Below are 127,942 nucleotides of genomic sequence, written 5' to 3' on the forward strand. Positions count from 1 at the left end.
TATTAGAATTACAGGCATGTGCCACCTTGCCCAGATACCATTGATTATTTTAATCCTAATAAGATGAAAATTTGAGAACACCAAACATACAGATATCTTTCTCTTTTTCTCTCTCTCTCTCTTTCCTCCCTCATTTTTTTCCTTCCCTCCCTTTTTTTCTCTTTCTTCTCTGCTCATACTGGGCCTGCGCACTACCCCTCAGCTTTCTTTTGCTGGAGGCTAGCACTCTACTACTTAAGCCACGTATCCACTTCTGGCTTTTTGGTAGTTAGAGATAATCTCTTGGACTTCCCTGCCCAATCTGACTTCCGAACCCTGACCCTCAGTCAGATCTGAGCCTCCGAGTAGCTAGGATTACAGGCCTGCGTCACTATTGCCCCAGCCGCTCTTCCCAAATTGGCACAGCTTTTCAAACTTTTCTTCCCACATGCAAGAGTTCACCGGCCTTTACAAAACTTGCAGGGATCCACAGGGGTGCAGAGGTGCCCTGGGTTCGTCCAAGGTCATAGGCTGGCTGGCAGAGCGCTCCGGCGGGCGCTGGGCGGGCCGGGGGTGGGGGCGGCCAGGGGCGGGGACTGCAGCGGGGACGTCCCAGAGCCGTCGGGGCCCCCGGTATCCGCGCTCCCTGCCAGCACCGTGTTGAGCACATGGAGTCTGCCGTAGAGCCGGCGTCCGGGCCGGGGAGCCCGCAGACCTCCGAGCGCCGCGGGCTGCGCAGCCTGCGGCTGTCCAACGTCCTCGAGGAGCTGCGGGCGCTGCTGGTCCTGGCAGGGCCCGCGGTGAGTCAGGTGGCCTCGGTGGCTGGCCGGTCCTCCCGGGATGGGAGCCCAATGGTCTTATTTGGTGGGGAGGAGAGTGAGCTGCCCCGCGGGGAGAGCCAGGCTGGGGCCCCGCGCGCCTCCGCGTGCGTCCCCGCGGCCAACGGCTCTGCGCGCAGCTGGCACCGCTGGCACCGCTGCGCGCGCGCCGGCCGCGCCTCCAGCACTGCGAGCCGGGGACCTGCGCGTCGCAGGGAGCTCGCCCTTCCTCGTGCCTCTCTGCGGGGTGGATTCCTGCGAACCAAGTAAAAGCGGCCTGAACTTGAGAACACTCTAGACTCTTTTTTGTTTTTTGGCCATCCAGTTGTCAAGTTAGACAGCTAAATAATTACCACTCTCAAGGCATGGGGCAGGGAAGTGAATTTGGAAACCATGTGTTTGGGATCTAGAATCAGCCTCAGTAGAGAGAGAGCCCGGGCCATCCTGCACTGAGCTTTCCTCCCTGTCAATCATTGTGTTCAAAAATCAGATTTTTAATGTGGGTTGCTTTGGGGATGAGATGTTCTTTTCAATGAGATCTATTATTATTATTATTATTATTATTATTATTATTATTATTAATTGTCATTACTAAAGCTTGATTTCAGGGCTGGGGGTTCTGATGCTCTACCACTTGAGCCACTCCTCCACTTCTGGCTTTTTGGTGGTTAGTTGGAGATATGAGTGTCATGGACTTTCCTGCTTGAACTCAGGGCTTCAAGTTCTTACTTGGCTTTTTTTGTTCAAGGCTGGTTTTGAACCTGGTTCCTCAGGTCTTAGCTTCCTGGGTAGCTAGGATTGTAGGCATGAAACACTGGTGCCTGACTTGTTTTTGTTTTTTAATTATTATTGTAAATGTGATGTACAGAGGGATTACCCTTTCATAAGTCAGGCAATGAGTACATTTCTTTTTGGAGAATGTCACAGATTTTTTTTTTCTTTTTCCTCCTCCTCCTCCTCCTCCTCCTCTTCCTCCTCCTCCTCCTCCTCCTCCTCCTCCTCCTCCTCCTCCTCCTCCTCCTCCTCCTCCTCCTCCTCCTCCTCCTCTTCCTCCTCTTCCTCCCCTCCCCCCCTCCTCCTCCTCCTCCTTCTTTGCCAGTTCTGGCTTGGACTCATGGCCTGAGCACTGTCCCTGGCTTCTTTTTGCTCAAGGCTAGCACTCTACCTCTTGAGCCACAGCGCCACTTCCAGCTTTTTTCTATGTATGTGGTGCTGAGGAATCGAACCCAGGGCTTCATATATATGAGGCAAGCCATGTAATTCCAGCACTTGGGAGGCTAAGGTAGGAAAACTGAAAGTGGAAGCTAGCCAGAGCAACTTAGACTTTGTCTCCAAATTAAAAATATTTTTTTCCTTTGATTTGTTTGAGACAGGATCTTACTAGATAACTCATGCTGGCCTGGAACTTGCCATACTATATCCCAGGCTGGTCTTAAACTCAACATTCTCCTTTCTCTGATTCTTTAGTGCTGAGATTATAGGTGTGAATTACCAAGATGGTTCACAAAATACATTTTTAATTTTTTTATGTTATTGTGCCAATACTGGAGCTTGAACTTAGGCTCTCAAATCTTGTTTGGCTTTTACACCAAAGCTGGTACTCTACCTCTTGAGTCACATCTCCACTTCTGGCTTTTTGTTAGTTACTTGGAAATATGAGTCTCACAGACTTTTCTGCCCAGGGCAGCTTCAAACGGGAATCATCAGATCTCAATCTCCTGAGTAGCTAAGATCACAGGCGTGAGTCACCACCACCTGGCTTTTTTTTAAATAAAAGACTGACAATGCGGCTTGATGGTAGAATATTTGTCTAGCATGTGTAAGGTTCTGAAGTAAAATCCCAGATAAGATAGGATGTTGGAAATAATATTGTACCATTTCAATAAGTTCTCCAGAACATAGCAAATCTGACAACAGCTCCTGAAGCTGAGTTTTTTTGCCTTCCATTGGAAAGGGTGGTAGGGGTGTCTGGAGGTAGGGGTGTCTGAGCAGAGGAGTTGGGTACTACTGCCTTGGAGTGTGTGGTAGTCGTTTCTCATCTGCCTCCTGTTCCCTCTCTTCCAAGTTCTTGGCCCAGCTGATGATGTTCCTGGTCAGTTTCATAAGCTCAGTGTTCTGCGGGCACCTGGGCAAGCTAGAGCTGGATGCAGTCACACTGGCAATTGCAGTATGTATTGGGCTTTCCACAGGGGTCTACGAAAGCTGTGGTTATGTGGTTACTCTTGCTGCTGTAACAAGTAGCCACAGCTTAGTGGCTTAAACTCCACCGGAGGTCAGAAATCTGAATCAGTTTCATGGGGCTAAAGTCGACGTGTTAAACACAATTACAGCTTTAATGAATAACTCTCCTTGCTAGGGTGAAAATGGAAACATCTTTAGACAGCATTATTCTCTCTCTTCCACATCACCTGATTTGTCATCTGTGGAGCTCTGGTCCCTGCTGTTGGTCCCATGTATGGAAGAGGAGAGTTAAGGGCATAGATGACCCTGCACCCATCCACTCCACCCCTCAGTCTAAACCAGTTTCCAAACCCCAAATTGGGAGACACTCCAAATCTCCAAGAGTGAATGCAAACCCGAGAGACCAGGGGTCCATCCAGGGTCCTGATGTCTGTCAGGGGTTGTCAACTGGCCATGCAAGTCCAAAGGTCTTGCCAGCTTGTTTGGTTTGGCTAGTTAGGTTTGGTATCTAGAAAAATAGATACAGCCAGTGGCTTTCTTCCTCCCAGGCTCCCTACTTCTTTACCACTGGAGCCAGGTCTCCAGTTTCAGCTTTTTGCTGGTTAATTGGAGGTTAGATTCTCACAGATCCGTCTGCCTTGGCTCCAAAACTTGACACTATCTCAGCCTTTTGGGTAGCTAGGATTGTAGAGTCACTGGGATCCAGCTCCATTCAGGTTTTTAACCCTGGCCAGACAAGTGGAGCATCCATTATCCAAAATGCTTGGGAAAGTTTTTTTTTTTTTAATTCTGGAATTTTTTGGCATTTAAAATATTTGCATAGTCAAGCATCCCAAAGTCCAAAAGTCCAAAATTCGAGATGCCCCCCAAATCCGAAACTTTTTGAATGTCAAGTCAGCTCTAGAGTTTCACATGGAGTATGGATTTTCTCTTAGAATCGACAAACTGGCACAGCCTTGAGCATATGAACTTACCCCAAACTGCTGCTGTGCCAGCCTTCATTCCTTTTGGAGGTGTCCATGACAGGGAGAACAAAATGTCAAAACTTAACAAAAAGTCTGTGTTATGAGCTCCAGGCTAGATTTTGTGTACCTCTCTGAGCTTGTGAGTGTCTTTGAGCTGGCTCAGTTGGTTTGAGCAGGGGCCCTAGGCTTCGGGAAGATAATGATATGGGCTCATGAATGCTGGAGGAGGAGCTTGGCTGGCTTTGGCAAGCAGGGACAGAGAACTGGCCTTCCCTTCCCTCTGCCGGCCTTATCCTTGGATTCTTTTCAGATCATCAACGTCACTGGCATCTCAGTGGGACATGGCTTATCTTCTGCTTGTGACACCCTCATCTCCCAGGTAAGTAGAAATGGTCACATTCTCTCAGTGACCCTAGGATAGTTCTTGAATGTAGATGGAAGCACTCCACCAGCTAGAAGGACAGAGACAGAGAGAGACAGAGAAAGAGAGAGAAAGAGACAGGGAGACAAAGAGAGAATTACTTATACAAACAGGTGAAGGAACCTAAGCCGGAAGTCCTTACTGTGTCAGCCACTCACACGTTTTCCACAGTAATGTAGATGGCTCTATCTATCTATATCTACCTATCTATCATCTACCTATCTTTGAGGCTTGAACTCAGGGTCAGAGCGTAAGCTTTTTCTGTTCCAGGCTTGCTAACTACTTAAGAGTCTGAGATCTAAGGATCTCATTTCAAAGCCAGCCCAAACAGGAAAGTCTATGAAACTCTTTTTTTTAAAAATAATTATTTATTGTCAAAGTGATGTGCAAAGGGGTTACAGTTTCATATGTAAGGCAGTGAGTACATTTCTTCTTCAACTTGTATCTCCAATGAACCAATGGAGCTGTGGCTTAAGAGGTAGAGCATACCAGTCTTTTCAAAAGTCAAAGAAGAAAGAAACAGGAGAGGAGCAGTGGGAATGCTAAATGAGTCAGTGGATGGATAACATTTTTCACTCACTGTAGATTTATTTTGCATTCTATGGGTAAATATTTTATTATCCTGTATTATGTTATGCCTAATTAGTGTGCCATTTAAAAAGAAAAATCTTGAAGTCATTGTTATTTTTCTAAATAAAATATCTCTAGAACAAAAGAAGAAAGGCAACCAACAACAAAAAACCCTAAATCAAAAAGGGTTAGGGGGGCTGGGGATATAGCCTAGTGGCAAGAGCGCCTGCCTCGGATACACGAGGCCCTAGGTTCAATTCCCCAGCACCACATATACAGAAAAACGGCCAGAAGCGGCGCTGTGGCTCAAGAGGCGGAGTGCTAGCCTTGAGCGGGAAGAAGCCAGGGACAGTGCTCAGGCCCTGAGTCCAAGGCCCAGGACTGGCCAAAAAAAAAAAAAAAAAAGGGTTAGGGTAGTGTGGCTCAGGGGTAGAATGTGTGTATAATAATAACAAGGCCTTGACTTTAAACTCTAGTACTGGTGCCAAAAATGGAACAAAGGGGCTTCCATTCAGCAGAAAAGTCCTACTTGGAATTTTGATTTTGGATCTCTCTCCAACTAACACTGTGCAGTACATCTTCTCTTGTGATGCTGGGTGGTGGCAGTGAGCCGCAGGCCCATCCCCCCCATGGCCTTTCTTGCCATGGTACCTCTTTCCCCAAGAAGATGGTGAAGTCTCTAAGGGCACTTGTTTCATTGTGAAACAAGCCTAAAGGCTCTTGAGGGACAGCAGGGATGTGCCTTTATCTGTTTGTCCGTTGTGCACTGTAGACTTATGGCAGCCAGAACCTGAAGCACGTGGGGGTCATCCTGCAGAAGGGAGTGCTCATCCTCCTCCTCTGCTGCTTCCCCTGCTGGGCACTCTTCATCAACACCCAGAACATCCTGCTGCTCTTCAGGCAGGACCCGGCTGTGTCCAAGTAAGTTGGGACAATGTGTTCCTTGCCGCAGAAAAACTGGCCAGGGGCTCAGCCTCTGAGAGCTAACAAAGGCCAGTGACAAGGTTGCTCACCAAGATGGGGTTCAGGCACTCTTTGGCTGATCCCTTCCAGGCCTCAGTATCTTCCTCACCTGGTTCTCCCAAGATCTACACCCACCTTTCCAGGATGATTTCAGTTTTGAGTGGAATTAACTTTGCAAGCATCCTCCACATGGAACTGAAGTTTATGGTTTGTTCATAGCTTAGTGATTCCTACATTCATTGGTATCAAAATCATCAGGATGGCCAAGCACTGGTGGCTTACACCTGTAATCCTAGCTACTTAGGAGTCTGAGATCTGAGGATTGTGATATGAAGTCAGACCTGATAGATCATGAGACTCTTAAAGCACCCCCTTCCCGCCAGAAAAAGAAATAGAAAAAAGCCAGAAGTGGAGCTTTGGCTCAAATGGTTGAACACTAGCTTTGAGTAAACAAAGCTCAGGGACAGTACTGAGTTCAAGCCTCAGGACCAGTGTGCGTGTGTGCTTGTGCGCACGCGCGCGCGCACACACACACACACACACACACACACACACACAAAACCAGGATGCTATAAATCCTGATCCATGTTTCTGTTTCCTACTCCCTAGCCCTGTTTAAATTGATCCAGGGAAAAGCCTGAGTAGCAGTACCATTCAGAGCTTCTTGGGTGATTTCAATGAGTGGCCATTAAGACCTTTAAAAGTTAGCCCTTGCCTCAAACCCAGGGCTCTGAGCCCAGGGGCATCAGCAATACCTGAAGACAGTTTTGGGTATCACAGCTGGTGGTAGCCTGGATGGAAACCAGGAAAGCTGCCAAACATCCTGTCTTACACAGGATAGATTCTCACTCCACAGAACCATCCAGCCATAGTGTGAGGCTGAAATCACTGTCCTAAAAACCCAAAGTCATGGAAGAAGTAAGAAAGGCATTTTGGCAAGCTCTAGCATAAGGTTTCTCCTTCCCCGCAGATGTTTATTTTACTCTGTCTTTCTTTTCCATGAAGTGGAACCTCCATTACTGTTTTTCACTCTTCTTTGTTGTTGTCTAGGCTCACGCAGACCTATGTCATGATCTTCATTCCGGCACTTCCTGTGAGTTCTCAAGGGCTCAGGGTTCCATTCTGTGGGCCCGTGGGTAAGAAAGTGCCTGTGACATCTTCAGGCCCCAAGTATATCAGCTTACTTGGCGACTCTCATGTAAGCATGATTTTAATTATGGGATAATTATGCCCACATAATTAAAATCTTGCTCTTCATGGAAGTATGGTTTTAATTATACCCAATTGAAGGACATAGCCAGCATTTGTCTTCAAAGTAACACAAGAGTGGGGAAGATAAAATTCTAGGAGGCCAATATCTTGAATTCCTGTAGCTGGAGGGCCCTTCAAGTTCATCAGGGAGAAGAATCTAGACATTTTTTTTAGAGGGTAAAGTCTTACCCATCTCAAAACCTCTGAGGAACTCATTTTGCCCTTTAGACTTTGTGTGTTAATGTTTGACATCTAGTTGTGTGTGCTCAATAGACTGTCAAAACTAAGTTTATCAATTGAGAAAAAAGCTGAATTAGTGGCAGGGGCTGCCACTTCACAACAGGAAATGATTTTCTCACTGTTCTGGAGGCTGGAAGGCCAAGGCCAGGGCGTGGGCACAGCTGCTTTCCTCTGTGGCCTTTGTCCTTCACTTACAGATGTCCTCTGGTTTGCTCCCAAGCCCCATTGCCGTGCCCCTGTGCACAAAGTCTCTGGTGGGTCTTCTTTCTTACACAAATCCTAGAAAATAAAGGTCCCAACAGGACACCTTGATTTTAATTTAATCACCTCTGTAAAGTTCTCCAACCCCATGCCTGAGGGAGTGTTAGGGCTTCAAGGTGTAAATTTGGGGGACATCCTTCAACCTGTAACAGTAGCCATTTGCCCTCATAATTGGCACTGTGCTCTTTACATTGATAAAAATACAAGTCATATTTTTCACTTCATTTGTATTTAATTAATTAATTTTCACAGGTTGGGGGTGGAACCCAGGGCTTGACATGCTAGGCAAAGGCCCTACTACTGAGCTCCCTCACCTCCCAGCTCTGTCACATAAAACCTTTTAAGTGTGATATTCTGTCACTGTCCCATCAAGTAGATTGATAGCCTAGTCTATGAGGAGGAAGGAACCCTGTGAGCTATATCCCAACATCCCCAGAAAAGTTCTTGCAAGAGAACCACATTTTCATTGGCCAGACAGGGTGTGTTATGGGGGTATTGCTTGAATCATTTGTAGCCATAACAGAAATGGCTGGCTCTTTGGAGTGCAAAGGGCAGCAGCCTTAGTTATGGCATAAGCCAGTCTGTGGCTCCTAGCTCACTGACCAGATATATCCAGCTAACCGCCCTAACACGCATTTCTCGTTCTCTTGTAGGCATCCTTCCTTTATACGTTACAAGTTAAATACTTGCTCAACCAGGTAAAGCAGATTGCCTTCCTCCTGTGGGAAGAGGCCAAGGGGACTGGGAGCCCTGCAAACACTGAGGGAGGGAGGAGACCAGAGTGGTGGGAGCCCACCTTTCTAGAGCCCCTAAATGACATTTTTAGGGTTGGACACATTGATGTGAAGATCTGGTTTGTTCAGGAAAATTGAGGAAAGAACACATAATTCTTGGCTCTGGGAAATTCATATCCAGTTCCCACTTGGAAATATTGTCATTGGCTATGTTAGGATTATAGCCACTGTGGTTTTTGGCTCTGTTTTAAACCAGCTCCCTGGGTTGAGCAGGGCAGATCCGTGTGCTCCCTGGAGAGAGCTGAGAGTCAGAGTGGCCTGTCTGGCTCCCAAGAGCCAGAGCCAGCATCTGCTCAGCTTTGTCTGCAGGTCCCCACTTTCCCCTATAGTGATGCAAAAATTCAAATTGTCATGGGGCCTCAAGTGAGTGAGTGAGTCAGTCACTCAGTCAGAACTCTCCATGTGGGGCTAACAGCAATGGCCAGAGGCCCTGGGATGGTGGGTCCACCTCTGTAGATGTGGCTTTAATAGGATGCAGGACTGTGGATTTCTTCTTAGAAATTTCCAGGTAAATGGAGGTGTGGGACTCACCCCACAGTCAGGCTAAGTAACAGAGGGCAGAAGGAATAGAGAAGGAGGAAAGGTATGGGATATAAAATTTGCCACTTCTTGAATAACATTAAGACATTACTTTAGTAACTAAATGAGGCTATTTTCATATTTTATTAGCATGGGACTTATATGCTTCCTCTGAGTGCTAGTGGCTTATGCCTGTAATCTCACCTATTCAGGAGGCTGAGATCTAAGATCTAAGCCAGCCTGGGCAGGAAAATCCATGAGATTCTTACCTTCAATTAACCACCAGAAAACTGGAAGTGGCACTGTGGCCCAAAGTGGTAGAGCTCTAGCCTTGAGCAAAAGAGCTCAGAGACAGCACCTAGGCCCCAAGTTGAAGCCCCACGACCAACAACAGCAACAAAAAACCCCACAACAACATCAACAACAACAAAAAGCTAGAAGTGGAGCTGTGATTCCAAGGACAAGAAGGGGGGAAGACATATCCAGACAGTGTGCAGACACATAGTAGGTGGCCCCATTAGAGTAGCTGGCCCAGGTCTGCTGGAGCAGAGCCTATGTTCCTCTGCTGAGTTTCAGAGTTTGGAGGAACAAACTACTTGTTGAGACTGAGATGAGGGAGATGGAATGGAGGAGGATGAAGATCCCTGGGGAAATGAAAATACCTCTGGGGAGTAGTAGAAAACAAAAATGACAGTGGGGGAGGATCTATAGAACAAAATAGTGGGGGATATAGGAGAGGAGGGGGAGGCTCTTGAGCAAAGTTTCTGCCTCAGGGCCTTCCCTAAGAAAACAACCTGGATGGACTGCACTGAGAGTACAATGGAAAGAGGTAGCTGGTTGTCTGGAGAAAGTTACAATATATAGATGATATCGATGAAGACAGGGAACAGAAAAAAGCTGGGTAATGCTTAGCCTTTCAGGTAGAGAGTGAGGGGACTGTGGAGGCCAAGGTGACCCTCTGGATTTCTTGGTGCCCTACCTGAGGAAGCCACCTCCCCCTGTGTGGCCTTTCCATCTGTGGGCACATGGCTCCCCAACATGAATCTCTCTGATCTCCAGACATTTTTTTCCAGCCCCCTACAGAAAATCCATGAAGTTTGCATAGGTGACCTCTCCTCTCTTCTCTTCTCTTCTTTTCTCTTCTCTTCTGTTTGTTTGTTTTTTGGTGTGGGTCCTAGAGCTTGAATTCAGGGCCTCAGTACTGTCCCTGAGCTTTTTGGCTCAAGGCTAGTGCTCTACCATTTGGGCCACTGTTCCACTTCTGTCTTTTTGGTGTTAATTGTAGACAAGAGTCTCATGGACCTTCTTCCTCCGGCTGTCTTCAAACCAAGATCCTCAGATCTGTCTCCTGAGTAGGATTATGGGTGTGAGCCACTGGTGTCCAGTTATGATTCCTCCTTTTGACAGGACAGCTTGCTCCTCACTTTCTTGGATCCTCCACCATTGTGCCTCACCCTGCCACTACCTGCTTGTCATAGACCTCACCTTGCTCTCTGCCCTGTGATGTCATCTTCCTCCCTCTGCCTCTGATCAGTTACTCCATTCTGGAGGTCCTTTCTGCTCCTCTCCTTCTTCTATGCCACCACCTAAATTCATTTCTTGTAATTTGACCTCTGTATTATTTCAGTAGGAGATTCTTTTTTTTTTTTTTTGGCCAGTCCTGGGGCTTGAACTCAGGGCCTGAGCACTGTCCCTGGCTTCTTTTTGCTCAAGGCTAGCACTCTGCCACTTGAGCCACAGCGCCACTTCTGGCTGTTTTCTGTATATGTGGTGTGGAGGAACTGAACCCAGGGCTTCATGTATATGAAGCAAGCACTCTTGCCACTAGGCCATATCCCCACCCCCCAGTAGGAGATTCTTGACTAGTCTCTCCATTGCCAGTTTTTCTCTAAGTCTATCTTATACCTTGGTGCTGTTCTTATCATTTTCCTGGACTAGAAATCTGATCACAGGCCTCTCATCTCTCTCTCTTTCTCTCTCTCTCTCTTTTTCTCTGACACACACACACACACACACACACACACACACACACACACACACACACACACGGACCTCCTGAGAAATAAGAATTTCATGTAGTGGCCAAGACTCTCATACTGACCTCAGCAACCTGAGCAGATTGGGTTGATCACCCATTGCATGGGGAGACCAGAGGAGCTGCAGGGGATTGGTCTCAGCAGACAAGGAAGAACATTATGATAAGAATTTATAGAAGGACAGGGATAAGGTGGGATTTAAGTGAAGCCTTGGTTTGTAGGCTCAGAGCAAAGGTCAAGCCTCAAGTCTAGACTATAATGTGCAACTAAGGTCCCTTTTCACTGGGAAACTGCAAAGCTAAGCTGTACTGAGAAGGCCATATCCAGGACTGAATTAGAAGCTGCCCTTTAACCTCCCCCTGCTCCATTCTAGTCCTAGGGTTTCAGCTTATGGCCTTGTGTTCTCTCTTGACTTTTTCACTCAAAGCTGGGGCTCTACCACTTGAGCCACAACTGCACTTCCAGCTTTTTGCTAGTTAACTGGAGATAAGAATCACACAGACTTTTTGGGGGAAGGGAGGCTAGGCTGGTTTTGAAACAGTCCTCATATCTCAGCCTCTTGAGTAGCTTTTTGTTATCCTTTTTGAAGTGGGAAGGGAACCCCAGCCTATGCTAGGCAAGTGCTGTACCAGTGAGCCACATCCCCAGCCCTAAATTCCTTTTGGGTATTAAAGCGACTTCAATTTTCTGGTCAAGAGTAGAATTTTGGTTTGCTTACTGATATAACTTGGATAGCAAAAGTTCATATGGTTTGCAATTCCTGAGAACAAAATTTCTCAGTAAGAAAGAAGCTATCAAAGAAAGGGGTGTGACATGGGATAGCAGGAGAAACAGTGTCCCCTTTACTTCTGAAGTGACTTTGTGTGTCTGCTATTCTGTCCTGATGCCTAGCTGAATGAACATAAATTACATTCACATTGTACATGTAAATTAGACTGTTAATTTTTTTTGTTCCTTCTCCCTCCCCCCAGGTACTGGGTATTGAACCCTGGACCTCTTCCTAGGCAAATGCTCTATCGCCAGAGCCACACATACCCAGCCCTTCATTGTGTATTTTGTTTTTAAGATAGTGTCTTGCCATCTTTGTTCAAGATTGGCCTCAATCCCTCAATCCTCCAGTCTCTATCCCCAAATGCTGGCATGACAGATGTGTACCACCATATATGAGATACCAAACAGACAGGACATTTCTCCCATCCTTACTCTACTTCTCAGTCAGCTATGATAGAGTCTATACCATATTCCAGAAAGAAACTCTAGCTTCACAAGATCTTCTTGGTCAATCTTCTGAATTTCAACTTTGATGGCCAGGAGTACTGTATCTTTATACCATGTTGAAAATACCTTCTGTACACCTGTTAACCCTGCCTATCCTTGCATGGTTAGAAAGAAGCCAGTTTGGTTCTTTCCTCTCTATTGCCTTCTCACCTCCTTTAGCAGAGCTCCTGGCTTCACTTATGAAGGAGAGAAGTGGAAGGGATGGGAGGCAGGGAAGGCAGGAGCCACAGGGGTGCTGCACCCTGTTAACCAGTCCTGCTGTGTAGCACGGTGAGTTGGGCCTGGGCCCTTAGTGTCTCTTTGTTCCAGGGTATCGTTCTGCCCCAGATCGTGACTGGAGTTGCAGCCAACCTTGTTAATGCCTTGGCCAACTATCTGTTCCTTTATCAACTGCATCTAGGGGTGATGTGAGTCCATCCAGTCTCCTCTTGGGGCAGGGAAGAGGGAGGACTTGTGTTTGGCTTTTCTAATAAACACATTAGCTAGCCTATATGTGGTCTCCTCACACAGGGGAAGGTGATGTCGGGGGTGGAGGATGCTGTCCCAGGAAAAAGTCAATTTTGAAGCCTGAGGAAGAGGGAAAAGCAAGATGTGCATGGCTCCCCTCCTTTCTGAGAGAGGTGTGGAGAGCCTGGAGCACTCATAAACATTCAACTGGCTTCTGGTCTTTCCCAGGGGTTCTGCACTGGCCAATACAATCGCCCAGTTTACTTTGGCTCTCCTCCTCTTTCTCTACATCCTCGGGAGAAAACTACATCAAGCTACTTGGGGAGGTAAAGGCTGCTTTATTTGTGTGTATTTGTGCTAGTACTGGGGCTTGAATTCAGGGCCTGGGTATTGTTTGTCCCTTTGCTTTTTTGCTCAAGGCTAGCACCCTATCCCTCTACTGGATTTTTTTTTTTTTTTTTTTTTTGCCAGTCCTGGGGCTCAGACTCAGGGCCTGAGCACTGTCCCTGGCTTCTTTTTGCTCAAGGCTAACACTCTGCCAACTTGAGCCACAGCGCCACTTCTGGCCTTTTCTACATATGTGGTGCTGAGGAATCGAACCCAGGGCTTCACGTATATGAGGCAAGCACTCTTGCCACTAGGCCATATTCTGAGCCCTCTACTGGATTTTTTTTGTTTTTTTGTTTTTTTGGCCAGTCCTGGGGCTTGGACTCAGGGCCTGAGCACTGTCCCTGGCTTCTTTGTGCTCAAGGCTAGCACTTTGCCACTTGAGCCACAGCGCCACTTCTGGCCGTTTTCTGTATATGTGGTGCTGGGGAATTGAACCCAGGGCCTCATGTATACGAGACAAGCACTCTTGCCACTAGGCCATATCCCCAGCCCCAGCTCTACTGGATTTTTGCTGGTTCCTTGCAGATGTAAGAGTCTCACAAACTTTTCTACCTAGGCTGGTTTCGAACCTCGATTCTCAGATCTCAGCCTCCCGAGGAGCTAGGATTACAGGCATGACTTGTAATCAGCATCTGGCTTAAAGTTGTCTTTTGTCATCCAACTTGGCTGTAGCCTTTTGTCTGGGGCTGAGATCTGTTGAAAGCCTGTGTGTTACCCCTGCAGGGTGGTCCCTGGAGTGCCTGCAGGACTGGGCCTCCTTCCTGCACCTGGCCATCCCCAGCATGCTCATGCTCTGTATTGAGTGGTGGGCCTATGAGGTCGGCAGCTTCCTGAGCGGTACGTATGCAGATAGGCGGGCACAGCTGCTGAGCATTGGGCTGTCTAGAGCCAGGTGTCAGCTGTCTGTCTTTGCAGGGATCCTGGGCATTGTGGAGCTGGGAGCCCAGTCCATCGTGTATGAACTTGCTGTCATCATGTACATGGTAAGTGCCCCAGAGCCTGCCATGGGGCCGTGGGAGATGTTCCCCACAGGGGGGCGCTGACTTTGGTTAACATGTAGCAGTGATGTGTAAAATGATTGATGGAAGTAAAATGTCATCCGGGGTTTTGGAAAGGTCTCACGGTGAGGAGTGTCAGTAGCGCCAGGTCCCACATTAGCCTCCTCTAATTAGGCCAAGAGCTGTTGCAGAGACACATTTTGCCAATGAGATGAGGCCTGAGGCTGCTTCTCTGTGCTCTGGCAGCACTGGGCAGTTGACTATTACAGGTTTTCCTTTTCCTTTTAGATCCCTGTTGGCTTCAGTGTGGCCGCCAGTGTCCGGATAGGAAATGCGCTGGGTGCTGGAAACATCGAGCAGGCTAAGAAGTCCTCAGTGGTTTCTCTGCTGCTCACAGGTGCATAGACCAATCCGTTTATCCGAAGCTCACATTTCATGTTGTCTTGGGCGGGGGGGGGGGGGGGGGAAGCACTAAAGCTCCCCAGTTCTGCAGCCCTCCTTGCTCAGTTTCCTTTCTCCTGCTTTTTTTTCCCCCCTCCAGTGATTTTCTCCGTAGCCTTTTGCATCCTGATGTTAAGCTGTAAGGACTTTGTGGGCTACATTTTCACTACTGACCAGTGAGTGTTGGGGTTTTATTGAAATGGGAAGTCTGGGATACAGAGATGAATAGGTTGCTGTCATGCTATCCTGGCTAGGGGTGGGGGTGCTGTGTGTGGGGAGGTGTTTGAGTAATTTGCAAGATCAGGAGCTTCATTGATATTCCTTGGGAAGAACTTAATTGATCAGATATAGAAACTAGTTTATGGGGCTGGGAATGTGGACTAGTGGTAAAGTGCTCGCCTCACATACATGAAGCCTTGGGTTTGATTCCTCAGCACCACATATATAGAAAAAGCCAGAAGTGGCGCTGTGGCTCAAGAGGTAGAGTGCTAGCCTTGAGCAAAAAGAAGTCAGGGACAGTGCTCAGGCCCCGAGACCAAGCTCCAGGACTGGCAAAAAAAAAAGACAAAAAGAAACTAGTTTATAATCTAGAATGACAATTTAATGGGTATTGGTAGTGAACATATTCTTCTGATGGTCAGAATACTGCTGGGGCTTGAACTCAGGGACTAGATGCTGTCCCTGAGCCTCTTTGTGTTCAAGGCTAGCGCTCTACCACTTGAGCCACAGTACTTCTGGCATTTTTGAGTAGCTGATTGGAAATGAGAATCTCACAGGGACTTTCCTGTGCAGGTTGGCCTCCAACTTTAATCTCAGCTGCCTGAGAAGCTAGAATTACAGGTGTGAGCCATAGGTGCCTGGCTCATGTATTTTTAAAATAATTTTTAGTACTGTGGAGTACATTTTTAGATAGATAGGACATCCTAAATCCAGTCTAAAATCTGAAACTTTTTGAGTGCCAACATGATGTTCAGGCACACTGTTCCATACTCAGCCTTGTATGCTGGGGCAGTCAAAACACAGGTGTACTGAAACTATTGTACAAAATTAACTTCAGGGTATGTATATAAATTGTCTATGTCATACAAATTAATTTTGTGTTTAGATCAGAATCCTATCTCCAAGATATCTCATAATGTATATGGAGATATTACAAAATCTGAAAAATATCTGAAACCTGAAGCACTTTGGACTCCAAATATATATATATATATATATATATATATATATGTATATATATATATATATATATATATTTTTTTTTTTGCCAGTCCTGGGCCTTGACCTCAGGGCCCAAGCACTGTCCCTGGCTTCTTTTTGCTCAAGGCTAGCACTCTACCACTTGGCACTTCTGGTTGTTTTCTATATATGTGGTGCTGAGGAATTGAACCAAGGGCTTCATGTATATGAGGCAAGCATACTTGCCACTAGGCCATATTCCCAACCCAGGCTCCAAATATTTGAATCGGAAATAGTCAACTTGTATTTTGGTCCTGATGAGAAGAATTGTCTTGGTATCTGCCAAACTGCCTGGTTTTATTTGTCAAAACAAAATGAAGCTAAAATCTTATCAATAGCCAGATACTATGGCTGACATCATAATCCTGAGTAGTCAGGAGGCTGAGATCTAAGGATAGAGGTTCAAAGCTAGCCTGAACAGAAAAGTCTGTGAGACTAATTAACCACCAAAAAGCTGGAAGTGTAGATATAGCTCAAGTGGTAGAGCACCAGCCTTGAAGGAAAAAGCCAAGCAAGAGTACAAGCCCCACTATCAGCACAAAACAAACAAGTAAACAAACAAATTACAGACCATTAATTAAAAAACCCTAGTAGGGATGATGTGCGGTTTGGTAGTAGAATGTGTGCTTAGTACGCACAAAACCCTAGATTCAGTCCTCAATAGCAATAAATAAATAAAAATAGCAAAATAGTAGTAGACATAATTGAGCAATATATTGGACATTATACATTTTGGCAGAATGTAAAAGAGTATACATTAGATACGAAAAGAGAGTTGTAAATGCCATGAAGCCCTGTGTTCAAAACCCAGTACTACAAAAATGAAAAGAGAATGAATCTGTCTAGCATTAGGGAATAGGGCACATTTTGGGGGATAAAGGCTAAATTCTTTATAGTTTTCCAGGTTACCTGGTTCTGGGGTGGGCAGTTTTTATTCTTTGGTGATGTTGGAGATGGAACTCAGGGCCTCACCCTAGCTAGGAAGGTGCTTTACCACCAAGCCGCATCCCCAATCCTCTGTACAGGGCCCCTTAACTTACTCTGCAATGTTTCGCTCACACACTGAGAGGCACATTCAGACTTGATCTGAGGAGCCACCTTAGAAGAAAGATGGCAATATAAGCTGAATTTTAGTTTGAGAGGACAGAGGCATAGCACATCATCTGATTACATGGACTATATTTTTATAAAGTCATGATGTGGGCTGGGAATATGGCCTAGTGGCAAGTGCTTGACTCGTATACGTGAAACCCTGAATTCAATTCCTCAGTACCACATACATAGAAAACAGCCAGAAGTGGCACTGTGGCTCAAGTGGTAGAGTGCTAGTCTTGAGCAAAAGAAGCCAGGGACAGTGCTCAGGCCCTGAGTTCAAGGCCCAGGACTGGCCAAGAAAACACACAAAAAACATCATGTAATTGCTTTCCTGTTTTGGCCAAGGCACTGTAGAAGTACCCCACTTCCCCTCAGGCCCATGGCTGGTGTGTATGCACCAAGCCACATGGACCAAGAGCCTTGCTGAACTGCAATGGAGAAGAGGTCCCCTCACCTAGGAATCATGTTCTTCCCTCTTTCCACACGTTTCCCACTCATCGCGATGTGCTTTACTTCCTGACAGAGACATTGTGGCCCTGGTGGCTCAGGTGGTCCCCATATATGCAGTATCCCACCTCTTTGAAGGTCTTGCTGTGAGTATAAGCTCCTTGGTGGCCTGTTACCTATTTCTTCCCCCCCCCCCCCCCCCTCAGGCCCTGAGTCCAAGCCCCAGGACTGGCCAAAAAATAAAAATAAAAAAAATTGGAAACTGATTAGGAATGTCACATTTCATTCTTTTTTTATTTATTAATTAAATTTTGTTACCTATTTCTGTTACCTATTACCTGTTACCTATTTCTTTTGATGAGAATAAACTTCAGAGTGGAGGGATCAGGGGACGGATGGGTGGAGGGATCAGGGGAGGGATCAGGACAGGGATGAGTGGAAGGATCAGGAGAAGGATCAGGGGAGGGTTCAGGGGAGGGATCAGGGGAGGGATGGGTGGAGGAAAAAAAAAAAAAGAATAAACTTCAGGTCCCCTGGAGAAGAGGAGCTGGAGTAAGAAGTTTGTTGAATATTGTTGTCCTGGTGACTTCTACAGAATATAGTCACAGAGTGATGTTCCAGAGTGATGTCACAGAGTGATGAGATGTTTGGTTCAAGCTCAGAAGGGGTTTTTTTAGAAGCCCAGCAATGCTCACACTAATGGATGTTACCTGTTCCCTGCCTACAGTGTACAAGTGGTGGCATTCTGAGGGGCACTGGAAACCAGAAGGTTGGAGCCATCGTTAATGGCATAGGATATTATGTGATTGGCCTCCCCATCGGGATTGCGCTGATGTTTGCCACCAAGCTTGGAGTGCTCGGTAAGCCTCAACCAGCAGAACCCAGGGAATGACCTGCAGAGCCCACTGAAACTTCACTCTGGAGTCTGGCAGACAGAAAGACAGACAGACACACACACACACATACACACACTCACACACACACACATACACAGATGGCAGTGGGCACTAGGTGCTCTGGCCAGGTCTCCAAGGCTACATGGCCATGTCCCCTGACCCCAGTGCAGGATCTTGCTTCCACCTCCCCATACTTGAAGAAACCAAATGCCTTTTCTCCTCTTCCTCCTGTCCTGAGTCACCCAGTTCTCCCTTCTTCACAGGACATGACAGCAAGGGAGGCTGAGGCATTCAGCAATGTCCCTTTTGTAGAGCTTGTCCTGTTCCCTTAGTGACAGCCCCTGGGTTGGCAAGACTCTGAGGGATGAGGTCAGCTGCCACTGACTATTCTGGAGAATGTGGAAAAGCTACAGGTCAGCACACATGGTGGCTGGACACAGAATGCCCGAGAGTGGTGCCCTGTGACTTTAGCATGCCAGGATTCAGGGAGGGCAAGGCTACCTGCTGTTCTCTTCACTCTGGTCTTTCTGTAGCTCCTGCCTCCCACTTGGAATAATATTACCTGAGTATTTTGTAGATCTCATCCCATAAGGGGCAGGAGTGAGATGAAGATGGGGCAGGGAAAGTTCTCACCTTAACTTTGCAGGAATGAACTGAATTTTCAGGATCCAAAAATACCAAAGCTCATCTTGGTTTTGCTTTTTCTGTGAATTTTTTTTTTGTCATGGGGCTTAAACACTGAGCCTGGGTGCTGTCACTGAGCTCTTCAGCTCAAGGCTAGCCCTCTACCACTTTGAGTCACAGTACCACTTCCAGTTTTTTGATGGTTAAGTGGAGAGAAGAGTCTCATGGACATTTCCTGCCTGGGCTGGCTTTGAATTGTGATCCTCAGATCTCAGCCTCCTGAGTAGCTAGGATTACAGGTATGAGCCACTGGCACTTGGCTGTCTGTGAATTTTTTTAAATATAATTTTATTGTTACTCTTAAGGTGTTGTACAGAGGGGTTACCATTTCATAAGTCAGATAATGAATACAATTCTTTTTGGACAATATCACCCCTTCCTTTGTTTTCCTTCAGTTTCCCCCTCCTGTCCCTCTATGCACTAGTTGCATAGTTCATTTTCTAGATAGTATATACTGAATTTATTTATCTATTTATTATTTTTCTGCCAGTACTGGGGCTTGAACTCAGGGCCTGGGTGCTGTCCTTGGCTTCTTTTTGCTCAAGGATAGCATTCTATCACTTGAGCCACAGCACTACTTCTGGCCTTTTCTGTATATATGGTGCTGAGTAATTGAACCCAGGGCTTCATGTATGCAAGGCAAGCACTTTACCACTAGGCCATATTCCCAGCCCCCGTCCCCGAATTTTATTTTATTTATTTATTATTATTATTTTTTTTTTGGCCAGTCCTAGGCCGTAAACTCAGGGCCTGCGCACTGTCCCTGGCTTCTTTTTGCTCAAGGCTAGCACTCTGCCACTTGAGCCACAGCGCCCCTTCTGGCCGTTTTCTGTATATGTGGTGCTGGGGAATCGAACCCAGGGCCTCATGTATACGAGGCAAGCACTCTTGCCACTAGGCCATATTCCCAGCCCCGAATTTTATTTTTTATAATAGAAAAATAGTTGGAAACCAGCAGCTCATGCCTATAATCTAGCTACTCAGAAGGCTGAGATCTGAGGATCAAGGTTCAAAGCCAAGCCAGGAAAGTCTGTGAGATTCTTATCTCCACAAAACTACCTCCAAAAAAGGTGCTGGCCTTGAGCAAAAGAAGCTCAGGGACAACATCAAGGCCCTGAGTTCAAGCTCTAGGACCAGCACCAACAAAAGAAAGGGTGGGGGGGGGAAGGGAAATTAATGACTGCTCAGCTTTGATTTCTAAAATAATAATGGAGGATACATTGGCAGTGAGTAAGTGATTATGTTAAAACTAAACATTATCTTTGGGGTGAAGTAATGACTACAGGGGTGTTGAGGAGTCATCTGAGCCCTACGGAGACTATCCAGTCCAAGGAGTTCAGTGGATTACAGCCTTTTCTCCAGTTCAATAATATTTAAATAAAAAATACAGACAATGTTCAAAGAACAGACTGGCCAGAGTTCTTTGGGCAGTGGTGCAGAAAATTATTGGGTTGCAATTCTGGCATTATTCACATTTTAGATTTGCAATGACATAGCCAATGGAAATATTAGAGAATTTTTTGGAGTAATTTGTTTTACACAATATACTCAATATTATCTTTATAATATACAATGAATATAAAATACCACGAGGATGCTTTTCAACCTCTTTTTTTTTAATGTCAGTCTGGGGCTTGAACTCAGGGCCTGGGTGCTGTCTCTAAGCTTTTTTGCTCAAGCCTAGTATTCTACCACTTGAGACATAGCTCTACTTCTGGCTTAAAATTTCTTTTACATCTTTTGTTAATATTATTTTTAACTGACAATCATAATTGTGCACATGTCTGGGACAAAACATGATTTTTCTTTTTGAGATAAGTTCTCACTATGTAGCTCAGGCTGACTCAATTATCCCACCTCACCTCTCAAGAGCTAGGACTACAGGTATACACTACAGTGGCTGGCTAAGGTGATTTTTTTTTTTTTTTGGCCAGTCCTGGGCCTTGGACTCAGGGCCTGAGCACTGTCCCTGGCTTCTTCCTGCTCAAGGCTAGCACTCTGCCACTTGAGCCACAGTGCCGCTTCTGGCCGTTTTCTGTATATGTGGTGCTGGGGAATCGAACCTAGGGCCTCGTGTATCTGAGGCAGGCACTCTTGCCACTAGGCTATATCCCCAGCCCCATGTGATGTTTTGATATATGTGTACAATGGAGAGTAATTAGATCTAGATAATGAACATGCCCACCATCTTATTTGCATTATTTTTATGATTAGGTATTTGAAATTTGTTCTTCATTTGAAACACACAGCATTATTGATAACAGTCACCCTACTATGTAGTAGACTCTTACATAGATTTGGGCAGCAGTTGAAATAAACCAAAGCCAAGAAAAAGAGAAAAGCCAAGACTATGCATTTCGAGCCTGCTATACAAGGGAGTTGGACACCATCACCTGCATTTGGGCAGAGACCAGAAGGCAGGCCAAAGAGTGGGAGAGCTGCACAACCAGAACAGAGAGCCTGTATGTGCCAACTAGAGGGGGCTGAATGACACAGGGCCTTCGTGAGATGGGTTAAAGGTACATACTTGACTTTCATGGGTCATATTGGAGTGGTGACTAAAATGAGGGAGACTGTCAGTTATTAACCAAATCCAAGCTGATTGTAACTGAGAAGTTACTGTTTAGCTTCATGGGTTGTCACTAGAGATGGCAGTCCGGCTTCCTGCAAGTCTGATTTCTAGCGGACTGGATCCTTGGGCTGTTTGCTGCAGTGGTGGTAGGTCAGAGTTTTTTTGTTTTTGTTTTTGTTTTTTGTTGTTGTTGTTTTTTGCCAGTCCTAGGGCTTGACCTCTGGCCCTGGGTACTGTCCCTCAGCCTCTTTGTACTCAAGGCTAGCACTCTACCATTTGAGCCACAGTGCCACTTCCATTTTTTTCTGAGTAGTTTATTGGAGATAAGAGTCTCACAGACTTTCCTGCCTAGGCTGGCTTTGAACCACAATCCTCAGATCTCAGCCTCTTGAGTAGCTAGGGTTACAGATATGAGCTACTGGCACGTGGCCAGAGTTCCATCTTTACATACGACCTAGCCATTGTCCATTTGTATATACAGTCTCTCTCACAGCTTTTGCTGAGCTTGGATTTTCTCATTAGTTTACTGTTGACAGAACCTCTCTTCATCCAGTCTCCCTCAGGGCCTTGCATAGGCTTTTTGTTTTGTTTTGTTTTTTTGCCAGTCCTGGGGCTTGAACTCAGGGCCTGAGCACTGTCCCTGGCTTCTTTTTGCTCAAGACTAGCACTCTGCCACTTGAGCCACAGTGCCACTTCCAGCTTTTTCTATATATGTGGTGCTGAGGAATCGAACCCAGGGCTTCATGTATACAAGGTGAGTACTTTACCACTAGGCCATATTCCCAACCCCTTGCATAGGCTTTTTTTGGGTAGAACCTGTAAAGTGCTTTGAGATCTCCATCATCCGTTCCCCCTTAAAAAAAAATCTAGATGCTTAACCCTGTCCCAGAAGCTTCCAGCAGCCTGTGCTTAAAGAAAGTTAGGACCTGGGCTGGGGATATAGCCTAGTGGCAAGAGTGCCTGTCTCGGATACACGAGGCCCTAGGTTCGATTCCCCAGCACCACATATACAGAAAACGGCCAGAAGCGGCGCTGTGGCTCAAGTGGCAGAGTGCTAGCCTTGAGCGGGAAGAAGCCAGGGACAGTGCTCAGGCCCTGAGTCCAAGGCCCAGGACTGGCCAAAAAAAAAAAAAAAAGTTAGGACCTGATGTGTGCCCAGTGGCTTGTGCCTGTAATCCTGGCTACTCAGAAGGCTGACGTGAAAGATCATAGTTTGAGTCCAGCCCATGTAGAAAAGTCCTCTAGACTCCATCTTCAATTAACCAGCAAAATGCTTGACTGGTAGTGTGGCTCAAGTGAGAGTGGTCTAAGCTGAATAAACAAGCTGAGCAAATGAGGCCCTGAGATCAAACTCCAAGACTGGCAAAAAGACAGAAGAAAGAAGCTTAGCACAGTCAGCTCAGTTTATACCTATAAAACTAGCTACTTAGGAGGTTGTGATCTTGGAAGATTGAGGTTCAAATCCAGTGGGGCAGAAAAGTCTGAGAGAATTCATTTCTCCGAATAACCGGCAATATGCTGGAGTGGCGATGTGTCTCAAACACTAGAGTACCAGCCATGAGCAAGAAAGCTAAGTATGAGAGAAGGTATGAAATCCTGAGTTCAAACCCCAGTACCAACATACACACATGAACGTGTACATGTGGGTGTGCACACAATATAATTGGCCATGATGATTTCTTCTTTAAAAAAAGATAGTCAAGGGGTAAAATGGGTCACCCTTGTAATTCTAGCACTTGGAAGGCAGCCTGGATTACACAAGAAAGATGCTTTCTCCTAACAAACTAATAAACATCACTTTTTTTTTTTGCCAGTCCTGGGCCTTGGACTCAGGGCCTGAGCACTGTCCCTGGCTTCTTCCCGCTCAAGGCTAGCACTCTGCCACCTGAGCCACAGTGCCCCTCTGGCCGTTTTCCATATATGGTGCTGGGGAATTGAACCGAGAGCTTCATGTGTAGGAGGCAAGCGCTCTTGCCACTAGGCCATATTCCCAGCCCCACATCACTTCTTTTGAGTAGTATAGGGCAGAAGTAGTTCATCTGATGAAATTTTATTTCCTTGCAGCTGGCATTTTTCTTAGTGCCCAAGAATTAGAATCACCAAGGCCAAAAATAACCTCCTAGACCTTTGTTGTCTCAGGAGGTAATAATGGTCAGGAATACCGGGCCTTCGATTACCTTCTGGAAACTCAAGGAGAGAACAGAGTAGAGGTGTCTGGCCCGCTGTGGGCTCCACCTCAGCCTGGGAAGCAGATTCTCAGCCTAGGCCACAGAAGTGAAGAGGAGCCGTGTCCTCTGCAGGACAACTGATTTCCACTGAGCTAACCCGTCTCCTGTTTCCTCGTCCAGGTCTGTGGTTGGGGTTCATCATCTGCACTTTTTTGCAGGCTGCGTGTTTTTTAGCCTTCATTTCTCATCTTAACTGGAAACAAGCCTGCCAACAGGTAATATGGTGTTTGCTGTTCCTTACCTAGAAAACAAACAGGATCCAATGTGGGGCACTCTTTCATGTTGGCACGTTCTTTCCTCTTAGGTTATCATTATGCTTTTTGGTATGGTTCGGTTTTAACTGGATTTTCAGATGTGGTTCTATCCTGATCCATGTTCCCTTTGTTTATTCAGTGAATAGAAAAATAGCTGGTTTGTCCCACCGCATGCTAGCCTCTTCTTGTCTTTCTGCCTAAAAAGCCAATTTCAGGATGAGAATTGGACCAGGAGAGAAATCCTCCAAGTCTATCCTAACATTGGCTTTGATGATCTCCAAATATTTCTCTAAGATACTTGTTCACTCCCTTCTCATTGCCTTTTCAAGATCAACATTAAATCTGGAAATAGGAGGTAGAAAAGGGCCATTTCAGTCTTTTTCAAAGAGGATCCTAGTGACTCAGAAGCTTCCGTTTCAGTCAAGTAAAATGTCTCAGCGTCATGATCTAATGCCTTATGCACTTACTTTGGGTTTTTACTTTTTAGGCTCAGGTACATGCCAATCTGAAGGTAAATGTGGATGTGGCTCTGAATGGAAATTCTGTTGTCCCTTATGACCCAGTTCACTCAGGTAGGTTATGACAATCTAAGCTCTAGCACAGGCCTAGGGAGGCCCATGGGTGGGACACAAGTAGATTGGCGCCTGTGTACTCCTATTGAAGGAGGCACTGAGGTTTAGAAACAAAAGAGAAAGTCAAGTCACACCTATTTTGAAGTAACTCAACTGAAAGTTCCTTTGCTTCATTTCCATAAACATACTGATTTTTGAGCAGTTTATTGGAGATTAGAATCTCACAGAGTTTCCTGCCTGGACAGCTTTTATCCTCAGATCTCAGCATCCTGAGTAGCTAGGATTACAGATGTCAGCCGCCGTCACTCAGCTTAAATTTTAAAATATAAAATAACTTATAAAATAATTTTTTTGCTCTTTTTTTTTTGGCAGTCCTGGGGCTTGCACTCAGGGCCTGAGCACTGTCTCTGGCTTATTTTTGCTCAAGGCTAGCACTCTACCACTTGAGCCATAGCACCACTTCTGGATTTTTCTATATATGTGGTGCTGAGGAATCAAACCCAGGGCTTCATGTACATGAGGCAAGCACTCTACTACCAGGCCATATTCCCCTCCCCTTATAAAATAATTTCTAAGTCAGGAACTAATGGCTCATGTCTAGCTGCTCAACAAGCTGAGATCTGAGATCTGAGAATTGCAGTTCAAATCCAGCCCCAGCAGGAAAATTCCTGAGACTCTTCTCTCCAATTAACCATGAGAAAAGAAAGGGGAAGTGGTTTAGAGTGATAGAGCACTAGCTTTGAGCAAAAGAGCTGAGGGATGGTACTGAGGCCCTGAGTTCAAGCCCCATGACCACTACCACCACCACCAAATCTAAAATTATTAAATTTATATAAATTTCACTAAAATTAAAAATTATAAAATAAATTATTAAACACATGTAATTTATAACCTATATAATTTATAGAAATTTGTAGTATATCTTATATAAATATGTTTATGGAAATATAATGTATTATAAATTATATATAACTGATATATTATTTAAAATTATATACTATTTCAATAATATATATTATATAAATGTATAAAATGTATATGTAACTTATATTTTATAGAAGACATTTTAATATATTTATAAATACATATATATGTATTTGTGTATATTGGGGCTTGAACTCAAGGCCTGGCATTCTTGCTTGGCTTTTTTGCTCAAGGCTAGCACTTTACCATTTGAGTCACACCCTCACTTCCATCCTTTAGCTGGTTAATTTGAAGATAGGAGTCTCTAATTTATATGCCCAGACTATGTTTGATTCAAGATTCTCAGATCTCAGCTGATTGGAGTAGCTAGAATTACAGGTGTGAGTTACTGGCTTCAAATGTTTACTTGACACAGATACTTGGGTAAATATATGGGTGCAATGTGACTTGTTAATGCAGGAGTACAGATATGTAATGATCAGATGGGGAGACTAGCATACCCATTGCCTCAAACAGGCAGGGCTTCTGCAAAAGGGATCTGTGATCTCTGGCACAACTGTGCATGGAACATCTCAGAAACTGACATTTGCATGTTTGTTTTCATGGGGCCCTGGTGGTCCTTAGATTATTACTTGCTTGAAGAAGCTTATTGTTTAGACCATTGCTTCTAAAGAAACTCTGGCAAATTTGGTTATGTGTTTGTTTTTCTTGTCAATTAATTACTCCTTCCACCTCCCCAGTTTCTTGAGCAGTTTAGTCATATTAGTTCTTTATTCCAAATGACCTCCTACTTTCTGTAGCTGGGCTGTGAATTAAATTGACGTGGCAGATTAACAGGAGAAAACAATATTTAATCACACCCTGAACTCCAGAAAAGAAATTGGGGTGTGGCTTCTGAAAGAAGGTGGCTACCCAAGTTATGGAAGTACAAGGGAAAGAAATCCAAGGTGAATAAAGGTGGCCTTTTGTCTTGTTATTCCCATAAACTCTCTATGGTTGTTGCACCAGCCATTTTCTCAAGATAGATGTTTTTAACTGATGTAGATTTTCTTCATAGTTGCAAACGCCTTACAAACAGAGAGTTTTTCAGAGCTACGACCTGCAGTTTCTCAGAATAAACCACTTTGAAATATACCAAAGAAGAATATAGTTGGGTGGCATATTCTGGTGTCCTATAGCCACATTTTTATCACATTGTAAGCTTTTGGACTTCCTAGATGGCTAAATTTCTGGCAGTGGTCAGTTCTGTTTTTCCTTAGTTTTCATTCATGTTGTCTCAGTTGCCTATGTATCCAAAATTCCTGGCCTAGGATCAGTTTTGGCCACTTGCCCGATGGACTGTCTATTAGATGGATGTTGGTCCCTTGAAACTCTTAAGGTGCTCCCTAAAACCCCAGGTTGACATAGTGAATGGAGAGCAATGCAATGCAATGTAGCCAAATGTAATGGGTTCCTTTTTTTTTGTGTGTGTGTGTGTGAGCACAAAGCCCACAAGCATACCAGGGAGATGAAAGAGTCATACCCAGGAGTGCACTGGGAATAACCCCCAAACAAGAAGGTTTGTGGGGGAAACATGCCTCATCATATGTAGATCCAGAAACACTCCTAAGCATGCTCAGTTGGAGAGTATGCCCTGAATATTAAAAATGTTAACTAGAACAGCCTCTTGGGTGGAGAATTTACAATTAAAGTGAAATTCTAATGAGCACTCTAGAGTGAGCTCACTTCAAGAGTGTGATTCAGCTTGACTTAGTGATTTTCCCTGGTTTTTTGGTGTTTTCTCTGGAGTGTCTCATCCGAAACACATAAAAAAACAACAATAAAGTACTTTGAAGAAAAAATTTTTTCAGTTCTGGGGCTTGAACTCAGAGCTTGGACTCTGTCCCTGAGCCTCTCTGTGCTCAAGGCTAGTGTTCTACTACTTGAGCCACAGCATCATTTTGACTAGGTAATTGGAGATAAGAATCTTAGGGACTTTCCCTCCAGGCTGGCTTTGAACCATGATCCTTGGATCTCAGCCTCCTCAGTAGCTAAGATTACAGGCATGAGCTACCATTGTCCAATTTATGAAATGTTAATAGTTAAAGGGGCAACAGTTACCTCCCCACAACAAGTATAGGATGTTGCCTCTGTAAGTTCTTGCCTCCCAGTTAACAATCTGGCTCATTTAACCACTGTAGCAACTGCTCCTTACATTATCTTTCCCCTAACAATTAGCACACAGTCTCTATCACCTTTTTTTTTTTTTTTTTGGCCAGTCTTGGGGCTTGGACTCAGGGCCTGAGCACTGTCCCTGGCTTCTTTTTGCCCAAGGCTAGCACTCTGCCACTTGAGCCACAGCGCCACTTCTGGCCGTTTTCTGTATATGTGGTGCTGGGGAATTGAACCCAGGGCCTCATGTATACGAGGCAAGCACTCTTGCCACTAGGCCATATCCCCAGCCCTCTCTATCACCTTTCATACAGTTGGAAACAACATTTTCCTTTCAACATGCTAACTAAAATCCTTTATTCTCCACAGTGGGTACTGAAAACCATGAAGAGATTGTAATGAATGATATTGAAAAAAAGGATGAGACTCAGTTGAACCCACAGATGCACCAACAACAACCTTTGCCTGAGCATCCAGTGGACAGCAATACATTGTCTGGAAAACAGTTGGTGTTCCGTCGAGGGCTTGTGCTCCTGGGGGTTGTTTTAGTCTTGGTGGTAGGGATTTTGGTGAGAATATATGTAAGAATTCAGTGATGTGGCAGGAGAGAGATAATCAGGTCAAATGATACAGGTGCTTCCAGGCTTATGATGTAATAACTTTTGGACAAGCCCATTGTAACTTAAAAGTAAGTTAGGACTAGAAGTATGGCTGAATGGTAGAGCTTAGTGTGCTCAGGGGGCCCTGGGTTCAATCCCTAGCATGTACACACACACACACACACACACACACACACACCACATACACACACACACACACACACACACGAAAGGCAGAGGAGGAATAAAGCAAAGAAGGAAGAAAGGAAGGAGAAGGGAAAGAGAGAAATCCTGACTCCACAATGCATTTCACACCTCTAGCTACCAAACATCAAAGTTAGTTAACACAACACACTATAGAACATTCTTGCCCTCATGATTTGCAGGACTGATAGCAAGCTGCAGCTTTCTGTGGCTGCCTTCCTTTTTAAAAGAGGGTGGTATCATGTATCAGTAGCTTGGGAAAAAGCTCTAAATTCAAAATTCAAAGTAGCATTTACTAAATGAAATGTAAAGTTGAACTGGTGGAAATTGGCTCACCCATATGACACAGGTCCAGAAGTGTGGCAGCTTTAAAGAATGTACATTATTTAGCTGCACCTATAGGTTTTTTTAGTTATTGCTGGTACTGGGACTTGAACTCAGGACTTGCGCACTCTCCCTAAATATTTTGCTCAAGACCAGTGTTCTACCACTTGAGCCACACCTCCACTTCTGGCTTTTTGATGGTTAATTGGAGATGAGTTTCATGGAGCCGGGTGCCAGTGGCTCACACCTGTAATCCCAGCTACTCAGGAGGCCGAGATCTGAGGATCACAGTTCAAAGCCATCCAGGCAGGAAAGTCCATGAGACTCTTATCTCCAATTAACCACTAGAAAAAACCCGAAGTGTCACTGTGGCTCAAGTGGTAGAGCACTAGCCTTGAGCTGAAGAACTCAGGGACAGTGCCCAGGCCCAGAGTTCAAGCCCCATGACCGACCAAAAAAAAGTTTCATGGACTTTCCCACCCAGGTTGACTTCCAAGTTTAATTCGACTTCCAACTTTAATCCTCAGATATCAGCCTTCTGAGTAGCTAGAATTACAGGCATGAGCCATGGAGGCCGGGCAAAGATGTATTTTTTAATGAAGGACCTAAAGTGAATGTCATATCTTAGACCAAGATGAATGAGGTTAGAATAAAAATTTCATCCCCCACTGTCTGGATTAAAGACCCCTGGATACTTAACTGTATAAATCTATGCTTCCCTGTTTCTTGTTTTGTTTTGGTTTTTTGCCAGTCCTGGGGCTTGAACTCAGGGCCTGAGTACTGTCCCTGGCTTCTTTTTGCTCAAGGCTAGCACTCTACCACTTGAGCCACAGTGCCACTTCCAGCTTTTTCTATATATGTGGTGCTGAGGAATCACCACATATATAGGGCTTCATGTATACAAGGCAAGCACGCTACCACTAGGCCATATTCCCAGCCCTTCCCTGTTTCTTCTACCTACTGTTTTCTAAGACACAAACCCATATATAAAATGCTTTGGAATTCCTCCTCTATGAATTATTTAAAATACATTTTTGCAATATAACTTTCCTGTGTCCTAGGTTTTATTCAATAGGCCAGTGGCACTTTTGATCTTTACCTGGAGGCCAGACTTCAGACACTGTGGGTGCATAGTTGGAGAGCTGGGAAGATCCAAACAAGAGTGCTATTTCCTGGCTGTGTCCAGAGGACAAAGCTTTAATAAAGGCTTTAGATTTACTAGCTACCCTGCTTGGTTCAGCTCTTAGTAGGGTTAATTCCACACTGCAAATCTTGACTTTAAGTACCCTGGGTGCTAGAATGGATGCAAGAGGAGGCTGTTGCTTTTGCTGGAAAGAACAGATAAGAAACAAAATTACAAAAGTAGCTGTGTGTAAAAAACATCCAACTACTGGGATTTTTGTTGCCTCTGCTGCTGGGGGTGGAACCCGGGGGCCTCCCTTCCTGCTACCCTATATGCACAATCCACCCCCAGCGCTGACTACCAAAAGGCCCTAAGAGGTCCTTCTTGGGTGTGTAAATGTATATCGTTCTCTAGAGACCCAGAGTAAGCATGTGCCCTTCCAGAGGGGCCTGCGAGACTGAGGCAGCCCAGAAAATCCCCTTTCCCAGTTCTTTGGAATGCCTCAGACCCCTCTCCACTCTCCTTTCCGCAGGACAACCCTATGTCTCCCTTTCTGCTTGGTCCCAGATATACGGGGTTCCTCCAACCAGCCTCAGGTGGGAGGGGCAGGTGCAGGGGCTGCAGGAGCAGGGAACCCCGAGGTTCCAGAGACGGTCTTGCCATGCCCACGTCCCTCCAAAAATGCTCTGAGCGCGTGGAGGGTGACAAATGACATTTTTGCTTCTGCAATCCACTTTAGTCTCTGTAAAGAAGACCCCACCTCCACCCCATTCTCCATCCCTGACCCTCAAGCGCTCTGCCTGGTGATGGGATGGGGATGAGATGGGGATGGGTGGTGATAGGGTGGGGGTGGGGATGGGGATGGGATGGGATGGGATGGGGGTGGGGATGGGGTGGGGATGGGGTGGGGATGGGGTGAGGGTGGGATGGGGTGGGGATGGGGCAGGGATGGGGCGGGGATGGGGTGGGGATGGAATGGGGATAGGGTGGGGCGAGGGGGGTCTTCCCCCAGCCCGACCCTCCCGGGGGTCTGCGACCATTGGTATTTGGACAGGGGGCCCGCGCAGAGGCGGGGCTAGGGAGAGACCGGGGGCAGGCTGGGGGTGGGGCCCGGGGCCAGTCGACCCAGTCCAGGTCCCGGGGTACCCGAGTCCCCCGCAGGGGGGCATTGGCGAGCGGGACCGGATTGTCTCCGCCTCCGCCTCCCGCAAGGCGCCCTGCAGGCTGACTGGAGCCCCTCCTGGCCACGGCATGGAGCCCCCCGCGATCGCCGAGCCCTTCGAGGTCGCCCCCGACAGCTTGGACTTGGCCGCCGCCGTCACCTTGAGACCCGAGCGGCGGCCGGATGCCTCCCGGTGGCGCGTTGCCTTACGGGGCCTGCGGGGCTTGTGGGGTGCGCTACCCCCCGAAGTGCTGCGCGAGGCGGCGGAGCTGGCGGCGCTCGCGGGCCCCGTGGTGAGCTTGGCGGCGGTGTCGGGGCGCAGCTCCGGGAGTTCCGCCAGCGCCCCTTCCCTTCGCTTGGTGGTGGTGGGGGGGACGAGAAGGGTGACCCCGCTTTCCTCTCCGATCCCTCTGCAGTTCCTGGCGCAGCTGATGCTCTTCCTCATCGGCATCGTCAGCTCTATATTCTGCGGACATCTGGGCAAGGTGGAGCTGGACGCCGTGACTCTAGCTGTGTCGGTAGGTGTTCGCATGGACGCTGCCTTCTCCTCGGAGCTGAGGGCGCGGCGGAGCCCCTGAACTTTCAAGAACTCAGTTCTTAAGTTTGTGGTGAACCCAGGGCCTGGAGTGTGCCAGGCAAGCACCCTCCCCTCCCCCTTCCACCAGCGAGGAGAAAGGAGATCGAGGCCCCTACTTCCCCCAAGCCTGTGAGCAGACTTCTAAAGGCACCAGGTCTCCTGGAGGAAGGTTGCTAATTGTGCCTATCTACGAAAACCAAAAGAGCTCCATTTTTTTTTCTATTATGAAAGCAAACCAACAAATCCATTAACTGAGTTATATACACTTCATGAAGTCCGCACTATTTCACTTTGTCAAAGGTGTCTGTTTATTAGTGTGGATTGGAATTACACCTTCTTTGAAGTCTCTCCTTGTTAGTGCTTCTGTGGACAGCTTGTGTGTTTTATGTTTAGTTCAGGCTTCCAAACAAGATGACAAAGACTCCTCCTGATGATGATGGCAGATATCCCCCCCCCCCATCTTAGAAAATGTCTTTTCTGTCTGTCCTCCCATCCCCTCCCAACCCCAAGGTGGGGATACCCAGTAAGACCACAGAAGGTCACAGAAGTAAGTTTCTCATTAGTCTTACAGGAGAGGAGACCAGGCTGTGTGGAATTACATTTTATGTATGGGCCAGTTATCTGTATTAATTAGGGGCTGGGGACATTTCTGCTTCCTTATTAGATTGGGCCTCTAGCAGGTCAAGAAGGGCTGTCCCAGTGTCCAGGAATAGATGTCCTGTGCTTGGGATCAGGCATCAGAGTCCTTGCCTGTGCTATATCCTAGTTCTTGTGTGATGTGAATTAGCAGGAGACAATCAGAGGGTGGATCAAGGCTGGGTATTTTCCTGGCCCTGCTTCCCAGGGCTCATTTCTGGACAGCTTCTCTAGGTTCCTGGCACAGTTACATCTTCTTTCTTGTTTATCACACCTCTTGGCCAGTCATTGACCTCAGCCTGGATGTCTCCTTTTCTCTCCCAGGCTCTGCTGTCATCCCAGGAAGGCTCCAACCCCTTCCACCTTCCTCAGAGTCCACTTCCGGTTCCTCATCTGCCCATTTCCACCTTTCATGTAGACCCACAGCAGAAATGTTACCTTTCCTATCAACCTCTCAATCAGAGCCCTGCCAGGTCCCCCCTTCAACCATCCTTCCAGACCTTGACCTCGTGGGGTTGCTCCTGCTAGGACCCCTTCATCTTCTCTCACACCTGTATCCCACTTGACTTCCTGCCTGGCACCTTGCCAGGTCACTGTGACCTTCACCCGTGGCCCAGTATTAGGAAACTACTATGGCATTTCATTCTGGCCTCTCTGACACTTGCATCTCTTTTTTCACCCCTCTTTCTTCTTTCAGGGTTTTTTTTGGGGGGGGAGGGGGAAGGAGTGAACTGGTATTTGAATTCAGAGATTTGCACTTGCTAGACAAGTGTTCTATTATTTGAACCCCTCTTCTAGCCTTTTCCACTCTCACTAATGTTTGAATTCATGGGTCTTGCTTTTTAACCATGCCAGCCTAGACCTTGATCCTCTTGTTCATGCTTCCCACATAACTGGAATGACAGGCACATGCCACCACACTCAGATTCTTATTGATTGAGATGGGGATCTCATGAACTTTTATACCTGGGCTGGCCTTAAACTTTGATCCTTCCAATTTCAGTCTCTAGGATAGCTGGGATTCCAGAGGTGAGTCACCTTCCTCAGTTCCACTTTCTTTGTCTATTTATTGGTGTCTCCAAATCCTCTCTCAAACTTTGATCCTTCTGGTTTCAGCCTCTATATTAGCTAGGAATATAGATAGAAGTCACCATGCCCAGCTCCATTTTCTGTGTCTGTTTATTGGTGTCTCCCAATTCATTATTATCATCCATGACCTGAGCTTCAGGCTCAGGCAACCGCTTGGAGTGTGGATAATCTGAAAGCTAGAGGGACTCATCCAACCCAGTGTTTGAAAGTACTTCCTGGCATTCCACCATTAAACAACATCCCCTGTCCATCTTTTAAGTTTTTATATCCTGAAGGTCAATCAGTCAGCAAGTTCTGCTCACTTTATCTCCCACATTCCAGAATCTCTCCCTTTCTTCGTTTTCCCATACCACTTCCTGGGTGGCCCTCCCCCTCTCCGCCTCTCCTCCAAGGCCATCCGGCTCTCCCCCAGGTCCCTGGGCCCTGTAGCTGCTGAGTCTTGGCTCTGACCACTTTGTGCTGATGTTTATCTTTGTGGTTCTCTCTCCTCACAAATCTTAAGTTCACTTTTGCCAAACTTGGCTCCTGGCACAGATCTGGCCCAACCCAATATTTCAGAAAGACACATGGCACAGGTGTCCCACCTCTGAGTCAGCTGGCTGTCAGTTGCTTGTCCTTCTGCCCTCCTGCCCCACCCTGTCAGCTTTTCCGCTCTGTAGCATGGAGACTTCTGCTCTTTTATTTGTTTCATTGAAATGATTTAAAAGTACATTTTGAAGAAAATAAAACTGAATTAAGGTTTTGGGACTGCGGTTATAGCCAGTGGTACAGCATCTACCTAACAAGCACAAGGCCCTCAGTTCAAATGCCAATACCACAAAAAGAGAAAGGGGGTGGGGTGAGGAAGGGAGGGAGGGAGGGAGAGAAGAAGAGGAAGGATTGGTTTTATTTATTTTTTTTGCATTACTTATAAAGTATTTGTTTTGCCTTAGATGCTTGCAATGTTAACAAATGATACAGAAGAGCCTGGCACTAGTGGCTCATGCCTAAATCCTAGCTCCTCAGGAGGCTGAGATATAAGGATCATGGTTCAAAGACAGCCTAGGCAGGAAAGTCTGTGAAACTTATCTACAATTAACCAGCAAAAATCCCTAAGTGATGGGGCTGGGAATATGGCCTAGTGGTAGAGTGCTTGCCTCGTATACATGAGGCCCAGGGTTCGATTCCTCAGCAACACATATATAGAAAAGGCCAGAAGTGACGCTGTGGCTCAAGTGGTAGAGTGCTAGCCTTGAGCAAAAAGAAGCCAGGGGCAGTGCTCAGGCCCTGAGTTCAGGCCTCAGGACTGGCAAAAAAAAAGCCCTAAGTGAAGCTACAGCTCAAGTGCCAGAGTGCCATCCTTGAGCAGAAAAAGCTCAAGGACAGTGCCCAGGCCCTGAGTCTAAGCCCCATTATTAGCACAAAACAAACAAAAAACCCAAGATACAGAAGTAAGCCATTAATACAAGTTGCCATTTGAAGGATTGGTTTTAGATTTCTTCCCTCCTGTTTATCCTGCAAACCCCTCAAAATAAGAAGGCAGGAAGATGCCTGGTTTGAGGTGTAAAAGTGGCAGGAACTAGGAAATATGGTTCACCACTGTGGAAAGGCGTGAGGAGGGTGTATAGGAAGGTTGGTGAGCTCCACAGGCAGGTGTGGCCCCAGATGAAGCTTTAAGGGAGCTCTGCTGTTGTCCTTAGCCAGTGGGTGGCGAAACTTTGCTTTGCCTTTTAGACTTAAACTGTAACTAACTTGGCAAGATAGTAGAGTCATTTACACCATAGCTAGATAACATTTATGTGAACTTTTTTTTTTTTTTTTTTTTTTTGCCAGTCCTGGGCCTTGGACTCAGGGCCTGAGCACTGTCCCTGGCTTCTTCCCGCTCAAGGCTAGCACTCTGCCACTTGAGCCACAGTGCCGCTTTTGGCCGTTTTCCGTATATGTGGTGCTGGGGAATCGAACCTAGGGCCTCGTGTATCCGAGGCAGGCACTCTTGCTGCTAGGGTATATCCCCAGCCCTATGTGAACTTTTTGATTAAAAAAATTTTGTTTTGAGAGACAAAGCATCTTTGTAGTCTAGGCTGACCTTGAACTCATGATCTTCTTGCTTCCACCTCCCAAGTGCTGAGATTGCAGGTGTTCACACTTCTACACTGGACCTAGAGCTGGGGATGTTGCCTGACATAAGTAAAGTTCTGGTTTTAATCATCAACACTGCAAAAATAAATAAAATCTCGATGTTATTACAATTTGTGTATAATATGAAAGGATTTATAAGTGTCTTATTGTTTTATTTAACCTGAAAGACATTTTTCTATACACAGACTAAGGGTCACAGAAGCCTTGTCATGGAAGGATGCATGAATAGCTCGTGGACTTGGGCTGAGGGACAGGGGTGTAGACATAGGGGCCCAGAGAGCTCAGCACCAATCAGACTGCTTGCTGTTCTGCTCTGAAGAAAACCTCAGGATTTTTTGCTGAACTAGTTTTCAAGGGTCAGACAAACATTAGGCACAGAGGGCAGAGAGAATTTTCTGAGTAGATTCTCATATAGGGGACACATGATTGGGTCTATGGCCTATAGGCATCAGCCAAAATGTAACTTTTACCTATTTAATTTTTCCTTTTTTCTTTTTCTTTTTTATTTTTCAAAGCAAGATCTTGCTCTGTTACTGAGGCTGGCATCAGACTCCTTGAACTAAGTGATCTTCTGGCCTCCTGAGTAGCTGGGACTACAGGCATGCATCACAGTGCCTGACTTTAAACAGAGAGATGATAACACACCACATTAAGAAAAACTAGGTGTGGACTTTCCCCAGTTGACACAGAGTTAAGAGTATATTCTTTGGTTAGAAGTATATCTTGTTCCATAGTCAGCAAGGATCCTATTGGATCTGAAATACTGAGCCTGACATGTGCAGTCATGAGTAGCTCTTTAAAGATGAGGTCCCTTGGTGTAAAGTGAGCTGTTTGATGGTGATGGTATCTGTGGCACCGGTTGTTTCTTGCAGGTTGTGAATGTTACTGGGATCTCAGTCGGAACGGGCTTAGCCTCGGCTTGTGACACACTGATGTCTCAGGTGAGGACAATTACCCTTTATGCTAGAGACTGCCCAGGGAAGTGTCTAATCTGTGGTCACTAGGGCAAACACAGTGCTTCTAGGGGAATGTGTGTATAGGGCAGGGAGCTCTCCTGTGTCACAGGACAAAACCACAGCAATACAGTTCTAGATAGTATAAGGGACTTCGTTTTGGTTCCATGTGGTCTGGTCTGATACAGGAGCTCAGTCCAAACCATTGGCCTCCCATCATGGTTGTGTAACAGCTAGTTCTGTCCTCAGCTTTACCTGCTCAGGGCTATGTTTCCCTTTTTCTTCCTTGTCTGTACTGCCCCTGAAACTTCTCAAAGAGTTCTTTGCATTCTGTGTCCTGACTTCCATTCTGAACTCAGCCCCCATCAAGGCTTCTTCCATTGTTTGCCACCATGGGGCCTGCCCTCTTTCAGGGGCCTTGGGATAAAATCATTGGGTGAACCCACTTGGCTTTCCCAATAATGTGTGCATTTTTCTTCCTCTGCCCCACTAAGGTTTGCCTGGCCTTGGACCCCTCCCTCCCTCACCTTGTACCACAACCAACATCTCCTGAAGCTTCAACCCCTGTCTCACAGTTTCCAAGATTCCTGGTTACCTGCCTCAGTTCCCAAGAGTAGGGACCAATTTCAGGATTGGTAGAACGCCATGGTGGCAACTAGCTCACTGGCTACCCCTGGGCCTGCAGCTCACCTGCACTGCTGACTTCAGAAGGAATGGCTGCTTGAGCCACAGCTGGGCTACAGGAAGTGGCTGCTCTAGGCCTTGGGCTGCTAATAGACCATAGCATTCTTTCTCTGCCCGTTTTTTCCCCAAGTCCTTTGGGGGTAGGAACCTGAAACGTGTGGGCATCATACTGCAGAGAGGAATCCTCATCTTGCTGCTATGCTGCTTCCCTTGCTGGGCCATCTTCATCAACACTGAACACCTCCTCCTGCTCCTACAGCAAGACCCGGAAGTTGCCAGGTCAGCAGTACTACTCATGGTTGTCGGTTCAGAGTAAGGGGCAGTCTGCCATTACACCTGGGCTGCTGTATGCAGCTCATTAGCTGGACTCAAACCCTTGCAAATGGAAGCTGTGACTGTGAGCCTAGACCCCAGCTTCAGGGACCTGCCCCAGGATAATGTGTTCATGTGTTCTTTCATGTATTGTTCCACATTTCCAGACAATAGTAGAATACCAGCACGATTGTCTTTACTTTTTAGAGTTATTGTTATTGGAGTTTTGGATTCTTTCTTCCTTCCTTTCTTTCTTTTTAGTGGTACTGGGATTTAAACTATGAGCCCTGTGCTTGTTTGCTAGGCAGGCACTCTACTACTTGAGCCATGGCCCCAGCTCTTTCTTTCACTTTAGTTATTTTTCAGTTATGCAGTTATCTTTTAGTTGCTTTTCCTATAGGATCTCACTTTTTTTGCTCTGGAATTGAAATCCTCCTATTTATGACCCCCAGGAAGCTGGGATGACAGACATGTACCACCATGTCTAGCTTAGAGTCTCACCAACCTGCCTGGGCTGGCCTTGAACTGTGATCCTCTCAGTCTCTGCCTCCCAAATGGCTGGGATGACAGGTGTGAGGTACCATACTTGGCCTGGATTATTTTATTTGTTTTTTAGACCTACAGTTCCAGTATGATCTTTTGTGTTGCCCCTAGGATACATGGTCCTTTCTAGAAGATTCTTACTCACTATGAAGTAGTTCTGGAGATTTCAGATGGTTTCTGAATTGTGCTAGAGTTTTAGTTCACTTTTTGTGCTCACTTTATCTTTTAGGCCAAGAAGAACTTGAAAAATGTCCAAGTTGTCCAGCTTCCTCTTAGATGGTGGACATTTCACAGAGCTCATGTTGGGCAGAAAACCAAAGCTGTGAATCATTTTCACCCACAGATTTTTTTTAGTTGTAATTTTTAGGACCTACTCTGTTCAGCTTGAAGAGAGTATGAACAAATACTATTTTATTATTAACTGAAGACTATTTTATTGTTTATTTCAGGATAGCCCAAGTTTATGTGATGGTTTTCATTCCAGCGCTGCCTGTAAGTTTTAAGACTGTTATGTTTCTTTCTATTAAGTGCATATTGATTTTAGAAAGTAATTTCTTTTGAGACATTTTAACACATGTATGTAATGTACTTTGACCATATTTCCCCCTCCACCCTGTCCCCCTTTTCTTCCTCAACTGTTCCCCTCCTTCTTTCATTCCATTTTTTCTATCTGTATTTCACATCAGAGAAAAACAAACACGTGATGTTTTTCTACGTGAATCTAGCTTATTTCATTTAACATGATGATCTCCAGTTCCATTCATTGTCTTGCAAATGGCATGACTTTGTTCTTTATGGCTGACCTCATTGTGTATATATGCCTTTTTTTTTTTAATTGGTTGTGGGGCTTGAACTCTGGGCCTAGCTGCTGTTTCTGAGCTCTTTTTGCTCAAGGCTAGCACTCTACCGCTTTCAGCCACAGTGCCACTTATTTTTGTTGTTGTTGTTGTTGTTGTTTTCTGGTGGTTAATTGGAGATAGAGTCTCACTGACATTCTTGCCTGGGCTGGCTTTGAACCTCAGGGCTCAGACCTCAGCCTCCTGAGTAGCTAGGATTATAGGCATGAGTCATCAGCACCTAGCTTGGGTCATTTCATTTTTAATGTCTGTTTATTTTTAAGGTTTTGAGGAACTTCCAAACTGATTCTCAAAGTGGTTGTACCAATTAACATCCCTACCAGAGGTGAATGAGGGGTACATTTCCTCAGGGTCCTTGCCAACATTTCATTGTTTTTGTTGTCTTTCCATGGAATCTCAGTGTGCCTGGGATTTATATTCTTTCCATTTATAGATTCATTCTTTTGTTATTAAACTTTTGAGTCTCGTGTAATTTTTTTCCTGGGCTGGCTTTGAACTGTGATCCTCCAGATATCAGCCTCCTTAGTAGCATGAAAGGCATGAGTCACGGGCACCCAGCTCAAGGTTACCTTTGAATGCACATTCATCACAATGATTACTAGGCACCCCTCAAAGCTATCCAGAAGGCCAAGGCCATGGCTTTTGCTTCAGCCAGTGAGAACTTGCCTGTGTCTATTCCTTAGGGAGTAAATCTCTAACTCTGTTTATATGGATCTGGTTTTCTGAATTTGAGTATGTCAAAGTTTGGTTGGGTGTCAGTGCCTCATGCCTGTAATCCTAGCTACATAGGAGGCTGCGATCTGAGAATTGCAGTTGAAAGCAAGCCCAGGCAAGAAAGTCTCTTATCACCAATTAATTACCAAAAAGCTGGAAGTGGAGCTGTGGCTCAAGTGATAGTGCACTAGCTTTGAGAAAAATAAAGCCTAGGGATGGCACCCAATCCCAGAGTTCAATCCCCACCCCTGCCCCGAAAAAAGATAATTATATTGCTAATAGAGGGGTATGTGTGTGTGTGTGTATATTACCAGGGCTGAACTTGGGCTTTGTGCTTGCTAGACAAGCACTCTAGAACCCTTTTGCTCTGTTGTTGTTGTTTTTTTAAATAGGGCCATCTGGACTTTAATACCACTGTGCTCAATTTTTTTATTAGTTAAGATGTAAGTCTTGTGAACTTTTTGCTTGGAATGGCCTCAAACCACAATCCTTCTGAGTTTTACCTCTTGAGTAGCTAGGATTGCAGGCATGAGCCACTGGTATCTTAGTAAAATATCTTATTAAAAAGTATCTACTGGGCTGGGAATGTGGCTTAGTGGTAGAGTGCTTGCCTAGCATGCATGAAGCCCTGGGTTCAGTTCCTCAGCACCACGTAAACAGAAAAAGTCAGAAGTGGTGCTATGGTTCAAGAGGTAGAGTGCTAGCCTTGAGCAAAAAGAACCCAGGGACAGTGCTCAGGCCCTGCATCTAAGAGCCAGGACTGGCAAAAAAAAAGTATCTACTGGTAGACATGAATCAGTGGCTTATCCTAGCTACTCAGCAGGCTGAGATCGGAGGATCATGGTTCAAAGCCAGTAGGAAAGTATGCGCCTCTTATCTCCAATTAACTATAAAAAAGCCAGACTTGTGGCTCAAGTGATAGAGTACCAGTCTTGAACAAAACAGCTCAGGGACAGTACCTAGGCTCTGCGTTCAAGCTCCAGGACATATATATATATATATATACACACATATATATATACTTATATATATATGTATATATATTTAGTTATCTACTGGGACTGGGGTTAGAGATCATTGATAAAGCACTTATCTTGCATGTGCCTGGGTTTCATCCACATTACCACAAAACAACAGCAGCAACAAGGCAGGAATGAAATCTACTCTTGTTATTTTCTGCTTACTGTCTAGGCAGCATTCCTGTTCCAGCTGCAGACAAGATACTTGCAGAGTCAGGTAATCTTTTTATGTTTTTGCTCCGTACTCCTGGAAAGATATGGTAAGTATTTTGAAGGAATTGTCTCCCATTTTCTTTTTTCCCCCATTACAAGGACTTTTCTACAAAAATCGATGAATATAACTAGGTGCCAGTAGCTCACACCTGTAATCCTAGCTACTCAAGAGACTAAGATCTGAGGATTGCTGCTCAAAGTCAGCCTGGGCAGGAAAGTCCATGAGGCATTTCTCTCCAATAAACTATCCAAAGAGCCAGAAGTGGCACTGTGGCTCAAGTGCTAGAGTGCTAATCTTGAGCAAAAAAGCTCAGAGACAGTGCCCAAACCCTGAGTTCAAGCCCCAGGACTGGTGTACATGTGTATGTGCACACATGTGTACACACACATACACACACGTGCGTGCGCACACACACACACACTCTGAGTTTATGCACAAAGGAAAGAAACAAGTGGCACCATTAGACATTTCCCACACACGTGGTAGATGCTCACCTAGCCCAGAGCAGTCAAGCAGCATGGCCCCAGTGTCTCCTGAATGGTTTGTCTTCTCCATCCCCCCTCCCACCCCATCTCACCTGTAGTGCCTGTTTTGTGATTTTCCCTCCTTTTCTTCTCTCTCTGCTGCTTTTAGAGCATCTGACCCACCAGGGCCTACAGAAACATTTAGGAGCTCCTGGTTGGCTTGGCTGAAGCCATCCCAATGAAGGAGACACATCTGATCCTTTCTGTTTCTCCAATCTTGGGTGACTTTGCCCTCCTTAAAAATTGTCCTATTTAAGCTGGGCATTTGTGGCTCATGAGACTCTTACCAGAAAACCAGAAGCAGAGCTGTGGCTCAAAGTGGTAGACCATTAGCCATGAGTGGAAAAAGAGCTCAGGGGCAGCACCAGGCCTTGTGTTCAAGCCCCAGAACTGGCACAAAAGGAAAAAGAAAAACTGTTCCATTTACCTATGAATGTTCACTTGACAGCCTAGCTAACTCTCTTGTGGAAATGCTCATTTTTTTCTCTTTGTTTGGGGATTTCAGGGCATCATTATGCCTCAGGTTGTTACTGGGATTGCAGCAAACATCGTCAATGTGTGCATGAATGCTCTCTTGCTCTATGCCCTGGATCTCGGAGTGGTGTGAGTCACACACAGAGGGTGTCTGTGTGCTGGGTGGGTGGGCCCTGCCTCAGGGGCTAACAAAACAGAAGTGAAGCAGGGCATGAAGACAGGCAAGCAGGCACTTACAAGTTGATGTTCAGGTGCTGGGCATGGCAGATAAGAGGTGGCTGCCATGCAAGAAAACAAGAAAGAAAGCATAGCATATTAGCATGTAAGAACACATCAACAAAAATCCATTTATAGCTAGACACTGGTGACTCATGCCTGTAATCCTACCTACTCAGGAAGCTAAGATCTGAGGATTGTGGTTCAAAGCCAGCCTGGGCAGGAAAGTCTTATCTCCAATTAACCCCTAGAAAACTGAGAGTGGCACTGTGGTTTCAACATGGTAGAGCACTAGCCTTGACCAAAAGTCCTGAGTTCAAGCCCCATGACCCAAAAACTAAAACAACGACAAAAACAAAAAATCTATCCGGTTGGTTTCAGGAGCAGATTAATTAACACCTAATAACAATGTGAGGTCTGGATAGGGGAGTGAAGTAAGAGAATAGATGAAAGGGCTGGGGATATGGCCTAGTGGCAAGAGTGCTTGCCTCGTATACATGAGGCCCTGGGTTCAATTCCCCAGCACCACATATAAGAAAATGGCCAGAAGTGGCGCTGTGGCTCAAGTGGCAGAGTGCTAGCCTTGAGCAAAAAGAAGCCAGGGACAGTGCTCAGGCCCTGAGTCCAAGCCCCAGGAATGGCCAAAAAAAAAAAAAAAAAGAGAGAGAGAGAATAGATGAGAAGACAGTTCCTGGCTCACTGTAACCGCAGGCTTTAGGTTGGTGGTGATAAAATGGCATGCACTAAAGAGGCTCCAAAGTTTTTTTCTAGGAAAAAACAAATGTATTATAATCCTGAGGAATAAAACTGCTATGATGAGAAGTGGTATTTTAAACACAGGAACTGGTTAATCCATTCAGACTAATTAATGTCTAAGAAATTATTATAAATCTTCATGTGGGGCTGGGAATATGGCCTAGCAGTACAGTACTTGCCTTGCATAAATCTTCGTGTCCTTTTGGCTTTCCCACTGATGAACCGTAACATTGAATTTTTCCACACAACTCAATCTCAGTGAAAAGGAAAAGGTCTCTTATGAATAGATTCAGATTTTGTTTGTTTGGTTTTTGGTGCCAGTCAAGGGGCTTTGAACTCAGGGACTTGGTACTGCCCCTGAGCTTTTTTGCTCAAGGCCAGTGCTCTATCCCTTGAGCTACAGCTCCACTTCTGGTGTTTTGGTAGTTAATTGGAGACAAAAGAGTTTCACAGACTTTCCTGCCCCAAGCTGGCTTCAAACCATGATCCTCAGATCTCAGTCTCCTGAGTAGCTAAGATTCCCAGTGCCCAGCTAGATTCAGATTTTAAAACATTAAAAGAAGACAGCCCAGGAGCTCCAGGCTAATGAAGAACGGATTCTTACCACTGAGCAAAGCCTTGCGTGGATCACTTTATGGATTCTAGTTGAAGGATCGGTTTGGTAATGATGGCCTTTTCTCCTCCAGAGGGTCTGCCTGGGCCAACACCACGTCCCAGTTCGTCCTATCTGCTCTGCTCTTCCTCTACATGTGGTGGAAAAAAATCCACATCAGCACCTGGGGAGGTGGGTGCACTGCGCTGCTTCTTGACTTTCCTTACCTCTTCTTCAGTAGGATGCCATTCTTGTTTTTGACCTTTCTTCCCAAATGTTTTTAATCTCTGAGGAAACCTAAGATTTTTTTTTTGAAAACACTGAAGTAACTGAAAATGTGAAAGTAAATTGGCCAATGTTGGGATGTTTTTGTGTTTATGAAGTGAACTGATGGATCATGTGGGGATACTATTTTTAATTTTTTGAGGAGCTTGAATAATTATTGTTTTCCCATGAGGGTGGGGGACACTTTTTACATTCCAATCCGCCAACAGGACATACTATTTGTCTACCTCTTTGATTGTCTTTGTTGTTTTCTGTGTTTTGGTTTATTTGTTTCATTGTTTTATTTTGTTTTTGTTCTCGGCATCCTAATGGGTTTGAGGTGGTTTTAATTTACATTTTCCTAATGATTAGTGACATTACCATCTTTTCATCTACTTGTCCCTTTGTATATGTTATTGGGAGAAATATCTACTTAAATTGTTTGCCCAGCCAGGTGCCAGTGGCTCATGCCTGTAATCCTAGTTACTCAGGAGTCTAAGATCTGAGGATTGCAATTCGAAACCAGCTGGGACAGGGGAATCCATGAGACTCTTATCTTCAATTAACCACAAAAAGCAGGAAGTAGAGCTGTGGCTCAAGTGGTAGAGCACTACCCTGGAGCAAAAGAAGTATAGGGACAGCACCCAAGCCCAGCACACACACACAAATTGCTCATTTTTAAATTAGGTTAGTTCCTCTTCTTTATTGCTGAATTATAGATTTTTATGAATTATAGAAACAATGATGTCACAATATCCTTATCAGTATATAGGCTTTACAAATATTTTCTCCCATTCTTCGGTGATCTTTCCCTCCGCTGATGCACCCTTTGGTGCATGGAAGTTGTTCATTTTCATATAGTCTAATTGACTCTTATTTGTTGTTGTGTGTGAGCAGAGCACATTTTAAAATGTCTAAAAGCTGGATGTGGTGACTCATGCCTGTAGTTCTTGTTAATCAGGAGGCTGAAGCAGTTGAATTGCTTGAGGCCAGTAGTTCAAGGCCAGCCTAGGTAACATGGTAAGACTCAGTATCAAAAAGAAACTTTCCCATATTGCCACAGACATATAATACATATACGCATTTACATGTATATATATATGAAGATACATATGTGTGTATATATAAATATATATACATGAAGATGGTACCTTCAGTATACTTTCAAAATGTGTGCATGTGCCCCCTCCACAACCTATATCCAGTATACCTACCTGCCTATCTATCATCTATCTCTGTTTTTCATACCATAGTATGCACCTATAATATTTTACTTCTCTGGTTCCCCAGGGCTGGTTGCCTTGACGTCTCCCACACCTGCCTCACTCCCAGCCCCTATCTGTCACACAGTTCATGTCTTGCATGGTTTTTTATTGAGCTGCCATCTCTACCCAGAAGTGGCCTGTGTGAATGACAAGGCACCAACATAGTTCAGTTGGCTGTACATTGCCAGGTTGATACCTGCCGTCTGAGGTGCTCATCCCGTTGACATCTTCATGCATGGCTGGAGACCGGGCACTCTGGTGGAAGGGTGGGATGTGGTATGGGGGAGCCCTGAGCATTGCGAGTATGTGCTATTTTCTTGCCTGTTCTCCAGGCTGGACTCAAGAGTGCTTCCAGGAGTGGAGCTCCTACACCCGCCTGGCCATCCCCAGCATGTTCATGCTATGCATTGAGTGGTGGACCTTCGAAATTGGGACCTTCCTCGCAGGTTTGTTGGCATCAATTGGACACCTCTGCACACAGCTGATTGTGTTTCTAGAGCTTCCCCAGAGGCCAGTTTTACTTTTCCAGCCTGCTGTCCCATCAGGCTCTCAAAGAGATCTGCCATAGAGGCATAGACCCTTAGCCATAGATGTTCTCAAGTCGGGCAAGGCTTCAGCCCCACTGCCTCTGTTGGTTTTTGTAAATGCAGAAAGGGAAGCTACTGGTAAAGAGTTTGGATGTGAGCTGGGCATTGGTGGCTCACCCTTGGAATCCTAGCTACTCAGGAGGCTGAGGTCTGAGGATTGTGGGTCAAAGCTAGCCCGGGTGAGAAAGTCCATTGGACTCTTTATGTGTGGCTCAAAGTAGTAGAGCCCTAGCCTTGAGCAGAAGAGCTCAGGGAGAGCACCTAGGCCCTGAGCTCAAGTCCCATGACTGACCACAGAGAAAAAAAAAAAGCAAGGAAAGAAGGAGGGAGGGAGGGAAGGAAGGACAAGAAAGAAAGAGAAAAAAAGAGTGAGTTTGGAAGTGGTAAGGAACAAGAAGATAAAGTCCCCCTCTAGGTCTCCATACTCTCACATCTTGGTAGGCATCTGGCCAAGGCTGGGGCACTAACAAACACAGAGAAAGGTAGTTTTATCTCTGTTTTAGCTATGCTCTGCATTTCCTCAAGAGCTGGAATGATTTTGGTTACAGGTATTCTGCATAGCCATCTTCTCACTAGCAATGCAATAGAGCAAGCCATAGAGACAGCAGATGCTAGTGATGGAGGGAAGTGTCTGTGGGTACTTCTGGGGCATTCTTGACCTTTCTTGAAATAGGTTCTAGGGGCTGGAGATGTAGCTTAGTGATAGAGCTTCCATAGCATACACAAGGCCCTGGTTTCCCTGCACAGCACTGCCAAACAAAAAATGTACCTTGTGTGTTCTAGTTTAATAAGGACGATGTTGCCTTCCATCCATTTTTTTTTTGCAACGTGTTATGTGTCTGCTGATGTTTCAGGACTCATTAATGTGACAGAGCTTGGAGCCCAGGCTGTCATTTATGAACTGGCTTCTGTGGCCTACATGGTAAGAACCCCTGGGGTGGGGAGAGAAAGAGAAAGAGAGGGGAAAAGAGAAAATCATAGACTACCCCCTATGCCATTTGTGAGTGTGACTTCACCTTTCTGAACTTCAGCTTCCTCACCTACAAACTAGGGGAAAGTAGCTACTTTGCAGATGAAGATTGAGTTGTAAGACATCACTTAGCCCAGTTCATTTAACCACTGTGGAGTTGGTGCTAGGGTTTGGTGATGAGTGGGATGGAATCATCTCCTTTCCTGTTCTGTGTCCTCTTCATGAGACAGAGCTACAGAAAGCAGATGAATAAGAGCACTGTGGATCTCATGTATGTGAGATAAACCTCATTAAAATGCACAAAGAGGGCTAAAGCTGTCTATGGCTGTGAGTGCTTGCTCCTTTGTACAAGCTGGGGAAGTAGGTATAGGTGAGTGAGTGGGGAGGGTGGAAGGAAGCTGCCAGGTAAGAAATGAGCAGGCTGCTGGAGGTGAGGAGGGAAGAGGATGAATTAGGTGTGTAGGGAGGCAGAACTGATAGGCCAAGGTCAAGGCTAGGCTGTAGACTGTGGGACAAGAAAGGAATGAGAAGACTTACAAGTGTTCTAACATCGGTGTGGGTGTGCCTGTGATTGATATTTTCTGAATATCCCAACCTGTATAGAAATAAGATGCTCCCTTTATTTCCTTCGCTTCTTGTTTCTGTAAAGATTGGCAGAGGCCATCTTGGTAGAAGGATAATGGGTTTGTTTTTGTTTGTTGTTTTTACTGGTCCTGGGGCTTGAACTCTGGGCCTGGGCTCGGTCCCTGAGCCTCTCTGTACTCAAGGCTAGTGCTCTACTGCTTGAACCACAACACACTTCCAGCTTTTTCTGAGTAGTTTATTAGAGCTAAGAGTCTCACAGACATTCCTGCCTGGGTGACTTTAAACTACAATTCTCAGGTCTCAGTCTCCTGAGTAGCTAGGATTACAGGTGAGGGCCACCAGCACCCGGCTATCGTGGGTCATTTTATTTTCCATGTATGTATGTATGTATTTATTTATTTATTTTGCCAGTCCTGGGCCTTGGACTCAGGGCCTGAGCACTGTCCCTGGCTTCCTTTTGCTCAAGGCTAGCACTCTGCCACTTGAGCCACAGCGCCACTTCTGGCCGTTTTCCATATATGTGGTACTGGGGAATTGAACCCAGGGCTTCATGTATACGAGGCAGGCTCTCTTGCCACTAGGCCATATTCCCAGCCCCCATGTATTTATTTTTAACTTAAAATAATTGATGGGGTTGGATGCCAGTGGCTCATGACTATAACCCTAGATACTCAGGAGACAGATTTGAGGGTCAAGGTTCAAAGCTAACCCACACAGACAAATCCCAGAAACTTTATCTCCATTTAACCAGCAAAAAAACTCAACAACAACAACAAAAACAACGAAGTAAAGCTGCAGCTCAAGTGGTAGAGTGGGAGTCATGAATAAAAAAGCTAAAGGACAGTGTCCAGACCTTGAGTTCAAGCCCAGTACAGGCACATACACAGAAAAAAATAATAGGATAAACAGGAAGTGTATCTAAGAGCAGGTACAATAGATAGATGTCAGAAATGGAAGGACACTCAGACCAATGATACATAATGAGCCAATTTGGAAGTAAGAAAATGGAGGAAGAAGCCGGGAGAGGAGAGCTTCGGTAGGAAGTAGGCCCCGTCAAGAGCTGCAGGGAGATAGGCTAAGGGAAGGTCAGAGAGAGTACCTAGGCTTCCTATTGGTCACTGGAGACCTTGTAGAGTGACACAGCCGACTTCCCAGGAAGGGAAAGGAGTTGGAGGCTGCTGAGAGATATACTGCCTGCAGGTCTGGTTGGCAATTAGTGGCATGTGTGAGATGGGGAAAGGATGTCACCAAGTAGTCAAGTGCCTTGAATCTCTAGGTCTTAGACCCTTTATTTATTTATTTTTTGCCCATCCTGGGGCTTGAAATCAGAGCCTAGGTACTGTCCCTAGCCTCTTTGTGCTCAAGGCTAGTATACCACTTGAGCCATAGCACCACTTCCGGCTTGTTCTGAGTAGCTTATTGGAGATAAGAGTATTACAGTTTTCTGCCCCCCACTAGCTTTGAATCAAAATCCTCAGGTCTCAGCCTCCTGAGTAGCTAGGATTACAGGCATGAGCCACGGGTGCCTGGCCATCTTAGACACTTTTAAAGAAAGTGTTTAATGATATTGCTGATATGGGAAGGTGTCTTCAAGAACCAGAGAATGGAGAGTGGTTTTCCTAATAGTATATCCTCAGCCAAGGTAGAGATTTAAGGGGAAGCATGTACATGAAACTACAGCTATAATGAGGTATAAGTGAGGCCTTCTGCTAACCTGTAGAGTTGAGAAAGCCCGTGTGGGGGTTGTTGCTGGAGCCCATGGGCCACTGTACCAAGAAGTAGACTCAATCATAGGTCAATCATTATTCCAGGACACTGATGGAACAGGATGTTTGGCAAAATATTCCTGGATGTGGTACTGTGCCAATTGCTTGGCTCTTTGTGTTATTATGATTCCCTTTCTAGTTTTCTCTTCCTGTCATATCTCATAGGATACCTTATCATTCAAAATTCAGTGAGCATTGTATTGAAGATTCTAGCCTAGACAATTAATGACAAAAAGAAATAAAGGCATTGTGACTGGAAATTAGGAAAACTATCCCTACTTACCCATGGCATGGTTGTGTGTGTGTGTGTGTGTGTGTGTGTGTGTGTGTGTGTGTGTGTGTGTGTGTGCTGACACTGGAGCTTGAACTTGGAGTCTTGCACTTTCACTTGGCTTTTTTGCTCATGGTCACCACTCTGCCAGGTAAGCCACACCTCCAGTCCAGTGTTTTGCAGATTAATTGGAGATAAGAGTCTGTGGACTTTTCTGCCCAGGATGGCTTTAAACATAGATCCTTAAGGTCTCTCTCAGCTTCCTGAGTTACTAGGATTGTAGATGTGAGTTACCAGTGCCTGGCTATCTAGTATTGTCTTGATTACACACACAGCATTTTATTCTTGAGAACATAATCCTAAGAAAATCTTGTCAAAAACATATATTTTAAAAACTTTTGTTAGCTCAATACATGTAAAATTAGCATTTTTTTATCCTTGGGGCTGGCTATATTTATATTTAACTAGTTGTTTTAATGATCATATGTTTATATCCTTGCCTATTTAGATTTAGTGGGATTCTTTCTTCTCTGTTTATAAGAGTTCTTTGTAATGGGAAGATTGTTTTCTGTTGGTTTCATCTATGACAAGCTTTTCTCATCGTTTTAACTTTTTATGTATGTGATTCTGAGGATGGAGCTGAGACTGCCCCACATTCAAGGCAAGCACTGCCACAAGCCACATTTCGAGCTCCGTTTTATGTTTTCGGTTTTTATGTGTCCTTTTTTTTTTTTTTAACTGTTATTATAAAGATGATGTACAAAGAGATTACAGTTACATTAAGTCAGGTAATGAGTATATTTCTTTTTGGACAGTATCACCTCTTCCTTTGCTCTCTCTTGTCCCTACCCACAAGTTGTGTAGTTCGATTTCACCATAGTATCTAGTGAGTAGCACTGCTGAATTGCTCACCCTACATCCCTTTGTGTGTTTTTATTACAAAATTAGCTCATATATGCTAACCAACAAATAATACTTTTGTAGAATTCAAGTCCACAAAACCCTTCCTTCAGTCTGGCTCCAGAGTCATCACATTTCTTTTTTTTTTTTTTTTTTTCCAAATTTTTATTGTCAAACTGATGTACAGAGAGGTTACAGTTTCATACGTTAGGCATTGGATACATTACTTGTACTGTTTGTTACCTCGTTCCTCATACTCATCCCATTTCTTAACCATTTGGTTTTGGTTCTGATGATTGTCATCCAGCTTTGTACTTAATGGGTTTGTACTTAGTTTTTTTTGTTTGTTTGTTTCTTTTTTGTATTTGGTTGCTGTTGTTACTTTTGTGAGTTTTGATGATCCTAGTGATAAGAGGGCCTCGTTTTTGGGAAGCTTTACTGCTTGAGCCAGGTCCTAGCCCTCCATCTACATTTGTTATCAGCCTTCACCAGTACCTGTTGACTCAGACGTGACAAGGAACTCAGCTCCCTTTCCCTAGCATCTCCCTCCACCCCATGCTTTGATTATTCTAGTTCTTGTTCTCTTAGTGGTTACTTTTATGACTTGAAATAATAAACATTGACCTCTTTTTCTTCCTCATTCTATTTTATATTCCTTGTAGCTTGACCCCCATAAATTACGAGGAACATTGCGTCTCTACATTTCTTTCCACCCCTCCTCTTACTTGCCTCCCAAATTCTACAGGCTTCTTAACATCCAACCCTGTGCTATGAGCCAGACACTAAACAATTTACAAATAGCAACTCGTGGACTCCTTATTAAAATGCCATATGGGGAGTTTATAGTTACTTCCCACAGATATGAGGAAGCCAGACCCCAGAGAATATCATTTGTCCAAGTTCAAGGAAGTAAATAGATGGGATTTGAACCCAGGCCCCAGCTCCAGTTCGTGGCCTTTGTTTTTGTACCATGCTTCCTCCCCCAGCTTTATTGTTATTTTTATTTAGTGAAGGCTGTAATGTCTAATTAGGTTCTTTATTATAATTATGTCTTTCATCTTCTTAGACTGTTTAAATTTTTTTTAGTATCTAGTTGTAGAATGTTCCTAAGGTTATTTGGAAGATAAATCAGGAGCTATGCATATTGGAAACTCTTTCTTTCCCTTGATATGTGTTTAATAATTTGAGCATAGGATTCTAGATTCAAAACAATTTCCCTCTGAATTTTGAAGGCATTGCTTCGTGTTCTGACATGCAGGGTTACTGAATCTCTGTTGAGGAATAACAGGGACTGTTTTCTTGGGTCTGATTTCCAGTGGCATATCCTCATGAATTGGCACTTCGAATTGACAAGGTACCCTTAATCGACACTATGGGAAGAAACTCCAAGTCAGTCTTTCTCCAAGATGACACTTCATGGCAATAATAATAAGTTCTATTAGTTCTATTCTGGCTCTAGTTCCTGTATGGACAACATGATTTTTCTCTTTGAAAGTTTTAGCATTTGTCCTGAAACGTCACAGATATATATTTACGGTATGGATGGATGGAGATAGATAGATGGATAGAAAGAATTTCTGTTTCACATCTATGATACCTTTTCAATGTGAAAACTGTCATTTCTCAGCTCTGGAAAAGTCTTATTTTTTTCTTTTCTGTACATTTTTTCTATTTAAAATTTTTCTAGTAGAATAGGGATTGACTTCTTGGATTAATCATCTTGCTTTTGACCTTTTACATACTCAAAAGAAATCTCCTTTGTCTTTTTGCTTATCTTCTATAGACTGCTGCTCTTTCTGTGTCTTGAGTTTCATTTTCTTTCCACAAACTCATTCTTACTGTCCTATCCTCATAGGACTCAGCAGTTTCATGCTCCCCTATCTTTATATATCTCTAAGGAGATTAAATTGAATCTTTTTTTTTATACTGTGCCACTCCCTTTATTAGTTCTCTCCACCTCACAAAATCCTGCTCCAGATTAGCCACCTCCTAATCTCCATCATTAAACTGAATCTTTAAACAATCTGTTCTTTACAACAATTCTTTTGTGTTCTCTGTGGTCAATGGCCTTTTATCTTTGGGGGAATCACTCATTCAAGCCATAGGATCTTTATAGTCCATTTATATTTAGAAATTATTGAAATGATCTAGGCATAATGGTGATAATCCCAACACTTAGAGGTGGAGACCAGAGAATCTGGGATTTGAGGCCAGCCCCAGTTATATAGGGAGACCTTGAATATAAATGAATGAATGAATGAAAATAAATAACTGGTCAACATAGCATTCCTGTCCTGTTATTCGGAGATTCCCCCCCCCCCCCCCCCGCCAACACACACAATCTTTCTCCTGTACCTGTCAAGCCACATCTTCATTTTCAGGTTTGTGGGTAAGGATTAAGAGGGATGGATTGGCCTTCTCACTCTCACTCCACATTGCTTCTATACCCACAATCTTCAAAGACAAAAGAAGGGCTTGCTTCTGGGCCACAGTCCTTCTGAGGATGATGAGGATGGCAGAGGTCCAGGAAGGCCCAAGGCCCTCTCCTTAGATAGTGTGCCTTCTGTGTGGACAGAACCTGGAACTTCAGGTTGCTAGGGCTCTGTTGGAACAAGGGAGTTGAGATCCAGCCTTCTGGTATATTCTGGGGTGTGGCTTCCCAGGTTCCATCCCAGTGTGATGATACGCCTGCTTTTCTGCTCCCCAAGTACATCTGCTCCTGTTTTCAGTGTTTGTTTTGGGGGGGAGGGATAGGAGTTGAGAATATTCGCTGGTCAATCATTAAAAAGAAAAAAATATATATATATCCAATGTAGCCAGGTGCAGGTGTCTCACAACTGTAATCCTAGCTACTCAGGAGTCTGAGATCTGAGTACTGTGGTTTGAAGCCAGCCCAGGCAGGAAAGTCTGTGAGACTTGTAAATCCAATTAACCACCAGAAAGCTGGAAATGGAGCTGTGGCTCAAGTGGTAGAGTTCTAGCCCTGAGCAAAATCGCTCCAGGACAGCATCCATGCCCCAAGTTCAAGCCCCAGTACCAGCACATACACATAAAAAGTACAAACGATTTTATGTGTGTGTGTGTGTGTGTGTGTGTGTGTGTGTGTGTACCAGTCCTAGGGCTTGAACTCAAAGCCTTGATATCTTGCTAGGCTCTTGTGTGTGTGTGTGTGTGTGTGTGTGTGTGTGTGTGTGTGTGTGTGTCCTCATAATTGTCTATTTTCCAAGCTCTTTTTTTTTTTTTTGAGAGAGGTGTGATACGGGGGCTTGTAGTCAGGGTCTCACTAACATTTTTTGTCCTGTTTGGCCTCAACCCACTATTCTCCCACTCTTTGCCTTCTAAGTAGCTGTCATTGTAGATGTGATTATAGACGTACTGCACTGAGTCTCAAGTTCTTAATCTTAACAGTTTAGTATATAGGTTTATCAACTCAGGCATTTCCAAGACAATAACAAATTAGGCTTTGGGGAAAAGGCTGCTTTTAGCAGAGAAGTTTTGGTTAATGTATCAATTATATTAAAAGCAGACAGCAAGCCCAGCTAAAAGCTGTGTCTATCTAACCCACATCACCCAAGCAAAGAGCAGTACCTTGTTGGAAAATAATAATTGAGGAACATGAATCTCTAAAGGTTGAATGATAGTCTATTTAAGAAGCAAACATGCCAGGCACCAATGGCTCACATCTGTAATTCTAGCTACTCAGGAGGCTGAGAGTTGAGGATCTCTGTTCAAAGGCAGTCAGCAAAGTCTGTGAGACTCCAATTAACCACCAAAAAGTCACAAGTGATTGACAATAAATAAGAAAATAAGTCACAAGTGAAGCTGTAGTTCACAAGTGGTAGAGCAGTAGCCTGGAGTCTAAAAGCTCAAGGGCAGCACCCAGGCTCTGTGTTCAAGCTTAAGGAGTAGCATGCGTGCACACGCATGCACGCAGGAAGAAACAAAGAAGCATAGCTTTAGATTTCCTTAAACAATGACTAAGTTTTTTACACATGACCACTAACACCAAAACTAAAAAAAAAATAAAAAAAAATTGTCACTTGAAAGAGCCCATTTCAGCTGTGTGGGTCATCAGATAAATGAGACATTTCACCCGTCCACCAATCAGAAGGGGCATGGACTTTCTTGAGTCCCTACAGTGTGCCAGGCTGTGTCCTAAAAGCTGTTTTATGTAATTCCTTCAGTTTTAATGAATACTTCATGGATTCAGTTAAATCTTACCTGCGAAATGTGATGAAGTGGTAATAGTGTATGTGTAGCCACGAAAGAAGGAGATGTGTTTCAGCAGACCGGCTTTGCCAAGAGACCCTATTCTGGTTCACATGCAGCAGCAGGCAGCTGAGCAGTGCTACCCTCTCACCAGGAAAGAAATGGGTTGAAGGAGAAGCAATCTGTTTCCTGTCTCACTGGCAGGATGTACTAGCATCCATGATAGAGCCCAGCTCGTTGATTCTGTCTGGAGTTTCCATGTAGTTGTACCCAAGTGTTCTAGCACTGGCACTTTCTTGTGAATTCCGATTGTAATTTACAGGTACCCCATGGCTTTGGAGTGGCTGCCAGCGTTCGAGTGGGTAACGCTTTGGGGGCAGGGAACGCTGAACAGGCCCGGTGTGCCTGCACTACTGTTGTCTTGTGCACCGGTAAGTGAAGCCTTTCCCCTGCCTGGCCTATGATCTAGGCAACAGCAGGTCTGGCTGGTTGGTGAGGGCTGCCCTTTGCTTCCAAGATGGTGGTTTAATGTGCCCCTTCCTGAAAGGCTGAGCAGTAAGCACACTTCTTCCCTCTGATAAACTGTTGTGTTTTTTTTTTTGGCCAGTCCTGGGCCTTGGACTCAGGGCCTGAGCACCATCCCTGGCTTCTTCCCGCTCAAGGCTAGCACTCTGCCACCTGAGCCACAGCGCCCCTTCTGGCCATTTTCTATATATGTGGTGCTGGGGAATCGAACCGAGAGCTTCATGTGTAGGAGGCAAGCACTCTTGCCACTAGGCCATATTCCCAGCCCCTGATAAGCTGTTTTTGAGAGCACACTGACCCATTCATGCAGGCAGAGCCCTCCGGGTTCAATCACCTTCCAGAGAGCAACCTCTCAATGCTGTTGCACTGGAGATTAAAGTTCTTTCCCCAGCGCCTCCTAGAGAGAGGAGTCTGAATCAGGAAATCTTAGTTGCCCTTGCCACAGCTGGTAAAAACAAAAAACAAAACAAAACTAAACAAAAAAAACCAATATAACATTTCTTTAAGATTCTGGTGCTCAGGCTTAATTTGGGAGCTCTAGCACCACCCCCCATCTGCCTCCCAAGTAGCCCCCAACTACACCTCACGTGACTGAGATGTGAGGGTCAAAGCTTGAAGGGGCCCCAGGGATGCTGTCCCTTAGTTTTTATTATTATTTTTTATTCAAGGCTGGCACTTTACTACTTGAGCCATATCTCCACTTCTGGCTTTTTGATGGTTAATTGGAGATAAGAGTCTTTACTGCCCGGGGTTGGCTTTGAACTGTTGCTCCTCAGGTCTCAGCCTCCTGAGTAGCTAGAATTACAGGCATGAGCTGCCGCACTGGATTCATTGCATTTCTTAAATCGCTGATGCAAATCTCTCACAGGATCTATGGGCCTGTGGAGAGCCCGTCATTCCCTCTTATTCCTGTTTTTCCCAGGTGTCTGTGCACTTGCAGTGGGGGTTCTACTCGCAGCCTTGAAGGATGTGGTCGCCTACATATTCACCAGTGACAAGTAGGTAGTCCTGGAGAAGGCTGTCTGTCATGCTTTGTCTCCATTGTATTTTCCAGACTGGAGGGTGGCCTTTTGTTTCACAGGAAAGCCTGTAGGGCAGCAGGGAGTGAGCAGCACAGTGCTGAACTGGAAGGAGTTGGAGTAAAGAAAGCCTCTGTACTCCCGCCTCTCTTCATCGGGTCTAACAGAGCTTTGCTCAGAGACACACAGAAAGCCACATGGAAACTCTCCTTCCAGGCGAGGCCTCTCAAGTATAGGGCATTCGGATAACATCCACACCCAATCCCTGCCGTTGTACAACTTCCATCACCTCAGCGATGAAGACCTTGCTACTTCCCAATGCAGTGTTGACTTGGAGGACATCTTCCTCATTTGAAGCTGAACTCTCTCTTTCCCTACGTGAAAAATAGCAAAGACAAAAAAGTTCTGGAGTCTTCGTTCAAGTGATAAAGCACTTGCCTGGAAGGCACGAAGCCCTAAGTACAAACTTCAGTACCATGATTTTAAAAAGCAAGAGAGAATTGCCCTTTAAGTCAGGTGTGTTGCTACATACCTGCCATCCCAGCACTCAGGAGGCTGAGGCAGGAGGATTGAGTGTTCAAGGCCAGAGTACACTATATAGTGAGACCTTATCTCCTCAAAAAGAAAATTATCCTTATAGTGCCAGACTGGACTATGTCTGTTTTTATGAATGCATGTGGGTTTATTCCATACTTAATTTGTCAAAAAGGAATGTACTGTTTGGACTGCATTGTCAAGTTTCTGATTTTGAAGTCATTGACTGCTTTCCTTTCCTTTGACAGGGACATCATTTCCCTTGTGTGCCGAGTGATGCCAATTTTTGCTCCCTTCCATCTGTTTGACGCACTTGCAGTGAGTTCACAGTAATCTCATCCTGATCTATACAGCAAATGTGTTTATGTCTCTAGCTTTTAACTAAATTGAATTAATTAATTGAATTTAATTTTAGTTGAATTTAATTAAATTGAATGAGATTTTATTTTTAAAAGCATGAGCTCTTGCCCCTTGCAGCCTGAGCTATTTAAGGGAAAGATGAAGCACTTGACTGTAGACTCTTCAGGTGGAGGAGACTCAAGTTTTATCTAGGCCAAGGAGTGAGGCAATTTCTGCTGGAACTTCCTAGGAATGTAACCATGCCTGTGAGTCCACTCTGGCTACCACAAGGCCCTTTTCTAGGCTGGTCTTCTGGATTTACAGTCCCAAAGACCATTTCGATGCCTAGCACTGGTGGCTCATGCCTGTAATCCTAGCTTACTAAGAAGGCTGAGATCTGAGGACTGAGGTTCAAAGCCAATTAGGACAGGAAAGTCTGTGAAACTCTTTTCACCAATTAAGCACCAAAGTGCAGGAAGTGGAGCCATGGCTTAAGTGATAGAGCACGAGTCTTGAATGAAAAAGTTCAGAGATAGTACCCAGGCCCTGAGTTCAAGCCCTAGGACTAAGAAAAAGAAAGAGAGGGAGGATGGGAAAGAAAGAAAGACTCTTTGCCAACATTTCACAATCCTCCAGGCTGAGCAAGCTGTAAGCTACTGTCTTGAGGCCGTGAGAGCTGCAACTGCAGTGCTAGTGCTGGCTTTTCTCTCCTCAGGGCACCTGCGGTGGTGTTCTGAGAGGTACCGGAAAACAGAAGATAGGCGCCATCTTAAATGCCATTGGCTACTATGTGTTTGGTTTTCCCATTGGAGTGTCCCTGATGTTTGCAGCTAAGCTTGGAATAATAGGTATGTGTTTGAGTCCTTGGCCACTTGTCTAATCTCACTTGTCATTCTGGGATAAACTGATTGATGGATAGAAATACCTGTACATCCGTGTCCCCCGCAGCACTGCACAGCAGCCATGTTCCAGAACCTAGGGAATCAGCCAGTTTTTCAGCAGATGAATGGGAGGCAAGAAAATCTACTAGCCTCCATCTCCAAAATAACCAAAAGCAAGTCTGGAGGTGTGGCTCAAGAGTTAGAGTGCCACTTTTGCAAGTGTTAAAGCCTCAGGGCCACAAAACAAACAAAACCAAAATACTACAGTAGGCTCTCTAAACACATTGTATCACTTCAGTTTATGACATCAAAGTAAGATAAGATTCTCATATTAGTTCATTTTTATGCATTAAAATTGGTTCCCTCCACATTGGGAGACAGCACACATGACTCAGATAATAGGACAACACCACTTACCTGACTCAAATTAGTTAAAACTTTAAAAGGTTAATCCAGGGGCTGGGAATGTGGTTTAGTGGTAGAGTGCTTGCCTAGGGTGCATGAAGCCCTGGGTTTGATTTGTTAGCACCACAAAATGCCAGACGCAGCACTATGGCTCAAGTGGTAGAGTGCTAGTCTTGAGCAAAAAGAAGCCAGGGACAGTGCTCAGACCCTGAGTTCAAGCTCCAGAACTGGCTAAAAAAAAGATTAATATATATTCAGAAAGCATGCAGCCACTGGTGAAATACCTTGTTGCAATTGATACCAAGGTAGGTAAATGGAGAGTGAATGAGGATAAATGAGGGAGGCTAAGGAAGAGAAGGATAGAGGGGATGCATCCAGGTGGGAGGCATTGTATGCACATATAGAAATGTCACACTGAAACTCATACAACTAATGTAAGAAGAAATAGAAGAGAATAAAATAGATATAAATCCAACTGCATCAGTAATAGCATTAAGTGTAAACATAGATCCACTTCTACAATGTCCACAGAAGTCACTCTTTAGATTCAAGATGCTCAAGGATAAAGATACATCTGGTATGCACAACGCCCTGAGTTTGATCCCAATAGCATCACAAAAATTCAAAAGGGACAAATTGAAAGTAAGAGGATAGGAGTAAGTAAAGAGTTTGTTTTCTCTCAGTGGGTTACACATCTGTGGACTCAACCGAACATGCACCACAATTTTTTTTTTAAATTTTTTGTTTGTGGGGCTTGAACTCAGGGGGCTGGATGCTGTCTCTGAGCTTTTGTGCTCCAGGCTAATGCTCTACCACTTTGAGCCACAGCTCCACTTACAGTTTGCTCATGGTTAATTGGAGATAAGCAGCTCACAGACTTTCTTGCCCAGGCTGGCTTTGAACCAATATTCTCAGATCTCAGCAACCTGACTAGCTAGAATTACAGGTGCAAGACACCTGTGTTTGTGGTGCCCAGCACCACAAATAGTTTAAAACTAATTCTAAAAAGTTCAAAAAAGCAAAATTGGAATTTTCCATGTGCAGAGTATTATGCTGAACTCACATACATAAAATGTTGTGTGCATTGTATTGAGTTGTAAACTATCTGGGGATGATTTAGTGTATGGGAAGATGTGCACAGGTTATATGAAAATACTGCACCATTGTATAAAAGGGATGTGAGCACTGGCTGATATTGTTTCCTTGTGGGGGGAAGGGGTCTTGAGGGCAACTTTGTGGTATTTTAGGATGAAAATGTATCATGTAAAAAAGCAGAAACCACAGTCTATATTAAAGGACACAATATCATAAAATAAAATTAAAATTCTGAGTTAAGAAGTTTGTTTAGTGTCCCACAGGTAATAAGGGATGAGGCTGTATTTGAACCTATGTGCCAAAGCACTATGTGCTGGCTACTGTTGTGAGTTGCTATTTCCTCATTCTGTTAGCACATTCACTGAACCCTCCACATATCAGACGTAGGTGGGGGGCATTAGAGTCTGGGAACATAATGACAGATAAGCAAGGTCCCTGTCTCTTGGTTAATATTCTGCTCCTTATTTTCATTCCTTTCTTGACCTTCAACACTTAACCACTTTCAGCTCCTGGAATGGTACCTTTCCTGCAGGCTGATGTTGTAGGCCCTTACCTCTGACCTAATCTGCTTGTGCCTTCCCAGCTGCTCCAGGCATTCCCAGGTCTCACAACTCCATCTTTTTGCCTCCTCACCCAGATTCAGGAACTGCTGTAGGCACACTGCCAAGTCTCAATAACTGCTGTAATATCCTTCATATTCTGAGTGGTTCCTCCTACTTGAAATAATATAGGAGCTTACAGTGACTGTGGCAATGGCACTTAACATTTATTATCTCCAGTAACATTTGCTTTGAACTTGATCATGTATAAACTCAGGCCCTGAAATCAGGGCCTCATATACTCATCTGGCTTTTTCCACGTAAGGCTGGCCCTCTACCACTCAACCTACATCTCCACTTACAGCTTTGTGCTGCTTAATCAGAGGTAAGACCCTCTCAAATTTGTCTGCCCAGGCTGGCTATGAACCAAAGTCCTCAGATCTCAAGCTCCTGAGGAGCTAGGATTACAGGTGTGGGCCACCAGTCCCTAGCCATTACACATCTTATTTCTCCCTTAGGGAGATTTTTTTTAAGATAGGGTCTCTGTAGTCCAAGCTGGCCTCAAGCTTGTGATCCTCCTGTCTTAGCTTCCTGAGTGCTTGAATTACAGATGTGCACCCCTATGCCTGGTAAAAATGCTCTCGAGTGTCACCTCAGAGTGATACCAGTAGATCTCTATCTGTAGAATACAAATGCAGTCTTACTGAAGATTTGGGAGCTGACTCAGAAATCCACTTCCAGGCAATCTTTAAAATCTGGAGGTTTGTATTTTCACAAAATAGCTGCTTCTCAGATACTCAACAGCTATTATATTCCAATATCTGGTAAAGATTTCTGGAAATACGTGATTCTACTCATATTTTGTTTGTTGCTGTTTAGTCAAGTGTAGACTATAATCCCATGAGAAAGTTTATATGAGAGGTGTAAAGGGCCCAATTCAGAGGTCTGGGGGTTTGGTCTTGCAGTATAGCAAGGACAAAAAGTTCTACTTGAAAATACATCATTTGTGAGGAGGAAGATGGCGCCGCCACAGTAGGGAGGCACCCCAACTCGCTCCAACTGAATAGCGAGCTGGGAGCTCCAGCACCCAATACTCCATCAAGAACCCAGCAAAACCAGCAGCCAGAGCAACAGAGAGGGGCTGGGGATATAGCCTAGTGGCAAGAGTGCCTGCCTCGGATACACGAGGCCCTAGGTTCGATTCCCCAGCACCACATATACAGAAAACGGCCAGAAGCGGCGCTGTGGCTCAAGTGGCGGAGTGCTAGCCTTGAGCGGGAAGAAGCCAGGGACAGTGCTCAGGCCCTGAGTCCAAGGCCCAGGACTGGCCAAAAAAAAACAAAAAACAAAAAAAAAAACAGAAGCAACAGAGAAACGAAGGAAACAAAAAAAGAACAAAAAAAGAAGAGCCTATACCCTGCACGAAGCCGGAAAATCTCTGGGGTACCCTCCTCCCACCCGCTGACCCTGGCCCGAACAGGGCCAGGCTGGGAAAGGGGACCCGGCGAACAAGAAACCAACTGCCGAAAAGTCACGCCAGGAGCGCAGAGTCCAGACAGCGGGACTCCATGGACCCCAGGGGGAGTGCGGACCGATTGAAACAGACGGCGGCGACGGGAACCGAGTGGTGCAGAAGGGGAGAGCAGGGGCCGCCACCACCAAACGACCGTTCACCACACCCCAGCAACCCACCCCCAAAGGGCCAACAGCAGCGCAGGACACACACACAGTCTAGGACCAGTAAGTTCCCCATTACCCCCTCCCCCAACGGGAGACCAGCTATCCTACAAACCCTACAAAGAAGCTAGAACTCCCTCCCTCCCCCTCCCCACCCCGAGGGAACAAAGAACCCCCAAATCAGGCCGCAAAAGGTCCCTTCAGACTCTGGGAGGACACAGGAGCTAGCAGGGGAGGGGTGGAGCAGCTCCAAGGGAGGGGTGGAGCGGCTCCAAGGCAGCAGAGGAGCCTGAACCGGCCACACCAGCCCTGCCCCCTTCCCAACAGGGGCCCTGGGACGGGGACCGGCAGGCATTGGAAGCCCTATCTGAGGCCCCTGGGCCTCTCGGACTTTTTCAACTAAAGTCACAGGCGCTGGTGGGCAATACCAGCCCAGCAGGGACACCTGGGCCCGATCACACGCCCCCTCGCAGCAGAGGCGCAGTTTGTGGGCGCTAACCCACGCCCGGACACTTGATCCCACTGGGGCCCACACATACTGTCCCCCACAGCAAACTCGCGGGAGGGCACAAGCACACCCCAACAACCTGGAGCTCGCTCTGGTAGGCATACCCCACACAGGTGGTTAGGGACCCCCCCCCCCCGCGGCAGCGCCTGCTCTGATAGGCACACCCGCACAGCAGGGCAGAGCCCCCCAGCGGCAGCACCCACTCAGTTTGGCACATTTCGCACAAGTGGGTAGGCCGCCCCTCAACAACACTGGTCCCGAAGCAATCCACACAGGAGGGCAAACCGCCTGAGAGGTGAGCTTTTCTGACCAAGATACAGAATGGAAAAAAGAACCAAAGAAGAAAAAAGCCTCCATGCCACACTGAATCAGCGACCAGCAAACCCCCACCAGGGGCACGCTAGGGTCAGCACAACATAGTGGCAGGACACTATCCTGCAGAGAAAGACACAGAACCTATCCACCTCCAAGTGCAGGGAGGGTGACCACCCCGGCAACAACTGAGACGGCCACACTCACACATTGGGCAGTAAGGTTCAACAGCAAAACTCAAACCCAGAGCCAGGACACAAACAAGTCTACTATTGAGGGACCAGTGGGAACCAGCACAAAGCCAAACCAGGGAAGCCACCCACAGATCTCCAGATGCGCAAATCACAAAGAAATATAACAAATTTCATCAAAGCACAAGCCAACTCGCTAGCTCCAAAAAGCAGCAAGACTGAAGAGGAGATGGAGAATAAAAAATCAACTGAGGCTATGTTAGCAGAAATGATGGAAAGCCTCAGAAACGAAATCAGAAAACAATTCCAGGAGTTCAGAGTGGAAGTCTCGAAGGACATCCAGGAAGCCAAGAAAGAAATGGAAGCAAAAATGGATACAGTGCAAACCTCCGTTAAAGAAGACCTTAACATCCTGAGAAGTGAAATGCATGAAAAAAAATAGATTTAAAATACAACTCTTAAAGGAAGAAATTTCCATGATCAGAGCTGATCTGGCAACCATAAACAGCTCTCTGACATCCATAAACTCCGCAATTGAATCCACAGCACAAAGAATTGACCATATTGAATCCAGAATCTCTCTCTTGGACAATGATGCAGATGATAAGAACCAGAAAATTACCACACTCCAAGAAATGGTAAAGCTCCAGGGCAGACTAATCCAGGAGCTAGTGGACAAAGACGAGATATAATCTGCGCATAATTGGAATAGAAGAAGGAGCCGAATACCAGAGCAGAGGGCTTCAACATATTTTCAATAAACTTATTGCAGAAAACTTCCCCAATCTCACAAGGGACCCCATCCAGGTAACCAAAGCCTATAGGACACCTGGCAGACCAGACCCCAGAAAAGCCACGTCAAGGCACATAATATTCAAGACTTCAGATCTCAAGAATAAAGAGCAAATTTTGAATTCAGCCAAAGCAAAGAAAGAAATTTATTACAATGGGAAAAGGATCCGAATAACAGCAGACCTCTCCACACAAACCTACCACGCGCGAAGAGAATGGAAGAACACTATCCAGGTTCTACAGGCCAACAAGTGCCAACCTAGAATGAAATTTCCAGCAAAGCTGGAGTTCATATTCGAGGGGAAACCCAGATCTTTCCATAGCAAAGAGGATCTAAAGGAGTATATGAATAAAAAAAACAGCCCTACAGCGAATTCTAAGAGGGGAATCCCACCCAACAGAAGTCGTACAGTACACACAGACAGAAACAGAAAGAAACTACAATAGTCAGAGCCCAACAGAAAGAGCAGCCCACTAAAGACAAGAAAAAAAAAAAAGAGGAAAAACAGCCCAACAAGAAAATGGAAGGAGAAAAAACACTCTTATCCTTGATCTCTTTGAATATAAATGGTATAAACTCTCCAATAAAGAGGAGCAGACTGGCAGAATGGATCCGCAAACAAAAAGTTGACATCTGTTGTCTACAAGAGACCCACCTTACAGCAAGGGATAAAAACAGGCTCCGAATGAAAGGATGGAGCAAGATCTTCCAAGCAAACGCACCTACCAAAATGGCAGGAGTAGCCATCCTGATCTCAGACAAGCTGGACTTCTCACTAAAATCAACTCAAAAAGACAAAGAAGGTCACTACATTTCAATACAAGGAAAAATCCAGAATCAAGACATCATGGTGATAAATGTATACTCATGGGCTGGGAATATGGCCTAGTGGTAAGAGTGCTTGCCTCGTATATGTGAAGCCCTGGGTTCGATTCCCCAGTACCACATATATAGAAAATGGCCAGAAGTGGCGCTGTGGCTCAAGTGGTAGATTGCTAGCCTTGAGCAAAAAGAAGCCAGGGACAGTGCTCAGGCCCTGAGTCCAAGGCCCAGGACTGGCAAAAAAAAAAAAAAAAATGTATACTCACTGAACAAAAGAGGCCCTACATATGTCAAGCAAATTCTCACAGAACTACAGAATAAGGTAGACCCAAACACAATGATAGTGGGTGACTTTAATACCCCACTCTCTCCAAGAGACAGATCCAACACCCAGAGGATCAGCAAGGGAGCTGAGGACCTAAGTAACACCATATCCCAAATGGATCTGACAGATCTATACAGAATCTTCCACCCTACAGAGACCCAATACACCTTCTTCTCAGCAGCCCATGGATCATACTCCAAAATAGACCATGTCATAGCCCACACAAAGAACCTCAGCAAATACAAAAGTATTGACGTCATCCCATGTATTATATCTGACCAAAGTGGATTAAAGGTAACCCTCAATAACAACGGTTACCACAGAAGCTATACACATTCTTGGAGGCTAAACCCCACACTGTTATCCAACACTTGGGCCACAGACCAAATTAAAGATGGAATCAACGAATTCATAAGCCACAATGACAATGAAAATACATCACAAAGAAACCTATGGGACACAGCTAAGGCAGTACTGAGGGGCAAAATCATTGCCCTCAGCACTCACATTTAAAAAATGGAAGCAGAGCAGGTGAATAACCTCACAATGAAACTAAAACAACTGGAGAAACAAGAAATGATCAAACCTAAAATGACTAGAAGGAGAGAGATCACAAAGATTAAAAAAGAGATAAATCTGATTGAAAATAGAAAGACCATTCAACAAATAAATAAGACTAAAAGCTGGTTTTTTGAGAAAATAAATAAAATTGATAGACCTCTCGCAAGACTTACAAAAAAAAAGAAGAGACTCATATACGTAAAATCAGGGACTCCACCGGAAAAATTACAAGTACACACGATATTCAATCATAAGGAACTATTTCCAGAACTTCTACTCACTAAAAAAACAATAATTTTAGAGAAATGGATCAATTCTTAGAGAAGTATAAACTGCCCAAACTGAACCAAGAAGAAATAAATCAACTAAATAAACCAATAACTTACAGTGAGATACAGGAGTAATCAAGAACCTCCCAACAAAGAAAAGCCCAGGCCCAGATGGATTCACCAACGAATTCTATAGAACCTTTAGTGAGGAACTAATACCAATACTCCTCAAACTCTTCCGCGAAATAGAAACAGAGGGAGAAATCCCAAACTCATTTTATGAAGCTAATATCATACTCATTCCCAAACCAGGCAAGGACCCAACAAAAAAAGACAACTACAGACCAATATCACTAATGAACACAGACGCAAAGCTCCTCAATAAAATATTAGCTAACAGGATCCAGAAACTGATCAAGAAAATTATACATCATGACCAAGTAGGCTTTATCCCACAGTCACAAGGATGGTTCAACATCCATAAATCAATCAACGTAATTGACCACATAAACAGAACTAAAATCAAGAATCACATTGTTATCTCAGTCGATGCCCAAAAAGCCTTTGACAAAATACAACATCCATACTTATTAAAAGCCCTGGAGAGAACAGGAATAGATGGAACATTCCTCAAAACAATAAAAGCCATATACAACAGACCAACTGCTAACATCGTATTAAATGGAGAGAAACTTAAATCATTCCCCCTAAACTCAGGAACAAGACAAGAATGCCCACTCTCCCCACTTCTTTTCAACATAGTGCTGGAATCCCTAGCCATAGCAATAAGGCAAGAGGAGGACATCAAAGGGATCCACATCAGCAAGGAAGAAATCAAGCTATCCCTATTCGCAGACAACATGATCTTATATCTGAAGGACCCAAAAAACTCAGTCCCCAAACTCCTACACCTAATAAACCATTTTGGCAAAGTAGCAGGATACAAAATCAATCCACAAAAGTCAGCAGCTTTTCTGTACACCAGCAATGTACAAGCAGAAAGGAAATTATGGAAACAATTTCATTTACAGTAGCCAAAAATAAAAAATAAAGTACCTAGAAATCAACCTAACCAAGGATGTGACAGACCTATTCAATGAGAACTATAAAAATCTAATAAGGGAAATCAAAGAAGACACAAGGAGCTGCAAAGACCTCCCATGCTCATGGGTAGGCAGAATCAATATAGTGAAAATGGCCATATTGCCCAAATTGTTATACAAATTCAATGCAATCCCTATCAAAATCCCAGTTACATTCTTCACTGAAATAGAGAAAACAATCCATAAATTCATATGGAACAGCAAAAGACCTAGAATAGCCAAAGCAATTCTAGGCAAAAAAAAAAGCAGTGCAGGAGTTATCGCATTACCAGACTTCAAGCTCTACTATAGAGCCATCATAACAAAAACAGCCTGGTATTGGTATAAAAACAGACCGGACGACCAATGGATCAGAATTGAAGATCCAGAAATAAAAGCGCACTCTTACAGTCAGTTGATATTGGACAAAGGAGCTAAAGACACACAATGGAATAAACATAGCCTCTTCAACTACTGGTGCTGGAAGGACTGGGCAGCCATATGCAGAAAACTCAAAGTAGACCCAAGCCTATCACCATGCACCAAGATCAACTCAAAATGGATCAAGGACCTCAATATCAGACCTGAATCCTTGAAACTACTGAAGGACAGAGTAGGAAAGACGCTAGAACTTATAGGCACAGGAAGGAACTTCCTGAATAGAGTCCCAGGGGCACAACAAATAGGGGAGAGACTCAACAAATGGGACTACTACAAATTAAAAAGTTTCTGCACAGCTAAGGACATAGCCACCAAAATAGAAAGACAGCCAACCATATGGGAAAGGATCTTTACCAGCACAGCAATAGACAAAGGCCTAATATCTGTCATCTACAGAGAACTCAAAAAACTAAGCCCCTCCAAGCCCAATAAACCAATTAGGAAATAGGCAAAGGAGCTAAAGAGAGACTTCACAAGAGAAGAGATAAAAATGGCAAAGAAACATATGAGGAAATGTTCAACATCCCTGGTAGTAAAGGAAATGCAAATAAAAACAACCCTGAGATACCACGTCACTCCAGTTAGAATGGCTTATACTCTGAACTCAGGCAACAACAAATGCTGGAGGGGGTGCAGGGAAAGAGGAACCCTTCTCCATTGTTGGTGGGAGTGCAAATTAGTACAACCACTTTGGAGAACAGTATGGAAGTTTCTCAAAAAGCTCAATATAGACCTACCCTATGACCCAGCCATACCACTCCTAGGCATCTATCCTGAACAGCAGGTCCCAAGATATCAAAAAGACATTTGTACTTCCATGTTTATCGCTGCACAATTCACAATAGCCAAAATATGGAATCAACCCAGATGCCCCTCCACAGATGAATGGATCCAAAAAATATGGTACCTGTACACAATGGAATACTACATAGTGATTAGGAATGGTGAAATATTGTTATTCGCCGGGAAATGGTCAGAACTTTTACAAATAATGTTGAGCGAGACAAGCCTAGAACACAGAAAACAAAGGGGCATGATCTCCCTGATATATAACTGTTAAGATGGGGTGACGGGGAGACAGTAGAGACCAGGTCTGTGAAACCAAAAACTGCTTGTCAAATGGTATTTCCCACAGGATTGGGTCAGCGGCCCAACATTATGTAACTAAAACCAAACAACTACTCAACATATAAAGGTCAAAAATTGACCTCTCAGTGGAATACAATAGCTCAAAAGCTATGTATGTACATTCATATAAGACTATTGTCGACATACTGTCTATTGTAGACATTACATTTAAAGCCCTAGGCGAATTTTCTTGGGCGTAGGCCACATGGCTACTGTATATGTTCTTGGTACATTGTGTATTGTATATATGTCTACCTGACCTAGGGAAGGGAAAGAAAAACAGGGTGTAAGATATCACAAGAAATGTACACACTGCCCTACTATGTAACCGTACCCTTTTTGCACAACACCTTCTCAAAAAAAATTTTATTTAATTAATAAATAAATTACAAAAAAAAGAAAAAAAAAGAAAAATACATCATTTGACTTTACCAGCATTCCTTCCAGCTGAGCGAAGCCCACACACTTTTAAATGACCTAGAAAGAGCCGCCAAAGTTATTGATTGGATTGAAAATAAATTCATGCATGGTTAGATAAGAAGATAGTTATCGAAAGGTGATATTTTTCAATCACTAGGTTTTTTGTTGTTGTTTGTTTTTATCTTTTCAGTATTAGGGTTCGAACTTAGGGCTTCCATGTGCTAAATAGATACTACCATTTGAACCATATCTCCAGCCCCCTTTTGCCTTGCTATTTTCAAGATAGGATTTCACTTTATGCCTAGACCAACCTGGACTGTGATCTTCCTGCTGTCCTTCCCTGTGCTGCTGTGGTTGGCAGGCACACATCCCACACCCAGCCATTGGTTGAGATGGAGTCTTAGGAACTTTAAGTTTAATCTTCCCATATATGCCTCCCAAGTAGCTAGAATTACATATCTGAGCTACTGCACTGTCTTTGTTCTTGTCCTCCTCTTCTTCCTTTTCCTTTTTTTTTTCTTTTTTTTAGACGGGCCTTCACTGTATAACCCAGGCTAGCCTTGAACTCTCCACCCTCCTTCCTCAGTCCTGGGATTGGAGTCATGTACCACCACATCCTGCTTCAAAGCAAGCTCTTGGAAACAGGTTTTACTGGGTGCTGGTGGCTCATGCCTTTAATCCTAGCTACTCTGGAGACTGAGATCTGAGGACTGAGGTTCAAAGTCAGCATGGATAGGAAAGTTCATGAGACTTTTATCTCCAATTAACCACCAAAAAGTCAGAAGTGGTGGTTCAAGTGGTAGAGTGCTAACCTCGAGTGAAAAAGCTCAGGAACTGGAACAGTGCCTACCTGGGCAGGCCAAGTCCCAGGACCTACACACACACACACACACACACACACACACACACACACACACACACACACACACACACAACTCAGGTCTTCCACCATAAACATACACATACATCTGAAAAAGTTCCATTGAGTCTACATTAGATCCTAGATAAGTGGTAAGCCTTGGATCTTCCCATAGCTCATTCGTGGCCTGCTTCTCTGTCCTGTTTTCTGTTCACTTCCCTGTCACCAAGCTGCTTTCTAAATGATCTTCCTTCTCCTGAAACTCCCAAGCTGACCTCCTCTCAGCCTGCTTCCCTTCTGGGCCTACTTCACCTCTGCCTGTCCTGAACCTTCTCCTCGTCCTTTAGGTTTCCACCTAAGAGGACACGTGGCCACTGTTCAGGCTCTGCCGAAAGTCATGATTCTGCATGTGCTCTTGCAGCCTGCCACACCTGTCACTCTTAAACTATCATGTTTGTTTCCTCATTTATTATTTGTCCCTCCAGCCTCTATGTAAGTTCCATGAGGCTCCTACCCTGTCTTCTTGTTCACTTCTGTATCACTAGAACTTAAAATAGTATGTGGCATGAAACAAAAATCAATAAATATTTTAGGTCATCTATAAACCAGAAAGCAGTTTTGGGGGAGCTGTTTTGTGTTATTGGTATTAGTAGCTCAGTGGTACACTTGAGTCTCAATTCCTGACCTCTACTTACTAAAACTTTAGGAAGGGGCTGGGGAATATGGCCTAGTGTAGAGTGCTTGCCTTGTATACATGAAGCCGTGGGTTCAATTTCTCAACATCACATATATGTAAAAAGCCAGAAGTGGCGCTGTGGCTCAAGTGGTAGAGTGCTAGCTTTGAGCAAAAAGAAGCCAGGGACAGTGCTCAGGCCCTGAGTTCACGATCCATGACTGGCAAAAAAAACCTTTAAGAAAGTTAACTTAGTTGGAATTTTGACCTCTGGATTGTAGATGATTGAGGAGCAGGACTGAAGAAAATAGAAAGCAAGCTTTGAGTCTTATTTCCCACCCGCAGGTCTGTGGTCTGGATTGATAGTCTGCGTCTTTTTTCAAGCCCTCTTCTACTTGGTGTACATCCTGACAACCAATTGGAGTAGAGTTGCAAAGCAGGTAACAGTTTTGTAGGCCTGATCCCATGGCATGGTAAGGAATATTCAGGGTAAATATGAGGAAATCACTAAACCAATCTACTATGCAGGAAGTAGGAGGGAGATAGAAGAAAATCACATTTCAGCATATTTTCTAATTTAGGGTGGATTTAGTAGCTACTAAAAAGAACTCAACTTAAAGAGAAAAAAAAAAAAAGAATGGAACCAAAGTGCATTTTCTTCTTTTGGTAGAGTAGTGTTAGAAGCATGTCTTCTATTCCTTACTACCAATTTAGCTCTTTTCTAGGCTTCTTTTTAAAAATATTGTTTAGGCCAGTCATGGCCACATACATCTATGATTCCAGCTGTTCTAGAAGCAGGAGGATTGAGAGTTTGAGTCCAACCCAGGCAAAGTTAGTAAGACCCTATTTCAAAAACAAAATTCAGACAAAAAAGGGGGCTCAGGGCTGACCTGAGTGGTTGAGAACCTGCTCCGCATGCATGAGGCTGTAGGTTCAATTCCCAGTTATATATCTACAGATAGATAGATAGATAGATAGATAGATAGATAGATAGATAGATAGATAGATCGATAGATCGATCTCCACTTCTTATTACAAAGTAGTGTATTAAATATTGTTGAAAACTGAGCACTGAGGGGAAAACATGGGAATTTCTGGTATTATATACTCTTGGCACTTTTTGGATAAAGAAAGACAATGTGAGATATTATAAACCTTTTGGCAATAGCTTTTCATTATTATTTTCCCCTGGTTCTGGGGCTTAAACTCCAAGACCTTGAACTCTTGCTCTGCTTTCTTGCTCTGCTGATGCTTTACCACCTGACTCATGTCTCCAGCCCAGCTTTTTGTTAGTAATTTTGGAGACAGAGTCTTGTGGATTTTTCTACCCAGGCTGGCTTCGAACTGCAATTATGTGGGTCTCAGCCTCCTGAATAACTAGAATTACAGGAATGAGCCCCAGCACCAGGGTACATTGAAGTTTTTACAAATACTTACTAGCTTGACTCAACTTACACTTTATTTACTTATATGACGTTTTTAGGCACAAGTTCTAGCTGGGCTAAAAGGCAATAAAGAGACCACACCTACCCAAACAGGTAACTGAGGGCATTCTCTTGAGTACTCTATTTCTGTCTTATAAAGAGTAAAACTTAATGTGGCCAGAGTTGTTTAGTTTGTGAGATCTACTCTCTTGCCTCAATTACATTTATATCAACCAACCAGACCAATTCTGAGCTCTCCTAAAAAAAGCTTTTTTCAAAAAATATATAACTTGACATATGTTAACTGATGATGGTTATGGTCACTTGTTATAATGTATTCTCATGTGAACTTCAGTGTCACCTTCCTACTTGGCTCAGTGAATGCTCCATTCTTCTCCACAAACAGATCTGCCTATTCTGGAAAGAGAAGTAACCGATGGAGTGATCTTGCCTGATATCATCAGACCAGAAAGCCAGACTGCCCAACTGATGGGACTGGAAGAAAATAACCAGTATGCAGTGGCCACTGTTGGGGATGTCTTGACCGTGAGACAGCTGATTTTCTATCGTGGAATGGCTTTCGCCATTGCCATTGCTGTCCTTGTAGCAGGAATTTTAGTAAGAGTTTTCAATGACAGTGGCTAAGATGGAAGAATCACTACCAGTTTAGAAATGATAACATGCTAAGCATTGGGGGCAGACCTGTTAGATGGATGTAGTTTCAATCTCAGCTCTGGGTTATCTGCACCATTGCATTAAGGTCAGGAAGGAGCTTGACTTGTCTAACATGAGGCCCTTTGTTCAATCCTCAGCACAGACAAAAAAAAAAATACATGGAAGAGGGAAGGAGGGAACTAGTAAAGAAGTTTTTTGTTGTGTGTGTGTGTTGTTTTTTGTTTTTTTTTTTTTTTAATATGGAACGCTTCACGAATTTGTGTGTCATCCTTGCACAGGGGCCATGCTAATCTACTCTGTATCGTTCCAATTTTAGTATATGTGCTGCCAAAGCGAGCACTTTGTTGTGGTTTTGTTTTTGGTGCTAGGGACGGAACCCAGGGCCTCATGTAGGCTAAGCAAGTGTTCTCTCACTGAGCCATGCCAGTTTTAAGTATACCTTTCTCTGTTAACTTATCATGGTTTCTAAATACGTAAATTTGGTTTTCCAAAACCATAATGTTTGTTACTTTCTCATTGAATAGCCTCCTTTCAGGAAAGTGGTCCATTGCCATATAAAATATTGCTGATAACATTTAGTTTTTGTCTTCTAATAAATTTGTGTGGCAATTTTCAGATTAATTAGAAAATAAATTTATGTTCTTTTTCCCCTTTAGCTCCCACAACTCCCACAATGTTGACAGCTATGGTTTCACCTTCTAGCAAGGAGATTTTTCTTAGAGCTAGTTCTAGAAATTTTGACTAATTAAAGAAAATCATTTAAAAAATCTAATACTGGGCATTAACTAGCATAAAGCCCACATGGTAGCTATAGTGAATCTCATAATTCAAACTCTACCTGTGTTAGGCTTGCTGTTACTGTAGGACATGCCTGAATCAATGATATAAAGAGAGAAGGTTTAGGGCTTGGAATATGGCCTAGTGGTAGAGTGATTCCCTCATATACATGAAGCCCTGGGTTCGATTCCTCAGTACCACATATATAGAAAAAGCCAGAAGGGGCCCTGTGGCTCAAGTAGTAGAGTGCTAGCCTTGAGCAAAAAGAAGTCAGGGACAGTGCTCAGGCCCCGAATTCAAGCCCCAGGACTGGCCAAAAAACAAACAAAAAAGAGAAGGTTTACTTTGGCTGGCAGTTATGGAGGTTTCCCTCTATAAACAGTTGGCCCCATTGTTTTGGGAAACACATTTTGGTAGGGAATTTGTGAAGGAGCAGAGCTATTCACAAGTGAATAAAAGAGAAAGGAAGGGAAGGGGACCAGGTTCCACCATCACCTTCAAGGGCACACCCCCCAGTGACTGGAAAACCTCCCATTAGGCCCCTCCTCTTAAAGTTTCCACCACCTCCTAATAGTGCCACACCAAGTATTAAGCTTTTGACAAAGGAGTCATTGAGACACTTCACTTGGCATTTCACCCACCAAGTGACCAGCACTTCCCTTACGTTACTGTCTTCTCATGAAAGTGAACAAACAACATAAATGTCAGATGTCTTCAAAAGCAGCCAGAAAAACAGTGAGTTTGCAGGGACAAAAACTTATATCTTCAAAGAGGATATAAAAACATTACAACCATGATGCAGAATTGGTGGTATAGAATAAAACATTCAGGAAAAATTCTTTGGTGTAAAATTCATAAACAATTGCTTTCTCATGTACAATCTTGTGGTGTTTGGTACAACTGAAGCCACTGTTCCTATCTAGTTACACAACATCACACTAACAATAGAGCCCAGGTGTATTAAACCTGGCACATCTCAAATCCTGTTCCCCTGGCAATCATTAAAGTTATGTTTGTGTCTACAGGGTGTTTTATGTGGAAGAAATCACCCAATTTGTGACTTAAATTTTTTTTGTGATTATAAAGGTAATATCAGAGGGATTACAGTTATATAAGTCAGGTAATGAGTGCATTTCTTTCTGGACAGTGTCACCCTTTCCCTCGCTCTCTCCCAGTTTTTCCCTCCCATCCCCACCCACAAGTTATATAGTTGATTTTCAACATAGTGTCTAGGGAGTACCTGTATTCTGGTTTTAAAAACCAACTTTATAGATGATGCCACTGGCTCGTGCTGGTAATCCTAGTCACTAGGGAGGCTAAGATGTGAGGATTTCAGTTTGAAGCCACCCAGAGAAGGAAAAGTCCATGAGACTCTTATCTCCAATTTATCAGCAAAAAGCTGGAAGTGAAGTTTTGGCTCAAGTGGTAGAATGCCAGCCTTGAGCAAAAAAGCCACAGGGACATTACCCAGGCCCTGGAACAACACACACACACACACACACACACACACACACACACACACACACACACATACACACGAGAGAGAGAGCGAGAGAGAGAGGACAGAGCTATCTGCGAAGTTAAGCACTGATAACTTGGTTTCCACTCTTGCCATAAAACAGCATCCCACTCTTAGCCCACCAACCCCAAGTAGCTATAAGAAACTATTGTTTCTTCTGTAGCTTTCCTAAGTACAAACAAGGAAGTATGTTTTAATTCTTCCAATTCTTTTTTTTTTTACTTCAAAGTAGAATTTTGAATTTTATTTCAGAATTTTGTATTGCAAATGTTTTCCAATGAAGTAGGAAGTATTTCCTGTTTGTTCAGATTCTTTTTTTTTTAATTTTTTTCTTAAATTTTTCTTAATATACATTGTGCCTCATCTTGCTTTCTAGAGATACTTTGTATGATCACAGTGAAAGATTTCTCATTTATTTTGCTGCCATATTATACTGCATTGGTGGCCTCACCAATGTGTGTATAAGAAATGGATGTTCTAACATGGACAGCTGGACTACTTCCAGTCTTTTGCTATAGTAAACAGTGCTGGTGTTAGAGACCTGTTTGTTCACTGTCTTCCCTTAAGGGCAAGAAGTATAGCTTAGTCACTAACACTTCAGGGCCCAGAACAGCTTGACATACAGCAAGTGCTCAGTGAATATTTGTTGCATAAATGGATGAGAAACACATCCTCTCATAATCTACTCTGTGCCTCCTCACCACTCAATCCTCTAAGTTTGTTCCACTGCTTGAAGGAGTCATATAGAAGAATCTGTGAAGGGGCTGGGAATGTGGCCTAGTGGTAGTGCTTGCCTCATATACCTGAGACCCTGAGTTCGATTCCTCAGCACCACATATATAGAAAAAGCCAGAAGTGGTTCTGTGGCTCAAGTGGCAGAATACTAGCTTTGAGCAAAAAGAAGCCAGGGACAGTGCTCAGGCCCTTAGTTCAAGCCCCAAGACTGGCAAAAAAAGGAAGAATCTGTGAAGATCCACATAAGGAAATAAAGGACTAGGCATGCTAACTAGAACCTCTATTTCTCCCCTATAAACAGCGTACATAAATGACCAATATATGTTCTTACATATGAGTATTGCATATACTGGCAGATAGACTGTTAGGGGATACAGATCTCCTTAGAGGATTAGCTGGACCAAACAACTCTTAATTTTGATACATTATTGCCAAATGCTCTCCTGAAGGATTATTCCATTTTTATTTCTAACTAACTTATTGGCAGTACTGGGGTTTGAATTCAATGTCTTTAGCTTGCTAAGCAGGCCATTCCCCCAGACCTTTCTGCTTTTGTTTTGTTTTGTTTTTGTGCCAGTCCTATGGCTTGAACTCAAGGTCTGGGCACTATCCGTGAGCTTTTGTGCTCTAAGCTAGCACTCTACCACTTGAACTGCAGCTCCACTTCCATCTTTTTGGTGTTTTTAATTGGAGCTAAGGGTTTCATGGACTTAACTGCCTAAACTGGCTTCAGACCAAGATAATCAGATCAGATCTGAGCCTCCTGAGTTGGCTTTGCATTGGTTATTTTCAAGACAAGGTCTTATATTTACAGTCCGTTTCAACCTGGGCTTATGATCAATCCTCAGTAACACACACACACACATTCAGAATTGTAATGATACAAAATTTGTACACAGTAATTACTAACCATCTATAATTTTAAAAAATACATTAGGGACTGGGGGCATAGCTCAATGGTAGAGCACTTGCCTAACCTGTCAAACCCTGAATTCTAAACCCACCACTGGAGAAAAAGATAACAAAGCTAATTTTAATATAAATTTAACTATTTACTTGAGAGCAAAAAACAGTTCATGAATCAGGCAACACTCATATCAGGGTGAAGTTAAGAATCACACAAAACATGAGCAGTAAGCAGTATCACAGCAGAACACAGAAGCAAAGTAATCTCTGATTCACTACAGCTAGACTTACTTAATTTGAGCATGGTGTGATATGGTATTTACCTTATTCAGGCAAAGTCTGAGAAATTAGTTGCCTATTTGGCTGAAGCTTGGCTATTTGTAACAAAAAATATACAGTACTCTTATATTAGGTTTTTTATTCTTTGTACATTTTAATAGGTTTCATCATGATATTTTGTTCATTATATAATGAACTTTGATCACACTTGCCCTCTCTGAGCTACATTACTTTTTTGTTTATTTGCTAAGTTAACATTGCAGTCCATTAGGTAAGAACTCAAAGTACAGAGATAGCTTCTGGATAATGGCCTCAAGAGGCCTCAAAAGAAGCTGGTTCCAGGTACTGGCCAAAATATTAATTTTCCTATTTAAGTGCATTTTATTCTTTCTGCCTCATTGCTGTCTGGACTTCCAGTGCTGTCTTGATGAGAAGTAGCAATAATATATCCTTATCTTCATCCTGATTTGGGGAGAAAAAATTTTCAATCTGTCACCATTTCACAGGATATTTTGTTTTTAATTATTTTTAACATATGGCCTCCATTGTGTTAAAGAATCAATTTCCTATTTTTCTTTTTTGCCCATTGTTTTTGTATAAGTACCAGAGCTTGAACTCAGGACCTAAGTGAAGCTTTTGCAGCTTAACTTCTGGCTTAAAATTTTTTTTATTATTATAAAGGTGATATACAGAGGGGTTACAATTACATAACTCAGATAAAGAGTACATTTCTTTTTGGACAATGTCACCTCTTCTCTTGCTCTCTCCCAGTTTTCCCCTCTACTTCTGGCTTTTTGCTGATTAATTAGAGATGAGTCTCACAGACTTTCCTGCTGTAGCTGCCTCCAAACCATAATCTTCATATCTTGGTCTCCTGAGTAGCTAGGATCACAGGTATAAGCTACTGACATCTGGCTGCCATTTCATTTTTTATTATGATAAAATATACACAAAACATAACATTTTAGCCATTGCAAGTATACACTTCAGTGTATTTAGTAAATTCACATTACTGTACAACCATCATTCCCATCCCCCTCTAGACCTTTCTCATTATCCCAGCTGACAATTCTCTGCTCATTAAATAACTTTCAGTAGCCCATATCACAGGGTCTGTACTTATCTCTAAGAATCTGACTATATTAGGTACACCATATATATGGAATAATTTAATATTAACTCCTTTTTACCTGTGTATTTTGTTAAACTTCAAGTCTGATATTTTCTTTATCTTTCACTGTTAGTCATTTACTTGTCATCTGTGGTGATCTTTTCTATGTCTCTCTGTAGCCTTAATTACTGTGGCTTCTCCATCAGCCTAGCTTAAAAAACATGTGTGTGTCTGTCTGTCTGTCCTGAGGCTCGATCTCAGGGCCTGAAAGCTACCTCTGAGCCTTTCTGCTTGAGGCACTTGCGTCACAGTTCCACTTCTGGCTTTGTTGGTACTTCATTGGAGATAAGAGCCTCTTGGACTTTCCTGCCCAGGCTGGCTCAAAACCTTCTTCCTAGCTACTCAGGAGGCTGAGATCTGTAGATCATGGTTAGAAGCCAGGCCAGGCAGAAAAGTACCTGTGAAACTCTTTTTTTTTTTTTTTTTTTTTTTGGCCAGTCCTGGGCCTTGGACTCAGGGTCTGAGCACTGTCCCTGGCTTCTTCCCGCTCAAGGCTAGCACTCTGCCACTTGAGCCACAGCGCCGCTTCTGGCCGTTTTCTGTATATGTGGTGCTGGGGAATCGAACCTAGGGCCTCGTGTATCCGAGGCAGGCACTCTTGCCACTAGGCTATATCCCCAGCCCCTGTGAAACTCTTATCTCCAATTAACTACTCAATAACCAGAAGTGGCACCTGTGGCTGAAGTGGTAGAGCACTAGTTGTGTGCACAAAGAGGCTTAGGGACAGCGCCCAGGCCCTGAGTTCAAGTCCCACAACTGACAAACAAATCCAGATAATCAGATCTTAGCCTCCTGAGTAACAAGGATTGCAGGCATAAGCTACCAGCACCTGGCAAGAAACCCTTTTCAATTACTATGTCTGCTGAGCAGGGATAGTAAAATCACCAGTCTTATTACTTTCCTAAAAGAAGCAGGTGGTAGGGACTTAGCCCATTTGCCTGTGTCCCACAGTGGTGCTTTCGTTGGTCCTTAGCTACTTTAATCAATAAGCATGCCATTTTCAAGGACTAGAATGGAGAATACTTCAGTTTGAATATAGTAAAGAATTCTCAATCTTCTCTTTGATTCTATAAATATATCATATTGTTCTGTTAAAGCATTTGTATCTGCTTTTTAAATATGCCCAATGAAATGTGACCAGTTGGTCTGGGGATGTGGCTTAAGTGATAGAGCACCTGCCCAGCAATCTCAAGGCCTAGCATTCAAACCGGAGTGCTGCCAAAAAGGGGTGGTGGTGCTATCAGTTGGTTTCTCCAACTTATACAGTATGCAAGAGTTGGTAAAGAATAAAACTCCTGGTGATTGTGTCACTACATTCACAAAATATAAATTCTCCTGCCTTAACATCAGAGGGAGAAGCAGCTCTTTGCTGCTTAGAGATTAATATATCTTAGTATGACATTAATGTGATTGATACTGATTTCTGTTCTAATTCCACACTGGGATTCTATTTATTATTAAATTTTTTTTTTTTTTTGCCAGTCCTGGGCCTTGGACTCAGGGCCTGAGCACTGTCCCTGGCTTCTTCCCGCTCAAGGCTAGCACTCTGCCACTTGAGCCACAGCGCCGCTTCTGGCCGTTTTCTGTATATGTGGTGCTGGGGAATCGAACCTAGGGCCTCGTGTATCCGAGGCAGGCACTCTTGCCACTAGGCTATATCCCCAGCCCCTATTATTAATATTTTTTAAAAACAGCATTATTCATATCCTAACTTACCTCCCATAATTTACACTTGCACAATGTTTACAATTGGCCACTTGAAGATCAAATAAAAAAGATAATTAGGCATATCACTGTAGCAAACTTTGAACTGGGTTAAACATTTCTACATAGTTCTAGATACTTTAGGCAGTTGGCTTATTACCTACAGGTAATCCTCAATTATAGACTTGATTTAAATATGTGTTACAGTGACAGCTAGGTGAAGAACAAGCTATAGCAAACACATCTGTCAAGGTCCAGTGGTAACAGGGAAGCCAATTTAGTTATTTCATGGAGGAAAATTAAGATTAATACAAAAGGAAGAATGGGGTGATGTCAGAGATCAGTAGTTGCTAAAACTACCCTTGCTGAAACCTGTGGGGCTGCACAAGCTCCTATCCCATTTAGAGATGTCACTGCCATCCTCTGGGGCCACCTTGACCAAGATAAGCAGGAACTAGCATCAGGAATTATTTTTGGTTGGTCATGGAGCTTGAACTCAGGGCCTGAGTTGAGCTCTTTCACTCAAGGCTAGTGCTCAACCACTTTGAGACACAGCACTACCTGTGGTTTGCTTGTGGTGTAAGAACCCAGTTTTCCATTTCTTGTTGACCCCCCACCTCAATCCTGAATCTCTGGCCTCCAGCTGCGTTGGCAGAATGCTGTCTGCCTGGTCCTCACCACAGCTGAAGAATATCCCTGCCCCTATTGATCTTTGAGCTTCTATAAATCAGCTCTCTTACTAAGCCACCACCTGCATGTGGTTCTGACTTTTATAAACCCTGCCTCATTGGAGGTGGATGCTGCTCTTAGTCCTGCCAGGACTGGGCAGTTGCTGGCCGGCTAATAAGGGTTCATTTCTCACCTTTGACTCTGCTTCTGTGGATTTTTTCGACTGCTTAGAGTGTCTTGGGAAATATCACCATTTGCCAAATGAGAAGAGTCAAGAATGATTGCAAGGACATATTAGATGGTCCCATTCATTCATTCATTCATTGACCCCAAACACCCAGAACATTGTTTGGTAGAGGAAAATAAATGAAAAATCTTGTTTAAGGTTAGCTGTAAACATGCCTGTTACAAATTCAAATGGAGACCACCAGGATGTAAATAAATGGTTGGGAACTCAGAGGAAAAGATTGGGCTTAGAGCCTTCTGTCCATCATCCTTTGGATTAGAGGAAGGAGTGACTATGAAAAGAGGCCATCCAGAAGGCACTTGAATACTGTGAGATCATGAAGTAGGCAACAGTGGTGCAAGCCTGTGGTCTCAAGTACACAGGATATGCAAGGAGGCAGAGGTAGGAGGACCAAAGCCAGAGGCTAGTCAGGACTGAGATTCTAGTAGAGGAAAACTAAAAGATGAAAGGGCTGCGGTATGACACAAGTGGTAGAGTGCAAGCCAGGCGAGTGCCTGCCCTAAGTTTAACCCCCAAGGCGGGGGTGGGGGTGGAGGGACAGAGAGAGACACAGAGACAGAAGAGAGAGAACAGAAATCCTAAAGGACTCATTCGAGTAAACTAAAAGGAAAACAAGAGTAAAGCAGACTAGGAAAATGGGATGATAGGCAGACAGGAGAGAGAGAAGGCGACGCGCGATGGAAATGAGTGTGTGCTGAAACACAGGTGCCGGAATTACGGGAGGAGGCCAGCTTCGTTTCTCGTCCTCATTGCGGGCCGGAAGCAGCTGGAGACAGAGGGAGTCGGAAGCGACCCCAGACTCCCAGGCCCACCCTCCACAGACCCGACACACCCGACCCAGGGTCCCCAGAATTGCCGACTCCACCACATCTGAAGAGCCGCAGACGCAAAGAGGAAGGAAACTCCATCCGGGGGCCGCAGGGCGCCCGGCCGGCGTTGCGTCGGGGTGAGGGCGCTTCCTGCCTGACACCCACCTCTCCTCAGAGGCGTGCCCTCTCCGCTTCGGCCAGTCAGCGACCCCTCTCTCCCATCGAGGCCCACTGCCTTCCTCCTGCAACCTCGCACCCCGAAACCCCTCCTCTAGCCCAGCACCTCCAGACCCCGACTCCCCTCGGTGAAGCAGGCGTTTCCGAGAACCGCCCAGGGGGAGTGGGCGGGGCTTGTGGTCACGCGGGGGAGCTGATGGCCAATGGGAGCGCGGCATAGGGTTGTGGCCCGCGGCTCGGCGTCGCTGTGGGGCAGTTGTCCTTGGCCGGCGCAGAGGCCGCACCTTATCCGTGGGCATTGTCAACCGTGACTGGGGGACCGGCTGAAAGACCGGGGGCTCGGAAGGAAGGCCAGGGACCACGCCACCACACCTGCCTCCGTCCCTCCCCGCCTCGTCGTCGCGTCGTCCCGCTCCAGGACCTCGCCTTTCTCCTCAGACCCCGCCATGGAGCGACAGGTCCTGAGGCTTCGTCAGGCGTTCCGGTCCGGCCGAACTCGACCCCTGCGATTCCGGCTGCAGCAGCTCGAGGCCCTGCGGAAGATGGTGCAGGAGCACGAGAAGGACATCCTGGCGGCCATCGCCGCCGACCTGTGCAAGGTGCGCGCGCGACGGGAGCGGCTCGGGACGCCGGCCTCTCGCTGCCCAACTTGGAAGCCGCAGTCTGCCCAAGCTCTGTCCTCTCCCTTACTCCCTCTTTTCCTCCCTCTCTTCCGCCCTCCTCTCCCCCCTCCTCTTCCCCCTCCCCCCTCCTCCTCTCCCTGTCTCCCCCACTCTTCTCCGCCCCGTTCTCTTTTCCTCCTTTACTTCGCGTTACACAAACACGGTGGGGAGGGCCTGTGGATGTGGGCTGCTCAGTCCACCGTTTATATGTGCACAGTAGATGTGCATGAGTTTCCCGGCACCATGAGAGAAAATTGTTTTTTCCTACTCTTGCCCATTTTTCTGGCCCGTTTCCTTACGATTTGCAGGAATTTTTGCATATGCTGGGTATCAGTAACTTACAATTTGTCAGTTTGATATAGTGCATGTATATTTTCTTTTACTTTTTTTTTTTTTTGGAGGGGTGAGCATCTTTGCATTCAAATTTTCTGTCATGTCTGTGTACTGTTAGGTTAGTGCTCCTTAAACTCTGATGCACCTAGGGTCTTGTTAAAATTCAAATTATGGTTTGTTCTGGGGTAGGGTCCGAGATTACAAGTTTCTAAGGAGGTCCCCAGTGATATTGTGCTGCCTCTTTGGAGAGTAAACCTTGAGTAGCAAAATTTTAAGTAGTGTTGAAGGTTACAACTATATTCTGCTGTATTTTCTAACAATATTGTTTTCACTCCCTCCTGCTCTTTTTTTTCTGTCAGTACTGGGGTTTGAACTTAAGACCTCAAGCCTGCTAGGCAGGCATTCTTCTGAGCCAAGCCTCTAACCCTTTTTGCACTGTTTTGTTTTGTTTTTACTGATGGGATTGGAGGTTGAACTCTGGGACCTCATGCTTATTAGGTAGGTGTTCTACTTGAACCAGGCTTCCAAGCCCCATTTTCCTTGATGTTTCTTGTCCAAGTTGACCTGGAACCATGATGTTCCTGATCTCAACCTCCCATATAGCTTTGATGATGGGCATGTACTACTGTGCCCAATTTTTTTTTTTTTTTGGCCAGTCCTGAGCTTTGAACCTAGGGCCTGAGCACTGTCCCTGGCTTCCTTTTGCTCAAGGCTAGCACTCTGCCACTTGAGCCACAGCGCCACTTCTGGCCGTTTTCTGTATATGTGGTGCTGGGGAATTGAACCCAGGGCCTCATGTATACGAGGCTAGCTCTCTTGCCACTAGGCCATGTCCCCAGCCCCTGTGTCCAATTATTGGTGGGAAGAGGTTTCATATGTATTGTTATGCCAAGTCGCGAAACGACCACCAAGAAGACCACTGAGACTCAGACATTCCGAAATGCAAAAGCAAGGCAAGGCTTTATTCAAGCGGGCCGCAGCCCGGGCCTCGTCCTACCCACCGACACAGTGGAGCTTAGGAGGAAGCCCTGAGCTGCGATTGCACAGGGCTTATAAAGGCAAAAAACAAAGTTTCAGCAATCAGGTGTTCAAGCAAGACAAAAAACAAAGTTACAGCAATCAGGTGTTCAAGACAAAAAACAAAGTTACAGCAATCAGGTGTTCAAGCAAGCAAGATTAGGACACGGGTACAAATCTGATTGGCTCAGGGCTCAAGACATTCTGGGGACGGTTAGAGTTAAGCATTCCCAGGCGGTTAGAGTTCTTGACCGGCTGGGCCCTAATAAGCTTGCCCTGGGTTTGCTCACAGGGCCTGCTTATCTCAGGTTCACATGGTAAAGTGGGGCCTGACTTCAAAATGGCTTTAGTCTGGCTTTTCATTTTCCTCCTTTTCTCTTTGGTACCTTGGGAGCCAATCATGGCTTCCTTCTGTTCATTTCAATGGCTTGCACGTCTAGGGGATGATATAGAGATAAGGCTTGGGCCAATAGGGCAACTCTGGTCCCTTGGTTTTAAAGGGGGGCTGATGGGTGAAGATCATCCATCTTCTGTAGCTTCTTCAGGCTGAGGGGCGTTGACCTTATCTAGCCAGGAACCTATAACCTTAGTCTACTTTACCAAGGGACTGCAGGATTACTTCAAACTGGAAATTAACTTTCAGCTATACAGAGTTACCATTAGCTGTATAGTGTTTAGGATCCAAATGTCAGCAACAAAATAATACATAGAATGGTAAACTTCTCAGCTGTGCTTTAAGGGTCGGGTGGCTATACCTGTATTCCTGAGCAAGCCCAAAACTACCAATGTCTTCTTGCTTGCATGGGACTTTACAGGACTCCTGCTAGTTGCTAAAATAAGGGGGTCACCCCACCTTGGAGTGAGCTGCCAAAATAACATCAACATTAGCCAGGGTAGCAAGGAAAGAAGGCAAAAAGAAAATTATAACAATATTCAGTCTAACTTTCTTTTCTTGAGGCGAAGGCGAAGCAGCTGAGTCGGGTGCTTGGAGACCTCCCATGTCCACCACGGTAGTCTTCATCCAGGGCAAAGGGGTCAGCTGGCCTGGCGTGGGAGCAATGGACCCAAGTGGCGATGCCATCTACCTTGAGGGTGATGGGAGTAGTCAGTAGCACTACGTAGGGTCCCTTCCACCGTGGTTCTAAGGATTTGGGGTTATGCCTCCGGACGAACACCCAGTCCCCTGGTCTGAATAAATGGGGAGTAGGGACAGAAGCGGAATCATATAATGCCTTAATTTGGGGCCACATACTCTTGTGCGTGAGCTGCAAATAATCAAGTTTACACAAAAATTCAATATCCAAATCAGCAAGCAATTCAGTCTGAAGACTAGGGATAATGGGCGGGGGGTACCCATACATTATTTCAAAAGGAGTAATGCCAAGCGGATAGGGAGAATTTCTTACTCTAAGCAGAGCAAAAGGAAGGAGTGACACCCAGTCTGCGCCAGTCTCTAAGGCCAATTTAGTTAAGGTCTCTTTTAGAGTCTGATTCATTCTCTCTACCTGTCCTGAACTCTGGGGTCTATAAGCACAATGCAATTTCCAATCCGTCCCCAGTGCAGCGGCTATTTCCTGACTTACTTTTGAGATGAAGGCCGGTCCGTTGTCCGACCCAGTGGTAGATGGGAAGCCATACCTGGGTAGGATTTCTTCCAGGATCTTCTTAGCCTCTACATTCGCGGTCTCATGCTTTGTTGGATAAGCTTCAACCCATCCTGAAAAGGTGTCTACAAAAACTAGCAAATATTTGTATCCAGATTTTCCAGGTTTAATTTCTGTGAAATCTACTTCCCAATACACGCCTGGCCTATCCCCACGGAAGCGAGCTCCTTTAACAGTTGGTTGATTGGGGGCATTGGTGAGCTGACAGGCCTTACAATTTTTAACAGTATCTTCAATAAGTTGATCTCCTTGTCTAATTTTCACTTTGGAGTGTCAGAACAAGTCCTGCAATCTTTGGGTTCCCATATGAGAAGCTCGGTGGATTCTCTTAAGGATCCCCTTACCCAGCCCTTGTGGCAAGATAAGTTTCCCTTCACCAGTTTTCCACCAGTCATTGTTAACTTCTCTGTCAGGGGTTTTGTGGGCCATGGGAATTTTCTTTATCCACTCCAAGTCTTCTTGGGAATACTGGAGCACAGGAGGCAAAGCTCGTGGCCCTGGGTCTACTAGAGTCAATACTTCTGCTCTGGGCTGGAGGGCTGCTTCCTTGGCTGCCTGGTCGGCCAGATTATTCCCTCTAGTCACTGAATCAACTCCCTTTTGATGACCTGGACAGTGCATAATGGCAATCTTTGCTGGTTCCCATAGGGCCCGAATGAGGCTTAAAATCTCCTGCTTGTTTCTAATGGCCTTTAAGCACAAAGGCCACCCGACAAGATAGGCGACTGGCCGTCTCCAAGGTCCAATTTGTTGGGTGAGCACCCATTTTGCTATTCCTTTATTTTCAGCCACGAATAATGTGAATGGTTTATTCACGTCAGGTAGGCCTAAGGCAGGGGCTTCCAGAAGGCTTTTCTTGATTGCCTCAAAGGCTTTTTGCATCTGCTCAGTCCAATGAAATTCTGGGAGGTTTTTGGTGGCTTCATATAGAGGCTTGGCCATCTCAGTGAACCCAGGTATCCATAGCCGGCAAAAGCCTGCTGTTCCCAGGAACTCTGACTTGTCAGGCTGACTTAGGCACAGGATTTTCAGCATGGTCTCTTTACGTGCATCCGACAGCCAATGCTTGCCCTCTTAATATGAAGCCCAGATTGGTGACTTCAGGTTTACAAATTTGGCCTTTTAACATTCTAGTTTGTAAAAGCTTTTTCCTGACTGGCTGGGGAACTGATCTCTGATGACCTAAAAAAAATGCCTACATTACCTTTACAGGCCTTTAACAGATCTCAATAAGGACACAATCTCAGGTCTACAAGCTTTCTTTCCTGAACAGGTATACCAGCTTAAAATTCTCACTGCCAGTCAGGGCTTTGAGTAGATGCGGGGGTTGGGATTTTAAACTATCCTCTCATTTGACAAACTTACCCTTACTACCCACTATCACAGATGACTGGCAAGTTCCTGCCCAGTAGACAGACATGGGCATTAGAAAGGCATGCTTACAAACTATTCTTCTAGGACTTCCCGGCTTTGATTAACTTTTGAAAGGCCAAACAGGAGTGACTCTAGGATCTGACACCATCTCTGCCATCCAAGCAGCGGCTTACTGCCTCTGGATGCTCCATCACTTTTGTCCCAGGAGTGACTTTTCACTGAACTTGGACTCAGGGCCTGAGTGCTGTCCCTCAGCTCTCTAGCTCAAGACTAGCACCCTACCACTTTGAGCCTCAAAGTGACTCACAACTCTGTTCCCAGCACTCTGCTGGCTGATTAGAGATGAAGACTCTCACAGGGACCTTTCTTTGCCTGGGCTGGCTTTGAACTGCAGATTTCAGATTGGTGAATCTCACAAGAGGCCACTTTACTCAAATGAAAAGCAACAAGGTGGTCCACACAGAAGTAGCTTTTAAGCATGCTCTTAACTGGAACTTACTAAGGGCCAGTGTTAGATCTTGACAAACTTGTAGGAATCACCTGTGCTTCTCTGTGGGCCTGCTGGAAACTGTTATAAAAAACCTACAAAGAAACTGGAATGGCAATTAAACATTCTGGTAGCCATAATTCTCCTTTTCTCACTTTGCAATAATCATTTATGACAATTTTACTTCCAAATTTCTTATCTAGAAATCTATTCTTGATTTCCAAAGCCTTTTTACTAACCTCTGCTTTAATACTAACACTTTGGCTTTTATCTGCATTGGAAAAACTCTGAAGCTTACAGGCATTCTGAAACCAGGTGCCACCCTTTGTCTCTGGGCTGCTAGTTTTAAAAGAGCCTTTTTTCTTTTTTTTTCTTCAGTCCCAGTTACCGCATGGCGTGAAGACCTTTGACTCAAATGACAATTTTTCCTTAATGCAAGAATTACAATTACAGAATTAGAAATACTTAACCATTCAGCCTTCCAATAAATTAGTGAGAAACGTTGGCCCATTTTGCCATTTCTTTCTACATACATAGAGTTAATGAGAGTTTACTCCTATCCCCATTAGTTTAATATATATCCTTTAAAATCCAAATTACAAAAATAGCACAGGAATCGAATCACATCAGATAAATAAACTTTTCAACCATTTAAAAAACTTTTCCAATTCTTAGTACCCCTCAAGGGGCAGTTTTAGAAATTCCAGTCAAGTCATTCATTTTTACCACAAGGTTTCCAATGTCCACCTGAAAACAAAGACGAAAGAAAGGCCTCCATTGGCCTGTCCTACCGAACGGCCTATCTCCATCCTACTCCTCAGAGCTTGATGAACTCACGCCAGCTTGCCCTTTGTTAAATCAAGTCTTAATTAAGATACCCACTTTTTTTTTGACTGCTAATTAAAGAACCCTGAGAAATCCTTTTTTAACTCTAGTTCCTTTTTTTTTTAAAACAGTACACTAATTTCAAAACATTTGGTAATGTCCGAACTTGATGACCATTTGAATTTAAACTTGAACTTAATTTTGCATCATACTACAGTCTTGAACATGTTCACACTCACACACGCACACACACACACACACACACACACACACATACACATACACATACATAAGCATCGGCCGTACGTGTTCCAGTGGCAAGAGGTATTTTTGTCAATCTTACTCCTGCAACACCCAAATTTTAAGGCAAAACCTTTAACAAATGATTTTAGCATTCTCCAGCCTCATTTTCCAGGGCTTGATAGTCTTAGTAAAACATTCTTAGTCTTAGTAAAACATTTTAGCACACCAAATAATTTTCTGCTTAAGAAGGTTGGGTGGGGGTCCCCCAGAGTTCTTTTTGTGGACACTCACACTGATTGTGAGCTGTCACCTGTACATCTTATGCAGGTTTGACACAGAAGAGACTGTCAGAATCACAACACAGACGACAGCACTATGAGGTAGGGTCACTCCCCACCACCTGCAGGTGGCTTGGGCTGGCCCCGCGTCCGCCCCAGTCAGTGGCTGTGGGTCAGGACTCGGGGCACGCCGAGGACCCTGGGGCACTGGCGAGTTGACTGGGCGGGGCCCTCTGGAGTGGAGGGCACAGCTGAAACATTTTCCTCAGATTCCTCCTCTTGTAGAGTTAACTGGGGTGGGGAGTATGGAGGGGGAAGCATTTCCTCCTCCGTGCTTTCTCCCTGGAGGACAGGTGGGTACAATTTCTTCTCTTCCTTCTTGGTTTTTCTCTTGTCTGGATGGCCCCAATGAGGGGTGTAGATTAGGTGTTGCAAAGTCCTGATCTTACCTATGTCAAAGCTCTCCTCGGGTGGCCAGTTAGTTCCCTTAAAGGTGGGCCATTCTGACTTGCACAGGGTGATCCACTTTTCCTTAAGGGCCACACCTTGGTTCTGCGCTATCTCCTTAACCTCCCTCCAGTGAGCTAGGATCAAGTCTAGGGGGCTAGATGGAGGTTCCCATGATAGAACGTTACCTATAGCTCTGATCAGATGTTCAGTCCAAAAGGCTACAAAAAACAAAACAATACAAAAGGAGGAAAACACACAGGCCTGAGAAAAAGAAAAGCTACGAGTTGGAGATCTCCCAAGTTGGCTCATGACCTCCTGCAAGGGTGCAGAAGGAGTGGACCCAAGTTGGCCCACGACCTCCTGCAAGGGTGCAGGAGTGGACCCAAGTTGGCCCACGACCTCCTGCAAGGGTGCAGAAGGAGTGGACCCAAGTTCAAGGCAGGGTTCCAGGGGTCCCCCTTTAAGGATGGAGAGTCTGGGGCGTTCCCCAGTCTCCCCAGGATTGCTGAGTAAGCACGTCCACTTCGACAACCCCTTCAAGAAATACGAGTCGGAACGGCTGTCCTCAAAAAGGAAGCAAAGCAGACAAACAGGCAAATAGACAAATTACAGGACGAGACAAATGAACAGCGCTGTTTTCTTACCTTCGGAGTCTGGGGTCTCGGGGGTCTCTGGGGCTATCCCGGACGAGCCCCCAACTGTTATGCCAAGTCGCAAGAACACCACCAAGAAGACCACCAAGACTCAGACGTTCTGAAATGCAAAAGCAAGGCTTTATTCAGGCAAGCTGCAACTCAGGCTTCCTCCTAACCTCTGCTGTGTCGGTGTGACTTAGGAATTGTGACTTAGGAAGGCTATGAATCATTAATTCATTGTACATCAAATTTTATGTGAATATGTGTGTATATATAGGCTTACCAGGGACATATTCTAAGTTCCCTGCCCTGAGAGTTTTATTTTGGTTGAAAAGCAGAACACACACAGATAAGATATGAGAATAATTATAGATCAGTATATTAAGCATGATATAACTATAGATCAAACACATAATTACTATAGTACATAAAAATGTAGTCAAGGCAGGCCATTACTAATTAGGAAAGTCTTCCTAAAGGAGATAATGTTGAAGGGCTCAAATAAGTAGAGACCGATTTAGAGGCATTGAATATATTAGAAAGGGAGATAGCAACTCTTTATTGAGAGTGTGGAGGGTGTAGAAGGAATCTAGATGACAGACTAGGTAGTCTAGTAAGAGTTTTGTCACTGCAGATGTAACTGGCCTGAGATTTTTGACATGGTGAGCCAAATGTATCATACTCATTGTACGAGACTGTAATTCTCTTCTTCCAGAGTGAATTCAATGCATACAGTCAGGAACTCATCAGTGTCCTTGGGGAAATTGATTTTGTGCTGGGGAATCTTGCTGAATGGGTTACTGCTAAACCAGTTAAGAAGAATCTGCTTACCATGATGGATGAAGCCTATGTTCAGCCAGAGCCGCTGGGAGTTGTACTGATTATTGGAGCTTGGAACTATCCCTTCGTGCTCACCATACAGCCGCTGGTGGGAGCCATTGCTGCAGGTCTGATGCTAGCTTCTGTCTTTATATTTTTTCAGAGGGGCATATCCTTTCATGTTGGATGTAAAATTAAGGATAGTGGCTAATTAAGTTTACTTGGGTGATTTCCCTTGGTTGACTCTAATACTGTATTGAGAACTCATAAATAAGTACATAAATATTTTTTATAGCTGATGAGAAGATTTCCATGACTTTTTTGAAGTACCTGAGGAATGAGCCTTTGAGGGCAAGTAATTAAGTCAGGAGGCCCAAGGTTTTGGAGTCAAGCATCCATATTCTAATGTGATTTCAGTTGCTAGTTCTGTCCTTGGATGAACCTCATTTTAATTCTGTCTGACCAGTTTCTTCATTCCAGCAAGGGTTCTGAAAATGTTATCTTGTGTATATACAAATCCCAAGCAATTAGTACCTTGAAGGATCTAGGTCATCCACTTATGTTGACATAGCCAATTTGCTCAATAATTTCAGGGGAAAGGGGGAAAGTCAAGCCAAAGTAGAAGATAAGTAACAGAAAGCTTGGAAGAGTAGGAAAGGCTGATTGAGCCTGTTGTCGATGTCCTACAGATACTAAGAACTAAGGAATTAGTAGTTTGGAAAGAAAAAGTGAAAATAAAATAAAATGAGCTTTTATGGTCATTATGAGGAAATCAGAATTAAGAGCTGCAGAAACAATTGAAGTAATGTTACATTCGATTCCCGGTCAGGGAACCAAAAAAAAAGAAAAAAGAAAAAAAAATGTTACTGACAGTCTCTTTTGTCCTACTGCAATAGCCTATATTCCCTTCATGAACATTGTTTTGGAAGGTACTAAAATGTCTTAGGTATTGACACTGTTTTGCTTTTTACTTTGTTTAGGAAATGCTGTGATTATCAAGCCTTCAGAACTGAGTGAAAATACAGCCAACATCTTGGCTAAACTTCTCCCTCAATATTTAGACCAGGTAAGAATATCTTGACCAATCTTTAATATAATTTTTTTTTGTGGAAAACACAGATTTGATTTTGCTCCTACTATGTGTCCTTTGCTAGCTTTAAATCTATAGGCAGTTTTTTATGTCTCTACCAATTGGCTTAAGAAAAGAAGTTAAGTTCCAAAATACACAGTGAAAGAATCCAACAGTTGTTGTTACACAATGTACACTTGGGCTTCATAAATATCACCACTATTTACAGATTTTCTACCATTTGGCATTTCAGATTAGTCTTTATTTACACTAACATGATTTTAGAAATATCCATTTAGTAACTTAATCAGTGATGAGTACTAGCATATTTATGTCACTGACAGTTTCTTTTGTCCTAACAGAATACCATACTGTACTATTGTATGAGTGCTTCTGCTTTTACAAGGGCATGCCTATGGAATGAGAACTACAGGAAGAAAGTGACCTTTTGGTGGCCTAGTGGCTAGAATGCTTGCCTTGTATACATGAAGCCCTGGGTTCAATTCCCCAGTACCACATATACAGAAAAGAGCCAGAAGTGGCACGGTGGCTCAAGTGGCAGAGTGTTAGCCTTGAGAAAAAAGAAGCCAGAGACAGTACTCAGGCCCTGAGTCCAGGCCCCAGGAGTGGCAAAAGAAGAAAGAAAGTGGCCTTCTGTACTAGCAGGTGGATCCTCACTCTAGGTTAAAGGGCTGGCATTTAAGAGTATCAAAGGCTGAATAAGGAAACAATCTCACCTTTAGGGTGGTTTATCTTTTTATCTGAATCAGAGGTTCTCATGCCTTCCTAGAGGAAGTGTGTGATTAATTTGAGACTGCTGAGTTCCACATGCAATTGCTTCAAGAAGAAGTCTTCATTTTATGTTCAACAAAAGGCAACCTTAGAATGTTCCACATATTTTATGTATTACATTGTAACTGTCTTGAGGTTAACTCTGAAGTAATACTGTTCTCTTTGTGATCTTACCACTGGTATGGCAGCCACAGACACATTTTATTCTAATAGCTGTGGCTGTCTATTCCAGAAGGATGGAACATAGTGATGTGTCATAGAGTATATAAGATTTGAACCCAGAAAATGAAGGGTCATTGTCCTGTGTTATCTCTTACCAGGTGTAAATCCTTCAATAGTTGACTCTGTCTAGATGAGGTCAGGGGGACAGTAATGTACCTGCTTCAGTTAGCTTAATGGTAGACCAATCATATATGATCTATAAATGAAGCCACAAAAAAAGTGACTTAAGTGATAGAGTGCTAGACAAGCAAGTAAGAGCCAAGCAAGTGTGAGGCCCCGAGTTCAAACACCAGTATAGGCAAAAATAAGGTTAAAACTTGAAATGTATTCAGTTTATAAAGCAAATGAAAACTAGTTAACTTTTCAAAGAGCAGGAGACCAAATGCAAGCATGAGCCAGCCTACATATAATGCTACTCAGAATTTTTCTGGTAATCTTCTTCTGTCTTTCTGCCTTGCCATTTGTTCTTAGTTGTTACTTTTCCTGCTATTACTGTTCAAAAGTATTCTCTCGTAGAATAGTAGTAGTAGCATAATTGCATATAAAGGGTCAGTTCACAGAAACTGTGTGAATCTTCCCAATAACAGGCTCAGAGATGTGCAGTAGCTTTCCTGAAGTCACATAAGCCTGTTTGTAGCAGACCCCAAATTTAGTATAGATATACTTCAAAAGCAAAGACAGGAGCTGGGAATGTGGTTTAGTGGTAAAGTGCTTACCTAGCATGTATGAGGCCCTATGTTCAATTCCTCAGTACCACATAAACAAAAAAAATTATATTTTCTTAAAAAGCAAGCCCAGCTAGTTGCTTATGACTCACATCTGTAACCCTAGCCTCTCAGAAATCTGAGATCTGAGGATTGAGGTTGGAAATTAAAGGCAGTTAAATCTTTTCTCCAATTAACCACAGAAAAAAGCCAGAAATGGAGCTTAGGTGGTAGAGCACTGCCCTTGAGCAAAGAAGCTCAGGGACAGCACCCAGGCCCTGAATTTACATCCCAAGACCAACACGCGCGCGCACGCACACACACACACGTAAATGCAGCCTAAGAGCCATATAAAGCCTGTAAAATCATTTGGAACATGACAGGACATGTTTTTTTTGTGGGCTTTTTATGGGCTTTCCAAGAATGTTTTCCTGTATCGATAATGTTGTATAACATTCAAATGATGTTACAAAAACCGAAATGTCCTTTGGCAGAACTAAAGGTTCCCTACTCCTGATAGACATTAATATTAAGACTTGGAGCTGGGACTTGTCCTGTGATCATTGACAGCAGCCACCTTCTCACCCAAATCCCCAGCTTCAGTACAACACACCCCACACTCCTGGATCAAATATTAACAAGCTTATATAGAAAATATTGGACTCACTGGGTCAGCTTCATGTGGACTGAACATTCCTATTGCTGGTAAACTCTGTCTTCCACTTCTTCTTGTACCTCCCTATCCCTCCCTCACAAGGAATGGTTTTGATCTCCTGGTTTTGTAGATTGTTATTTATGTTGAAGAAATGGCTGATGTTTGACAATAGGGCTAATTTGGCAACATAGGAATTATGTTTCCTTTCCTTTGAGGACCTGTATGCTGTTATTAATGGAGGTGCTGAGGAAACCACAGAGCTTCTGAAGCAACGATTCGACCACATTCTCTATACAGGAAACACTACAGTTGGAAAAATTGTCATGGAGGCTGCTGCCAAACATCTGACCCCTGTGACACTTGAACTTGGGGGGAAAAGTCCATGTTATATTGATAAAGACTGTGACCTGGACATTGCTTGCAGGTGAGCTGGCTCGCCTAGTTTTTCATTTTTCTCTCAGCACAGTGGAAGCTTTTCCTAATTGGCTGACAATGTTCTTTACATTTGAACCCCAGGCCTTATAGCTCTAAGATACATCATTAAGCTTTGGTGTTTGGTGTGCTCAAAAGTAACAAAATCTTTCATAAACTGTGCTTGTGTACCACTGGTGGAAATAATGAGCCATACATAGGTTCTGATACCATGTACTTGTCCTTAGAAATTTTAGAAAACTTTGTTTTTGTCCTTAAGATTGCAGATTAATCTAGCTAGAGATTTTACCTACGGTCTCTCTACCCTCGCTCCCCGGCCACCCCCAGTGCTAGGGATTTGAACTGAGGGCCTTATATGCTCAGCCTGTAGGCTACCACTGAGTTACCACTGTGTCCCAGTCTCTGGAAGGAAATTTTGATATTTGCCTGATAGATGATCCCCCAAGAAGTAAATCCAAAGCATTGTGTATACTTATTAGACCCTTAAATCTTCAAGTGAAAGGATATTATGTTCATCTCTTAACCAAGATTATTTGTTGAGGAAAAAAAAAACAAAAACAGCCAGTATTATTCATCTTAACTCTTAATGGCATCTTGCAACTGGAAACTAGAAAACAAAAGGCTTCAAGTTCTCTCTGCTAAATCAGGTTTAACCACTAGGAAGTGGCAAAACATAGAACTGCTTCTGTGCTCTAGAAGATGTACCTTTCTTTCCTCTTCAGAGATGAGCAGCCAATGAGCAGGTAGAGAACTAGATCAGGGTTCATAAATTGAAGCACAGTTGCCAGAACAAAAGACTCTCAGCTAGGGAATGTTGGGTCATGTTCATTCAAAGGGTTTTTCAAAGAGGAGGAAAGATCCACACAGAGGCAATTGATCAAGAATACTGTCTAAATCCTGCTTTATATCTGTTTACCTTGCCAGCAGGACCTAGAGCCACACCAGGATGAACTAAGCTCTTAGCATCCAGGACAGCCTTTTTGCTGAAGAAGAGCCAGAAAGAATGTTAAGAGACTGTTCTCTTTGTCTCATAGTAGACAATGGTTATCATTGCTTATCAAGTACTATTTGCCAAGCTGGCTTGAGCACCTTCTTGCTACCTAGAATTTTCTATGTCTGTTGGAAAATGTGTTGTAATTTCTACCAACTAATTTAGAGATAAGTTTGTCTTTATTTTTGGCAGTACTAGGATTTGAACTCAGGACAGGTGCTCCACCATTTGGACCACACACATCTCAGCCCTTTTTTTGCTTTTAGCTCTTTTTTGAATAGGATCTCATGTTTCTTACCTGAGGCTGGCCTAGGACTTCAATCTTCCAACTTATGCTCCCTAAATAGCCAGGATTGCAGATGTGAACTGCCAGATGCAGCTTGTTGACTGAGACGAAATCTTGCTAACTTTTCTTTCCTGTGCTGGCTTTGAATCATGACCTTTCTAATCTCTGCCTCCCAAATAGCTGGGATTATTGATGTGAGCCACTATTCCTGGACAGACTTTTAAAAAAATTATTACAACACACACACAGGAAAGTATTCAAATGACACACAAGTATGTAACCAATTAAAATTTCACCAAATTGGGCTGGGAATATGGCTTAGTGGTAGAGTGTTCACCTTGCATGCATGAAGTCCTGGGTTCAATTCCTCTGTACCACATAAACAGGAAAAGCCGGAAGTGGCGCTGTGGCTCAAGAGGTAGAGTGCTAGCCTTGAGCAAAGAGAAGCCAGGAACAGACCTCAGGCCTTGAGTTCAAGCCCTAGGACTGGCAAAAAAAAAAAAAAAATCATCAAATTATGTAGCTATTCTAGTCTGATGTCAGGATCTGAACGATCCCCTTCTCCCCTATCTCCCGGGGAGAATGGTGAACCCCAAGATCTATGAAAGAGCACTCGGCCTTGCCTTCCGCCGGCAGAAGGCCAAAGGCATACTCTCGTGGACTTGCGCTAAGTTGAGGAAAAGTTGCTGAAGCCTCCCCTCCCCCCAGCCCCCCCACATGTTACCAAGAGCAGGGGCAAAAAGGAAGGCATCAGGGACACACTGCGGTGGTGGAATGCGTCTCAAAAACTTTAATAGGGAAAGGCATTTATATAGAGGCAATGGCGGGAAAGAAAGGGGGCTGGCCAAAGGGCCAGTCATAGGCTAAGGAACATGTCCATCAAGTGATATCACGAAACTTCCTTTGTGGGCGGGACAACCTCATCATGGTGGCACGCACGTGTTCACCTCCCAGGGGCGGAGGCTTTCTTTTCTGGTTGAGGCCAGAAGGTGGGAGGGACTTCCATTGTCCCAAGGCTGGTGGAAGGGCAGCCTTCCACCAAGGCTATAATAATCCCCAACAGGGGCTGGGAATATGGCCTAGTGGCAAGAGTGCCTGCCTCGTATACATGAGGCCCTGGGTTCAATTCCCCAGTACCACATATACAGAAAACGGCCAGAAGTGGTGCTGTGGCTCAAGTGGCAGAGTGCTAGCCTTGAGCGGGAAGAAGCCAGGGACAGTGCTCAAGCCCTGAGTCCAAGCCCCAGGACTGGCCAAAAAAAAAAAAAAAACAAAAAAATAATCCCCAACAGTCTGAGTGTTGTGTTTTTTTTTTCCCTTTAGACGCATAACTTGGGGAAAGTTTATGAATTGTGGTCAAACCTGCATTGCTCCTGACTACATTCTCTGTGAATCTGCCCTCCAGCATCAAATTGTGCAGAAGATTAAAGAAACCTTGAAGGTCTGTGATCAGCCCTTACATTCTACTGATTTAAGTAATACAAAAAGTCAGATTAGGGCTAGGAATCTGGCGTAGTAGTAAAATGCTCGCCTAATATACATGAAGCCCTGGATTTGATTCCTTAGCACCACATATATAGAAAAAGCCGGAAGTGACACTGTGGCTCAAGTGGTAGAGTGCTAGCCTTGAGCAAAAAGAAGCCAGGGACAGTACTCAGGCCCTGAGTTCAAGCCCCATTACTGACCAAAAAAACAACAAAAAAAGTCAGATTAACTGTATACAGATAACATTCTCATTTCTTTCTTACTCTGGGAAAATTCCAGTAGTATAGGTGAATGAATTGATCTATTAGCTAATTGAAAGTGTGACTTAGTAACTTTTACAGAGTATCTAAGGGGAGGAGAATGTTGTCAATCCCTTGGAGTATAACAGAGACCCTTTGGCATATTGGGCATTTTTATTAAGATTATCAGTTCTCATATGTCTAGAGGCCCTGGAATAACTAGTAGCTTTAAGGAGTGAGTTTAAGTATCTACTTAGAGTATACCCTTTAGATGGTTATCAGACTTTTAGGTAAACATCTATAAGAGGGAAATAAGGAAGGCTGTATGACAATATACTAAACTAAGACTCGAAGGAAATGTATTATTTAAGTTGCTAGAAAAGAATAGGACAATTATCTGTTACTGAGTTTAGTGGTAGGAAGATGTTTTTCCCCTTTGCAGAAAGAATTTATTGGAATAATTCAGGGCCAAAAGCATGGCTCAAACAGTAGAAGAGCTGCCTGGCAAGCACAAAGCCCTGAGTTCAAACCCTGGGATTGCATAGGAAAAAAAAATAGATAGATAGATAGATATACAGATTAGATATGTAGATTCTATATTCCTAGATTCTAGGAATGTAGGATAGAAAGGAGAGTGGTTAAAGACCCTTGTGAGACTGAAAGTAGTTGGAACTCAGGAAAGCGTTTATCTCTCCACCTACTTTTGAGATATGTATGTTCTAACACAGTGGTTCTCAGCAGAGCTATGCATTAGAATTATTAGAGAACCACTTAAAAATGTTTCTAGACCTTATCCTCCAAAGATTCTGGTTCAGATGGTCTGGGCTAACAGGTGATTCTGCAATACAATCAGCCGAATGGTCCTGAGCTTGGTGCCCAAGAGTGGGGGTAGGGGGTTGCCAGTCCTGGGGCTTGAACTCTGGACCTGAGCACTGTCCCTGGCTTCTTTTTGCTCAAGGCTAGCACTCTACCACTTGAGCCACACTACCACTTCTGGCTTTTTCTGTATATGTGGTGCTGAGGATTTGAACCCAGTGCTTCATGTATGCAAGGCAAGCACTCTACCACTAGGCCATATTCCCAGCCCAAGAGTGTGTGTTTTAACTAACTTCCAGTTGAGTCCTGCCATCAGACTGGAGTAGAGAGATTTCAGGTTGAATTCAAAGGTCTCACAAGGCTTCGAAGTGTTACAGCAATTCAGTAGTTTTGTGTTTGTTTTGCATAATAAATATTGATTCCTTACTGTATTTTGATCCATTGAGTGGTTTTACTCTCGTCTGAAAATGGTAGCAATACTAGAGAAAACATATGCTAATAAAATAGAGCAGAAGTTGACAAACTATTTTGCTAAGGAGCTAGATAGTAAATATTTCACGTCTACAGGCAAGAATGTCTTTGCTGCCGCAACCCAACTTATTATAGGGGGAGAGTAGCCACAATCAATATGTGAAAAACATTTCATAAACCATGTGAAAAATCCTAATACACAGCAAGACTTCTTCCATGACCTCCCCTATTCGCCCTCAGGAAGACCCACTAGTAGACTGCAAGAGAACCATTAGAACCTGGAACTATGGAAAATGATAGATGGGAATGGAAATGCTTTAATTTCCTATCCTTGATCTGCCAAAAAGCTTGTAGTTCCTACTATCCTATTAATATTAAGTTACTTGAGTAGGGTATTGGATTTTATAAGTATGTAAAACCAAGTCAGTTTTTAAATGAGTATGTTTTGAATTTATTAAAGAAGTTGAAATACGGGTCTTGGTAACAATTATATATTAATTGTTTCCAATAGGAATTTTATGGAGAAAATATCAAAGAGTCTTCTGATTATGAAAGGATCATTAACATTCGTCATTTTCAGAGGATAAAGCGTCTGCTTGAAGGACAAAAGATAGCTTTTGGTGGGGAGAGTGATGAGGCCACACGCTACATAGGTAATAGAGAGTCTTTCTATGGGAAGCTGGCAGCTAACACTGCTATTGATCTTATGTAAACTGCTGTTTGTATAGTGTCTCATATAAACTACTAACTACTGCTTTTTTTTTTACTACACTGCTTTCCTTAAGATGGTTTTAAATGAATGCATATATATTTGCTTAATGATACCACCTTGTTATACCACTTTTCATATTTACATGCATATTATCATTTTTTTTCTTCCTAAAATCTCTGTCCACTCAAAAAGATAAAACCTAAAAATATTTAAGAAATTCATGCTCCTATAATGAGATTTTTCTGGGCTGGATATTTCAGTGGCTAACTAATGCCACTTAAAAAAGTATGTAATCCTAACTACTTCAGAGGGTGAGACCTGAGTATTGAAATTCAAAGCCAGCCTGGGCAGAAAAGTCTTCGAGACTGTACCTCCAATTAACTAGCAAAAAAGCTGGTCTGGGGTTATGGCTCAAGATGTAGAGTGTCAGCTGTGAGCAAAAAAGCACACACACACACACAAACACACACAAAATACTGTTCTTCCTATCCTTGTCCCCCACCCCGGATCAGGACTTGATCAGAGTCTAACACTTCCACTCACAAGCTAGAGCTCTACCATCTCAACTACACCTCTAGCCCTTCTTCCTATATTCAGAATGGCAACATGGCCCACTTTTGGATTTTTCAATTGCAAGAAGAAAGATGGTAATGATTATCTTGATCTAATTCTTTCTTCTGAACTGAATCTGTGACCACGCAGGAGAAGAGAGGATCGAACCAAATTGGTTCTATGCCTCAAGGAAGTTGTGGGCAGTAGATTGGAGAATAGCTTATATACTGATACTAAGATAAGTCCTCCAGTGCTAAGATAGTCTAGTAGAAATCCCAGGTAAAGACAAAGGGCCACTCTGCTGGTCAGATATTCTCTCTTTTACTTGAGGATCCAGTTTGCTTATGGTTAACCATACTGACTAGTGGTTTGCATTGGCATGGATGTTGGAACGTTGCAGTTTTCTGGCACTCCTTTGTCCTCCTTTCCCATTATAGCTCTTGTCTACCTAGAGATTTTTTTTTTTTTTTTGCCATCCTGGGGCTTGAACTCTGGACCTGGGATCTGTTCCTGAGCTTCTTTTGCTCAAGGCTAGTGCTCTGCCACTTGAGCCACAGCTCTACTTCTGACTTTTTCTGAGTAATTTATTGGAGATCTAAGTCTCACAGACTTTCCTTCCCAGGCTGGCTTCAAACTGCAATATTCAGATCTCAGCCTCCTGAGTAGCTAGAATTATAGGTGTGAACCACCAGTGCCTAGCTGTTTTCTTACTCTGTAACAGAGTTGGAATGAAAGTCAGTGAGATGATATACAAGAGAGCACTTGGATTAAGAAGAAAAAGCATTGATTTCATTCATGAAAAGACCTGCCAGTGCTCCCAGAACAACTTATTCATAGGAAGATGTGGATATAAACTCCAAATCTATATGGCTATGAAAATATGTGAATAAAATATATTAAGTGTATTTCTGTCTTGGTTTGCAAGAGATCCCTTGACTCACTTGGTTTGTAGACTCAGTGTTTATAGTTTAATCACAGTCTTGTGATAGTTATTTATTCATTTAATGAGTGCTAAGAACCAAATCGAAGGCTGGCCCATGCTAAGAGGAACACTTAAGTTGTTCCTTGAGTGGGAGAGAGATGCATAGGAGACCTGGTGAAGCAAGTGAGGGGGTTCCCATTTTTTATTTTTATTTTATCATTTTCTTTTTTTATTTCATTTACTTTCCTTTCAGCCCCAACAATACTTACTGATGTTGATCCTGAAACCAAAGTTATGCAAGAAGAAATTTTTGGGCCAATTCTTCCAATAGTGCCTGTGAAAAATGCAGATGATGCCATACATTTCATAAATGAGCGTGAGAAACCCCTGGCGCTCTATGTATTCTCTCATAACAATAAGGTAAGCTTTACAGAGAATTGTGTGAATAACTCTCTTAAGGTATGATTCTCCTTTATTACAAAGCAAGTGGTGGCTTATTTGTGTATCAAAGTTCAACAAATGACTGTATTCCTAGCTTGTTGTCTTATGTAATGAGGGCCTGGGGTTATCAGTGTACCCTTTCCCTTTCTCCCTAGGGTTATATCTGAGTCCACATGGGTGAGTGGCTTAAGTCTTTTGACTCACAAACACCACTTGTGTAATTGGAAGACTGATGTGTACCAGCATTTCATGCGTTTGTGACTTGTATCCACAAGCATTTGTGTAAGAGCCTAATAACCCTGTGACCCAAATGGGGCTGAGTAAGATAAAGACCTCTGTGCTGTTGATATCTTAGATTTCAGCTTCTTAAAATACTTTATTGTTACAATGGTAGGATCATTATCACCTGATTGGGTGGCTCTGCCACTTTCTGCCTAGCTTGTTTATTCACATCGCTAAGTGATTGGCTGCTGCTGGTGATTGGTGGCTTCCGTGTGCACAGCAAGATCCCTCTGAAAAAATAGGAAAATGAGAAAGGGGAAGATGGGACCAGTTATTCAAAGTTCTTGAGCCAGGTGTGTTCCAGAGAGCTTTGGGTGTTAAGTGACAGTAGTCATGGATGGCTTCTGGAGCTTGCCAGACTCATGAGGTACAGATAGCTGCAGATATTTGGAGAGAAACATATGTATAGGGCTCTTAACACCAATTTTGTCACAACACATTTAAAACAACTATAGATAATAATGTACCAGGAGCCCTGAAGGCTGTTGGGTACATTCACCATGAAGAACTTGCAAGTGGGGCTGGGGATATGGCCTAGTGGCAAGAGAGCTTGCCTCGTAAACATGAGGCCCTGGGTTCGATTCCCCAGCACCACATATACAGAAAATGGCCAGAAGTGGCGCTGTGGCTCAAGTGGCAGAGTGCTAGCCTTGAGCAAAAGGAAGCCAGGGACAGTGCTCTGGCCCTGAGTCCAAGGCCCAGGACTGGCAAAAAAAAAAAAGAACTTGCAAGTGCTTATGGCACCCAGGAAAAATGACACTTAGCAGTCTGCTTTTATTGGCCTTTTTGGGTTTTAGGCTAACCAACAATGTATTTCTTCAAAAATATGATTGTAAGTCTTTCAGGCATTGGTGGCTCACACCTGTAATCCTAGCTACTTGAGAATCAAGGTTCAAAGCCAGCCTGGGCAGAAATATCTGGGAGACACTTATCTACAATTAATTACCCCAAAGCTATAATTGGAGATGTGGCTCAAGTGGTAGAACACTAGCCTCAAGCTGAAAAAGCTTGAGGCAGTGCCCAGGCCCTGAGTTCAAGCCCAGGACCAGCAAAATAAAAAATCTAAATCTAAATCTAAAATCTTACACTTTGCATTTCATACAGATGAACATGTATTAATCAGATGCTATGATTTAGAACAGAGATTGGAGAGTAATAATTTTTAAAGGCCAGAATATAGTCTGAACTATACCCTATTTGAAAAAAAAAAAGCTGCAATTCTCTCGATACCCCCACTCTTTTTTTTTTTTTTTTTTTTGGCCAGTCCTGGGGCTTAGACTCTGGGCCTGAGCACTGTCCCTGGCTTCTTTTTGCTCAAGGCTAGCACTCTGCCACTTGAGCCACAGCGCCACTTCTGGCCATTTTCTGTATATGTGGTGCTGGGGAATCGAACCCAGGGCCTCATGTATATGAGGCAGGCTCTCTTGCCACTAGGCCATATTCCCAGCCCTCGATACCCCCACTCTTGGTAATGATTGCATAAGTAGGCCCAAAGGCTCAGCATTACCTCCCTCAATGTACAAGTTGAAATGTTGTGAACCAGAATTCTTTCAGATTTCAAATATTTTGGGGCAGGATATCACTATACAGCCAAGACTGGCCTCTAACTAATGATCTAGTTTAGGCCTACCAAGTGCTAGGAATACAAGTATGTATCACAATTTGTAACCTCCTTGTACAACTATTTGAAAAAATATGTGTGTGTATATATCTTATATTTATTTATTTTCTTAAAGTGAGAGCTACCACACCCAGCTTAATTGCAGATTTTTTTCAGATTTTGGAATATTTGCCTTGTAAACATGTTCCAGGCATCTTAGATGTGGGACCTAAACTAACCACAGAATTTAATTATGTTTTATATAGTTATATAAACATGTCCTGAAGATAATTTCACACAGTACTTGTTTAGTAATATAAGTGCATGAAAAAAGTTTCATGGTATGGAATTACCTGCTTTTAAGATTATGTTGGGATTTTAGAGTAGGATTTCAGGTTTTCAGGTTAGGATATGCAACTTTTACTAGATGGGCATCTGAGAAGCCAGTATATCAAATCATGTTTGCTAAATGAACCACAGTTTAGGTTATCACCTATTTAGCATGATGTCCCTAAACATAAGAACTCATAACTGGAACACAAAGCCACCATGTGTGTCTTTAGAGCACACTGACATATTTGAGGAACTGCAAGTGCTTTCTAAATGCGTGGGCCACTGAGACTTCAGTCTGACCTGGACACTTTTATCTGTTCCTTAGCTCATCAAACGGATGATTGATGAGACATCCAGTGGGGGTGTCACAGGCAATGATGTCATCATGCACTTTACACTCAATTCTTTGCCCTTTGGAGGAGTAGGTAAGTATTCACTTTCTCCTGATTGTAGAAAGCCTTTTGCAAGTTATTTGTGTAGGCTGTTGTGTAGCTAGCTGATGCTGATTCTACAGGTCCCCATGTGACTGTCGTCTTCCAAAGGCCCTTCCAGCAGGTGGCTGTTTACCTAATTCCTTGCCAACCCCCATCTTTGGTTGTATCTGTTGTCATCTTCTTTGGCCTTTGAGTGATTACTTGTTTTACTTCATTAGTTTTCTTATTCATTGTCTTCATAGATTTAGATTTGGGGGCTAAAACACAGGCTTCAAGGTCTATGTATCAATGAGGGGCTGGGAATATGGCCTATGGTGAAGTGCTTGCCTCGAATACATGAAGCCCTGGGTTCGACTCCTCAGCCCCACATATATAGAAAAAGCCAGAAGTAGCGCTGTGGCTCAAGTGGTGGAGTGCTAGCCTTGAGCAAAAAGAAGCCAGGGACTGTACTCAGGCCCTGAGTTCAAGCCGCAGGACTGGCAAAAAAACAAAACAACAAAAAGTATCCATGGAAGAAAGGTTTAGAATGAGAAGGAACAGACAGCAGTGAGAGTGAGGTTTTTTTTGTTTGTTTGTTTTCTTTTCTTTTTGCCAGTCCTGGGGCTTGAACTTAGGGCCTGGGTACTGTCCCTGAGCTTCTTTTGCTCAAGGCTAGCACTCTTACCACTTGAGCCACAGCACCTCTTCTGGCTTTTTCTGTTTATGTGGTACTGAGGAATTGAACCAGGGCTTCGTACATGCTGGGCAAACACTCTACCACTAAGCCACATTCCCAGCCCAAGCTTTTCTTTTTGAATTCAGTATTTCTTCCAGATGAACTTGAGAAATCCCCAAAGACTTTGATGAAAATTTCTTTACATCTAGTAAATTATTGTAGAAAGAACATACATTTTTGAAATATGGACTCTTTAAGAAGAACAAGTTCTGTCTTCTCATTTATGTGCTATTTTATATCTGCGCATAAAACTTGATAGTTTCCTTCCTGTCTGTTCTTTGCCTTATATTTTCACTTTATTTTAAAGTACTGTTTAAGCAGTTGGCACACTTATTTTCCCAGTTCCCTCCTATGTTGCTCATACCTTTGGCTAGCCCTTCCTCTGCCCTCCTATACAATCAGGGTTTCTCAGGGTTCTATTACAGGTCTTTTCTTGAACCAGCCTTGCTTCCTGAATGACCCCTCCTCCCTCAGCTTCAGCTGCCACTGAAACACTGGGGATTGATTCACCTGCAGCCCAGCCCCAGTTAACTTCAGCCTGTCCTGCAGTCACCCTGCCTTCCAGCACTGTGGTTCCCCCTGCCCACCACATGCTTCTTTCTCCCTTTTGCACCTGCCAATTTGTGGTCACCTAGTGAGTTGCAGAAGCAAAAGTCACAGAGCACAGCCTCCTAAAAGGCAGTCCCTTCACTTGCTTATTCTCAGCTATGGACTTGGAGTACTAGTGGATGAGTGGCGCCATGTATTAATAAAGTCACATGTAACATTTAGACTGATCCTAGTTCACATTCTATCTTCCTCTTTACCAGCCATGTGACCCTGGGCAGATTAACTGACTTTCAACTCCTTTTCTTCTCTGGCTGGAAACTGAGCCGGGAACACCCAGTACAGCAGGGTGGTTGTGAGGGCCACCATAGACATCCATTTAAACTCCCTGGCATACGGGGCACCACAACCTTAGAAGGGCTGCAGATCATTGCTGTGCTCCTGGACAACATCCTGGTGGAACGAGAGGACAAAGCTGGGAAAGATTCCCTGAAAAGAGACACTTGGCTGGCACAAAAGCGGGATGGGGTCGCCCTGTAGCCATTGTTCATCCACAGTGAATCTGTTTTGTCTGTTCCTTTATTGCAGGTTCTAGTGGGATGGGAGCATATCACGGAAAACATACTTTTGACACCTTTTCTCATCATCGCCCCTGTTTATTAAAAAGCTTAAAGAGAGAAAGTGCTAACAAGCTCAGATATCCACCCAACAGTCAGTCAAAGGTGGACTGGGCAAAATTCTTCCTGCTGAAACAGTTTAACAAAGGGAAAATAGGGCTCCTATTGCTCACAGTCCTGGGTGTGGTGACAGCTGTGCTTGTCAAGGTGAGTCCCCTTTTCCTCTCAGAGTGCCGGTCTTCTGGTTGTTCTATTTTGAGAGTGCCTCTGGTTTCATAAATTACTCTACCAAGTCTCTGCATTAAGTTCTAAACTCTCAGACAGGATTGGTGACAGTCTGGCCAACTACCTGTTTTGGCCTACAACCATACCCTCTTGATTATTTACTGCTTTCAGAACCTGCTTGCAGAATCCTGTGCTGTCTAACCCTCCAATCTTTTTGGTATTTGTCTTTCCTGTTCCACTTTGGTTTGTTCTTAAATGTGCATGAAACTAGAATATCACAGGGACGGTGGCAAAAATTCTGTGGTAGGTGACAGTGGTGCTAAAGCAGATTTGATGAGTTATTTTATTAGCATGAGTGTTTTTCCTCCTAAGTTGACTGCAGATAAAGATTGCCTTTGGTGATTGGTTATCTTATGTGTGGGTTTGTAAAGAGGTCTTTTGTGTTAGCTGCCTTCTCCAGGTGGTTTGTGCATCCCTGGGGTGTGAGTGAGCAAATTTGTGACAATGCAAATCAAGATGGCATGGGAAGCAGCAGTTCTGTCCTTGAGAGCTCAGCCAGCCAGCTGAGGAGATGTTTTGAAAATACTAACCAGGACAGTGAAGACTGGCCATGCAAGAGAAGCAAAAGACAAACGTTTAATGGAACTAGCTGTGTGTATCTCTCTCTCTGTATTTTAATTGGGAAGGGAGTTGGCTCATCTAAGTGACACAGTTCTAATGGGACTGGAGATAACAGTTGAATTTGCAATCCTTTGGGTTTTCTCAGAAATATCAAGCTGTGCTGAAGAGAAAGGCCCTGTTGATTTGTCTGGTAGTTTACAGACTGTGTTGGCCCAGTGAACTGTGATGAACAGATTTCAAACCCCTGCTCTGTCTGTTAAGAGTAAGGTAGGAATTCCTTTGTTTTCATTCTCCATGAAAAAATGGGCCAGGTTGGGTTATGTTTTGTTTTAGTTGTTTATTTTCTACAGCTGGAGGCTTAAGGATTTTGAAAAAAAAAAAGTTGTTTTGTTGTTGTTGTTTTTTTGTTTGTTTGTTTGCCAGTCCTGGGGCTTAGACTTGGCCTGAGCACTGTCCTGGCTTTTTGCTCAAGGCTAGCACACTGCCACTTGAGCCACAGCGCCACTTCTGGCCGTTTCTACGTATGTGGTGCTGAGGAATCGAACCCAGGGCTTCATGTATACGAGGCAAGCACTCTTGCCACTCGGCCATATTCCCAGCCCCATTAAAAAAAAAAAAAAAAGTTTAACTTATCTGTTTCTACACATTTTGAACTTGGTCTAGAGTCCAAGTTTTAAAAATCAGCTTGTCGACAAGGTGTGGGTTCTGGTTCTGAATGATATAGTAAGAGAAATACATAGGGTAACAGCCAGGCTGGGTCTAGGTAACGTCTACATCATCATTTCTAGTAAAGAAGAACCACTGCGAGCCTCGTTCTTCCCTAGCCACTCAGTTCTCCTGAAGGAAGAGCCACAATCTGTAGTCACCACTTAGACACTGAGCTTTTCAGTTCATAACTTGAAAATAATTTTAAAATCTCTGTGTTGTTTTGATCTCTAGAAGTTTGACTTTGGAATTCATGATGGCAGTTGTAGTGAATCAAGGTCTAGTGTGCAATGTAAGAGCTTTCTACCCTCATTTCTCCATGTTCCTAAGGGCTGGAGATGTAGTCAGAGTTAGACTTGAGTCAGTCTGTAGTTATTCATCTGCTGGAGACATGTTATCTACTTTTTCTTGGTTTATTGGTAGAGAAGTCCTCAGCCCCCAAAACAATACAGAGGACTAAGCTGAATCTGTACATCAAAGATTTGCCTGTCCCAAGAAGACCTACCCAGTAGTTCAGTAGGCCAAGCAAGTTTGAGTTCCGTAAAGGGTTTGGCAAACAGATCCTCCTCTGTTGGGTTCTAGAGAAGGAGCAATATATAAACGCCCTTCGCGCTGGGTGCTGGTGGCTCATGCCTGTAATTCTAGCTACTCAGGAGGCTGAGAGCTGATGATTGTGATTCAAAGCCAGCCTGGGCAGGAAGGTCAGTGAGACTCATCTCCAATTAACCACCAGAAAAGTGAAAGTAGCACTGTGAGTGGTGGAGTGCTAGCCTTGAGCTGAAAAGCTCAGGGACAGCACCCAGGCCCAGAGTTCAAGTCCAGTGACCGATAAAAAATAAAATAAAATAAAAATAAAAAGCCTTTAGCTGGAAACAAGAACATGTGGGCTTGATTCTTAACTTGGTTATTGACTTAAGACCAGGCAGCCTTTTCTAAGCTCTCTTGGCCTTTGCTACAGAGTGGCAGAGTCAGGTGTTTCCCAAGTCACATTCATCTCCTCCTCTTGATTCTAAGTGTGACAAGCTGATATATTTGTGGTTCATATGTTTTTTATTCAGTGTAGGAACAGGTGAAGATGGTTTTCTTTGGCACCTTTTTGCTTCTCTTTTCTCTGACCTTTAAATCCTCATTTTGTCAATCATCTTTTACTTTAAGCAATCAACTCTGAAGCTAGATTATTTACTTGTCTTTTTTGGGGTATATCTTGTATTTTTTTAATTGAGATGTAGTAAGTATGCATATTTATGGAGTACTCTTGTACAGAAGATGTAATGATGAGATCAGGGTATCACTCCACACACTAACTACTTTGTGTTGTAAACATTCTTAGTTCTCCCTATTGGCTGTTTCGAAATACACAGTTATTGGTGTCAACTGTAGTTTGAGATCTTTATTGTAATTATTTTATGGAATAGCTTTTCTGCACTTAATAGCTTACTGGTTTTGTTAATAGTATGAAATGTTTGGATTTTATTCTATTTTCTTTATTGAATCAGAATAGATTTGGAACAGAAAGCCCACAAAGTTCAAATAAAGCTTTTAAGCTACAGAACGCAGGCTAGTGCAATGGTCTAGGTTTTAAAAGGTGGAGAAACCAAGTTTGCTGCTCAGTGCCTTAGGTCCTTTGATGCTGAAATACAGCATTTGCACCTTGAGGTTGTGGCAGTGCTTCTTCTACTTCAGGAGGATGCTATTCTCATTATTGCATCTGCATTGTAGAGACAGGTCTTCAAATTTCAGGCAGAGACTTACCTACTTACAGTATCAGGATAATAATTGTTTATTTTCAGCTCCTATCTCTACTCTGTTATCTCTTGGTTTTGGACATAATACAATACTGATAAGCTTACCTTGTTATTGTAATTGCCGAGAAGGTATAATCCTTTATCTTCAACTGAAACCACATTAAGACTTAGGGTACAGGGTCCTTTTTAGACAATGTATTTAGAGTCTCTTGAGGCATGAACTATTTATTAGGACCCCAGTACTAAACTCATGTTCTAAGGCTGATTGTGAGTAGGTTGCATTTTTGTTTGTTTGTTTGTTTTGCTTATTCGGTATTGGTTTTAGCAGTACTAGAATTTGAACTCAGAGCCTGCTAGGCAGGTATTCCACCATGCCCCTTTTAAACCAGCAGAATAACATGAATCCCTTTCTCCTCTCTCCAGGCGATATACTACTGAAGAATGATCCTGTTCAACATTCTAGTTGTTTCTACTGAATTATGCCTGTACTAAATGGTTATTGAACCAATCATTTTCAAATCCTACCAAATCCAGAAAATATGCCGATGCACTGTAATCGAACCTGTCATTGCCACTCACCATTAATATAGCCTGTCATTTCAGCCAAATCTTAACGTTCCCTAATAGTGAGGGTATTCAGAGAAGCTGAAGAAGAAGGTAAGAAAGTGTTAGGCTAAATTTAAACCATTGGGAGATAGATGTAAGGGAGGCTGAGAACCCTCTCAGTGACTTCTTTACTCTAACTCATAGGACATTGGCCCCTTCCCTTACTGCCACCATTGTTTGGTGAAGCTTCTAGAGTCAACACTTTCCAGAGCAACCATTGGTCCTCTTTAGTCCAGAGAGGTGAAATTACATCTTCCCAGCTCTCTTTGAGGTTTGAGGAAGTCGGGCGGGAGGTCACGAGGGTTGCCCCTCATTCGTTAGACTTAGAAACTTGACCTCTAGGAGTCATTCATATTGTGACAGTATGTCACGGCCATCCACAAATACTTCTTGTGACCAGTACCACTCAGGACATCTTGTAAATCCTAGGGCTTCCTAAATCCTTATATATGTCCTGTCATTCATTTGGTGCTTGTTCAGAATTCTACATGTTATAAAACTTAACTGCCATTTTTAATACTATAATAAAAGTATAAAAACAGTGCTGTACACAGTGATACTCACATAGTTCTCGCTACTGTAGAGGCTGAGGCCCTAGGATTGTTTGAGCCCAGGAGTTTAAGGCCGGCCTGGGAACCATAGCAAGACCCTATTCCTGCCCTACCCCCCCCCCCAAAAAAAAAAACCCTCTCAGGACACTAAAGTTGCAAGTAAGTAGATCTTCAAGTTTCTTATTTTTGTAGCACAATGCAGATTTCTGTAGCTCCAACTTCAGAGAGATCTTTTTCTGAATAAATTCAGCCCTCAGGACTTAAAGAGACAGGGAGGGGGACCGTTTCCTTTTGCAGGAATAAAAGCCTTGGATATTAGGACTTTGAGTCTTGAGAACCTAGTGGGGAAGAGATGGTGGCTCATTCAGAGAAGTTTGAAGAATATTGTGTAAGCCAGTTGGCCATATTGAAGGAGTTGGGGATGGTGAGGGAATCTTCTGACCAAGTGAGAAATTCTTATCAGAGTTTTATATGGCCAAGACCTTTAGATCCACCAAATGGACAAGTGCCAAAGGAAGCCAGTTGGGACTCATATCCTCTTAGGGCAGTGCTGAGCTGGGCTGACCTTAAAGCTCCTGGATGCAGACTTCATTGCCCTGCAGACTCAGAAAGACTGGGCCTACTCAAGAGAATGTAATTTGCTTTATTGCATATATGATCAACTTTGTTGAATAATTTGTTACAATCAGGCTGTCTGAATTATGTTATGTCTTTATCATAGTATATATAATGTCAAGAATTAATCATTGGCCTATGTTAGCAACAGTTGCTTCAACTGGAATATTTAATCACAAAGTATCTTACACAGACTTTCCAAATGAAATTTTTATTTCATATACTAAATTGCACATAATTTCTAGGGATGTTAAATTATTGTCTTGTCTACTAATATATGCTACATTTGAAATAAATACATCATATTTCATTAATTTGGTGTGGCTTTTAATAACATTCTTAGTTCATGAAACCTCAGCCATGTGTTGTTGGAGACAATTCTTTGATCATAATTTTTCTCCAACTACAAACTCATATTTTGCTTTTATCTACCAAAGGTGGTATTTATTAGATCTTTATTATGCCTTCTCATTTTAAATTCTTAGCCAAGAACATTTTTGCAGACATTATGTTCTGGTGTGTGTCTGTCTGTCTGTCTTTGTGTCTATGTCTGTGTGTGACCTTGGCTAGTCTGATTGACCATTGAGCCTAGAGATGTTCACTAGTCCCAGGCCTCAAGAAAATGCAACCAAGAATATGGATCAGTGCTGACTTCATGTTTAAGCTGTGTGGCAAAACAAGCCGGATTTGGCTGTCCTGGTTTATATATCACATATTGCTGTTCTAAGAAAATGATCCCCAGGTTCTATAATATTTGAAGATGCTGGTGAATTGGAAGAACTAGGAAAGGGAAAGAAGGCCCATAGTCAGCCCCTGTCCTGGCAAAGGTCTCGCAGCACTTGTGGCTGGCAGGACCCATTGGCCCCCTCTCAGAACTCCATGGAGGCTTTAGAACAAAAGAACAGGCAGGCTGATCATGCCAAGGAAATATGCGGTTTATCATGTAAGAGTGGTTTTTCAGTTTCATTTTATTTGAACTCTTCCCTTGGAAGCCATTTATATTCATTTGTTTTGCGCCATTCCTGAGGCTTGAACTCAGGGCCTAGGTGCCATCCTTGAGCTTTTTTACTCAAGGGTAGTGCCCTACCACTTGAACCACACCTTTACTTTTTTTTTTTTCTGGTGGTTATTGGAGTAAGAGTCTTTCCTACCCAACCTGGCTTCACACCACAATCCTCAGATCATAGCCATTTACATTTTTTCTTTGGTCAGCCATGGAGCTTGAACTCAGGGCCACTTCCAGTTAATTGGGGATAAGAGTCTCAGGGAGGGCTGGGGATATGGCCTAGTGGCAAGAGTGCCTGCCTCATATACATGAGGCCCTGGGTTCGATTCCCCAGCACCACATATACAGAAAACGGCCAGAAGTGGCGCTGTGGCTCAAGTGGCAGAGTGCTAGCCTTGAGCAAAAAGAAGCCAGGGACAGTGCTCAGGCCCTGAGTCCAAGCCCCAGGACTGGCCAAAAAAAAAAAAAAGAGTCTCAGGGACTTTTCTGCTGGGGCTGGCTTTGAACTGAGTTTCTCAGATTTCAGCCTCCTGAGTAGCTAGGATTACAGGCATGAGCCATCAGCACCCAGCTTGTTTACATTCTTGTTCTTGCCAGTCCTGGGGCTTGGACTCAGAGCCTGAGCACTGTCTCTGGCTTCTTTTTGCTCAAGGCTAGCACTCTGCCAATTTGAGCCACAGCGCCCCTTCTGGCCTTTCTATGTATGTGGTGCTGAGGAATCGAACACGGGGCTTTTTATGTATACAAGGTGAGCACTTTACCACTAGGCCATATTGACAGCTAGCTTTAGGATTCTTGCTCTTCCAGGTGGTTGGTGTCTCCTAAAGAGCAATCAAGGTCAAAAAAGGAAAATCCAATTAGGCCACAACAACTGTTAGCCCATACAAGGTACAATGTGAACATTTGTTTGTTTCTCATTTTAAATTCTTAGCCAAGAACATTTTTTGTAGACTTTATATTTGGGTGGGTGGGGGGTGGTGTGGCCATGAGCCCAGAGATATTCCTAATTACTCCTAAAGAACAATTAAGGTCAGAAAAGGAAAAGCCAGTTGGGTCACAACAACTTGCACACACAAGGCACAGGTGAAGATTTTGATTGTTCAATACTATGATTTGAACTTGGGCCTTGCTGGACAGATGCACTACCACTTGAGCCACAATCCAGCCCTTTTTGCAATAGTTGTTTTTTGAATAAGGTCTCACATTTTCTGGCCAGCCTGGACTGTGATCCTCCTATTTAGGTTTCCTACACATCTGGGATGATGGAGAGGTTAACCCCCTGCTGTTGCCAGGCAGCCCAGTGCCGCTCTCCTGGCAATGGGTGTGTCTGCCTCCTACCAACTTGTACTGGAGGATAATAAACTTGTAAGCCACAGTGGAGAAGTTGAGGCCAAGTCTGCCTTGACTCCTGCCATGCCTAGCTACCAATACAAACTTACCCAGGGGAGCTTGTAGATGCCTGTTAACATAGGAGGAATTCTAGGTGGACCTGTAAAATCCAGAAGTCATCACCATCCACCACCATCACAAACCTAGATGACAGGGTCCCCTAGAACTTCCCCATGGGCATATGGAAGCAAGTGCCTGTCACAGAGCAGACATGGATATTACAAATACAGAAGTCAGCAATCTCCAGCCCTGGCACATCTCCAGGAAGTACTTTGCTCTGCCTTATCCAGGGTGCCATGTGCTGAGTGCAGTGCTTAAGAGTGTCTTGAGAAATATCACCATTAGTGAAGCTCATGACCACACCGACAACTTGCCAAGGTGTTTCCTGATTGATCCATCAGGCAGAACAGCTGGGGTTGGAGGGACTGGGAAGATCTGAGAAGCAGCAAGGGTACCTTGTGGGCCATTGACAGGTGATATGTCCTGGGAGGGCTTCCCCAAAGAGACAAGGTAAAGTGAAAGGAGGGGCCTGTCTGGAAGAGGTGAAGCAAATAGTGTAAGTCTACGTGGCAGGCCTCTAGCCTTCATAAAGCCCATCCACAGTCTGCCCGCTCTACTCTTCTACAACTGGCCAGTTCTGCTGTCAGTTTCTAGGAAGCCCAGAATGTATCTTAAACTGAATTTGATCTACAGATATAGCTTACTACTAAGATAAAATGAGGCATGTTCCTGTCTGAGCCTGTCCTTGTGATGACATAATGAGGTGTCGAATATATCTTTTAGTTGTGACTAAATGTTCACATTAAGTGCTTAGTTAATCATTTCCAGTTTAGGCTTCTAAAGTTTTAGTGAACTGCTCTAGTCTGGGATAATGACAGGGAGGTTATGGAGCTATAATTGGAAGAGCTTGGACATATTTATGTGTGTGGTTGGTACTCAGACCCATACTGTGAGAGTAGGGGCCCTGTGTGTTGAAACTGGGACCACCACTTCATCACAAGGACATTTGGTATAACCATAGAAGTGCTTGTCAGCCTGGGGTGGAGATTTAAATAGGGAAAGTAGCTGCCACAGCTGGTTAAGCCAGGCTTATCTCCCTTTACCAACAGCTAGAAGCCAAGACAAGGTCTTCTGTCCTGGGCGTACATTAATGGATGAGAACATATTTTGAGACTGGTGGGCTGTTCAGATCTTATATCTTGCCCTTGCAATTGGGGGATGGTGATGGGACTCTCTCATTGGACAATGTAAATACATGTGGCTGCCTCCCAAGGCCAAGGATGTAAAATACTAGATGTAGGGCATGGTGCATGCATACCTGGTAAAACACTAGCTGTCTTCCTAATGTTTTGCATTTCATTTTGTGAAGATGGGAGGAAAAACAGCCTGAACTTGCACAATTTCCTGCCACATGAGGCATACAGAGCAGCCCAGAACAATGTAACTGCAGACTATGCACTTAGACTAGTCAATTACAGTGTTCCGAGCAGATGCTCAGGTGGCACCCAGCTTATGCCCCAGATTACTCTTCCCAAATCCTGATTTACTGTGAGTGCTTCTGGCTCAGCATTCGCTCTGCCTCTATCAGGTATGTTGTGTATCTGGTAACCAGGGGCTGTCAGCTTGCCTCCACTGCAGCCAGCTTCCAGTGCAGCCAGCAGTAAAGAAAACACTGGCAGCAGCCACCAGGAAGGCCAGCATATCTACCCAGGGACCTGTTGGAGACATATGACAGGTGACTACCCCAAGCCTCTCCGCTCTTCCTCACATCATATACCCAGGCTTTCCATTCCATCTTCAAAGGTCAGCCTGGTTCCCAGAGGGAGGCCAGTGACAGCACATGATGTTCTGCAGAGGGGAGCAGTGAGGATGGAGATTCTAGGATGTTTACACCACAAACTAGGCTGAGTGCTCCTAACTCCTTTTCTTCCCAAGAAGGCAGTCATTTGTCTGTGCTTCCCTGTACTTCTCACCACCCAGACATCACTCCGTGAATTAAGAAGTGCAGGTAGAACTGGTGACAACTGAGAAACAACTGTCTTCACATGGTACATTCATTTCTGGTAGCTGTTGTAACAATGACTGCAAACTTAACACAGACTTATTTTACAGTTCAGGCCTCCCTGTGTTAAAATCATAAGTTGGCTTCTTCTAAAGGTCTTTAACTGGACTGGGAATGTGGCTTAGTGGTAGAGTGCTCGCCTGGCAAGCATGAAGCCCTGGGTTTGATTCCTCGGCACCACATAAACAGAAAAGGCCAAAAGTGGTGCTATGGCTCAAGAGGTTGAGTGCTAGCCTTGAGCAAAAAAAAAAAGCCAGGGACAGTGCTCAGGCCCTGAATCCAAGCCCCAGGACTGGAAATAAATAAATAGATGATATCTAGATAGATAGATAATGTCTTTAACTAAAAATCCATTTCAACCTTTGTCAGCTTCTAAAAGCTGCCTGCATTCCTTAGCTCATGGTCCCATCACTCTAGCTTCTGCTTTCATCTTCACATCTCCTTTGACCCTGACTTTTTTGCCTCCCACTTATAAAATCCCTTTTGTTTACAGTGGGCCCAGCAGGATAATCCAAGAAAATCTCCCTATTTCAAAATGCTTAACTTCAGTCCTGTGTGCCATAGAATTGGCCCACTGGTTCTGCAGGTCAGGCCACAAACATCTTTCCAGGCAACGAAAGTGTTACCTTACTCCATGAGACAGGAGCCCTCACTTATGACTCTCCGATGAAAACTGCTCTTCAGGAAGTCCTGACTCTGTGCTTTACTTGGCTAAGCTTTTTCTCTCAACTCAGTCCCCAGTCTGGTGACCTATGAAACTACAGACAGAGCTCATGGTCACTGGCACTGTTGTCAGTAGGTACTTGGTTATTTTCATTTTTTTCCTATGAAAGATAGAGAGTATCATTTTTATGTTAGTTTACAAATTAATAGTTTTCACTGGGATATTTTCATACATTTATATATTTGGATTATATGCCCCATTTCCCTCTTATCCTCCCTCCCATCTTCCCTTGGACCCATTTCCTTCCCCAAATGTTCCCTTTCTACCTTTATGGGTATCTTTTTTTCTAGATTCCACATATGACAGCAAACAAATAATATTTCTTTCTGAGTCTGGCTTATTTCATTTATTATGATGATCTCCAGTTCTATCCACTTTCTTAGAAATGGCATGATTTCATCCTCTTTATTGCTGAATAATACTTGGTTGGATATACCACTTTTTGTTATTCATTCCTCCATAAGGGGCACCTAGAGTGTGACTATATCTTGGCTATTGAGAACAGCCTCAAAAAAAAAAAGAATGAATTCAAAGAATTCATTCACATGAATTCACATGAACCATATTCTCTGACCAGGCAGAAATACCAGAAAGAAGACCCCAAGTATTTAGAAATTAAACAACATTGGGGATTCGGCTTGGCCTTGAGGGGGGAAGGGCGATGGGAGCGGTCCCGGGGCGCTGCCCTTCCCCCAGCCCTGGGGCAGTGCAGAGGGTGGCCCCTTCCACCTTCCGCCTTCAACCAGAAGAGAAGCAAAGCAGCCCCCGCCTCTGGGCTCAGCCACGTGTGTAATGGCAGAGACTCGGTCCTTGGGGGGCTGTGGTCTCCGCCCATAGAGGAAGTTCTGTGACATCAGCTGATGGACCGTCCATCAGCCAATCGCCTCTGGGGGTATAAACTGTTAGCCCCTCCCTTGAATAAACCAGAATGCCCCTGAGGCTTCTCCAGGGACCCCACGCACCTGTGTCTTCCTTGGTGGGTTTGGGGCACCCTGCGACCACACGCTACCAAGGCTACCTGTGGCCATCGCTCCCACATGAGAGCGATAAAGGACCACACAGGAAGGGGCAGAAAAGCCCAGGACCCCCAAGCGGAGGGGAAGTAGAACAAGCCCGGCAAAACAATACTCTGAAGCCCATGGGTCAAAGAATAAATCACAAGGGAAATTTTAAAACACTTTGAACATAATACAAAGAAAAAAGATGGCAAAATTTATTAAATGCAGCTAAAGCAGTGCTTAGAGGGACATGTATAGCATTAAATGTCAGAAAAGAAGAACGGTCTCAATCAGTAACCAATTCCACACTAAGAAACTAACAAGGAGGACAAACTATATCCAGATAAGGCAGAAAAATGGGAACAATAATAAATTATAGTGACCAGTTAGAATGGCCTATACTCTGAACTCAGGCAACAACAAATGCTGGAGGGGGTGCAGGGAAAGAGGAACCCTTCTCCATTGTTGGTGGGAGTGCAAATTAGTACAACCACTTTGGAGAGCAGTATGGAGGTTTCTCAAAAAGCTCAATATAGGGGCTGGGAATATGGCCTAGTGGCAAGAGCTCTTGCCTCCTACACATGAAGCTCTGGGTTCGATTCCCCAGCACCACATATATGGAAAACGGCCAGAAGGGGCACTGTGGCTCAGGTGGCAGAGTGCTAGCCTTGAGCGGGAAGAAGCCAGGGACGGTGCTCAGGCCCTGAATCCAAGGCCCAGGACTGGCCAAAAAAAAAAAAAAAAGCTCAATATAAACCCAGATGCCCCTCAGTAGAAGAATGGATCAGGAGAATGTGGTACATATACACAATGGAATTTTATGCCTCTATCAGAAAGAATGACATTGCCCCATTTGTAAGGAAATGGAAGGACTTGGAAAAAATTATACTAAGTGAAGTGAGCCAGACCCAAAGAAACATGGACTCTATGGTCTCCCTTATTGGGAATAATTAGTACAGGTTTAGGCAAGTCATAGCAGAGCATCACAAGAGCCCAATAGCTATACCCTTATGAACACATAAGATGATGCTAAGTGAAATGAACTCCATGTTATGGAAACGATTGTTATATCACAGTTGTAACTACTTTCAACATCCCATCTGTATCTGTAGCTTCTATTATTGATGATGTTCTTGTATCACCTTCCTGTGGTTGTACCTACACTATCTCTGTAATCTTATCTGAGTATATTGGAAACCATGTATACTGGTATTAGAAGTAGGAAATTGAAAGGGAATACCAAAATTGAGAGACACAGGGTAAAAAAAGACAAACAATTACAAAAGCAATACTTGCAAAACTGTTTGGTGTAAGTGAACTGAACACCTCGGGGGGGGGGGGGGGGGAGGGAAAAAGGGAGGAGGGAGGGGGGTATGAGGGGCAAGGTAACAAACAGTACAAGAAATGTATCCAATGCCTAACGTATGAAACTGTAACCTCTCTGTACATCAGTTTGATAATAAAAAATTTGAAGAAAAAAAAAAAAAAGCTCAATATAGACCTACCCTATGACCCAGCCCATTCCACTTCTAGGCATCTATCCTGAACAGCAGGTCCCAAGATACCAAAAAGACATTTGTACTTCCATGTTTATTGCTGCACAATTCACAATAGCCAAAATATGGAAACAACCCAGATGCCCCTCCACAGATGAATGGATCCAAAAAATATGGTACCTATACACAGTGGAATACTACATAGCGATTAGGAATGGTGAAATATTGTTACTCACAGGGAAATGGTCAGAACTTGAACAAATAATGTTGAGCGAGACAAGCCTAGTGTTGTGCCAAGTCGCAAAACGACCACCAAGAAGGCCACCGAGACTCAGACCTTCCGAAATGCAATAGCAAGACAAGACTTTATTCAAGCGGGGCTGCGGCCCGGGCTTGTCCTACCCACTGACACAGCAGAGGTTAGGAGGCAGCCCCCAGCTGCGATTACACAGAGCTTATAAAGGCAAAAGACAAAGTTACAGCAAATCAGGTGTTTAAGCAAGCAAGATAACGAGTACAAATTTGATTGGCTCAGGGCTTGAGGCATTCTGGGGGCAGTCAGAGTTAAGCATTACCAGTCGTTAGAGTTCTCGACCGGCTGGGCCCTAATAAGCTTGTCCTGGGTTTGCTCACAGGGCCTGTTTATCTCAGGTTTACGTGGTAAAGTGGGGTTCGCGTAGTAAAGTGGGGCCTGACTTCAAAGTCTGGCTCTTCATTTCCCCCTTCATTCCCCGCTTCTGATAGGTAACTCGAGAACCAATTGTGGTTCTCCTTGCTTAGTTTGATTCTGACTGAGAATCGGTAGGGATTGGTATTGTACCCGCAATACCATAAAAACTCATAACAAATGTGACAGATAAGCATAGTTTTACACCAAAGGCCCCAATTTTGACCCTATTTATATTATAGCCAACTTGATTACATACCAACTTTACCATTTGTTACATACTCACTTTAGGGATTGTCTTTCTCACTTTTAACATGCCAAAACCTTTTAATCTAAAGGAAACATTTTTGTTTTCTCTAAAGTCTTTCCTTATATAGTTTTATAATCTGTGTCTTATAAAATTTACACATATCCCCACTCACACCATCTTTTACTTCCTCACACTATCAGTGACTTACTGCAACATTCTGTGACAATTTACTTTTTAAATCCCTTTCTTATCCAGAGGAAATCCTTTCTCCATCCCTTTCTCCAAGGCTTTCTATACTAACCTTCCTCTTTACATTTCCTGGGGCTTCTTTGCTGCTAGAGTTTTAAACTGTCTACATTTTCCGGTTTATCTCAACTATATCAAGGCAATTTACTGTGACTCCACGCACAGGCTGCTCCTAAGAAGCCAGACCAGAGTCAACTATCATAAGCCAACTATTCTACAGTGGAATTTTCCAGTTTCCAGTTCCTCCAAGTGCCTAAGGTTGGCCAGTGGCATCTGTAAGATTCACCCCCAGGAGGGCTCCATGAAGATGCCCCCAGCAGTTTAAATCTCTGTCCAGTTACCTTGGTACCTGGCACTCCTGATGACAGTTACCTCCCTCTCTTCTGAGGTCACACCCTAATCCATCTGGACACATTTAATACTCTTGGACACACCTCCCACCCCAGGTATTGCCTGGAAGTGACTCTCCAGCCTGTCATACATGCTTTGAATTTAGCAGCAGGCCAGTCTGCTTGAAAATTTCTTACAATATCCAACTTTCTTAATAGAGCTAGTTAGCAGATCCAAAGCACTTTCCAGCAGAAACCAGCTGCATATGATAAGAGTCTGATCTGAAGATGTAGATTCTTCCAGATGACTGTTAGACTCTCTCCTTGATCCTCACTCAAATGCAATGGGCAGGGGCCGTGGTGTCAGGCAGCAGTGGCTCCCAGTGGTTCCAGTAGAATGTCACACCTTCTGGGTTACCTGCAACTTTCACCATAGACTGGTTAGAGAAGCTTAACCTAAGTTACCCTAAAGCCTAACTTTAGTCAAATTTCCTAGTATTTTCCTGATGCCTTCTTAAGCACACTAGCTTTTGCAGGCTGGCACATTACTGAAAGTCAAGACAGCTTTAGGCAATCAATGGCCCTTGGGTCATTTTGCCAGGGCAATAAATTTAAATCAGATATTTCCAATAAGGCTAGGATTTTTTTTTCTTTAACCAACATAGGTGGCTTGGCCTGTAACCATTTCTCACAGGTGCAGTCTATACTGTTACCTCTTTTTTCCATGCCTCTAGTTTATCCTGCCTCATCTTCCCAAAAACACTCTGGTCCCTTGGTCCTAAAAGGGGAGGCTGATGGGTGAAGATCATCCATCTTCTATAACTTCTTCAGGCTGACTCAGGGGCATTGACCTTACCTAGCCAGGAAGCTATAACCTTAGTCTACTTTACCAAGGGGCTGCAGGATCAGATGTCCATTAGGAGCTTTACTCCAAACTGGAAATTACATTCAACATTTTAACTTTCAACTATACAGACTTCTTTTTGGGCTACCTCAGTGTAGCCTTTTAACATTCTAGTTTGTAAAAGCTTTTTCCTGACTGGCTGGGGAACTGATCTCTGATGACTTAACAGATCTCAGTAAGAACACAATCTCAGGTCTCTTTCCTGAACAGATGTATCAGCTTAAAATTCTCACTGCCAGTCAGGGCTTTGAGTAGATGCGGGGGGTTGGGATTTTAAACTATCCTCTCATTTGACAAACTTACCCTTACTACCCACTGTCACAGATGACTGGCAAGTTCCTGCCCAGTAGACAGACATGGGCATTAGAAAGGCATGCTTACAAACTATTCTTCTAGGACTTCCCGGCTTTGATTAACTTTTGAAAGGCCAAACAAGAGTGACTCTAGGATCTGACACCATCTCTGCCATCTAAGCAGTGGCTTACTGCCTCTGGATGCTCCATCACTTTTGTCCCTGGAGGAGTGACTTTTCACTGGACTTGGACTCAGGGCCTGAATGCTGTCCGTCAGCTCTCCAGCTCAAGACTAGCACCCTACCACTTTGAGCCTCAAAGCGACTCACAACTCTGTTCCCAGCACTCTGCTGGCTGATTAGAGACAAGTCTCTCACAGGGACCTTTCTCTTCCCGGGCTGGCTTCGAACTGCAGATTTCAGATCAGTGAGTCTTACAAGAGGCCATTTTACTCCAATTAAAGCAACAAGGTGGTCCACACAGAAGTTTTTAAGCATGTTCTTACCTGGAACTTACTAAGGGCCAGTATTAGATCTTGACAAACTTGTAGGAATCACCTGTGCTTCTCTGTGGGCCTGCTGGACACTGTTACAAAAAACCTATAAAGAAGCTGGAATGGCAATTAAACATTTTGGTAGCCATAATTCTCCTTTTCTCACTTTGCAATAATTATTTAGGACAATTTTACTTCCAAATTTCTTATCTAGAAATGTATTCTTGATTTCCAAAGCCTTTTTAACACTAACACAACACTTTAGCTTTTATCTGCATTGGAAAAACTGAAGCTCACAGGCATTCTGAAACCAGGTGCCGTCCTTTGCCTATGGGCTGCTTGTTTCAAAAGAGCCTCTTTTTTTTTTCTTCAGTCCCAGTTACTGCATGGCATGAAGACCTTTGAACTCAAATGACAATTTTTCCTTAATGCAAGAATTACAATTAGAAATACTTATCCATTCAGCTTTCCAATATATTAGTGAGAAACATTGGCCCATTTTGCCATTTCTCCCTACATACATAGAGTTAATGAGAGTTTACTTCTATCCCCATTAGTTTAATATATATATATATATATATATATCCTTTTAAATCCAAATTTCTGACACTTAGTTCTGATTAAGCATTTTTTTAACTATAGTTCCTCTTTAAAACAATGCAATCATCCTTTAAAGCACTTGGTAATGCCCAAACTTGATGACCATTTGAATTTAAACAAACTTAGTTTTGCATCATACTGCAGTCTTGAACATGTTCACACTCTGGTTCTGAGCTATCTCCTTAACTTCCCTCTAGTGAGCTCGGATCAAGTCTGGAGGGCTAGATGGAGGTTCCCATGATGGAACGTTACCCATATCTCTGATCAGATGTTCAGTCCAAAAAGCTACAGAAAACAAAACAACTATAACAATACAAAAGGAGGAAAACACAGGCAAGAACAAGAACAAGAAAAAGAAAAACTGGAGATTTCCCAAGTTGGCCCACACAACCTCCTGCAAGGGTGCAGAAGGAGTGGACTCAAGTTGAAAGCGGGGCTCCAGAGGTCCCCCTTCAAGAACAAGAACAAGAAAAACTGGAGATCTCCCAAATTGGCCCACACAACCTCCTGCAAGGGTGCAGAAAGAGTGAACTCAAGTTGAAAGTGGGGCTCCAGAGGTCCCCCTTCAAAGGTGGGGAGTCTGGGGCATCCCCCAGTCTCCCCAGGATTGCCGAGTAAGCGTGTCTGCTTCGGCAACCCCTTCAAGAAATAAGCAAAAGCAAAACAGACGAACAGACACATTATAAGACAAATGAGGCCGTTTTCTTACCTTCGGAGTCTGGGGTCTCGGGGTCTCTGGGGCTATCCCGGACAAAACGCCAAATGTTGTGCCAAGTCACAAAACGACCACCAAGAAGGCCACCGAGACTCAGACCTTCCGAAATGCAATAGCAAGACAAGACTTTATTCAAGTGGGGCCATGGCCCGGGCCTTGTCCTACCCACTGACACAGTGGAGGTTAGGAGGCAGCCCCCAGCTGCGATTACACAGAGCTTATAAAGGCAAAAGACAAAGTTACAGCAATCAGGTGTTTAAGCAAGCAAGATAACGAGTACAAATTTGATTGGCTCAGGGCTCAAGGCATTCTAGGGGTGGTTAGAGTTAAGCATTCCCAGTCGTTAGAGTTCTCGACCGGCTGGGCCCTAATAAGCTTGTCCTGGGTTTGCTCACAGGGCCTGCTTATCTCAGGTTTATGTGGTAAAGTGGGGTTCGCGTAGTAAAGTGGGGCCTGACTTCAAAGTCTGGCTCTTCATTTCCCTCCTTCACTAGAACACAGAAAACAAAGGGGCATGATCTCCTGATATATGACTGTTAAGATGGAGTGACGGGGAGACAGTAGAGACCAGGTCTGTGAAACCAAAAACCTCTTGTCAAATGGTATTTCCCACAGGATTGGGTCAGCGACCCTACATTATGTAACTAAAACCAAACAACTACTCAACATATAAAGGTCAAAAATTGACCTCTCAGTGGATCACAATAGCTCAAAAGCTATGTATGTACGTTCATATAAGACTATTGTCGACATACTGTCTATTGTGGACATTACATTTAAAGACCTAGGCAAATTTTCTTTGGCGTAGGCCACGTGGCTACTGTATATGTTCTTGGTACATTGTGTATTGTATATATGTCTACCTGACCTAGGGAAGGGAAAGAAAAACACGGTGTAAGATAACACAAGAAATGTACATACTGCCCTACTATGTAACTGTACCCCTTTTGCACAACACCTTGTCAAAAAAATTTGTTTAATAAATAAGTAAATTTAAAAAATAAAATAAATAAATTATAGTGAAAACCATTGGTATATACAACAGAGATCTATGAAACCAAAAGTTAGCTTTTTTATGAGATTTGTAAAACTGAAGACAAAAACACTTACCATAATTTGACTGATAAAATGAGACCAAGAAATTAAAGTAAGACATGTCACCAAAATTAGGAATGAAAAGTATTACAAGGGAACATTACAAGTAACTTTGAAGTGCCAGACTTTGAAGTCAGGTCCCACTTTACCACGTGAACCCCACTTTACCACGTGAACCCCACTTTACCACATGAACCTGAGATAAGCAGGCCCTGTGAGCAAACCCAGGACAAGCTTATTAGGGCCCAGTTGGTCAAGAACTCTAACCACTGGGAATGCTTAACTCTAACCGCCCCCAGAGTGCCTCGAGCCCTGAGCCAATCAGATTTGTACCTGTGTCCTAATCTTGCTTAAACACCTGATTGTTGTAACTTTGTTTTTTGCCTTTATAATCCCTGTGTAATCACAGCTCGGGCTCCCTCCTAACCTCCGCTGTGTCGGTGGGTAGGACGAGGCCCGAGTTGCAGCTCGCTTAAATAAAGCCTTGCCTTGCTTTTGCAATTCGGAATGTCTGAGTCTCGGTGGTCTTCTTGGTGGTGGTCTCACGACTTGGCACAACTTTTAAATGCCCAAACTTGATGACCATTTGAATTTAAACTTGAACTTAGTTTTGCATCATACTGCAGTCTTGAACATGTTCACACTCACACATGCACACACACATACATTTTCAAAAGATCTTGAAGCACGCTGAATAAGCATCAGCCGTACATTTTAAGACAAAAACCTTTAACAAATGATTTTAGCATTCTCCAGCCTCATTTTCCAGGGCTTGATAGTTTTAGTAAAACATTTTTAGTCTTAGTAAAACATTTTAGCACACCAAACAATTTTCTGCTTAAGAAGGCTGGGTGGGGATCCCCCTAGAGTTCTTTTTTGCGGACACTCTCACTGATTGATTGTGGGCTGTCACCTATACATCTTTCCAGTGAGCTAAAGTCAAGTCCGGGGGAGTGGAAGGAATGTTTCCCATGATCCGTTTGTCAGTCAGGCACAGCGCAAGAAAGAAACACACAAAAATAATCACAGGCACAAAGACCAGACAACACTTACAGACAGACTTAGGGAGCCGCAGCTTACAGGTTCGACTGTGTCTCTCCTGCCCCTGTGAGGGGGCCGACCACACAGTCTCACTGTGTCTCTCCTGCCCCTGTGAGGGGGCAGACCACACAGTCTTGAGGCTCTCTCTCTCCCGTTCCTGTGTAGGAGCGGACCAGACAACCCCGAATATAGAGTGGACTGGATGGGCACTCATTAGAAGGGCCTCCCGGTCCAGTCCTTCAGGTTCAGGGTGGTAGTGGGAAGCCTCCGCCCCCTGTGGAGGGCTTGAGGTGTCCCCCAAGTCCTCCAGGACTGCCCATATGAGCGTGTCCACTCTGGCTGGTCCTTCACTACCTACAGGTTCAGATTCAGGCGGCTGGCCAAAACAGAAAACAAACTACAAATCACACAGACACAGACACACAGAATGAACACGCTATTTTCTTACCTTTGGAGTCTGGGGTCTCGGGGTTCTCTGGGGCCATCCCAGATGAGCCCCCAAATGTTGTGCCAAGTTGTGAGACCACCACCAAGAAGACCACCGAGACTCAGACATTCCGAATTGCAAAAGCAAGGCAAGGCTTTATTTAAGCGAGCTGCAACTCGGGCCTCGTCCTACCCACCGACACAGCGGAGGTTAGGAGGGAGCCCTGAGATGCGATTACACAGGGATTATAAAGGCAAAAAACAAAGTTACAACAATCAGGTGTTCAAGCAAGATTAGGACACAGGTACAAATCTGATTGGCTCAGGGCTCGAGGCACTCTGGGGGCGGTTAGAGTTAAGCATTCCCAGTGGTTAGAGTTCTTGACCAACTGGGCCCTAATAAGCTTGTCCTAGGTTTGCTCACAGGGCCTGCTTATCTCAGGTTCATGTGGTAAAGTGGGGTTCACGTGGTAAAGTGGGGTTCAGGTGGTAAAGTGGGACCTGACTTCAAAGTCTGGCACTTCAACTTCATACCAAAGAATTAGACAAGTTAGTTTAATTGGATCCATTCCTAGAAAGGTACTAAAGGAGTAAAGCTGAATAGATCTAAAAGAAGTCGATTGGCTGGCTGCCAGTGGCTCACACTTGTAATCCTTGCTGCTCTGGAGTATGCGATCCAGAGAATTGCTGGAGCCAGCTGGCAGCAAAAAGGGAATCCTGAATGAGGGGGGCGAGGATTAAAGAAAAGGAAAAATACAAGACAAGAGAAAAAAGACAAGAGGCAAAGATGGAGTGCGGGAGGTCTGCAGCCTCACATTGTAACTCAAGACTGCAGCATGTTTTATTCTTAACTTCCAGTTTATATGCAGTTTTAGGAACCAGGGAATAGCATAGGATTAACCAAGGTTTAAGAAAACAGGAAGGCCTTGAAATTGGTAAATAACAACAGGCAATGAAACAAGATATGGTTGAATGGTTTACATAAAACAGACTCTTGTGCACATATAAAACATCTCGGATTAGTACTGTCCTTCAAGTAAACCATGTCCTTGAGATAACAACATAGCCAGAGGTTAGGATGAGCTTTGTTGTTGGCTCCCTAAGCCATGACCTTGCACGCCCTTGAGAGTATAGCCAGAAGTCAGGATGAACTTCGCTGTTGGCTCCCTACAGAGAATCATGGTTTAAAGCCAGCCAAGACAGAAAAGTCCACAAGACTCTTATCTCCAATGAACCACTAAAAAGCCAGAAATGGAACTGTGGCTCAAGTGGTAGAGTGCTGGCTTTGAGCAAAAGAAGCTCAAGGATGTTTCCCATGCCCTGAGTTCAAGCCCCAAGACCTGCACAAAGATAAAAGGAACAGCACTGACAGATCCCAATCATGCAGCATTCCAGCTTGGATAGTAGCCAGATATTCTTGATCACTGTGTATCGCTCTGTCCCACTGCACCCAGGAGCCAGGAATGAGAGCCCTTCATTTGGACTGGGAACTCTTTTACAGGAATGGCACTATACAAGTACTTTAACTCTGTGCTTCGGAGTGGGATCCTTGGACCAGCAGTAACAGCTTGGCTTGGAAGCTTGTTAGAAATGCCAATTCTCTGGCCTTTGGGTTCAGGCTCCTCTAGGTGAGACCTAGCAGTCTGTGGCCACTTTCCAGGAGATTTTCCTGCAGACTAAGGCCTGAGAACCACTGTTTCCACAGAGGAGCTGCTGTGAACCACCAGGCTCAGAAACTAGTGCCAGGATGCCGGAGGATTCAGAGTAGTTCATTTTGAGACGGGGGAGGGGGGGGAGAGGGGCAGGACAGGCAGGCTCCAACCTAGGGATGTGGTAGGTGGGGGAGGGCAGTCTTCCAGGAGCTCTGGGAAGAAGTGCCTCCTTGGAGTCTTTTTTTTTTTTTTTTTTTTTTGCCAGTCCTGGGGCTTGGACTCAGGGCCTGAGCATTGTCCCTGGCTTCTTTTTGTTGTGCCAAGTTGCAAGACCACCCCCAAGAAGACCACCGAGATTCAGACACTCCGAAATGTAAAAGCAAGGCAAGGTTTTATTTAACGAGCTGCCAACTCGGGCCTCGTCCTACTCACCGACACAGCGGAGGTTAGGAGGAAGCCCCCGAGCTGTGATTACACAGGGCTTATAAAGGCAAAGAACAAGGTTACAACAATCAGCTGTGCAAGCAAGATTAGAACACAGGTACAAATCTGATTGGCTCAGGGTTCGATTCTAAAATGGGGTTCACGTGGTGGGGCCTGACTTCAAAGTCTGGCACCTCATTTTTTGCTCAAGGCCACTTGAGCCACAACCCCACTTCTGGCTTTTTCTATATATGTGGTGATGGGGAATCGAACCCAGGGCTTCATGTATACGAGGCAAGCACTCTTGCCACTAGGCCATATTCCAGCCTGGAGTCATATTTTTATCCCAAGTGAGCAGTACAAGCTAGACTGTCTCCAAGAGAATCTCGAATCCCAGCAGCAAGGAAGGAATAAGTATGGCTGCAAGGCGGCAGGAGGGATGTTTGCTGCTAAGAGCAGCTGACAGGTGTGGCAGGTTTGGGAGGTAACCTGCCAGCCGGCTCTGAGGCTGGCCAAGCCTCCCACATTGAGCCTTGACTCATTTGTGCAAGGTCCCATCCCCACCAGGAGAGGACTTGGCCCTCTTCTGGGCAGAACACACCCCAAATAGCCTCTTGCTTCACTCACTCAGGTACCACAGCTCCCAGCACCATGCACACTAAGACCATGATGCTGAGCCCCAGGGGAATCTCAGATCCTGGATAAGAAGATGCTGACCATGTGGCAGGAGTTAGTGGGAAAGCAGGCAGGCAGTCAGGCAATGGAGGACTTGCACAGCTCGCAAGTGGCAGGTTAAGCTGATAGTGACATGGCAACAGGGGCTAAGAGGAACCAAGGAAGTAGAACATGTTGAGCAAGGACAGAGGATGTGGCACTGAGTCTTTGACATCATGATCCTATACGGGAAAAAAAGGACCCCTACCAATTCAAGGACTATTTTCCAATGTCCTTGCAAGTTGTGAAAGAAAACAAAAAGACCCTAAAGATTGCTATGGCCACGGCCATGACATGGACTCAGTCTTTTTAGTCTGTGCAGGAATTCTGTCTCTCACTTCCAAGAAAAACCCTCTGCTTACTGCCCACCCTTATTCTTTGACTATCCCAGACACAAACGGTATAAAATGGAGCTATCACTCAACATCAAATGGAGCTGTGCTCCAGTTCCTGGCAGTGGAACAGAGCACCACGGGCTAAGATGGAGGAGAAGCAAACACCAGGATGGATGTAATAAAAGGGTATTCACGCTGCTGACAAGTAAAACAGCAACATCTGGGCCAAGGAGAACAGCTGAGGATACTACCACAGCCCTTCAGGGACATCCTAGGCCTTGCAGCTGAAATTAGTGTGTCAT

General features: G+C 44.1%; 3 protein-coding genes, 1 long non-coding RNA gene and 1 other non-coding gene across 9 annotated transcripts; 4 read left to right on the forward strand and 1 right to left on the reverse strand.

Moving 5' to 3' along the window:
* The first annotated feature begins 610 nt into the window (after positions 1-610).
* Positions 611-41,140, forward strand: Slc47a1 (solute carrier family 47 member 1). Of its 4 annotated transcripts, none has more exons than XM_048366633.1 (18): positions 611-779; positions 2,863-2,964; positions 4,254-4,322; positions 5,707-5,855; positions 6,948-6,990; positions 8,303-8,347; positions 12,586-12,683; positions 12,952-13,049; positions 13,837-13,950; positions 14,029-14,096; positions 14,400-14,508; positions 14,653-14,728; positions 17,410-17,479; positions 18,061-18,193; positions 23,834-23,928; positions 24,455-24,539; positions 27,984-28,257; positions 41,114-41,140. In XM_048366633.1, exons 1-17 carry the CDS (start codon positions 648-650, stop codon positions 28,208-28,210), a joined length of 1,713 nt encoding a protein of 570 aa, XP_048222590.1. In that variant the 5' UTR covers positions 611-647; the 3' UTR covers positions 28,211-28,257; positions 41,114-41,140. The 4 variants fall into 4 exon arrangements, with proteins under 4 accessions (XP_048222590.1, XP_048222589.1, XP_048222591.1 ...); XM_048366632.1 differs by lacking the exon at positions 41,114-41,140 and adding an exon at positions 28,395-28,941; XM_048366634.1 differs by lacking the exon at positions 41,114-41,140 and adding an exon at positions 28,381-28,424.
* On the forward strand, positions 30,976-71,731 carry LOC125366153 (multidrug and toxin extrusion protein 2-like). The gene is made up of 17 exons (XM_048366631.1): positions 30,976-31,319; positions 31,443-31,544; positions 36,319-36,387; positions 37,214-37,362; positions 38,388-38,430; positions 40,701-40,745; positions 41,772-41,869; positions 43,399-43,496; positions 45,166-45,279; positions 46,275-46,342; positions 54,444-54,552; positions 55,569-55,644; positions 56,448-56,517; positions 57,254-57,386; positions 69,865-69,959; positions 71,003-71,057; positions 71,350-71,731. The coding sequence occupies exons 1-17, from the start codon at positions 31,116-31,118 to the stop codon at positions 71,586-71,588; spliced, it is 1,767 nt and encodes a 588-aa protein (XP_048222588.1). The 5' UTR covers positions 30,976-31,115; the 3' UTR covers positions 71,589-71,731.
* A 47-nt stretch (positions 71,732-71,778) lies between these two features.
* LOC125366156 lies at positions 71,779-73,442 on the forward strand. The gene is made up of 3 exons (XR_007213798.1): positions 71,779-71,818; positions 71,952-72,515; positions 72,734-73,442. It is a non-coding gene; the product is annotated as an uncharacterized LOC125366156 (long non-coding RNA).
* On the reverse strand, positions 71,852-71,958 carry LOC125366652. Its single transcript, XR_007213939.1, has one exon. It is a non-coding gene; the product is annotated as a U6 spliceosomal RNA (small nuclear RNA).
* A 7,466-nt stretch (positions 73,443-80,908) lies between the features above and the next one.
* Aldh3a2 (aldehyde dehydrogenase 3 family member A2) lies at positions 80,909-109,157 on the forward strand. 2 transcript variants are annotated; one of them, XM_048366636.1, is made up of 11 exons: positions 80,909-81,210; positions 89,295-89,526; positions 90,379-90,464; positions 93,056-93,264; positions 95,873-95,990; positions 98,072-98,213; positions 100,000-100,166; positions 102,728-102,827; positions 104,686-104,921; positions 105,706-105,827; positions 108,434-109,157. In XM_048366636.1, the coding sequence occupies exons 1-10, from the start codon at positions 81,058-81,060 to the stop codon at positions 105,784-105,786; spliced, it is 1,524 nt and encodes a 507-aa protein (XP_048222593.1). In that variant the 5' UTR covers positions 80,909-81,057; the 3' UTR covers positions 105,787-105,827; positions 108,434-109,157. The 2 variants fall into 2 exon arrangements, with proteins under 2 accessions (XP_048222593.1, XP_048222594.1); XM_048366637.1 differs by lacking the exon at positions 105,706-105,827.
* The last annotated feature ends 18,785 nt before the right edge of the window (positions 109,158-127,942 follow it).

The sequence above is a fragment of the Perognathus longimembris genome, chromosome 17, assembly GCF_023159225.1.
Source record: "Perognathus longimembris pacificus isolate PPM17 chromosome 17, ASM2315922v1, whole genome shotgun sequence".
NCBI classification, from domain to species: domain Eukaryota; kingdom Metazoa; phylum Chordata; class Mammalia; order Rodentia; family Heteromyidae; genus Perognathus; species Perognathus longimembris.

Bases quoted from the DNA above. Each gene is read 5' to 3' on its own strand.
- Slc47a1 (XM_048366633.1), top strand. From the start codon at position 648: ATGGAGTCTGCCGTAGAGCCGGCGTCCGGGCCGGGGAGCCCGCAGACC. The intron at 5,856-6,947 runs GTAAGTTGGGAC...GTTGTTGTCTAG, and splicing joins CAGGACCCGGCTGTGTCCAA to GCTCACGCAGACCTATGTCA. The intron at 23,929-24,454 runs GTAATATGGTGT...TTTACTTTTTAG, and splicing joins GGAAACAAGCCTGCCAACAG to GCTCAGGTACATGCCAATCT.
- LOC125366153 (XM_048366631.1), top strand. From the start codon at position 31,116: ATGGAGCCCCCCGCGATCGCCGAGCCCTTCGAGGTCGCCCCCGACAGC. The intron at 31,545-36,318 runs GTAGGTGTTCGC...TGTTTCTTGCAG, and splicing joins CCGTGACTCTAGCTGTGTCG to GTTGTGAATGTTACTGGGAT. The intron at 45,280-46,274 runs GTTTGTTGGCAT...CTGATGTTTCAG, and splicing joins AATTGGGACCTTCCTCGCAG to GACTCATTAATGTGACAGAG.
- Aldh3a2 (XM_048366636.1), top strand. From the start codon at position 81,058: ATGGAGCGACAGGTCCTGAGGCTTCGTCAGGCGTTCCGGTCCGGCCGA. The intron at 93,265-95,872 runs GTGAGCTGGCTC...TTTTCCCTTTAG, and splicing joins GACCTGGACATTGCTTGCAG to ACGCATAACTTGGGGAAAGT. The intron at 104,922-105,705 runs GTGAGTCCCCTT...GGGTTTTCTCAG, and splicing joins TGACAGCTGTGCTTGTCAAG to AAATATCAAGCTGTGCTGAA.